The 120,939-nt window shown below is 35.0% G+C and overlaps 2 protein-coding genes across 2 annotated transcripts; both read left to right on the top strand.

Annotated features, from left to right (window-relative positions):
• Positions 1-1,774: 1,774 nt before the first annotated feature.
• On the top strand, positions 1,775-8,286 carry LOC117222025 (uncharacterized; the record flags this gene model as incomplete). The annotated part of the gene is made up of 5 exons (XM_076520704.1): positions 1,775-1,996; positions 3,673-3,747; positions 3,835-4,141; positions 4,233-4,693; positions 6,943-8,286. Coding segments are annotated over 5 exons (1,626 nt in total), but the record flags the coding sequence as incomplete, so codon positions are not given.
• Positions 8,287-10,418: 2,132 nt separating this feature from the next.
• CrebA (Cyclic-AMP response element binding protein A) lies at positions 10,419-114,178 on the top strand. The gene is made up of 7 exons (XM_033473774.2): positions 10,419-10,829; positions 23,678-23,884; positions 97,280-97,616; positions 100,377-100,714; positions 108,749-109,027; positions 109,141-109,284; positions 110,109-114,178. The coding sequence occupies exons 2-7, from the start codon at positions 23,819-23,821 to the stop codon at positions 110,292-110,294; spliced, it is 1,350 nt and encodes a 449-aa protein (XP_033329665.1). The 5' UTR covers positions 10,419-10,829; positions 23,678-23,818; the 3' UTR covers positions 110,295-114,178.
• The last annotated feature ends 6,761 nt before the right edge of the window (positions 114,179-120,939 follow it).

Raw genomic sequence — 120,939 nt, 5'->3', positions numbered from 1 at the left:
TCTATGAACTCTGTCCACTTAAATATTTTGGTTATTTCAAACAATGTCAAAAAAATGTTACTTACAAAAATTATAGGAATATAATAATATGATATATATAATTATATATATTATATATTATATATTATATATTATATATTATATATTATATATTATATATTATATCATTAATAATATGAATAATATTATAATAAATATAATTATAATATAAATGATATTTCTGCAAGTGGAGGCGTAGAGGATATATATATAATATATATAACATATATAATAAATAATAATAATAAAAATATATATAACATATATAAAATATCTCAAAAAGAAAGTCACATTTTAAAAAATCCCTTTACGGTTTTTTTATATTAGGTATGTACTCTAACATTAAACCACTCTCGTTTCAAAAAACGTAACACTTCCGACAGTCTGACAAAAAAATGTCAGATCATAATATAGCAAATTTAAGAAAAAAATGTTCCATTACAAAAACATCAAAGTTACTATTATTTTTTTCAATTGCATGGTATATTGTTTTACTTCATATTATTGAAGCTCGTGTCACGACGAATTCAGTGACCTGTTATATCACGACCTTCCGATTATTTTGACGTCGAAAAATGTGAAATCAATGAAGTAACGCTGCTTTAGATGTTCCACACTTCGAATTTGGTATAGTATATGTAGACTAAAACGGTATTCAACGATAACGTATCACTGCATTCATTTTATTTCCCTTTTTTGACGACTAGGTTATTCGCAGGTAATGGTATAACAGGTTGTTGAATTCGTCTCTTGCCACGAACTTCGATAATATGAAATAAAAAATAATACCGCTTTTGAAATTTTGCGTACAAATATTTGTTATACTATGTCTGTAGCTGGCGACAAACTGGTTAACTTATGTCAGGCTGTCGTAAGTGCTTGTTGAAAAATCGCGTCGACGAGTAATATTCAAATACCGATAAACCATTGTAAATTCGGTATAACGTAATTCAGGATCGTAGTTTCACAATGAACTTATAGTCGAGCGCGCATTATATAATTCTCAAAAGGAATTACGTTAGGTTCGCGTGCGATTAGAAAATAGTAGTCGAGGGCGTCTTATCGTGGCAGCGGAATCTTCGAAAAGTCAGCATCATCGTCTGACGCAAGAATTTCAGCGACAGGAAAATCGTGCGTATTTCGAACGCACTGTATCAGCGCCGGCGCCATCTGCGGCGGCGTTAACATTCGAACCTTGCAAAATCGATGCGCACGCCGAGCAGAAACGTGCAACATTCCAGCAAAATTACACGTCGCATGCCTTGCTGATCGCACGGCGGTCACGTAATCCACTATTGTCTCATGTCCTTCCGTCGATCAATTCGACAATCCTATCGAACCTGCGAATCTTTGGTGAGTTTTCGCGACCCTGAGAGTCGAGAGCTTGACGAGGGCCTCGTTATCGGCGTGTACAGAATTTCCGAGAAACCCGAGCAGCAGCAAAAAACAGCGCGGAGAGTCTTTGGGACCGGGTCCAGCGAGTAGAAAGTCCGCGAAGAATAGAAAGAAAAGAGAAAACGCGATTATCGACTGCGCGAGCATTCGCCGGCGCGGCGTGTTGCTGCCGGCGTGCCGCGTCTGACGTGTCGGGTCGCTTCCGCGCCTCGACCGCGTTGCAACGATTGGCCGCCGGTGAGCTCATCGAGCGTTGATTGGCCCGCGGTGTCGTGCTCGGGAGAGTCGTTCTAGACGGGCGGCTCGGGCTGCGACGGGTATGTCCCGTGACGTGGTTTAATCCGGCACCGTCGTCGCTCCAGATCGCATTCCGCGCAGAAGATTCGCAGAGGCACGACATAGTGCGGAACGGTCGGGGTTTCGTCTCAGTGACGCGAGCTATCGTTTATACCCACAAGTACCTAGACACCGTCGAGCGCATACGTGGATCGATCGGACGCATCGCAAAGAGAATCTCGCAACCCAAGTGGAACCGAAAACCACAGTGATTGTTCCGAGGAGGGTGAGTATACAGGGTGTTCTCTCGTTTTCGCGTTTCGCTGGCGTTTCGCGCGGCAAACGGCATAAATATCGCGCGTACCTCTCGATTATATAATTCCGGACCGGGTTTAATTCCGTCGGTGCCGCACACTGGCAATGACTTGGAAATTACACTGCGCACGTAGTAGCCCCGCGGATCGATTGAACGTGGCCGAAGCGAATGCCGCACATATACTTCGGCCAGAGTAAATATAGCGTTCCAGAAACTTCGTTCTTTGTATATCGCGAACGGTGCGTCAGCCGTTCCCCGACCCGCGCGGTTCCTGCGCAAATTCGCCGATTGATCGCGCCGTCGTCGTCGGAACGACGGACCGGTCGCGATCGTCCCGTCGCCGATTCGGGCCGCCGTTATGTAACCAGGTTGATAACGACGTAGAAAATTCACGGTTAGTTTTCGATAAGGAACCAGCCGGGAAAAACGGGCCGATAGATTAGCGATCGTGGGCGGTGAGAAACGTCGAGCTACGTTCATCGGATATCCCGCTGGCTTTCCTCTCTCTCGCCGATTAGGCTAATCTGGCGACGCATGCCGCGCCGTCGAGAGCCCAGTCAACCGTTTAAATCTCGCGAATTCAGTGCGCGAGTTGTTTATCGGAACCGTGAAACCGATAAACTCGGTCTTATCGCGCCGATTAACGTTATCAACCTGACGGCTCGTGGATCTTGGTTCTCTCTCGATAAAAAGAAATAATAGTCGTTCCCGCGGGTGTGAGACTTGTACATATACGGCAGTCGGTGCTCGTTCGTGGAATCGCGAACAATCGTTCTACAGGGTGTCACCGGTGTCACAGTTCTGTGCGTTAAAAGTTCCTTCTGTGCACACACGGGAAAGCGAAATATATCGGACGAGCGTCGTGTGTCTACGTTTGTTCGCGTTTCTGCTTGCTCTTGGCAGCGATACAGGTACAACGAACGTATAGTCGACGTCGGATTGCGGGAACGTGTGTACGGTAGACGCGCGTACAAATATCCTCTATTTGTTCCGAATTGGTTTCGCCTCTATGCGAACAAGCTAGAGCTATCGGCACGAACACACGTCGTAGAGACGCTTGTTTTTTCGCAACACGGTCGAAACCGCCCGTGCACAGTTGAACGAATTGAAAACGTTTGCTCGAACTAATGTTTTACTAATTATTTGCAACGCCGGGGCGGGCCATCTGCCAGCGCGTGTAACTCTACCTTTATATCTGGCCGATCTGTCTCTGTATCTTGTTTTTTTCCCCGCAGCGACTGTGTATCGTCTATTAATCAAATCCAGTCACGATCGCGATAAAAGCCTCGGCGTTGTAATAATACATTACTAGCATCCTCCGTGTGATGTGCGCAATGTTATCAGTTCCGAGAAACGTTAATCTTGTTATCATGATAAATTAACATCTTATTACTTTATATCGAGCTTGATAGGGCGCTCCGGATCGCTGATATACACCGTTATCTGCGACGTTTATTGCCTGCATATCGGAAAGTAAACAAAATAAAAAAAAAAAAGAAACTAACTTAACGATAAGGATTAATTGTTATCGTCACCGGCGTAATCGTAACGATCGTTCGCCGATTGAACCGTGCGCGCTTCCGTGGACGGAATGCGGAGAGGCGTGCGCTTGTGTATGTGAGAGATTGTGACTTTTCTTCTTATAGGTATCCAAAATCCCTCCTATTAACGAACGCCCAACGGCCAGCAACATTTCATTTGAGAAGGGAGGCGTGTATAACGTGTGTACCGTTTTTCAAGACCTAAAACTACGACCAACGTTGTTGGCGGTGGCGAAAAAATGTTTTTAAGGAGAACTTTATTTTTAGGTATCCAAGCCATGCAACCATCAGCTGCGGCTGTCATCTGTTTCTCGTGGCGTGAGATCGGAGCCACAGGCGGAAGTGTCATCAAAAATGGACACAGTCCCCTTATTAACTCCAACTATGGAGACAGAGTTATTAAAAGAGCCATGGACATTTCCACAGCCCAAGATGAGCCCAATAAAAGAGGAGGGGAAAGTAACGTCCTCCATCTGGGAGGAAAACTTTCAGGATTTAAGCGGCTGGTGCATGGAGACGTTCCAGGGTCATTGCGATTTTCCTACAGGTGAATCACCTGCTTTTAAACTATCAGGTGAGCAAAAACAAGTCCCGTTCGATCGTTCCCCGGTCACGTCGGGGATCGATTTTCCACGTACAGCTGTTTCGACGAATGCTTCTTACAGGTACGAAATACGAGGGTAACAGTGCTTTGTCGTCAGAAGTGGGGATATTGAAAGATTTGATGAGTGTAGACGAGGAGAGATGGAACGTCAAAATGAGTAATAGTGCTGAGACTACCGAATATTTCACCAGCAACTCTCACAGCTTACAATCCACACCAAAAGCCACTAGCAAATCCGCGAAAGAGGATAGCACCGCCGATATAGCTGCAACCAGCTGGTTGAAGCTGTCCGAGGGAACGGCGTCCAGCACGAGCACAAGCCCGTGGAACAAACAGAACAATACTACGACCGTTAGTACACCATCATTCCAACCCAGATACCAAGTAGAAGAGATCGATCTGGATGATGCTTGCCCGACCTCGATCGACTCGGCCGAGAACCAACGGGAAACCTGGGACGTTCTGAGAACCGTCGAGACCACTGGTTCGGACACATTCGACTTGTTAACATATCTCTGTGATGTGAGTCGACCAGACGTAATCGAGCTATCATGCCTTTCGAACACAGACCAGGTGCGAAATGGCCGGCGACGATCTCTTAGAACCGCCGCAGTTTTGTCGTAGATAACAGAAAGCTATAGATCCTTATAACTTGGGCGAATTCACGCCAGGGAGCGTGTTGCATCTGTCTGTGGCGAAAGCGTCTATTTTTGAACTGTTTTCGTCTAGAATTGTCTATAGTGTGTCGATCTTGACTCGCCGAACGTTTCAGAAGGCACGGAAGTCGATGAAAAATGCTTACGAATTTAATTGGTAGTTTATAATATATAAAAGTAGCAGAAATTTTTTGGCTTGCAGTAGGATTTCAAGGTCAAATTGTTATTTTCTTAGTAGAATACCGTGTAGTTTTATGCGAGACGCGGTATCTGTTGATTGACGAAGAAGAAAGACCAATTTCAAGGTCAATCGCGAGAGTTTGCTTGTACTACGATTTCTTTCGCGGCAGCGTTGATTAGCATTTGTTGCGTTCCTAATAATTTTCCTGATAGAACGGTACAATTTTTGTTTCTCTCGTGTGTTTATTTACTTTCATTCTGAAATTTTCATCGCAGGAGAATCAAATTTTTATTTCGACTTAGGAGACATAAATAACATTCGAGTTTAGTAGATTGTGTGTGAAATCTTCATCGCGAGTCTGTCTCGTTGTCACAGTGATAACGATTTGATGAAGGACTGTATCTTTTTGAGTACTGTAGCACATTTTGGGACACAATTTTAACATTCAAAATGTGAAAAATTGTATATTCTTTGCCTAAAGTTACTAGAACTGCATCTTCGTTTATCTGACACAACTTCGTTTCCGCAAACCTACTGCTACATCCTCAGCCCTTCTGAGATACTCCAGCGAATCAAGTAGAAACACTGTAACTAGAGTCAATATATATATATAAATTCTTATTCCATTATGATCGAATTTAAAGGGGTATTCTAGTGTAAATTGCATTCTTGTTTAATTTTTCTTGAGATTTATTTCGCGAAGAAACTATAACACCTTTCACAGTCACATTTATCAAGTCTATCTATGCATGTTTCAGTATCATTTAAAAATTAGTATGTTTGGCTATAGCGGCTATTAAAACAAAAGAAAAAAGTCGATAATTAAAAAAATGGCGACATTCTGAAATTTGACACTTTGTAAAAAATAAAAATTTTAGGCTGTTTCTGGTATGGTCTATAGGCACAAGTATACTGAATATACATCTAAATTTTGGAGGCAATTGGCTATGTAACTTTTGAGATATCGTGGGCACAGTTTTAGGAAACATAGATTCGAGAAAAACACATTTAAGTTTTTGTGCTAACACTAATAATCATTCCTATTATGGATATTATACTTACGATAACTTTCTTAGTTTTGAGAGTTGAAACATAAACTTTTTGTTGTATTTTCGAACCTAAAGTATCATGCATAAATATTCGAACGGTATAAGTGGAGAAAGATACAGGTTTTTGGTGGTGACCGATATATATAATCGTTACATTTGCTTTATATTAAATTAAGTGTACATATATGTCTCTTTAGCAGTAATTAATGCTTAACTCGGTCTAAACGCCTTACGCCAATGTGTGCCCGCCCTTAAATGACAGTTTTGCATATTCTAGGCATCTGCTCAACTAATTTCATTAATATACAATATTTCTCACTTATTGTTTGCATTTCTGATCGTTCATTGTTTCGTAGTGCTCATAAGTAATTGGACAGCTATCATAGCAAAAAATATGATTAACTGTCCAATAATTTAAGAGCGGCAGTGTGTACGTCGAGAATAGCCAAGATTGGAATCCAAGCAAAATGCGGACATATTGAGGAAAGGCATTTAGGTTGACATTAAACCTTAAATAATGAACAAGATACCCTTATTGTAACGATTACATATTTAATTTTAAGATGCAAGTGAAATGCGAAACAAATATAAGCATATCGATTGCCACCGATAAATCTGTAATTTTCCAAACTTGTTAAATCGTTCAAATACTAATGAACGTTACTGCATATTCTTCAAAAAAAAAGGTAAACGGAAATCGAATTTTTCAATGGTTCGCACTAGAATACTACCTTAACGAAGCAATCGATTTTAACCAGTTGCGCCGGCGACCAATTGATAGGTGCGTCATCTCGACGTTTCATGACACATCTTTCCAGCGCAAGTGGTTAATTGGTCTTTTGACGAAACTAGAGTGTCTAACGAGGAGCGTATGTATTTTTCCAGGACGAAATGCGTTCGCCAGAGGGTAGCGTGTCCAGGGATTCGTCGGTGGTATCGAAACCATGGTCGATCGCGGACTCGTCGCAGAGTATATCGCAATCTTATGGGAAATCGGAGGCGGAGAATCGAACGAAACCGGTGGCCGAGGAAAACAGCAGAAGTCGGGCAGCATCAACCGCGACCTCGTCATCTTCGGAAACGCCAGTCGTCGTATCTTCGCGAAAGTCGGAGAGACTGAGGTCATCGTTGGAGAAGACGTACCACAAAGTAGAGAAGAGTTACAATAGGATAGCGAGGCGGGAGAAAACGGTTAAGAGGCGGCGAACCGATTCGAATTCGGAGGATCGGACGGTTTTGCATTATCGCGAGTCCAGGGAGAAGAACAACGAGGCGTCGCGGAAGTCGCGGATGAACAAGAAGGCGAAGGAGTCGGAGATGGCGACGAAAGCGATCGATCTGGAGCGGGACAACAGGATACTGAAGATGAAAGTCGAGGAACTCGAGAAACTGGTCACGTCGATGCGCAGTGCGTTGCTAAGATCTGCTATGAAGAAGGAATTCTGAACAGATATTATTCCTTCCGTTTACTTTCGATTGAATGTCTTCGATTTATTTCTTTTTAATCAATCACGCTGGTCGTTCGTTCGTTCGTGCAACGAGTACGTTGTACTTTGTTATCATTATTTTCTTCTTCTGTCATGTGTTTTCTGCTTTCACGTTAAGGAAACGAGAGAGGAGGCGGCGGTGCGGCGGTCTTCGCGATGATTCCTCGACGATCGAATGTCGGGATCGTTTACTTAATCGTTTATGCTTGATTAATCGCTCGTATCATTTTTCGTCTATTTTTCTTTAACTGCGCGTAGAACGTTGTTCGCAAGGGGAATGGAAAACTATTTTTGTATCGCACGTGTATTATTCGCCAAAAACGTTTAAGTTTTTTCAGGCACGACGAATTTGTATCGTTGTTTTTGTAACGCTACGAAACAAGACGGAGTATTTTTATTTTTATTGTACGCTTGTAAACTGGAGAACACTATGTTATGCTATACAAAGGCAAACAAAACAAAAAAAAGACAACAAACCAATAAGAGAATTGATGAAGGGGTAATGTTAAAGTTATATCATTCAGAGGTCTATCGAAAGAGAACAAAGATTACATAATCATATATTGTTTGGCCTTGTATTGTACCTGATATAAGAAAAAAAAAATGAAAGAACTTAGAGGTTGATACAAGATAAACTACGATTGGTTGAAAGAAATATTTTTTACTGGCGTGGTGGGCACAAAAGAAATGGCATGATGTACAATAATATCCAAATAAAGAATTTGCTTCGAAATTTACCTTACACTAGAGAAAATTATTTTTGTAGTGCACTTCGTGGTATCAGCCTAACCTTATAAACCACCAAACGATATATATATATGCATATATATATCTATATATTACATAAATATATATATATACACTGTACTCTTCAAACAGACGCATTTATCTAAATTTAATGATTCTCGTCCAAGCACTTTTGTTTTTAAAACTATTTTCAGTTCTGGCACAATCTTTGGATATACATGTCGATCGAACATTAATAACGGGACACTGCACAGCAATTATAGATTCAGAGGATGACATAGTCAATTTTGTCGATTCAGTTTATATCTCGAACACAAAGGAAAATATAAATAAATAGTGGGAAAACTTAAACTTCTATCATCGTCATCGCGAACATAGTGAGAACGAAACACAGTGTTGCTTTTGCTTTCGAACAATTACAGACTTCAAGCTGCTGGTAAGTTCCTTGATAATTAGATATCAGTCTGGGCTAACCGTCAAACCAATGGTTGTCCGTATCTTATGTAAAAGTTGAATGCTATCTATTTAGCGTGATGCGTACAAAAAGATGTCACGTTTTATTTCATTACGTACGTATATATTTTTATACTTTATTTGCTTATTGCACGTAACCCGTGCAACGTATGCCTTTTGTGTGTATTAAAATATTGGTAGTCCATCGAACATGTATCACAGATTCTATCGATGTAATCAAATGAATAATAAATGTAATTATATCCTTTAGAAATCAAGATTGGATGTAATCAGGCTGCGGACTTTATGCGCTTAGAAAACTGAGTATGTAAAATTTAAAACATTATATATATATATAAAGATCAAGAGAATATATTATTTTCACTAAAACGATTAAACAAAGAGATTCGTATCAGCTTGTCGGAAATTGGAAATTTTCATTTTGCATAAACATCCGCAGTCTAGATACAATTATTTCTGCACCTTTTAGTATAGTGTGTTGAAATGGCTATAGCGAACGATTTATTTGGAAACAGAACGGAAGGACTCGAATTTTCAAGCATTCCCGCCATTGAGAAGCGGTCACTGTGAGACCTTACAGTGCACATTGTATTTAGAGTACAGATCGATGAACATTGACTACTAGACTACTAGAGACAGGACTTAAGAATAGGTTACTAAATCTAAACTTGACAAATTTAATTGATTTGCCAGCATCAATTCCTATATATATATAATATCTAAACTTGACAAATTTAATTGATTTGTCAGCATCAATTCCTATATATATATATATAATATCTAATCTTGACAAATTTAATTGATTTGTCAGCATCAATTCCTATACAAATCAATTAAATTTGTCAAGTTTAGATATTATATATATATATATATATATATATATATAGGAATTGATGCTGACAAATCAATTAAATTTGTCAAGTTTAGATTTAGTAACCTATTCTTAAGTCCTGTCTTTAGTAGTCCAATTCTCGCGCCATTTCCCTCTAGCCCTCTATTACGTTCGTGCATCACTTCTAACCGTCGCGCTTAATATCTCTCAAAATAATAATAAATCAATGTGAAGACTAAGCAAGAACAAGTAAGATTATATAACAATCAAAGAGGATAATAGCACTCACAATTAATCAGGATTCAGAAACTCCGATGCATTCAACCTTGATCAGTCATCGTACATCCATCACAGTCGTCAGGCATGTAAAGTCGCACAGCGCGTTAATCAGCAATTTCACAAGTCACCAGACATTCGTAATTTCATAAACATTCAAACATAAACAGTGCCAAAGATTCGAATGAAAATTCCACTCGGAAACGAACGTCGGTAAACCTTCGGATTCCCTCGACTGATCCACCGCATTAAATCAAACTGTAATCGCTCCCCTAGATAGCAACAATCCTCAAACAATCGTGCAAACAGCCACGCTCCATGCGCACAACCCACAATTTCTCAGAAGCGCGAAAAAGGAAACGCGATAAAGTAGAGATCTAAACCCGCGATTTCAAACCAGAAGCGGCCATGTTGAGCCAGCGATGTGTCGATGCGCGCGCAACAGGTTCTCCGGCGCGTGCGCGGGACTGGTTCTCTAGTAACAGGTGGTCCCGTCCGATTGGTCGAGAAATGGGAGTAGAATAAGTCCGCTTGAGCAGCACGTGCCGGCAGCCGTGCATTTACGCGGAGGACGTGAACGCGCGCGTATCGTCCGCCACGGTTTCCGTCGGGAACACGACTTTACCGATCGAAGGTCACCAGGAAAAGCTCGACAGAGAAGGAGAGCTTGGACTTCGACGGAAAGCTTGGTTCTTCCCTATTAGTGGCCCGATACGTTCGTAGGTGCACGGGTGTTGGCTATCGATCCCGCTGTCCCGATTCCCTGCATGTTCATTGGCGCCTCGGTTGCTAACAGTGCGTCGTATGGTACAGTGCGGGCTCCGTTCGATCAGTGCTGTTGTGGCCCTACTGTTAACGATATATTTGTGCAACTTTATTGCTGACCGGCTCGTTTAGGGTGATTGTTCGGAGCCGTCAGTCGGAGGGGAACTCTGCGCCGTGATCCATTATCGTTGGTGAGTATCCGGACGTGCTTTGCAGTACCTGTTTTTTCTTTTCTTTTTACTGTTTGGTGTTTTGCGGGCTCGACGGCGGCGGCACGTAGCAGCGCACCGCGACCGAGTGCACGTGCACGCGCGTGCATCTAACAAGTCGGTCACATTGAGCCGGTGCGCCGTTCCATCTGGTGCGTTTCCATCGCCGCATCCGATCGATTTATTATCGTCAACCGAACCGATCCGCCCCGCGGTGGGACGAGAAAGAAACCGTGTTGATACCAGCCCAAGCTTTTTCCGACAATTCGATTATGCGCAACGGCATACGCCTGGCGCGACCACTTGTCGCGTCTCCTGCCGCGCTCGTCTGCTAGCGTGTCTGCTCGGGGGTGTCGATTATGCCCGCCGATTTTAGTCGGTTTTAGTAGATCTTTTACTCGACTTCAGTCGATACTAATCGATCTTTTAATCGATTTTACCTTTTAGTAGATTTTTTACCTTTTAGTAATATCGGATTTTTGTATTTAGTTAGCTGAGAATTTTCAGGAATTCTAGTCGATTTTTTAGTCGATTTTACTTTCTGGTAATATCGGATTTTTGTATTTAGTTAGCTGAGAATTTTCAGGAATTATAATCGATTTTTTAGTCGATTTTTTACTTTCTGGTAATATCGGATTTTTGTATTTAGTTAGCTGAGAATTTTCAGGAATTATAATCGATCTTTTAGTCGATTTTACTTTCTGGTAATATCGGATTTTTGTATTTAGTTAGCTGAAAATTTTCAGGAATTATAATCGATCTTTTAGTCGATTTTACTTTCTGTGGTAATATCGGATTTTTGTATTTAGTCAACTGAGAATTTTCAGGAATTCTAGTCGATTTTACTTTCTGGTAATATCGGATTTTTGCGTTTAGTCAGCTGAGAATTTTCAGGAATTCTAGTCGATTTTACTTTCTGGTAATATCGGATTTTTGCGTTTAGTCAGCTGAGAATTTTCAGGAATGTTTCAAGCAACTTTAATTGAATTATTTAGGAACATACGCAAATCGGTATCAATACTGATTTCTATACAATAAATCAATTTGCTTCTACACTTCTATTATCAATATTAAGTAGTAATGTAGGTATAGAATAGTTATAAATCTCCCCTTTACCACAGATAGTTATTAATGACATGAAAGTTTTAATTATTGTAGCTGCTAGTTCTCGCTTACAATTAGTGTAAATAGGAATTAGATCCGAGTAACAGTGGGGTTTCGCAACAAGCATTGCATGTTCAACCCCCATATACTTATCCGGTGAAAATTCAGCCATTGCAGGTTCATTTAATTAAAACATGATGCTATGAATGTTACAGAATTGCTGGATTAAAGCATAAAAGAGAAACTAATGAAGAATGATTAAAACAATCGTTGTCTTCCTCCATAAACAATAGTACAGTGGTGTGCATAATTGCAGACTCAAAGAAGCTTTTACATTGTTAATGATATCTAATCGAAAACATAACAAAATATCGTATTTGTATATTTCTATATTAGAAATAATAGAAAATGGAATTATATACGATATCTTGTTAAGTTCTTTTTAAAATATAAAGGGTGTTTCAGCTAAAAAGGAGGTCATCCGCAGTGCTGTGAATAATTATAAACTCAAAGTAACTTTTACATTTGATACTCATGTCCAAATAAAAAGAAAAAAAGAAAAGAAACTATGTTTGAATATTCCTATTTTCTATTATTTCTAATTTACAGATACACAAATTTGACGTTTTATTAAGTTTTTGTTTAAATGCCATTAAAAAAATGTAGAAGTCACTTTGTGTCTATAATTATTCCCACCACAGTATTTAAAACGTTCACTGCATAACAATTGTATCAGACTATTTACTCTATTTTAATATAATATTATCATTCACGGTGAGTTCCTAAGGGTTCGACAAATTGCTTCGATTTTAAGGAGCTTTCGAGGCGTTTAGGTTGCGTCAGTCAGAGTGTCAACAGACGCTTGTAACGACTCTTTTTTAAAACAAGTTTTGCAGGTTCTATTATAAAAGCTGAACAACGAACAATAGCCGTCCGTCGATACGAGCAGATGCATTCAGTTCCACAGAAATAAACAAAAAGGTATCCCACGCGTTAATATTCTGTACCGCAAGAAAACGTTGAACTTCAGTCTTGGAACATTTCCAAGTGCAAAGAGTTAAAATCGCCGCAGCAAAGAGTTAATTATTGTAGCAAAGAGTTTAATCGCTGCAGCAAATAGAGTTGAATTCCGTAGCTACGCCGGAATGATCGAAAAGCATAAGTGCTTCGAACCGCGGCGAATCGTCTTCGAATATCATTACCATCCCTCTCCAATTACGCCTTATACAAATGTTAATCAGGATTCGACCGATTGAACAGGTTTACGATTTCTTCTCGGGCGAATGGCAGTCGCGCGTTACAGTCACCGGAGTTGTGTTGTGAAAGTTCGATGGTATTATTGTAGCCGGGATGGGAATGCTTTCTGCGTTGAGTCACGCTGCACGGCGTAGGCTTTTAACGCGAATGTGAAACCGGTGCTGACGATGATACCGGCTGTGTTATGCGGAGCCCGAATGCGGGTAGGGAAACGTGCTGCATATGTGGTTCTTATTTAAGGGCGGTTCACGCGACCGGAATCAGGCCAGATAAAACGCGCTCGCCGATAGCGGCCGTCGCTCGAGTTATCATCGCCGACACGTTTAACAGAAGTTTCTTTTCTCTTTTTTTTTTCTTTTTTTTTTACACGAAACGCTATTCGATTCTAGGTGTTCTGTGAATGCCAGACAAATATTGGAACAACGATAATCTGATCACTTGGGCAAATAGATACGATTGGCTTTGTCGAAATTTCTTCCACGGGTTTGATACGTTCGCTATCAGCGTTCGCTCACAGCTGATACGCTCGTTTCCATGAATCAGTCGCGAAAAAAAAATGGCAAAATATTTGTAACGAGAAAGCTTGTTGTGGCGAATATAGCACATTTTTTTGCGTGTACGACGAATGCATCGGAGTTGCGTTTATGGTACATCTTTGCGAACATGCGTGCGCCATAGATGCGTAACAATTCCTCTGTGCGAAGAGAGAAGTTCGAAAACCCCGGCACACACACAGTGCTACACGTTTCAATTTTGAATAACATGAATCTTTAGCAGCTTTAGTAGCTACTTTATAGTTTATATGATTATTTAATGGCATATGAATTTTGTATAACATCGATCGGATTTTCTCGATGTAAAACACAAAATTATAATCGTCGCGCAACATGTGACATAGTAAATTCAAAGTATTTTATTTATTATTTTTCTCCTGACAATGGAATGGACAAATTATATAATCGATTTCACTTAATTTCTGGGGAAGACTGTACAGAGTAATTAATAAAGAACCACGCGCGAGAGTTAAACTATGCGGAGTTATTAATAGGATTTGCGTTCCTACGTTATCGTATATAAAAAAGAAACTTAAACATCCTTTTTTTTGGAATATTAATGTTATACAATAGATCGTTAGCTTATGTTGCCGAGACCGATTCATTGATTTACGATCGCAATTGTTATCTCGAGCGAGAGATCGATCAAGAAATCGCAGATTTCAGGTAGCTGAACTGCTAAAAATAATGGATTAAAAGATAGCATGTCCCGAGGAATCTTGCTTTCGTAAAGTAACTGTGCTTATACAGGGTGTCTCTGCGTAACAGGTTACATAGAAGCGAAATTTGCAGCTCCTTTCACGAACTTGCTTTCACGGCTTCCACTTAGAAACGATGATTATTACAAGTAAAACAAATGGTACAGAGAATAGAGTCTGGAATTTCACTAAATTTCATTCGCAAAGGCAACGGTAATTAAAGTGTAGCCGCTCGGAGATCAATATCGAATTCATTAAAAATATACTTCGAAATTCAGGAATGGAAAATAATTTTTCGTTCGTGGAACTCGTTCCATGAGAAACCTTTTGGGAAGGTACACGAAGGGAAGGAAGTTCGGCAGTTCACCGTTCAATATTTGCACTCTCGGTTTGCGCAATTCTGACGTTTTATCAGCAGCTGCGGATATCAAAACTGTCTGTTTCCCGTGGTAAGAGTACATGCGCCGAAATGTCGCTCGACTCGAACGGTCCTCGACCGGATTGTTCATCGCCTGTCGCTTTCATGCAAATTAATGGCTCGTCCGACCTTTCGCTCGGCTGAAGATTCCGTTGGTCGGTGTCGGTATCGATCGGAACCGGTATCTCAAGGAAAATCGACGCGAGAAATTCAAATCTCTAGAACCTGCAGAAATTGATGTAATATTGTAATTTTTTTTGTAGAGGACGTTCGAATTACTAAATCCGGAGACAGCGTACACACGACAGTGTTGCCAATTGTATATTTGAAATTTTCTTGTATATATACTTCGTGTAGAAAAATAATCAAAATTTAGCGTAGTTAACTGGTTAGCTGTTTTTGACGAGTATACTCGTCGTAACACAAAATGTTACCATTTCTTTATGACGATTATAATTTAATAAAGAATATCGAAATATACTTAAGTATATCCTTCTAAATCAGTTAATTTTGACGAGCATACTTGTCGTAACATAAAATGTTATCATTTCTTTATGACGATTATAATTTAATAAAGAATATGGAATTATACATAAGTATATCCTTCTAAATTAGTTAGCTATTTTTGACGACTATACTCGTCGTAATATAAAATGTTATCATTTCTTTATGACGATTATAATTTAATAAAGAATATGGAATTATACTTAAGTATATCCTTCTAAATTAGTTAGCTGTTTTTGACGAGTATACTCGTCGTAACACAAAATGTTACCATTTCTTTATGACGATTATAATTTAATAAAGAATATCAAAGTATACTTAAGTACATCTCCTTCTGAATCAGTTAGCTATTTTTGACGAGTATACTCGTCGTAACACAAAATGTTACCATTTCTTTATGACGATTATAATTTAATAAAAAATATCGAAATATACTTAAGTATATCCTTCTAAATCAGTTAATTTTGACGAGCATACTCGTCGTAACACAAAATGTTACCATTTCTTTATGTCGATTATAATTTAATAAAGAATATATCGAAGTATACTTAAATATATCCTTCTAAATCAGTTAGCTATTTTTGACGAGTATACTCGTCGTAACACAAAACATAGCCATTTCTTTCCGTCGAGTATACTCGTCAAAAACAGCTAATTGGTTAAGGAGCAACAGCTAACTAGTTATGCTCTTATACTTTGAAAGTTGATTTTACCGTGAATAATCAAGTTATTGGAGTCACAGATTGTCCAAGTGATTGACAATGTTGCCTAAAGAATTTTTAGATCTGTACCCGTTTGCTATTTGCTATCCCCAGAATTATTTTATTCAGTCAGATGGTAAAAATTTATTGCAGTCACAGATTGTGCATGAGATTGACAACGTTGCCTGTAGTCAGACATGGGTAAACATGTTTCAACTAAGAAGTACAAATATTTGCAGATACAGTAGATTCTCTCGAATTGTCCCTCAGCTTATAAACAAAGATGGACAATTTAGGAAGAGGAGATACGATTGTTCGAGTTTCGCAGATCGTTTTTGTAGTTGCCGATTGTCAATAGCTATAAGAACGAGCTGCAAGGTATAATCGTATAATCGTATCTGCTCTTCCTAAATTGTCCATTTTTGTTTGAAAGTTGAGGGACAATTGGAGAGGATTTACTGTACTACTTTTTGCAACTGGTACATATACTTCATTTGAAATAGTAATTTATTTCTGTATCAAATGAAATACTAAACGATGGCGTACTTATATACTAAATACTTAAATATATTGATAATTAAATAATATATTAAATAATATATAAATACTTAATTGAAATAAATATTTACTTTACCGTGCATGAAATGAATGAATATTATTTTTATGAAATTTTGCCGACCAAGCAACTGCGAGTATCTCTTGACTTTTGTGTTTACATTTGAGATATCCTACATTATTAAAAGCAAACAGATCTTGAACGTTCCAATTACATTCGTTAATTAAGAGAAATATAAGAAAAAGCTTATTTTTCTAGCTGTTTATTTTCTCTCATAAATATTAATCGCAAGAAATAGAATTTCAGATAATTAATCGAAATTTAGACACATACGATACTATTTCACACAGTTATTTCCAGTACATTTTAAGAAAATATTATTGCAATTATTAATTTTCGTTACCACAACATACAATGACTATATATGTATAACGAGTTTAAACAATATTATAAAATTGTACTATTAAATAAATCTTGAAATATCATTTCATACGAACAAGAATATTTCATTAACTACTTCCAATACTATAATAAACATTTTTACCCAAGACTGCCTACGGTATTGTTAGAAATGTATTTGCAATTTGCAACCCTCAATGCTGAATAATTTTAGCCGGATGGTGAAAGTTCAGTCAGCTGGAGTTAATTTTACAGCGGATGAGTAAATGATTGGAGCCACAGTTTGTCCACGTGATTGACAACATTGTCCGCAATGTAATTGCAATTTGCAATCCTGAATGCTTCATAATTTCATCCGGATGGTAAAAATATTCAATGTAGCCAGGCCACTCTGTATTTCAACGTGGACTCCTCGATTCCTGCAATTGGCTCTAATAATATTTATCGATTTCACTCGTAGTTGTCACGATTCACGCATGAAATGGCAAGCTCGTCAACAATCAACCGGTAAAAGCATTTCACAAACAGCCCTCCGAAAGACGTCATTAGTCTACCCGCCGCAGATAACAGAAAAACAGTTCACGTGATCACGATAAGACGAGGGGGGGGGGGGTGTAATATTTTTTCAACTAATCTGACCAAGGTGGAAGGTAAACACGATGCGATTACGCGAAGGCAACAGCTCGCGAATGAATGCAGCGGGCTTTTTAACGGACCGATTACTTTCTCGTAGCTACGCGGGCATGGCGATCCTTTCTCTAATGACTCGATCGCTTAGCAATTGTGTTAAGCGAGGAAGATATTAACCCTCGCATCGCGGACCATTTTCGCAACTCTGCTATTGACGATGTTCATAATACATACCTCTAAGCTTTGTTCAGCTAATTTTTCAAAGCTTATTTTTAAAGATATTTCTTGCTTGCTTCTTTTTTATTCCTAACAGAACAGAAATTTATTTTACTTTATCTTATTTTATTTTATTTCATATTATTTCATTCTATTATTTCATTCTATTATTCCGGTCTATTCCATTCTATTATTTCATTCTATTATTCCATTCTATTATTCCGTTCTATTATTCCGTTCTATTATTCCATTCTATTATTCCATTCTATTATTTCATTCTATTATTTCGTTCTATTATTTCGTTCTATTATTCCATTCTATTATTCCATTCTATTATTCCGTTCTATTATTCCATTCTATTCCATTCTATTCCATTTTATTCCATTTTATTCCATTTTATTCCATTTTATTCCATTTTATTCCATTTTATTCCATTCTGTTCCATTTTATTCCATTCTATTCCATTCTATTCCATTCTATTCCATTCTATTCCATTCTATTCCATTTTATTCCATTTTATTCCACTCTATTCCATTTTATTCCATTCTATTCCATTTTATTCCATTTTATTCCATTTTATTCCATTTTATTCCATTTTATCTTATTTTATTGCTGAAAATTTAATAATTGAGTGAATGATTTAGATACTATGGATCCACAAATTGACTCAGTCACCACCTTGTGAGAATTAAGTTGCGATACGTACTCTAGAATTACGATTGCTAATAGACAATCGCGAAAATTACGATGACCGACAAGATGGCGCCGTGGTGCAATTCGAACGTACTACAATATCGGGAAACCGGCGATATTGCGTTTAGCAGATTACGTCCGTAAAAATCTGGTACTTCCAGTTGATTTCTGACCTTCAGTCCGAGTTTACATTTAATCACGCGGATTGCTGGTGATATCGGATCGACGGACGATCGAATGTAATTAAGACGGTACCGGAAATCGTTAGTTGACGAGTCGGTGCGATCTGCTTTGAATCGATATTATGATCAACGTAATAGTGTTTAAAAATCTGAAGGATGTTAGTGTAATTTTTTTCTGTAGACGATTTCGAAACAAGAAATTTGATCTTTCTATAAATTTATAAATGAATTTATTATAAGTTCGTAAATCAAATTTTAAGTTCGTAAATAAATGTATCATAAATTCATAAATCAATTTAATTTTATAAATTCATTTATGAATCTTATATTTTTATATAGCATCATACAAATTTATAATTTTTATAATAAATTAAATTTAAAGATTACAGATTTGATTACAAACTCTTTTGTAACTTCATTTAGGGGAATTTATTTTTAAACATATCTTTATGTAATTTTGTAATTATATAATTTCGCACCATAAAATTCTAATTACATTTGTTGAGAAACAGTGAGAAATGAACAAGGAACGCGAAGAAAATGAATTAGTAGAGAATTGTTTTGTATTTTAGAGAGATTTGTTTTTGGAATTATTTATCTCAATTTTTGGAATTGCTTATCTAAAAGCATTGCAGAGTTTATGCATTTAATAAAGACAAATGAATAGATGAAATATAAAGTGGTACAAGTATTAATGAAATTAATGATCACTGGTATATTATTTTCTGTGCATCAGGATTGTTAATGCTGGATATACATTTTTATTTATTTTCTACTTTCCACAATTGATGCAAAACATTTTCTGATCTCGCATAGTCTATAAAGTTGATGCATATAAGATCATAATCATTTTCATAAAGAAGTAAAGAAAAACTACTTTGTTAATCAAATTACTGTTTGAAACTGTTTTAACAAGATCATTTAACTGAAGAATAGTAGATGACGTAGATAAGCTTGGCGCACGAAGGAGTTGCGTAATTTTCGAGTAAATTACAGAAAAATGATTTTGTGCATAAAGAAAGTAAGGAATTATTGTGTTGCAGAATCACTGACATAAACCCTTGTTATGCGACTCTTCGTTGAATTATACTTTTGTATAACTTGTTGTCATATACTTGATGTTATACCTAAATGTTACACTTTTTATTCATGAGTTTTTTTATTATATTTTATTTAAAATTTAAAAAATTTTCAAATAGTTATTTTGTATTTTCTTTGTCTTATTCGTATACACATATTTTCGTATACACAGGGTTTTTATTTTGTCCTCCTCGTTGAAATATCTTCGTTATTTTCGGTCATATAAAATGTGTCAAAACAACTTTGTTTAATTCGAAGGTAAGAAGATTATAATTCATGTTTCTCTCTCTCTCTCTCTCAAGGTTATTCTTTGTCCAGTATTAAAGTCATCGCTAATTTTTACACACTAAACTCACCAAACGACATCTGACACTGTGACTTTTAAACGATCTTTAAATGACCTTTAAAAACTAGGGGTTAATGTGCAGAAAATATCGATGACTTTCAATACTTGAAAAAAAAAACGATTTTGACTGGTAAAAAAGATATAAATCATAATATTCCTAGCTTTGAAGGAAACAAAGTTGTTTCGACACATTTTCTTGTATCGGCAAAAATAACGAAGATATTTCAACGTGCAGGATTAAATAAACACCCTATATACGTATACTTTACATAGCACTTAAAACTTACAACCATATATCAGTTAAATTAAATTTGAATTCGTGTGTATTTAATACTATATAACTATAGCGTGGCTCTCTTTATAATCTATAATCTATAATTGGTGTTCGAAACTCTATAATTGTTCGCGGAATCATTTCCCTCGAAAGCAATGTAACATTAGCAAACAAATTCACGCAGTTCGATTTTCTAAAGAACCAAAAAATCTCCGATGTGTACGAAATAATGCAGCAGGAATACATTATAAATGACTTTTCTGTTTGGCTCACTATGCAGGCAACGGGTGTAAGTTCGAGCCACCCGTTACGTGACCGATAGCGTACTTAACCCATAGAGACAGGTCCATTGATCTCGTTAGAGTGCCCGGCGGCCTGCAATGCAGTCGTGCATCGTGTTGCAATGTGGAACAACAGAAGGTATTAAATGCCAAACCGTGCCCGGTCATAACGCGACGCAATTTACATTCGTCTATTTGTCGGGCGTTTGTACACCGGAATTGGTGTCTGCCGTCGTACATCCATCGTACATCCGTCGTACATCCGTCGCACATTCGTCGTACGTATGTTCGTAGCAGGCCTGGGCACGTTTCGTTTGAAATGACAAATCATTCTTTGAAATAATCCGATTTTATTTCAAATACTTTATTGTTTTCATCTCACAGATAGCATAGAAAACTAACTTTACGCTGTTTCCGATTCAAATACGTTATTTCCAAATAATTATTTATTTGCATTATTCGCTCAAATAAAATGAACAAGTAATTTGACGTAAGAATTCTTGAATCGATTGTCACTGAAATGAATAAGAATGAATACAAATTCTTGAATCGATTGTCACTGAAATGAATAAGAATGAATACAAATTCTTGAATCGATTGTCATTGAAATGAATAAGAATTAATAATCGATCGAAATCAACTGAAAATTATTGAATTAAACTAATTTTACTTAACTTATACTTTATATGAAGGAACAAATAATGTAATGAATTGTTTGATCTTAAATCTGTATAAAGAGAAGAATTATTTCATTTTAAATCCGAATATCAAATGAAGTAAAGAATTTTATTTTTATTTCCAAATAACAAATAAAGTAGAGGATTATTTCATTTTAAATCCTAATATCAAATGAAGTAAAGAATTATTTTTATTTCCAAATAACAAATAAAGTAGAGGATTATTTTATGTTAAATTCAAATATCAAGTGAAGTGAAGAATTATTTTTATATCCAAATAACAAATGAAGTGGAGGATTATTTTATTTTAAATTCAAATATCAAGTGAAGTAAAGAATTATTTTTATATCCAAATAACAAAAGAAGTAGAGAATTATTTTATATTTTAAGTCCAAATATCAAGTGAAGTAAAGAATTATTTTTAATAATAAATAAGATATAGAATTATTTTATTTTAGATCCAAACAACAAATGAAGTAAAGAATTATTTTTATATCCAAATAACAAATATATTAAAGAATTATTTTATTTTAAATCCAAGTAACGAAATCATTTCAAAAACTATTTGACAGCTCAAATAAACCAACGTATAAATATTTCAAATAACATGGAGCAGAATAAATTTTTCTTCACGATTACTATTCGAATAATTTATTACGATAATGTCCAGACTTGATTCGTCGTATATTCGTCGCACATATCCGTCGCATGTCCATTGCATGTCCGTCGAGCATGTTCGACGGAAATGTATTGTTTCCGACATTAGGTGACTCGTTTCAGCGGAATTTTTCGCGTGCAAATTTTTCATTCCCAGCCATCGCGCCGGAGAGAGAGACGGTGTGTATCTCCGCGAGACTAATTATCGCGTCGGTTTGCTCAAGACTTTGCTTGTTCGAATGCGCGCGGGACGCACCCCGCGTGAATTTCGACGAAATCTGCGGGACGGATCGTAAACAATTACTTTTCAAATCGTTTTCGTTCGGTCCGTATCGAAAGAAAGTTTCCACGATGAAGCGAACGTGCAAAATGATCGTTGAATTGCAAATGATGCTTGATGGGGCGTGTACTATATGGCAGTACGTGTATGGTTCGTAGGGGAGACTGGGGCAAAGTTAGCTCGGAGAAGTTTAGAAAACGCCATAAAATGTTTTCTCTCTCTTTGGTAAACAAAATACTAAAATAAAATTTAAACTATAGTTGTATATCTTATCTGTTATAAATCGAAAATCTCACATTTGATATAATAATATTAAAGTAGTTTTAAAACTGCATAGAAAATAAACGAAGTACCTAATTAGTTATCTTTGCCCCACATGGAAAGAAAAGAGGTTTCACTATGGGGCAGTGAGAGCCTGAAACAAAAACAAAATATAAAGTTAAAAGTTAAACAAATCAATTAAATGTTATTGAACTAATTTAACACATTCGTCAGTTTGTAAATAAGAACAACACTTTGGGACATTCTTAGATAGTTATACTTAATTACATTTTTTGAGGTTAACAAATCTTGGTTATAAAATATAGAAATTTTAGGTTAGTTTTAGGTTAAGTCACTGTGCACACATATCGTTCACGTATTTTTCATCTGTTCTCCAATATAGCTGAGTTTGCCCCCAATAACATCTTCATCATTAATCGAATTAATTTAATCATTTTTGGCTCATTTTACATTATTATTAATAAAAATATTAATATCCATAGCAATCAAACGCACAAATCAAGATTTCTAATCAAATTTCAAGCAAATCATTTATTTATTCAAATTCCCCAATTTCTATTTTATATATCTATTTAAATATTTAGACAATTATTGAACGGAGGTGTTGACATTTTATTACATTATTTATTCATGAAATAAGAGTATTATTATAATTTGAAATTATTAATGTAATTATAATTATAGTAATAATATATTAATATTATTTATTATATATTATTATTATTTATTATTATATTAATATTACATTATAATAATATAATAATTATTATAATTTAAAGTATTATTAATAGCATATAACTAAATTACTCCCAAATTCTCTCCAAGACTCGTTTTACGCCCCCGTCTCCCCTACGAGATGTTTCCGTGTGTCCTGTAGGCTCCGAAATGAATTTATATATTTATCCCGTGGATGGCGGACAAAATGATGTGGAAAACAAGCGTAAACGTCCGAGTAGAAAATAGAGAAGACAGATCGGTGGCGAAACGGTCGAGGAGTAAAAGTTGCAGACCGCTTTTTCCTGAGAAAGATTCCGTTTTCAGAACGTATCCGTGATCGACAATGGATACCCGAGGAGAGATCGTGCCTGTGCTCCTCTGATGATCTCTATCCTCCATGGGCAGATACTACGATTCAACGACTGGCAGCAGAACCATTAGGAACGATCCAGCTAGCTTAGGATCATGGAATTCTACGACGTGGGAACCAGCGACCTTAGGGAGTTGTGGGAGTCTTACCTCGCCGAGCCGGTGAGTTCAGACCCTTGTTTTCTCCGAATAACCTGAACTTTCGACACATTCTACACGGCCAGACGCGCCGGCGCACCTGTTCAAACCACGCCGTCTACGTTAACAGAGCCTATTAGCCAGTTTTTCTAACGAATTTGCATAGTTAACCGCATTGCTAACGACCTAGACTCGCTCCGTTCGTTTTTTGTCGATCTTTCTCCCCGCGCCGTTTGCTTCTGTTGCCGCGCGTATCAGCTTAATGCTCTGCAAACATTGAGATTCGTTCTGCCGATATTTAATGGAGGATGAAGAATATGGTACGCTGAATTCGTTTTAGAAACTTCTCTAGACGATCGGAACGGCGCGACTTTCTTTCCTGCGACGAGATCGCGGATCTCCGCGCGGAATCGAATCTTTTCTGCATCTAGAAGAGCGGATTTTCCTGCACTGATCGACTTAAAACGTCTGAATTAACATTTTCGATCGTCCAAAATACGATGCTTCGATCGAATGAAATTATTTTGGAATGATCGAAAACAAATTGTAAGTGGAATTACATATATTCGGATCTATACGAAGTGTATACACTCGTGAGCAAAGTTTGAACTGCTGTAACTTAGTTTAAAAAAATTCGATACACATGAATTTCGGCTAATTTTAAAGAGTAAGGTCTCTACTTTTCGATCCTTGCATCGGTTTTGTTTCTAGGTGCTTTTTTTTACTCGAATGCAAGGCGAAAATGCAGAGGTACTTTCAGTTCGCAAGAATTCTCTAATTTCGAAAGTCTGCGACGAATTCTTCTCGCACTTCTTTCCGTAATTTTATTAGCTTTGCGATTTCATTTTCTACCAATCTCTGTTAACTCTTTTCCTGTTTTATCTATTTTTCAGTTTATTTTATAGCTTCACGCATTCAGAACAACGGATTTGGTCGAACACGCATAGTAAAAGTGCCAAGTCGAATTGAACTTGATACGCTCGATAGGGTTTTGATTTTTTAAAAATCGGTTTTGCAGTCGAAAAATCTGACAAAATTCTCCAATGGCGTATCTAAGGCGACAGAAACCTCGTGATTTTTCTCACAATTTTCCGTTGAATTGAAAAGTCACAATTCCACAGGTTTTCCATTCTTTGCTAAGAATACCTTTCGATGTAAAAAAATGATTTTATCATTAATTGTACGTATCTATTAGAAACGATATTATACTAGTTTAAATAATAATAAATAATATACTAGTCTGAAGTTATATGTCGATCGCTGGGATCTGCAGTCAACTTCAAATATGAAAATATAAATAATACAAATACAGTTGGTCAGAATCGATGCACGCGCGCGCGAATTGCAACCGGTGCATTCACTCTAACTTTGAGATTTTTAGATTTTAGGTAGATTTAGATAATCGTGTAGATTTAATTCTAATGAGAACAATATTTAGAGCAGTAGTAGAACAGTAGTAGTAGTAGTAGTAGTAGTAGTAGTAGTAGTAGTAGAATAATAGTAGTAGTAGTAGAATAGTAGTAGTAGTAGTAGTAGTAGAATAGTAGTAGTAGTAGTAATAGAATAGTAGTAGTAGTAGTAATAGAATAGTAGTAGTAGTAGTAGAATAGTAGTAGTAGTAGTAGAATAGTAGTAGTAGTAGTAATAGAATAGTAGTAGTAGTAGTAATAGAATAGTAGTAGTAGTAGTAATAGAATAGTAGTAGTAGTAGTAGAATAGTAGTAGTAGTAGTAGTAGAATAGTAGTAGTAGTAGTAGAATAGTAGTAGTAGTAGTAGAATAGTAGTAGTAGTAGTAGAATAGTAGTAGTAGTAGTAGAATAGTAGTAGTAGTAGTAGTAGTAGAATAGTAGTAGTAGTAGTAGAATAGTAGTAGTAGTAGTAGAATAGTAGTAGTAGTAGTAGTAGAATAGTAGTAGTAGTAGTAGAATAGTAGTAGTAGTAGTAGTAGTAGTAGTAGTAGTAGTAGAATAGTAGTAGTAGTAGTAGTAGTAGTAGAATAGTAGTAGTAGTAGTAGAATAGTAGAACAGTATTTCAGAAAATAAATTGCAACACCGACAATTTGTTCTGTAATGATTCAATAAAAGCCTGAAATTGATTAGAAAGGGCGTCTTACACGAAAGGCAGAGAGCTCTGTATCCGTGAATCCACCTGTACACAATGGCCACTCCTTTTCTCTCACGTGTTCTATTCTTGCCGAGAAAGTGCTCGTTTTCGATCACGAACGAAAGGAAACTAGGCGCAGGAAAAATGGATATTTCGTGTTCCGTGCCTCTTCCTGTTGCCAGAAGAAGTAGGAGAGGCGTTTGCATTGTCAAAGGTCGTTAACATATAATTAGTTATGCCTTGCGAGGATCGCTTTCGCGATTCCTATCGGCTCTTGTTCTCGGATCGGGGAAACCTCATTTCTGGATTCCCGACTTCTGACTCGGAAAATCTTCGATCTTGCATCCACGTTCGAATTTTTAGCAGTCGTTCCTGCATTAGATTCGATGACGAGATCGATATTGATCTGAAAGGGGATTTGCATTGATCTAGCCACGACTGTCGTGACATTGTAAGCGTCGAACATTAAACTGAACATTAATGATTGAAATATACATGCTGACAAAAGTTGAGAAACTTTACATATAGTTAATATTTGAGTAAAATTTGATATTTCAATAAATATACTTCTGATCAGATTGTGTGTATCACATGTCACTCAAATAAAGTGTGTATCACAGTGAAGTATCGTGCGACCAATAAAAAAAATAAAAACGAAAGAAAATACAAAATAAATAGGAAAATAAATACGAAAATAAGATGAACAATACAACAATGAAATAGAAATGAAAAATACAATAATAAAATAGAAATGAAAAATACAACAATAAAATAAAAATGAAAAATACGATAATAATATAGAAATGAAAAATACGATAGAAAAATAAAAATGAAAAATACAACAATGAAATAGAAATGAAAAATACAATAATAAAATAAAAATGAATAATACAACAATAAAATAAAAATAGAAAATACAACAACAATGTAAATGTGAAAAATACAATAATAAAATAAAAATTGCAATTTAAAAAATTATAAAAGAATAAAATTGCAATTTTTGTTGATACAACACAAATTCTTACCCTAGATCTTCAATATATTGCGTGTTCAGAAGAGTTTACTTTGCAAAATTGACATAAATATAGTAATTTAGTTTGATGATTATAGTTTCTAATAAGAGTTCGCAATAGAAGTTTGTTGCTCGTTGAAACGGAACCAGGAATTTTCTAGACAGAATCGCGCTATCTCTCTCTCTCTCTCTCTCTCTCTCTCTCTAATTATGATTTTCAAACTACAATAAGCTACTGTTTGGAATGCTGATAACGGAGCGATCACTGTGCGATTCGCTGACTTTTTTATTTCCAAATTCTTAGCCGACTGTAGGCACAAGGTTCAGGTTGATCAACAAAGTATGCCGAATACCGTGAAGATAATAACTGAAGACAATAATGCGAAGATAATAAATCTCCTTTTATCACAGCCGAACACTTGCAAAACAAAACACGTTTACTTTGTTCCGAGATTCAATATGATTTCAGTAGATATCTGAGATACCCCCGAAATGTTTAACTCACAGAATTTTGTATCGTAGCGATAACAAAGGAACGTAGATTTTAACATTGTCCAGAATTTCTTCTAAATTTATTGATTTCTGGTCAGAGCTGTTATAAAAAATGTGTCCGAAATTTCGACATTAATTTGATGTTTACAAATTATATTCAGTGCTATAATGTTTTCAAAACTGCCGAGTCGTTTCTTCAAAATATCAGCAATTTGCTCTAATTTGTTCAGTTAAATGTTTATCAACTTAAGTTATATTTTACAAAAAATTACCAATAATTACCTCCATGATATTTGATATATTCATTTACGGAACGTTAAACTTTACATTGGCGTTAATCTTAGCTGCCTGAATTCGTCCGAAATAAAGGAAATTATTAGTTAAAACATCTTGTCGAAAACATTTTTTTTTAATTATATAATTGATTAGCTATGTTTATAGTTAGCTTTATAACGAACAAATTGTAAATTGTTACATTAAACATAATTTTTCGAAGTATACACATGCACGTTAGCATGTTAGATCCGATGTTCCTTAAATATTTATTTAATGTTGACAAACGTTCGTAATTTATTATATAATTATTTATATAATACAAATTTTATCAAATCAGTGGAAATGCTTTGATTTTAATAATATATTACGGTATGTATATATTTTACACACACACATATATAGATATATATTTTTATTTATTAATTTATTTATTATATAATTATTTATACAATACAAATTTTATGAAATCAGTGGAAATGCTCTTTTAAAACGCATAACATAATGCCACCAATAACTTGTAGCATACACCCTATAATAATCGCCATAATTTTTCAACATTTCCACAGATTCGATAAAATTTGTATTACATAAATAATTGAAATCTCTTCTCAATTTCTTTAATATTTATTAAATTTATAATTATTTATACTTTTATATTTTTGATGCGCCAATCGTCGTATCTTTGTATTCTCTTTAAAAAGACCTAACAGAGTACTTACCACGTCCACGGAGGAAAAGTTTTATAATTGCCCGAGTTCACTCGGTTCGAGGCTTTCATCCTAGATAAAGCGTATACGCGAATTCTGTAATGCTCTTAATTAAATAACATATGATTATTCGTGGAAGAGATCGGTGACGCAACGTTTTGCGGATCGTCTGCCGCACGTATTTCGCGAAACAAGTTTACGCGCGGTCATGTGACTCGTAGTCTCGAGTTCTGTTCCATTACGGTTCAGTTACGGCTGGCAAACATAATGAAAGGAATATTGTTGGAAGTGTGTATGTGACGATATACCGTTCGTTCGACGCCGCGGAGAGAAGCTCCGAGCGTTTCTCGAGCCGTGTGGCGCGCGCGTATTAGTGTCAGTTTATTCACCTGTATAAATAAGTTGTCGTCTACGAGGAGCCTACCTGGTACTTGTATGTATGTATGTACTTACATTCGCACCTGTTCGCGACACAGGAAGCAAGAATATTGTAGCACGTGGTTTACACACGATTACGACTCTTTGAGCCATTAGCACACAACTGCCGCGAAATATTCGGCGACACAATGTTTAATATTCAAGAATTTGACGCGGTCGTTCTATCGTCGCGTCGCACGGTCTAACGAATGCATACATACATGTATAGAGGCGTCCGGGACAAAATTCATAACTTCTAAGCCAATTCAGTTGCGACCTAAGACCCCTAATTTTTTTTTTTTTTAAGGGATACAAAGGTGCATTGATTTATGGAAAAGAAACACAATTTTATTGATCAAAAATTCTAAATATTCTAAACTAATTCATTTTCGACCTAAGACTCTCCTGATGTTTTTTTAATAGGGATACAAAAATGCATCGATTTATGGAAAAGAAACACAATTTTATTGATAAAATATTCTAAATATTCTAAACTAATTCATTTTCGACCTAAGACTCCTGATATTTTTTTGATAGGGATACCAAAATGCATCGATTTATGGAAAAGAAACACAATTTTATTGATCAAAAATTCTAAATATTCTAAACTAATTCATTTTCGACCTAAGACTCCTGATGTTTTTTTAATAGGGATACAAAAATGCATCGATTTATGGAAAAGAAACACAATTTTATTGATAAAATATTCTAAATATTCTAAACTAATTCATTTTCGACCTAAGACTCCTGATATTTTTTTGATAGGGATACCAAAATGCATCGATTTATGGAAAAGAAACACAATTTTATTGATAAAATATTCTAAATATTCTAAACTAATTCATTTTCGACCTAAGACTCTCCTGATGTTTTTTTAATAGGGATACAAAAATGCATCAATTTATGGAAAAGAAACACAATTTTATTGATAAAATATTCTAAATATTCTAAACTAATTCATTTTCGACCTAAGACTCTCCTGATGTTTTTTTAATAGGGATACAAAAATGCATCAATTTATGGAAAAGAAACACAATTTTATTGATAAAATATTCTAAATATTCTAAACTAATTCATTTTCGACCTAAGACTCTCCTGATGTTTTTTTAATAGGGATACAAAAATGCATCAATTTATGGAAAAGAAACACAATTTTATTGATAAAATATTCTAAATATTCTAAACTAATTCATTTTCGACCTAAGACTCCTGATATTTTTTTGATATGGATACCAAAATGCATCGATTTATGGAAAAGAAACACAATTTTATTGATAAAGAATTCTAAATATTCTAAACTAATTCATTTTCGATCTAAGACCCCTAATTTTTTTTAAAGGAGATACAAAGATGCATCGATTTATGGAAAAGAAACACAATTTTATTAATAAAGAATTCTAAATATTCTAAACTAATTCATTTTCGATCTAAGACCCCTAATTTTTTTTAAAGGAGATACAAAGATGCATCGATTTATGGGAAAGAAACACAATTTTATTGATAAAATATTCTAAATATTCTAAACTAATTCATTTTCGACCTAAGACTCTTCTGATGTTTTTTTAATAGGGATACAAAAATGCATCGATTTATGGAAAAGAAACACAATTTTATTGATAAAATATTCTAAATATTCTAAAGTAATTCATTTTCGACCTAAGACTCTCCTGATGTTTTTTTGATATGGATACCAAAATGCATCGATTTATGGAAAAGAAACACAATTTTATTAATAAAGAATTCTAAATATTCTAAACTAATTCATTTTCGATCTAAGATCCGTAATTTTTTTTAAAGGTGATACAAAGATGCATCGATTTATGGAAAAGAAACACAATTTTATTAATAAAAAATCATTATTATATATCTTAATTTTTTTTATTGAATAAAAAGTTGTTTACTAATTTTTCCTATTTCAATTTATTGTCGTATGATTACTGACTAACTTTTGTTTGAAAAACTTCTTTATCAGTTTATCGGAAATGCGTGTAAAATCGAAAGAAGGCACCTCTGTGTTTACATTCCCCCTCTTACTAGCTACCTCACTACCGCAGCTATCGATCGCTATCGGCCGACGGCGATCTTCGTCACAGTTTTCAGCCAATAGCGATCGATAGCTGCGGCAGTGGGGCAGCTAGAAAGAGGGGGAATGTAAACACAGAGATGCCTTCTTGTTGCGCGAGGACTATATACTTAACACTCTATTTATACTTTATACACTTATATATATTATACACTTTTATTATTATATACACATATTATACACTTTATACACTTATATTATATACTTATACACTCTACTTATAATACATTTATACTTAATATAGTTCAAAAATCATTTATACTTATACACTTTATTAATACAGTTTTCGATCAATGATAATTTTCTTCGAAATAACCATTTCAATCAAAGTTGTTCCACCCAACAAATTCTTGAATTATGGTAGAAACAGCTGTCAGTTTTGAACAATTCTTTTGACAAAAATTTTCAACCGTTGAATTTTGATTTTAAAAAGACCATTCGAAAATTGACGGAACGTGAAGTATTAAATTATAATACATCGTTATTAAGCAAATAAAGTATCGTTTTGAACGTACACAGATGAAGAGAAAACATATTGCTGCAGCCAGTAAATAAGATACGAAAACAGAATTGATATTAATCCAGAGTAAAATTCGTTTGCGGTGTTTGCTTTCATGATTATTACGGCGATTGAGACACTGAAACTTCCGTCCGAATCGTTTCGATAATATTTGGACGAGATCGGGGACACATAACGGTCGTATAATGTCCGAAACTAAACGATAGCTCGTTACGTTCATCCCTATTTATCTGTCGTCTCGTTTACGTCCAATCCGAGGGCCGCGTCGGCTGTATTAGTATTAGTCGCCGAGCCGCATTTAGTGCGCCCCTTTAAGTCGACAATCGCATTGCCGTTTACTAATTACTATTTAGCGACCACGAATGAAACGCTCTTATCGAATATTCATCGGAGAATTTCCTTACCTCCTGACCTGTCGCCCCGCTTTATGGTCATTCTTAACGACCATGTTTTTTCGAGTACGAAATTACCACGCACGCTCCAACAGTTATCTCTATTCATAGCTCGACCGATTAAAGTCACTGTACACCTATATCGTCGTTTCAATACAGATTGCAACACCGTTTGACAAAAAAAAAAGAATAACTATGATAACGAATGTACATTTCGAACCGGCTGTAATGACAACAAATTCTGTAGATATTATAGATCAACGACTGCAGAAATGTCTTTGAGAGAGAGAATGAAGCATGCGAAAATGTATCCTGCTGCTATGGAGTTTATAGAGGACAAATTCAAAAATACGTTTCTTTCGTTTATTTTTAAACGATAATACAAAAAATGCATTCTTCTGTTGTATTTTTTTTCGAAGAAGAATGTAGAAACACGTTCTTCCATTGTTATTTTAAAAGATGCATGTAACAATTCATTTTACGAAAATGGACAATTTGGGAGGAGAAGATACGATTATTCGAGCCTTCCGGCTCGTTTTTATAGTTACCGATTGTCAACAACTATACAAACGTGCCGCAAGGCTCGAATAATCGTATCACCTCTTCCCAAATTGTCCATTTCAGTGCGCAAACTGAGGGCGAATTAGGGAGAAATTACTGTACCTTGTTGCTTCGCGGTTTTTCTTGCCAGATTCAGATCCAATCAGACCATTTTGTATTGTCTTTCGGAAATTTGCACCGCGTGCTGCCATCACACGCTTGACCGACTCCTTCGACCCTTAGCATCGAGATGGCAATAAATTACATAGGCGTAGGTCTAGCACAGGGACATTCACAGCAATCCGAAGTGTGGCATTTCCGGGAGAAACAACTGTATTAGGGCGTTTTTAAATTCTAGCTATGTACTATAACTAGCCTACCACCGTTTTAACACCGATTTACATTCACGTTGGCTCCCCTTGCAAGTACTATCGCTCTCACGCCGCCAGGAATTTCGAGCACAATTTTCATTAGAAGCGCAGAAGAAGTTGGTCGAAAATACCGGTTCGAAAATGATTGAAAAAGAGGCCGGAACTCTTTCCCCGTGACTCCTCCGTGATTCGTAATAATAGCTTGATCATCCGCGCCGCTAATCTTCCGCAGACATCAGCCGCAGTCGGTCGCGTGTGCCTGCGATCCGAAACAAAGACGCCCTCGTTGTCGACGGAATTGCGCAAATGAAAATAAAAAAAGAAGAAGAAGGAAAATGTGGAGTCACTAATATTAAAACGTATTTTGGAGAATAGTTCTCATTCCTGTGATACGATTTCCAAGAAGAATTATTTAGGAAACCTAATGTACGTATGTTGTTTGATGGTGTAGCTGTGTAATTTCCAGATTCGCTAGCAGATGGCAAGATCGTAAATACAATTGTCGCTCAGCCTCTAAACAAGGAACGAACAATTTGGGAATATTTTTTTAATTAAGTACTACTAATTAAATTAAGATACTAATATTATACTATAAAAATTAATATATTAATATTATATTATAAAAACTGATATACTAATATTATAGTATAATATACTAATATACTAATTATTATACTATAAGAACTAATATACTACTATTATACTATAAAAATTAATATACTAATATTATATTACAAAAAAAATAATGTGTTAATATTATATAATATAATATACTAATATACTAATTATTATACTATAAAAACTAATATACAAATATTGTACTATATAATAAAGTACTGTAAGTATTCTGAGACCGTAGTAACCAGTGGGGAGGGGGCACAGTAATTGACACACTTATCCTACGAACACACATTCCAAGAAAAAAATATTGGGTTGGCAACTAAGTAATTGCCGATTTGTTCAACGAAATAAAAATTCTTTTTTTACTTGGAACGAAGTTTAATCTGTAATGTATTTTCCATTTCGTTCGATGACCTTTTGCCATCTCTCTGACAACTTGAAAATTCCACGCTCGTAGAAAGTCTGATCCTTTTCGGCCAAAAACTGAGTTAAGTGAGATTTTACAGCGTCATCATCGTTAAAAGTTTTACCACGAAGGGAGTTGTCTAGGGATCGAAATAAGTGGTAATCCGATGGCGCGAGATCAGGGCTATATGGTGGGTGTAACATCAATTCCCAACCAATGTCCATCAATTTTTGCCGAGTGGACAAAGACGTGTGCGGCCTAGCATTGTCCTGCTGGAAAATGACACCTTTACGATTGACCAATTCTGCTCGCTTTTCCTTGACCGCTGCATTCGATTTGTCCAGTTGCTAACATTCACGGATAATAAAAAATAACATAATAATAATAATAATAATAATAATTTTATAACATAACATTTACGGATATCATAAAAATGGTAGTGAGAGACATCTATAACTGAAATCGGCAATTACTTAGTTGCCAACCCAATAGTATATTTTTAGTGGAAGAATGCCGGCGGTCGAAAGGTTAGAGACGGCTCTGGTCGTCCTCGATCGAGGGAGATCGTTGTTGGAAAATGTTTAGCCCGCTTGGGAGCGCAGAGAAGCTGCCAGCGGCGCCGCGTGGAATTGCCAGCGGCGTGGAATTGTCAGCTGTGTGGAATTGCCAGCGGCTCCGGTTACAAATCTGTTCGTAATAGAAACTGAAAGGCAATCTGCTGCGCCTCTGTCTATCTAGCCGGATGGCTCCGTCATATTTGGGGGAGGGGGTCAATCCCCTTTTACTCGGTTACGTCACCTCTCAGACGTGTACAGGCGAGTACTTACTTTCCAGTGAGCGAAGTCGTTAAATTTAACGGTGGAGAAGTCTTCCTAAGGATCGTTGTTCCGCGGACACGTGGATCTGGCCGCCGCAATGGCGAACGGTATGGCCTCGAGGAACCGCTAACCTTAGACTTCGTCTTGTCCGCGTCTTGCCTTCCAACGATTCCAACTACACGCGTATCTCGCTTCACGAATCTTTAATAGCGGAGGAACTGCTGCAACCATTCTTCCCGACGTGCCTGATCTTCTACATCGATGAAGATATTTACTTCAATCCAGAATGATCTGGAGGATCCAGAATGATCCTCCAGACCAGGGGTGTCACACTCGCGGCCCGAGATGAACATTTTTGCGAGAGACGTCAAGTATCAGGACGTAAACAACAATTTAACTTTATATATGTTTATTTACAATGTACTAGTCAAAATGAAAATATTTGTTTCTATGAACATTGATTTCTTTTTTGCGGCCCGCCTAAAGTTAAGCATTGTTTATTTGGCCCAGGTTAGCTTTTGAGTTTGACACCCCTGCTCCAGATCAATGTTCGATGTTAACCTTTGTATTCATACGTGACTGGAATCGACGAAATTCATTTTAAAACAAATTCTTCGATCGTCCACATTTGTCGTACAATTTTCCTAACAGTACCGAAGTAACTGTTGCAACCATTCTTTCTAGAATACCTAATCTCCTGTATTTATGTGGGTACTAAAAATTCAGGAGTGGCCCAGAAACTCTTCCATGTTAACCCTTGTGCCCATCAGCTAATTAGAATTCACCATATACGGTTTAAAACGAATTTCTTGATCGTTCATTTTTGCGATATGTTTTTTCGTACAATAAATAACAAGAGTAATAATAATAATATAACGATGTTAATATAATATAACGATATAATAATATAATGATAATAATATAACGGTATAACGATATATAATAATATAATTATAATAATGTAACGGTATAACGTTATATAATAATATGATAAAAATATAACGATATAAGATTATATAATAATATAATGATAATATAACGGTATAACGTTATATAATAATATAATGATAATAATATAACGATATAACGTTATATAATAATATAATGATAATAATATAACGATATAACGTTATATAATAATATAATGATAATAATGTAACGATATAACGTTATATAATAATATAATGATAATAATATAACGATATAACGTTATATAATAATATAATGATAATAATATAACGATATAACGTTATATAATAATATAATGATAATAATATAACGATATAACGTTGTATAATATTATAATGATAATAGTATAACGATAATATAAATAATAACAGTAACGAATAATAAACAGAAATAATTGATGCAACTATTCTTTTAAAATATCTGAGTTCTTAAATCTATGAGGATAGATACCAAATCGTCAGGAGTGGTTCAGACATTCTCTAACATCAATCTTTTTTGTTTATACTTGTTTATACTCGGTCTTTACAATATTATTTATATTTCTTGTTTTCCAGTGATTCGCTTATTTCGTTCCTTTTTATTATATTAATATTGCATATACCAAAACTTTAATGTAATTTTATACCACAAAATAAACTAACGACAAAAGGGACAATGTAAACGAAACAAAATTAACTAAGCGAAGCTTACGAATCAATAATTAGTATTTTTCTTTGATTATCTGTTTCTCCTGTTCTCTTTTTCTTGTTTATATCTCATTGAACTCCACGAAATCCACTTTAAAACGAACGTTTCGATCGTCCAATTCTATGATATAATATTTTTAATAGTACTGACGTAATTGTTGCGAGCATTCTCTCTAAAATATCTGACTTCTTAAATCGATGACGATACAGAATCATCAGAATTCTTCCAGACATTCCTTAATCTATTAGTTTCTAGTCTATTTATATATATATATATATTCTAGTCTATTTCCGTTTTGTAGGTACCTATAAATCTGCTAAAACCACTTTAAAATAAATTCTTCGATCGTCCACTTTGGCGTGGTAGTATGTCGACAATTTTACCGTGAAAATCGTTCCATTGTTTCCTCATTCTTCGTGCACTATGTCGATCGAGTGTACAGGTGTGGCCACAACGTTGAATGCACTGGCAGGAAAGGCATGAAATGTTAACCCCAACCGTAGCATCTCGCCGGTCAAATAACAATTATTGAAATTATAAAGTCGCATTGATTGAAAACCACATTCGATAAACTTATTCATCCCAATATATATATATTAATACTAAAATTGAGAAGAAAAATCTAAATAAATTCAATACTGTAATTCGTACAAGGCAACGCAGACGAGTCACTTTTAGCGCCCGGTACCGTTAGCGTTAATTCGAGGGAGCAGAGGAAACGTTCAGCAACGTTTTCATTGTGATGAAGGTGTTCGAGATTAAGATAGGTACAGCATTGAAATTAATGCTTCTCGATGTGTCCTACATTATCCTGGCTAGGATATAGTAACGGTGTCCATCGATTATAATAGCTGTACGCCCCACTGCAATCACTCTAAGCTGGCAACATGTGGGCGATAGGAATAGGGGTGCCTTCTGTTCAAGAGGAAAAAACACATAGTATTCTACGCAGCTTTAGGTCTATATCGGGTGACGAAAGAACACAGAGTTCGACAAAATTTTACTCGGATGACGGATAAAAGATAAAGACTAACTAATCAAATTTTATTCGATATTATCGAATGATATGCCCAATCGAATATAAAAATTCGTATATAATATAATAATTGTTTTCTTTCACATAGTTATTTCGAACAAAAATCATAGAATACAAAATGTTTTCAAATACTTTATCGATTTATTTCTTCCGTGTTTCTTTTTCGAATTATTCGACTAAAGAATTTCTCGAATTATTCGAGAATGAAAAATTATTCAAATCAAAAATGTTTTCTTTATTACTTTTTCGAATTATTCCAATAAAAAGAATTTGTCGAAGTATTCCACAAACAAATTTGTCGAATTATTCCAATAATGAATTTGTCGAATTATTCCAATAAAGAATTTGTCGAAATATTCCAATAAAGAATTTTTCGAATTATTCAAAGAAATAATTATTCGACTAAATAGATAGAATAATTTATGACGAGTAATGAATTATTCGAATAAAATATTCGACTGAAAGGAACGTATTCGGATAATTATCTTAGATATAAATATTTCTTCCAAACAATTTGGGAATAATGCCTAACTCTGGCTTAAAACCTATCTTGCATTAAAATATCAGTGGTAAAAATAAAATTGAGATAAACAATGTTTCCATTTTTTAAGAAGATCAGGAAAAAGCTTCCATGTGAAATTGAACGATCATTACGGCAGCGGTATTTTAACGAACTCGGAAGTGGTAGAAGACAACGAGCAATTTAGTTCTCCATTACAGTCGCAGCGCCATTTCTACTTTTGGTCCTAATTAATCCCGAATAGTCAAGAAATAACAGCGTATGTAAACCGGATGTAGTGGATAAAGGTCTGCAAGTAAGTGTCTTCCAAGTATTCGAGAATACAAGTAACTACCGAGAAACAGAGACGTAGAGGAGAGTATAGTACGTGCAGTATGTGGTCATCTTCCAATCCAGTGCGAAATAAACTCGAGAAGTTAGCCGATCTGATACATTACTTACCTTCCAACAGCTGGGAACGATCAACGTATGCTATACCGGCATGAAATTCTGTTATCGTGTGACGAACCCTTCCAAGACAATTTTTTACGAGATTACCAGTGTGTCGAAGATCTTTCTTGAATCGAAGATCTTTCCGAATGCATTCCTTTCAGTCGAATATTTTATTCGAATAATTCATCATTCGTCATAAATTATTATATATATATTTATTATTATTATTATTATTATTATTATTATTATTATTATTATTATTATTATTATTATTATTATTATTATTATTATTATTACTATTATTATTATTACTATTACTATGATTACTATTACTGTTATTATTATCATTGCTATTATTATCATGTTTAATTTTTGTAGAAAATTTAAAAAGGCATTTGGCCCGTTTATGCTAAATAAATATATATACCGAGTGTCCAAATGTATCCGAACCCCGCCGTCCGGGTGTTAATCGTGTCACCGCGCCTCCAATTTTTCTCAGATAAAGAATAGTCGTGGAAATTTGGTATCGCCGGTTTCCGAAGTTGCTATTTTTAGCAGGGTTGTGCAAGCGACGTGTCTGACGGCTTAAAACGATGTGGGACGTATCACACGTACCAAATTGCAGTAAAACTGGGGTACGAGCCGCCAAGGACTTAGGCTGCAGAGATTAAGCTAGTAGAGCAACAAAATCGCATGCCTCTAGCGACCTCGAATGAACTTGTTTAGCTGCGCAGTAAACTGGTCCAATTATTCTAATCTCGAGGAAATAGAAAGACAAACTGGCTCCCTCGATGCTGAAAATTCCTTAGCATTTCTATATTTGCGCGCTCTTACTTCTTATCTTGACGCCGCAATGGAAGAGGATGCGCTATCTCGAGCCAGGAAATGTAACGCGTCCAATCATTTATCTAAGAGAACTTCACTCTTCCTGAAATTTCAACATCGGCATCCGACGGATCTCGAACGACGACTTTTGCATCGAACGTGCTAACGTTTCCCATCATTTCTCCGGATTTCGCTCTCTCTCTCCGGGGATTTCTATTGAAACGTGTAAATACCAGGAAAAACAGACTCATTAATCAACACTGATAGGATTTTTATTCTGTTCCGTCTCGGAGGCGGAAAGACTGTTTTTCCTTGTACTCAGCAAAATAGAAGTACGCTTCAACTGCGATATTACTGAACTCTGCGCAACATTCAGCGTACTGACCTTAGCATTAATCTATAAATGATTCATTCATAGTACACATTGAACGCATTAAAATCGTGTAATTCTTTAGAAGTCCCTAATGTTATTTCATTAAAACAGATCTAAGCGTATGTGAAATGACATTATTTGAAATATTATTTCTAATATCATTCGAAATATTATTTTTAATATTAATTGAAATATTGTATTATTTGAAATATTATTTTTAATATTAATTGAAATATTGTATCATTTGAAATATTATTTCTAATATTAGTTGAAATATTGTGTTATTTGAAATATTCTATTATTTGCAATATCATTTCTAATATTAGTTGAAATATTGTGTTATTTGAAATATTATTTCTACTATCATTCGAAATATTATTTGAAAAATTATTTTTAATATTAATTGAAATATTGTATCATTTGAAATATTACTTCTAATATTATTTCAAATATTATGTTATTTGAAATATTATTTCTAATATTATTTGAAATGTTATTTGAAATATTGTATTATTTTCAATATTATTTGTAATATTAGTTGAGATATTGTGTTGTTTGAAATATTATTTCTAATATTATGTCAATATTATTTGAAATAACATGTTAATTTATTTTACGATTCTTCGGTACAATTTTTCAGTTAATTGTGAAATCCTTCTTGGAAGTTACATGGTGATTTAATTATCAGCTCTGAGTCTAGATTATATTGACATTCCGATTGACATTTCCGCAAAAAAAGAACGACCGATCTGACTATATCAAATGATCGTCCGATTGTGAGAAATACTTTCCGGACGATCACTTCCTTTCCCAGTAATGTTAGAATCTCGGACAGCAGGGCTCGTATCTACTTTCAACAAATGAATATTGAAATTGAAATATCAATTTTTAGTTTCTGCTACAATTAATTAAAGTGTGTGTATTGAAATGTGTGTAAACATGTTTCATTCAGGTTTACTGAGAATCTAACGTGTCTGGAGGTACCTTGAAAAACATGTATAAAAAATTCGACAAATGAAATCATAAATTATTTGGCAATGAAAAATTGATCGAACAAACTCATGTGGTTGTCAAAAAAAGTTCACTGTTTGAGCGTTAACGGAGGACGTTTTGGAGAAAAAGTTTTATTCAAATCAAATTCCCTTAAAGACTTCTCCAAATAAAATTTCATTGTTGCGAACGAATTACATTGAGGATTATTTCTTTTGTTTCATGTCTGAAATAAAAAAATAACGAAATAATTAATAATTTCGAACGACTGATACTATCTTTATTTTCAATTAACAGCATTGAAAGTAACAGTTTCAAATGAATTATTTCAAATAATTATTATCCATTTTCATTTAATAAAACACATTCGTCGAGCTCTGCTCCAGAATACGAATTTTTTAATTAATCAGAATCATGAATGATTTCAAGTGATTATTTTCTATTTTCGTTTTTAAAAAAGAATGTGTTCAGAGGTCTGCTTCAGAAAGCGAAATTTCTAATTAATCCGAATCAATCCAAATAAATCGAACAAAAGCGTAGAAGATGAACGCACGAAATCCTCGGACAAGATGTGAAAACATTTCCGTGATGCGCGCGGTTTATGTTTACTGAGGTTTTAATCGTCGCGTGCAACGATGAAGCGTAAACGCGAAACTTCACGATGAAATCGCGCGTTTTCATTTCCTGGAAACAAAAAGCCGGGCGCGAGATCGGTTCACGATTCATTTATTTGCATCGCGCCCGAGAGCGCGGTGTCATATAAATTTAGTAATTGCCGATTAAGTATCTAATCTAATTAGGCTAGCGATAACGCCGGCCGCGCTGTCGTGCACCGACGGCTGCAGCGAGCATGCGCTGCTCTAGGAATGTCGTGGTCCGCTGGTTTTCGGTGCAGAAACCGGAAGTACCCGTATACCGGGTTCACGACCGGAAACACAGACCAGGAAGAAGCGAGTCGGCGAACTCGCTATCAAACACCGTTCAATTGTGCCCCTTTTGTGAAACAGTAGCACAAATGATAGAGCTAAGAATAGATAAAACATATGTGAATATTTTGTGAAAAATCTGCCCGTATTTTTTAACATTGTTCTTGTAGAAATTCACCCACGAAAATACTGTTATGTAACAATCAGCTGTAAAAACAGATGCTCAAGGTAAAACTACCTATTATGAAACACCGCTCAATTGTGCCCCTTTTGTGAAACAGTAGCACAAATGATAGAGCTAAGAATAGATAAAACATATGTGAATGTTTTGTGAAAAATCTGCCCGTATTTTTTAACATTGTTCTTGTAGAAATTCTCCCACGAAAATACTGTTATGTAACAATCAGCTGTAAAAACAGATGCTCAAGGTAAAACTACCTATTATGAAACACCGCTCAATTGTGCCCCTTTTGTGAAACAGTAGCACAGATGATAGAGAGTTAAGAATAGATGAAACATATGAGAATGTTTTGTGAAAAATCTGCCCGTATTTTTTAACATTGTTCTTGTAGAAATTCACCCACGAAAATACTGTTATGTAACAATCAGCTGTAAAAACAGATGCTCAAGGTAAAACTGCCTATTATGAAACACCGCTCAATTGTGCCCCTTTTGTGAAACAGTAGCACAGATGATAGAGAGTTAAGAATAGATGAAACATATGAGAATGTTTTGTGAAAAATCTGCCCGTATTTTTTAACATTGTTCTTGTAGAAATTCACCCACGAAAATACTGTTATGTAACAATCAGCTGTAAAAACAGATGCTCAAGGTAAAACTACCTATTATGAAACACCGCTCAATTGTGCCCCTTTTGTGAAACAGTAGCACAGATGATAGAGAGTTAAGAATAGATGAAACCTATGAGAATGTTTTGTGAAAAATCTGCCCGTATTTTTTAACATTGTTCTTGTAGAAATTCACCCACGAAAATACTGTTATGTAACAATCAGCTGTAAAAACAGATGCTCAAGGTAAAACTACCTATTATGGAACACCGCTCAATTGTGCCCCTTTTATGAAACGGTAGCACAAATAATACAATTGAAAATAGATAAAGTATATGAAAGTGGATGTAAAAAATCGACCCGTGTTTATGAACATTGTTCTTTAGGAATTCACTCACGCAAATACTGTTACGTAACGATCGGCTGCAAACGAAAAGTGTTTCAGATAAAAGTGCCCATTTTGAAACACGTCTCTACCGTGACCCTTTCTTGAAACAGTAGCATAAACAATGGAATAAAAACTAGATAGTGTGGATGCCAAAATTATAACTATATTTTTCAAGATTCTTCTTTACCAATTCAGTCGCTCGAACACTCGTGTTATGTAACGAACAGCTGTACAAAAAATGTTTATCCGAATACAAGTGTGTTTCTAAGCACGAATTTGCTGTCCCATATTGTGTACATCAATTTTTCCATTGTACAGATTTATGGAACACAGTTGCCATCCGTGGTTTCACTGTCTTTATTTTGAAATATACATATCAAATATCAGTTCCAAAAAAGGGACATTGAGACAACGTATTTTCCTATTTTACCCGTACTATTTTTTTATACATGTTTAATAAATATTACAAAGTTTATTACATTATCTAGAAACATCAATTTGTAGTACTCGGATAGTAGTATAAATATTATACTATAAAATATAACACTATAAAATATAACATTCAATAATATATCATAATAATAGTATGTATTACATAATACAGTATATGTAATATAGTAATATAATAATATGTATTATAATATAATATATTATATAATAATATATATTGTAATATAACGTATAATATAATAATATATATTATAATATAACATATTATATAATAATATATATTGTAATATAACATATTACATAATAATATATATTGTAATATAACGTATAATATAATAATATATATTATAATATAACATATAGTATTCAATAATAATAATGACTTTTAAATTATAATAAAATGAATGATAATCATGTACCCCGTGAAAAGCGTTCCATAATAGGTACTTGTACTTTACCGCGAAATTTTCTGCTGCTCGAAACAAGCCAACAAATTATCTGGCCCATTAATAGCGCCGGCGCGCGGCGCGGGGGCGGTATCGAACTGATAAAACGAAGTTGCAGAAAACGATAAGAGGGTTCCTGTGTATTGACAACGGTTACGTAACGGCGTCGACTCCGCCGTTCCGATGCTCGTTCACTGTGCGTTTATGCGATTCAGAAAAACTGCGGGTGTTCTGGACAGCGACTCTAAACTCGCGTTGTGTTTTATTAACATCAAACCTACCAGAGCGGACGAACGACCGCTTTTTAACACGTTCCGCGTGTCGAACCGTTTTTGCTCGACCATTTTGCTCAGGCCATTCGACGTTTCGACCGAAGATTGATATATTGTGTGTAATTATTCATTAATTGTATTTAACTAGCTAATTCGTTCTGCTTTATAGCGCATTTTTGTGATGTCTAATTTTTTTCATGGCAAAACATATTCGTAACATATTCGTTTATATAACATATTATAAAGTACACATGTTTTAAGAACATTAAATAAATATGTAAGCGTGTTACATCGGTGGTACAGGTGGTGTCGGAACGTGTTAAACTTGGAGCAAAATTTTTAAATTCAACGTTTTCGATTTTCAATGCTTTCAATTTACTGCAAGAATTTTTTTACGGTATTGTTTTACAGTATACGGGGTGTCCCAAAATTATGGTACTTCAGGGAAATGTGGGGTTCCTGAGGTCATTTGAAGTAACTTTTTCCTTAGCGAAAATGTTCTCCGAGGCATCGTTCACGAGTTATTAATGGAAAACTGTGACCAATATACCTCATATAATATCTGTTTAATACTCGTCTCGCTGTCCTTTCCAAAATGGCAAAAAAATATTCCTATTCGTAAAACTCAAAGTGACGTTAATTTTACCATGAGAATTTTCTTACCGACATCCATTTCACACTTCATATTTTGCAACCCTTTTGTTCTAAGCTTTTCTAACCAGGATGGTACTTTTGTTCTGAACTGTTTTTGTCGGATGGCTGCAAGTAGTTAAAAAATCGTGCGTCGCGTTCCAGAAAGAAAACCCTTCAGATCGCCGTTGTTCTCCGCAACCGGCGCGGAAAGCTTTTATTTCGCACGTTTATTTTCGGAGGCAAATCGAGCGAAATTGAATAGGACGCGTGGGTCGAGAAAAAAGAGGCGATTCAGAATCTGTAATCACTGTAATCCGAGTGAGTACCCTCGGTTAAAAATTATGTTGCCGAACCTGCTCGTCAGAAGTTCACACGACGGATGGTCTTAAAGAACTCTAAACGGTTCGAGACGGTTTCGTTTTTTCTCTATTGTCGATCAGTGGATCAGCGGGTATTTTTAATGATTGCGCGACCTTCTCCACGCTGGTTGGCAATTTCGTTCATGGGAATTTAGCCGTGTGTCCCATGGTTTCCGATGAATGAGAGAGGTCCCACGTGTGCCGGTCAGTGGTACCGCGTTCATTCAAGCCGCGTAGTCATCGTTGTCGTTCCACCGCGTTCTTTTTCACGCTCGTCTCGCTTCCGTGGTCGGGCTGTCATGCATCAGTACAATCCGTGGCAACAAATTGGAAAGGATGAAGGTTGCACGCAAGGAGTTCACTGTACCGTGGCCCATAATGCCGGCCGCCGGGATCTAGAACCGCGAAGGTTCCTAGATGTCGCGAGCACCGACTTCTTCCGCGCGAGAGTGTAGTAAATTCTGCCGAATTTTTCATCAGCTTGTAAACAAAAATGGACAATTTGGGAAGTGGAGATTAAAACAAAAAAAATTACGATAAGATTTTTAACATGCATATAAGTCACCGAGATCTACGTTATAGCCTCTAATTTTCGTGATAGCTTCAGATAAAAAAGTTGAAAAAAAACGAGAGATTTTTAGTGTTTTGTCATTCGAAGTAATAGCAAAATTTTAAAAAAAGAAAGCATTTCGATCACCGTCTAGTAGACTAGTCCCTCTATCGTGTAAAAAAATTCATGTCATTTAGTTCAGTTTTGAAAAAGTTCTTGCGTTTTAAAAGCTGTACGCACTCTTTTGCGGCCCACTGTATGTCGCGATAATAAATCGGCTTATTATATTCTTAGAATATCGTTCTCTCTAAAACGATAAAAATTTTTCTTGTGAATCAGCACGTCATAATCGAGAATACGGGTCAATATTAAGTCGCCTTATCTCGAGTACCTGTACACAATATTTTCGCATGTTGGTTTAACCCTGAAGACACATCTCGAGACTTCTGTTATTGGGTTGGCAACTAAGTAATTGCCGATTTGTTCAATGAAATAAAAAATTTTTTTACTTGAAATGAAGTTTAATCTGTACTGTATTTTCCATTTCGTTCGATGACCTTTTGCCATCTCTCTGACGACTTGAAAATTCCACGCTCGTAGAAAGTCTGATCCTTTCCGGCCAAAAACTGAGTTAAGTGAGATTTTACAGCGTCATCATCGTTAAAAGTTTTACCACGAAGGGAGTTGTCCAGGGATCGAAATAAGTGGTAATCCGATGGCGCGAGATCAGGGCTATATGGTGGGTGTAACATCAATTCCCAACCAATATCCATCAATTTTTGCCGAGTGGACAAAGACGTGTGCGGCCTAGCATTGTCCTCCTGGAAAATGACACCTTTACGATTGACCAATTCTGGTCGCTTTTCTTTGACCGCTGCATTCAATTTGTCCAGTTGCTGACATTCACGGATAATAAAAAATAACATAATAATAATAATAATAATTTTATAATATAACATTTACGGATATCATAAAAATGGGAGTGAGAGACATCTATAAGTGAAATCGGCAATTACTTAGTTGCCAACCCAATACATTGCTTAAAAAAATTATAGCATAGAAAAATTTAGGGTAAGAATTGCTCAACTTTGACGAACTATAACTCCACGAAAAATCATCGTAGGATGATGACTTTTTGTTTAAATTAAAGCTTGAACCTTACACTTTAAGATAATGTTTCTGGATTTTAGGTTCGATGCACTCTCACCACTACAATTCTTTCAATGTGAGGCTATGCTTGTTATATTAAAATTGCCAAGATTAACGAAATGTACAGATTTTGTGCAATTTTTTTAGAAGATGCCATTTGCAGCGGAATGAAGTTTAATATTTCCACTTCAATTAAAAAGAAAAGAAACTTGGCTGCGATTTTTTTCGCAAAATCACAGCACCATGAAGTAACCCTTGCATTTTTGATATGAAATCAGAACTTTTGTGTTAACATGCGGTAATAGCAAGCAATAATACATAAAGCAAAACTAGCAAAAATTGTATACATTCCTGATTCGCAAGGATGGTACATGAAAGACTAGTACCTGTGATTACGTTCTCTTAATTCACCTATCAAAAGTACTTATACAGTTTGCGGAGAACATTCTGCCCCTTTATGAAAAACGCTCCTTCTTTCTGCAAATGTACAGTGTCCGAACCTATTCCGCTTTTCGAATACTTTATGTTTGTTTACGAGAATCATTACGTTGGAATCATTAAATTGCACAAGGGTGGATGAAAGAACACCGATATTGCTATGACTTCCGGACGCGGAAAAAAGAAATTAGAGGGAGCAGCGGTGAAAAAAAGTGATTAAAATTATGATTATTGGAGGTAGAAGATCTTCAAGTAGATCTTCAAGAAGATATTCGAGTCGACGAATGAGTTAAGTAAATATTGTTTGTAAATGTTGTTGAAAATCTGTGGAAAATATCTGTGAAAAATACCGATGAGAAAAGTTGCATAAGTCCTTCCTAAAAAAAGTACTTACAAGAAACGCGTGTTAACCCTTTGACTACGGGCTTTGAATACGATAGGAATTCAGTTACGACGTACGCCGAGAACGGCGACATTTTTTGTTAAGAGTACATTTTTGGGAAAATATATTTCAATAATATCGGAAAACTGAATTTCACTACATTGAAACAATATCAGTTATTCTCCTTTGTATTCTGCACCGAATTGTTAATATATATATTAAAAATTTAACATTAACGTTAAGCTTTTTTTCCGCAATATATCTACTAATCTAGCAAAGCGTGCTATAATTCGCAACATGAATAAATACATAACCTTACATCACATTTCTTGCATTACTAACGGAATACGTAACTGCGGACTGAGATAAGATCTATCGGTATAATTGTCCATAAAATTGTCAGGGCGCCTATAGGCGCTTTCCGTGTCAGAAGGCCAAACTGCGTCGAGCGCCTTTGGGCGCCCACTGTGTCAAGCGACTGAAAATGGGATAAGCGCCTTCAGGCGCTCACAGTGTCGCAAGCGCAAAATTTCTCAAGCGCCTTAGGCGCCCACAGTAGTCAAAGGGTTGAAGTAGAATACCGCTTGAAACTGGCTTTGCAACATGCATGGAACAAAATTACGATAATCGGGAGTGCGGTGAACATTATAATAATTTTTGAAAAAATCTTGGAAAATTTATTGGAACACAAGAAGCAAATTTTGTGATTGATGTGTTTGTTAAGCTGATAAAATATTTATAATATTGAATTCGATTAATTTTCAAAGCAGCTGATTAAAAATATATCATATATGTCCGAGAGTTTTTAACCAGTCAGCAGAAAATATTAGAAAATATAATAAAAATATTAATATAATATAATATAATAGAAATAAAATTTAACTTAAAATTTGAATTAAAATTAAAATTATTATATTATAATATAAAAAATAGCTAAAACAGAATTTTTCAGAATTGAATCATGACTTCAATTTTCCTAGATGTTAGATTTACTCTAGTTCGCTGGATAGTGTGCCAAACAAAATTTTGAAAAATTGCAATTTGTTGGAAGGATGAAAAAAATTGAAAAGTTATGTTCTTTCAACTTTCGTAGCTTCTTTTCGATTTCTCGATTTTTGTGACTAATACGAATGCTGAAAATTTCATCGAAGTCGGTCATTCATCCTGTATACAGTTACAAAATTGAGCGTACATCTTTTAAAAAACAATAACTTTTTTAAAATTCGACTAAGTGACTTGAGTTTTTGTTAGATAATAGAGGGACTAGTCTATACTAGACGATGACTAAAATGCCTGTTTTTAATTTTGCTATTACTTGGGATAACAAAAAAAAAGAAAATAAAGAATTCTCGTTTTCTAATTTTTTTATCCGAGTCTGCAACCAAAATTTTATAAATGCCTTTTATAGATCTACGAGAGGCATTTTTAAAATTTTTGTTACAGGCTCAGATAAAAAAGTTACAAAACGAAAGTTTGTTATTCTTTTCTTGTCATTCCAAATAACAGCAAAATTTAAAGAAAAGCATTTTGGTCATCGTTTATTTGACTAGTCCCGCTGTCGTCTATTATAAAAAAAAATTCAAGTCACTTAGTCCAGTTTTAAGAAAGTAATTGCGTTTTAAAAGTTGCACGCTCAATTTTGTGAGTGACTGTACCGAGAACGATCGAGTTTTATTCATCAGGCATTTGTTTTTCTGCAGAAATGCCGAGGAAACATGTTTTCCAATAATTTCCCAACATTTCCTGCGAATTTGAATAGCAATTAGAGCTGTATCTCGGGGCTGTCAATTCGCGAAACGAATTCCGTGCACGTGGAGACCAGAAGCGTCGACAACAACAGCACTTTCGACAATAGTCATTTGTATAGACCATAGACGCGCGTCCTTATCGCTTCTGTCCTCGCCGAACCGATCGTAACCAACTATCGTGTCAATAACGTTGGTCATTTCTGCGTGGAACTTTCCGTAGGAAACAATCGTACAGTCAAGCGATACTATTAGAGCTGTATTGTCATGGGAATAATAAATACTAGACTGCGAATTTGTTTGAAAAATAAGAAACGTCTTCGTTAATTGCATTATACGGAAGCTACGTTTTGCGTTTTGAAGCTACACATTGATTTTTATTCTTAATGATTTGAGTGAGTCGAAAGTAACACGAATAAAGCATTATCGAATTTCTTAAACATTTCTTCTGTCATGAATGTTCCTCCTGATGCGCCGGCCGAGCTCGCTTCTCATTGGTCCTAAGCGCCAATGCAATTAGCGGCTTCGTTTACGAGTTATAAGCGTGTTCTGTCGGTGGCACAGGTGGCATGGGACGTGTTAAACTTAAGCAAAATTAAAAAATTCAATGTTCCCAATTTTTTTATTATTGCACAAATTTTGCTATAGTATATATCCCAAATATATATAATGTCCCAAAATATATGTATTATGGTATTTCCGGGAAATGTTCTTGAGGTCATTTGAAGTAACTTTTTCCTTTACAAAAGTTTTCTCCGAGGCATCGTTCACGAGTTATTAACGAAAAACAGTGCCCAATGAGAAGCGAGGACGACTGACGCGAGGCGGCTCAGCCAGTGAGCGCGCGAAGTCCAGTCTCGCTCATTGGCTCGGCCGCCTCACGCCGCCGAGCGCGCTTCTCATTGGTCACTGTTATTTCGTTAATAACTCGTAAACGATGTCTCGGAGAACATTTTTGTAAAGGAAAAAGTTACTTCAAATGACCTCAGGAACCCCTCATTTCCCGGAAGAGCCATAATTTTCGGATTCATTTCCCAATAGCGACTGAGTTTTGGCACATCCTGTGTAAACATGTGGCCCATTTGTTACACTTATCCTTCTGAGACAAAATCCCAGCAGCGTCGGAGAAGACAAACTACATTCATCGCATGACTTCACGATTGACTCATACCGGGTGGTAAATAGACACTTGTTAGCTAGATTGATTTTTATATTCGACCTGTCTGTTGAAATTCAATAGATACGGTATATATTTCGGAATCATAGAGAGCGACCGATTTCGATCGCGTGGAACCCAACCATGATTGCACTTCTCTCCGAATCCTATTCTGTTTGCACTCTATCGCAGCCAGTCTGCCAATATTTGCCTGGAAATCTCTTGATGCCCGCCATAAAACGGGAAAGACGCGGCCAACAATTCGATTCTTTTTCTTCCACGTGTGGAAGCAATGTCTAAAGTTAGTTAGGTTATACGATGTATCGCTTGAATAAGACGTACGATTGCAGCTGCATTTACTCGACATTCGTCCAAAATGAATTTTAAAGTCCAAGTACACGCGCGATACTAGAATCCTTGATGTTGCAGAGCAAAACGAACGGGCTGTCAAATCGTGAATAACAAAGTAGCGAAACATTTCTATTAATAATTCTATTTTTTTAGCTAGAAGTTGCCGAAGTACAAATCTAAATCAGATGTTAACGACAAATTAATCACAATTTTTTTAAGCATAACTTTCTTTCTCCCTTTATGTATATATATACATATATATAATTAAATTATTATTATATATATAATATATATATATATATATATAATATATATATATAAAATTAATTTTAATATATATACATTAAAATTATAAATATATATATATTATTATATTATATTATTCTTATTATTATTATGTATTAATTATAAATGCTTCGCAAAGTACAGCAATTTAAAATCCAAGTCTACGCCTATTGCCGGTTTGAAATTTTATTTCTTCGTCGCACAGTTTACACATCGTAAGTGTTGAAATTGTTGCAAAAAAAAAGTGAGAAAGAAAACTGATCATTCTACAGAGTGTCCGAAAATTATTGTACAACCGTGAAATGAGGAGTTCCTGAGGTCATTTCACCTCTATTTTTTTATTTATTTATTAATTGATCAACGAGCCAAAGGGCTCTTTAGTGGAAATGAGGCTAGACGTGAGATAAGAAGACGCTGAATATTGTTAGCTTGCATTTGCATGAAGAAACAATAAAAAACTGATCACAGGTTACATACCATTGTGGTTTGCTAGATGAAACAGTTTCGTTTTTAATTCAGCGAAGCAGTTGCAATTTATTGACTGCTCAGAAACAACTGCAGAAATGATCCCCGTAGGTTTCCCCCTCGAACGATTCTTCGCTCTTTTTTGCTTTGAATTATGCTTGTGCGTCCTCAAGTATCGAAATTCATGTGTCGAAGTTTCCAAGGTCGTAAATCCCGTTTCGCTCCCACGCGACGATATTTTTAGGAGATGAGGATCAAGTCACTGAGAAGCTTGCAATACAACTAGACTGCGGATTTTTATATACAATAAATATTGTTTGCATCAATTGTAAGAAACAGAAGACAAAAAGAAGTTCCATTCTTCCTTTAATGATCTCTCAGTAAGTAGAAAATAGAACGTTGATATTCTTAGATTCATTTAATATTCTCACAGCTTTAAATTGGACTTCGTCATTTTCGCTGTCAATGCATAAAATCAGCAATCTAAACATAACAAATAATAGTGCAGTTTGTACTGAAACAATTCAATGACAGTCTAATGATTTAAATAATGGCGTGTATAATATAATAAATAGGCCCTTAAGTTCGTGCGTTTTTAATTTAAGTTTAAACTTCCATGTTCAATTTCAACGTAAGAAGTCGATCATATCATTGTTTTTCTATAATTTGGTCGACTTTTATGAATATAATAGTTCGATTTTTTGTTTTGTTTTAAAAAGCATCATTTTCGTATTCTTTCCATTTTTATTTGCAACGTACCTCTTAAGTATTTTTACAAGATCAAAGCAAAAACACATGAAACCATGATCAGAAATTAGAAAAATTAGCTTTTATTTTATTTTATTAGTTTGAAGAAGTTAAAGTTTTGATTCGGCTGTGAAACTTACAGATCAAATTTTATTGAGAAAATTCGATATCGTCAATTTAATGTTGTTTTTAAATATAAGTAAAATTATATATATATATATTGTGGGGACATAGTAATCGAGTGGAGCACAGTTGACATACTTACTTAAAAGTGATTAATTTTCTGTAAATTATGTAGTGTCAAATCGACAAGAATGAATATTTACGATTTCAAACAATTAATCGCTTTATTGCTAACACGGAACGAATAAGTAAACAATCGCACAATAGAAGAAAACCAAAGTTATCGAACGACGTATGCGACATTATTGTTAAACAATTATCATGCGAGAAATTTAAATCGAAATTAAAATCGCGCGGACTTATGGATTGATCCGATAAATACAATCGGTGCAGAAAGTATTTGTGTAACTATACTATTCTAAAACGCAATAACTTTTTTATAGTAGGGACGAGCGATCTAAAGTTTTTTCGGAATGTTAACGGGTTTATTTTTTCCTAGACAATGGCTGACAAATTGTTCAGAAAAATTGCAATTGGTTGGCGTGGTAAAAGAAGCCAGAAACATTCACAGTGTGCCTTGAACTATTAATAATGCGTTTTATCTAAAAGAAAAATTTGTTTAACAATGGGAATACAATTTTCCAAAAGTTAAAAAAAATGTTAAAATAGGGTATCTATTTAAAGTCATGTAAATTTTATGGTAATGAGAAAATCATTTTTCTTTTTTTGTTAACATATTTACTAATACACTCATTGCAATTTATTATTATTTCTTATTTGCCAAAATCACATATAAAATTGTCATTATCTACTTCTGCATTTATGAAGCCTTGTGAGCTCATCTTTTGACAAACTAAGCATTGTACCTAGAACGTATGCATGAATGCATGAATGTATTAGTTTTCAAGAACATTTTTCTTCTTCTTTTGCCTTTTTTAGCTTTCATCACTACTCTTCTCTTCACTGTAATTTGAGGAACATTATAATACTATCGTATTATATAATATATTATATAATATTATATAGTATATAATACTTCTACATCTCATGTCCTTCTTTAAAACTACTTCTATTGTTTCGGCTATATTCCGTTCCGACCAGCTTTGCCTATCACTTTTTCGTTGATATTTCAATGGCATCTGAATGTCAAAAATGAAAATGAATATTCTGTATATCTGTATGAATAATGTAGAACAAAGAAAAAATAGTTTCGTATAATTATCTAATATTTCAAGAAAAAACTTGATACGTACTATCACCGTATGAGATATGGGGCAAAACGGGGTAGGGGAGACCGGGGCTAGAAGTTCCAATTTTGAGAAAGCAGAAATTGGCTAAGAAATAATACAGTTACTTTTTTCGTTTCTGACTAATTTATTGTTAAATTTATTCTACTTTGAGACTGTCATCTCAAATTTAACATATTGCAACAAGGTTTTCATAGAAACTCGTTTTTTTGTGGTCAACTCAAGCGGAACTTTTTACCTCGTCGCGGGGTAAGTTGTTAACGCTCTGGAGTAAATTGTTACTAAGAAATAAATGTTACTTTCTAACGAGACATTTCATTCTCTGATGAAACAAAACACATTTTTATTAATAAAGTTTGCTTAATAAATTCGGATTAACAGAGATACACATATATTTTTGGAAGAAAAAAATATGCTATCTTTGGCACAAACATTAACACGTTCCGTGCCGAGCTTTTTTTACTCGAATCTTCACACTTTGATATTTTACTAAAACTTGATGTATTACGTGCAATTATTAATTCTCGTACACATAACAACGTAACAAAAACTTATCAACGCCCATTCTTGCGGTGGAAATTGATTCTTCGGTTCTAAATTTCTTGTAAACAATTTGTTCAGTTCACTAAGTAAACATGCAAGCGTGTACCATCGATGGTACACGTGGCACGGAACGTGTTAATGTAGTAAAATGAAAATAATAATCTAATATTATGATAATTTAGGAACAACTTGACTTGAACCTAATAGAAATAACCTTCTAAAGGAAAAAAATTAGATATCGACAAACGACTCGTTGGAATCGCAGTTCGGACAAATATATGATGCAGCATTTACTTTATTTATGCATTTAGTATGAACCCAGTTCTTGCGTGACATACACTAACAAATCCATTCTTCCCTGGACTGTGATTTAGAATGTACATTGCAAAGCAACAGGAATTATTTGTACATTTCGGGTGGGGTAAGTTGTTACGATAACAAAATGCCCCGAGTCACGGGAACAACTAGCTCTCCAATTAACATATGTGACAATCTATAAAAATATTCTGTTTATATTATATGCAAATATTCTAATAAATGCTGTTACATGTGTTCTTAAATGTTATTTGATTTATAAGAACGGAACAGAATAGACGATATTGACATTAAATAACTGAATCAGACAAAAAAATAGTGACTGCGTGAATATTTACTTACCTGGTACGCGACTGCTATCTGGTCTGAAACTACACAATTTGCTGTCACGGACGCTACTAAAATGGTTGATGGCGTGGCGTAATCGGTCCACGCTTTCGAAACAATTGACAGCATAACGCGATTCATTTTTATTTGAAATACACAGTACGACAAATGAGTTTCGAGACTCGGGTCATATCTCAGTAATTAATAGTGCCATCTACGTTTTTAGACCGGCGTTTGGAAGCCTTGACATTCCTCTTTCCGGTAGTACCAATTTTGGTTCGATCGGTTGATAAACAGCAAAGTTATAACAGTTCTCTCTAAACAACTTTCTTGTCGATGTTGAAATATGACGAAAAACCTTTGCGTGTCAATTATTCCAAAAAAAGTCGCTGCAGCCGCCAGAAATGTTCCAAACTTCCTGAAATCAATTGTTACGGGTGACGAAACATGGTGCTTTCGGTACGACCCGGAAACCAAGCGACGAAGTGCGGAATGGAAGTCGAAAGATAAATAATTTTTACAGAGTTTAATGTACTTAAATTATGTCACAGCACGCTTTTTTACCTCTCACATTTTCTGAGTTCTGTCCGATTGAATATGTTGGATTCTCATTTTATTTTTTAATTATGAGTTCGGCGGAGTTCGCTGTTAGGGAAATTTAGGGAAATTAGGCGAATTAGGGACAAATTACTGTGTAAGGAAAAAAGAATGATCAAGAAATCGAAATCATTTCGTAACATGAGAATGGAAAGGGTTTTCAATTGAATTGAAAACAAAAAGAATTCAATTGAATTGAATTGAATTGTAAACAAAAAGAATTCAATTGAATTGAATTGTAAACAAAAAGAATTGAATTGAATTGAATTGAATTGTAAACAAAAATTGTATTCACAAAAAATTTGTTCATAAACAATTGAAACACTGCATTTCGTTTTCATTATTCTATCCCGACGAAAACCCAAATATATGTACTAGTAACATATAAAAAGAAAAATTAAGGTTTAAATATTTTTAGCTGTTATATGTTTTTTTCTGCTTTTTGTATGGAAACCGACCACTCTGCGTCGGCGATTCATTATGGTAATTTCGCGTTAAGTGAAAATCGAGAAAGTGGAATTGATCATTCGCTGGACGGTTTAGTTTTAGCGCATTATTCGTTTCACTCCGCGAACGCCGCGGACCGTTTTCACGCTTCTGTTCAGGCCTTGCAACCGTCGATTAGGCTACCTCGTGAAAACAGGCAATCCATGGGCAATTTTTACGAGGCGCAACCGCGCGATTTGCCCTTGTGGCACCGTCGATGGAGATTGATCTACCAGCTCTCTCTAGCTCGAGCGTTGATTGTTTTATCTGCTTCCTTCGATAGTGCTCGCACAATAGCTGATAAAACCCTAATGACGGGCCATTCGGCTCGTTCGATTGTCGGCCACGAATTTCGAGAAAGTAACTATTAATATAACGTTCGGCGACGCGCAGTGGAACGAAAAACCTACAGTAATTTCTGCCTAATTCGTGCTCAGATTGCGCACAAAAATGGACAATTTGAGAAGAGGAGATGCGATTATTCGAGCCTTGCGACTCGTTTTTATAGTTACCGATTGTCAACGAATAAATGGCAACAATTTCTGTTACGACGAGTATACTCGTCACGAATAAATGACAGTGTCTTTTGTTACATTTTCTGTTACGTCGAATATTCTCGTCACGAAGAAATGGCAACATTTTCTGTGATGACGAGTATACTCGTCACGGAGAAACGGCAACAACTTTTGTTACGACGAGTATACTTGTCATAGAGATGCGGTAACATTTTTTGTTACGACGAGTGTACTCGTCACGAATAAATAACAATATCTTTTGTTACGACGAGTATACTCGTCACGAATAAATGGCAACATTTTCTGTTATGACGAGTATACTTGTCAAAAACAGCTAACTGGTTAAGACAGAGGCACAGCGAATGCGTAACATATTTTGAACAAATGAACGAATGTGCTTGAATTTATGTGACATGCAAATGCCGACCTTTGCCACCGATGAATGAAAATGTACTCGATTATGAACTTAACGACGACTTTCATTCATGGAAATGTAACAGGTAAGTTGCAAGTTTTATTGGGTTCGCTGGGTTTAATGCTCTGGAAACAGAGAAATGCATTATATCACCGTCCGAATTAACGAGTGACTACGGTGTCAAGGAATCCCGGTGGTCGATATTTCTGAACATTAGGTCAGATTGCGGCAGAATGTTGCGATACCATCCCGTAATCGTAGATACAGACGATAAATGACACTGTCCGACAAAATGAAACTTTTTTTCTGGGTTCCTATAGCCACTACGAAATTCTTGTAGAGCTTCACTCCCTGAACGAGAATCCGAAAACCGAATTGCTCTATCACCCTCAGTTTTTTTTAAATAAACGAACTTTTGTGAAAACCCAAAATTTTCGACAAAAAATGAGGTATTGCATGAGAAGTACAAACGTCAGAAAGTTCTAATTGGTGTTAACCCTTCGCGGACGAGAGGCGACTCTCGGTCGCCACGGCGTTTCGCGCGGCAGAACGAATGGCGAATGAGAGGCGACGGTCGGTGTTTATGTTAGATTTCATTATCTCGAACATTGTTCAACGTACTGTTTTATGAGAAAGTCCCTGAAGTGGTGGCGCAAATTATTTTTCCGTGAACTGGAAATTTGTTTAATCGATTCGTACATTCTCTACGAACATGTAAAAAGGCAGAGAAACGAGCAGCCAGTTACACGTTTGAACTTTCGCAAGATTTTGATCAACAAATTGAGAGGAGATTATCGTGAACCACGAGATAGATCTTCAAGTTCGACGGCCAACTCTGACGAAATTCGTCTAAACGGGAAACTGCATGTAATTGTTACTGGCACAAAGAAAGATTGCAAAGTTTGTTCCAGTCGAAACAAACCAGGGGGAAGACATGAGACGACCTGTTTCTGTGTTTGACAATTCTCGAAAAAGAAATTTCTAAAAAAATGTTTCGCGGCATTGTATAGCCAATCAGAAACTGATTAGTTTTTGTTTCGAACATTTTGCTGTCGGATTATCGCAAGAGCTTGAAAAATCGTGAAAAGTGTTACGTGGGACACCCTGCATGATCTGAGGCTGTCGGTCGCTCTTTATGCGCTTCCATTCGAAAGTTGCAGCACATGCCTGTAACAAGAACATAACGGAGTATCGTTCGCTGCAAATTAACCTGCTCATGAAGTATTGAGTAGCGTAAATTGAAATGCGAGGTTTCCATGAATTTAAATGACGAGTTAGGATGATTAATTACGTGTTCAATTAAGGTGCACCTTGTTTACGGAGCATCGTTTACATCCTTTACACTGTGCGAATTAAATGATAATGCGCCCGCGTGTACACAAAAGTAAACAGAACTGAAGGAGAACAATCGGTGAGAAACCTATACAGTAAATTTTCTTTAATCGACGCTCAGATTTCGCATAAAAATGAACAATTTTGGAAGAGGAGATACGATTATTCGAGCCTTGCGGCTCGTTTCTATAGTTACCGATTGTCAACCACTGTAAAAACGAGTCGTTTGGCTCGAATAATTGAAGCTCCTCTATCCTATATTGTCCACTTTTTTGTACAATCTAAGTGTCAATTAGGGAGAATTTACTATACAGTAAATTATATTTCACGAATTCTTATTTACAGTAATGTCTCCCTAATTGACGTTTAGATTGTGCACAAAAATGAACAATTTAGGAAGAGGAGATACGATTATTCGAGCCTTGCGGCTCGTTTTTATAGTTACCGATTGTCAACCACTATAAAAACGAGTCACATGGCTCAGAACTCCATATCAGAACTTCTCTATCCCATATTGTCCACTTTTTTTTGTACAATCTAAGCATCAATTAGGGAGAATTTATTATACAGTAAATTATATTTCACGAATTCTTATTTACAGTAATGTCTCCCTAACTGACGTTTAGATTGTGCACAAAAATGGACAATTTCGGGAGAGGAGACACGATTTTATTTGAGCCTTGCGGCTAGTTGTTATAGTTACCGATTGTCAACCACTATAAAAACGAGTCACATGGCTCAGAACTCCATATCAGAACTTCTCTATCCCATATTGTCCACTTTTTTGTACAATCTAAGCATCAATTAGGGAGAATTTATTATACAGTAAATTATATTTCACGAATTCTTATTTACAGTAATGTCTCCCTAACTGACGTTTAGATTGTGCACAAAAATGGACAATTTGGGGAGAGGAGACACGATTTTATTTGAGCCTTGCGGCTAGTTGTTATAGTTAGCGATTGTCAACCACTATAAAAACGAGTCACATGGCTCAGAACTCCATATCAGAACTTCTCTATCCCATATTGTCCACTTTTTTTTTGTACAATCTAAGCATCAATTAGGGAGAATTTATTATACAGTAAATTATATTCCACGAATTCTTATTTACAGTAATGTCTCCCTAACTGACGTTTAGATTGTGCACAAAAATGGACAATTTGGGAATAGGAGATCCGATTATTCGAGCCTTGCGGCTCGTTCTTATACCTGTTGACAATCGGTAACTACAAAAGCGAGCCGCTATGATTCGAATAATCGTATCCCCTCTTCCCGAATTGTCCATTTTTGTGCGCAATCTGAGCGCGAATTAGGGAGAAATTACTGTATTTTTGTGGAAATCATCGGCCAGAATTCATTGCAGAAATTTTGCAGAAATTCGTGCGATTTTAATTCCGATTCAAATTTCTCGTATGATAATTGTCTAATAATAATGTCTCATGCATAATTCGATAACTTTGGTTTTCTTCTATTGTGCGATTGTTTACTTATTCGTTCCGTGTTAGTGTCTCCCTAACTGACGCTCAGATTGAGCAACAAAAATGGTCAATTTGGGAATAGGAGATACGATTATTTGCAGCTCGTTTTTGTAGCTGTTGACAATTCGCAACTATAAAAATGAACAGCAATTCCTAAATTGTCCATTTTTCTGGACAATCCGAGCGTCAATTAGAGAGACATTACTGTAATCGCAGCATAGTTCATCAATTACGTTAGATCATTTACACGAGATTACAACCTGTATGGATCAAATTTGTACTGATAAAAAGTCTTTATATTGTTATTGTTTAGTTATGTACAGTTGATATGCGTAAACTATATTCGTAGACCCTTTAAAACGCAGTAACTTTTTTCAAATTGAACCCAATGGCGTATATTTTTTGGAGATATTGCAGGACAATGGCTGAAAAATCTTTTCAAAATTTGCAACTGACTGAGACGATGAAAGCATTAAAAAATGGCGCTCTTTCAACTTTGTGGTGGCCGAATATTAAAAATGCTCACTGCACGTCTGTCCGGTGGCCCATTTATTTTGCCGTTCGAATACGAACGCATTTATCGTTCGCGTAAAAACTAAGCGTGAGCAATGAACGGCGCGGGCAGGTACACGATAAAACTCGGGTACGCGATAAAACGGAGGCCGTGAACGGTCCAACCTGTGTGTGAAATTACGTACTCGCGTATGTATGCACGCGCGCACCGATAACGGCTTATCTACCCGCGGTCTCCATCGAGTTGCCCAAGTTTCCCGTTTTCCTTCCCATTAACCCTTATTCGACCATTCCGTTCTCTGTCGACTGTCGACAGCGACCATGCATTTTCGGAGCGGGTTATCCCGTCGTTGCCTTATCCGGGGAAGATCCGCGAACCTGGGTTTGCGTTAGCAACAGTAACACTTTGCACTCCGATGTCGCCGATACGGCGACACTAAATTATTATCTGTTAAGTGAATCGTGTAAAGTACGTAAATAAAAGCACAAGATCTTTTATGTATTAATTCCTGTCGAACTTCACAGCAAACTTCACAGTATAATGATTTTGATTTCAATTCAACTTTTTTTATTATATTTTATAATATATAGTAATATATAATTTATAATATTATATTATTAATAATAATTAATATTATAATAATAATAATATATATACACAATATATTATTTATAATATTATATTATTAATGATAATTAATATTATAATAATAATAATATATATATACAATATATTATTTATAATAATTAATATAACAATAATAATAATATATATACAATAATATGTAGTAATTATATGTATATTATAATATATAGTAATTGTGTATGCGCGCTATAATATTTAAGTATCTCATAACATACACATACAGAGTGTCAAATAAGTCGAAAAAGATGAATAACATTTCTTTCATTTAATTCTACGTTTTCGAGAGAATTATGTTAAAAGATGCGTCAAGATCGCGTGGCTTCTTGTATCACGAGAAGTAGAATTGGTATGTAGTGACCAGACATGCCACTTGATTTCTATTTAATAGTATTATTTCTTCAACCCACTCTTTCTCCAAAACGGAGCCTAAAATGAAAGAAATGTTATTCATTTTTTCGACTTATTTGACACCCTGTATGTATATATTATAATATACTTATAACTTATAATATATAATTACTATATATTATATATTACTATTATTATATATTATATATTATTATAATTATAATGTTAATTATTAATATAATATTATAAATATACACATACAGGGTGTCAAAGAAGTTCAAAAAAGATGAATAACATCTCTTTCATTTAAGGCACCGTTCTCGAGAGAACTGAAACCACCAGTTACATGATGCCCTGTCTATGTATATGTATATTTCTGGTAAACGATGCATAATAACAATGCTCGACAAGATATCATTTTGACTGAAAATGACCTTTCTATCAACTGAGTATGCAAAAGATTATATGTATCCATTTAGGAAAACTAAATTGGCCTTCGTAATGCGGTAACGTCATGAATAAGAAAAAAAAAAGATAATTTACATGCACACTTTGTAACTGACTTAAGACCATACAAATTTCACCTATTAAATTTTTTTGTACTTTACGAGATATTTGCTTGGACATTTATGGACGGGCATGTGCATATAATGCCGTCAGAAGATAGGACGTTTAGTATAATATTACGTTTGCTCTGTATATTGTAATCATACTGCTTTCATTTTCACTTTTATTATTATTTTATTACCATTATTATTACTATTATTATTATTATTATTATTATTATTATTATTTTATTATTATTACTACTAGTATTATCTTTTTCTTACTATCACTGCTATTGTTATTATTTTATTATTGCTGTTATTGTTATTATTTTATTATTATTACTACTAGTATTATCTTTTTCTTACTATCACTGCTATTGTTATTATTTTATTATTGCTGTTATTGTTATTATTTGATTATTGTTACTACTAGTATTATCGTTTTCTTACTATCACTGCTATTATTATTATTTTATTATTGCTGTTATTGTTATTATTTTATTATAGTTACTACTAGTATTATAATTTTCTTACTATCACTGCTATTATTATTATTTTATTATTGTTACTACTAGTATTATAATTTCCTTACTATCACTGCTATTATTATTATTTTATTATTGCTGTTAATGTTATTATTTTATTATTGTTACTACTAGTATTATCGTTTTCTTACTATCACTACTATTATTATTATTTTATTATTGTTACTACTAGTATTATAATTTGCTTACTATCACTGCTATTATTATTATTATTTTATTATTGCTGTTATTGTTGTTATTATTATTATCAGTACTACTATTTACTATTACGTTGAATTTTCGTAAAAATATTAAAAGGGCGCCCGGCCCGTTGACGCCGAATAAACGAAATGAAATTCGAGCGTCGAATAGAATCGACGTGAACGACGGACGTTCTCGACGTTTTACAATTTCGAGCAATTAGTTCAGCGTGGTCGAAATCATAGTGCGCCGCCGGACGCTCCTGAAAGGCTTCGTTTCGCCTTATCTACGTGCCACACCGACTGAAAATACACCCACGTGTTTTCCGATAATTTTTCAGTGTAGTTCGCGGGCTATCTATCGGCTAGCCAGTTCGCGAGCATGAATAATAACCGCCGCTACGTCTCGAAGTTAACACACGGCTATCTTCGCACTATAAAACTTCAACTCCATTAGCGTTATTCCCCGATAAGTCGTTCCTGTTGCCGCAATTTTACAACGGCTTGGGCAAATTCGCTTCGAAGCGTCGCCAGGCCGAGGGGAAAAAAAAGAAGAAAAAAACACGTGTCCGTAGTTAAACGGCGATCGAAACAGAAATCATTTTTTATCTGACCGGCCGGTTGCATAATTGCTGAAATTGCTCGAGCTCGTCGGCGGCGATTAGAAACGGCAGATGCTTGGCCGAGATAACGGATCACAAAGTCGGTGGAAACGGAAGTTGACGGGATGCGGTTCTATTAATCTATTCATCGGAGAGCAGACTTACAAAACCGTGTCGTGTTTTCCGTTCCCGTCGCATATTGTTCCCCGCGAGCACAGCTGTGGCACGAGGAAATATGGAATATAAACGTTCGCGCCCTGATTCGCGCGCCCGTAATCAGCTGAACCTTGACATATTATCCATTTTTCGACATGTGGTATCAATTTACATTTCGATTTCTTCGATCGGATCAAGTGTGCGTGCTAGTTTACGAACCGGGCAACGCGGAACGCAATACAAACAGATCATCGAAGTTGATATAATCCACCGAATACTTAGAGAACAAGTGGGAACGGTAATTCTAACTTAATTTCGTTTCATTCAGTTTATTTATACAGGGTTGGGGCATTTTAAACAGGTCACCGGAATAACTCGCTTGTTTTTGAAGATAGGAGAAAATGCATCGGACCAAACTTACTTGGTATCGGGGGGCTCATATATATATATATAATCTAATATAATATTATATAATATAATATTATATATAATATATATATATATAATAATATATATATATATATAAATAAAAAAAAAATATATATATAATAATATATTATATTAATAATATATATATATATATAAAAAACAGAATTGACCTTCATATCTCCTTGACGCCTCCACCTACAGAAAAATTGGAGATTATATATATACCATATTATATATATATATATATATATAATCTGGTATTACCAATTTTTCTGTAGGTGGAGGCGTCAAGGAGATACGAAGGTCAATTCTGTTTTTTTAAATGTAACAGTAAGTTTCTTGACTTACATTCTGATAGAGTGTTTCGAGGCGAATACAATGAACTATTATTATGAAGGTCATTCAAGGTGACCCAAAGTCAACTGCAAGAGAAAATAAATTGTCTCAGAGTACTTTTCGAATACTTGTGTATCACGTGTGTGTATTACGTGACACGGGTCACAAAAGATAAACGAACATTCAATTACATTGTACGCTTATCTGTATCCTCAAACATTGTTGGTAATTTTAAATTATCTGTTTTAGAAAATAACTTCAGCGAAGGATTAGAAATGTCGTAAATATTTCTGGACTTTTCGTACTAAATGTCATATGATCGTAGTGTTGTGGTCGTTGCATTGGACTTGATCTTAGCTTTTACATTATGACGATAAAAATTGCACACAAGTAAATAGATGACATTATTTTTTTATTAGATTTATAAACAAATTTGTGTGATTATTTGCCATTTTACTGTATTTTAGCTTTGCTTTTCTGTGTCACTTTGGATGACCTTGAATGACCTTCGTAATAGTTCATTGTATTCGCCTCGAAACACTCTATCAGAATGTAAGTAAAAAAACTTACTGCTCTATTTAAAAAAACAGAATTGACCTTCATATCTCCTTGACGCCTCCACCTACAGAAAAATTGGTAATACCAGATTATATATATATATATATATGAGCCCCTCGATACCAAGTAAGTTTGGTCCAATGCATTTTCTCCTATCTTCAAAAACAAGCGAGTTATTCAGGTGACCTGTTTAAAATGTCCCACCCTGTATATACGGCTGATGTGGAAACAATGGGAGAACATTGCTTTAAAATTGAAAATAAATTGACTTCCTGTTATGTGACCAATTATGATGATTGTTGCGCTGTGTCTCAGATGGCACAAATACGTCTTACAGGTGTCCTTAATGTCCTGCAAACGTCCTGCAAAGGTCTTACGTCTTCCGAACGTTTTATGATACAAAATTGGGCGTCTCAAAGACGTCTTATTTCAAATGTCGTAACCACGTCCAGTTGGGAACGTCTTTAAGCCGTTTTATTTCAGTGGTTAAAACAAGGACTGGCTCGGGACGTCTCTAAGACGTCTTAAAGACGTAAATTTCAGAACTTGAAACGACTGTTACAAAGGGTTAAGGGTGTCAAAAGTGCCGTCGCGCCGATTTTAACGGCTGACGTGTCACTCGATAGAGCATAAATGAAAATGCGATTCATCGATTTTCAGTTTTTAAGTGCATGCAAACATTTTGACAAAAATCTAACATGTCGCGGATAGTCGGTGCGCATTTTTCAGAATTTTGTTCAGATTTTTATGTTGATAATCCTAGTTGTAAAAAATGAAACGTAAAATTTTAATCGCAAACGATGCAGATTTTTTTTCAATTTGGTCAAATTTAAAATTAAAAATTTAAAAGTAATTTACAAAAAAATTTTTAAAGTGCACAACTTTTGTTTGAAACATTTTTTCATAATATGATGTTCTTAATTGAGATAAAACACCTTCCTTCTCAGTAACGCTGTTTATTATTTTAATAGAGAAACAAAATTATCTGTGACACAAACTTGAAAGATCAGCTAAACATCTTAAAAAATATTAAACTTACAAAAAAATGTTTCAAACCAAAGTTGTGCATCTTTTTACGTAGAATATGATTCTGAAGTAAAAAATATAGGTTTATGACAAAAGAAACAAGATGACCTTGAAATAACCTTGAAAACGCCCACACATTAAAGAACTAGTAGTGCCATTTGACTCCCCAATCGAAATATCAAAGGACATGTGTCAGTACATTTTTGTTTTTTTATTCACGCGTCTACGAGATCTTTTACAATCCCAATTTAAATGGGACACCCTGTATATATTATTAGGTCTACCGGAAAGTTCTGTCCGTTTTTTAATTGAAATATAACACAATTTTCATACATTTAATAATATTTATTGTAGAATATACTTTCCATCGTTACTTATGATTTCTTGCCAGCGTGATGGCAACTTGTAAATGCCATTTTTAAAAAATGATTTATTTTTAGAGGCGAAGAACTCAGCTAGTGCTTGGTTGACATCAGCTTCAGTTTTGAATTTCTTTTTCCTGTAAAAAGTTTTGCAAAGAGAGAAACAAGTGATAATCGGAGGGTGCTAGGTCTGGGGAGTATGGTGGATGCGACAGAATTTCCCAGCCTAGCTCTGCGATTTTCTGACGAGTCGCCAAAGCAGCATGTGGTCTGGCATTATCATCGGTAGCCATGTTTTCACGATCGCGTCTCGCTTAATAATGACATGAGACATCTTTGTTTCAGTTTATTTAGGAGAGTACGTGTGTGTAAATGCAATGATAAAGAGAGATGGTCATATATGTCTCAAATCAACATGTGCATATGGATTGAAACTTGAAGTGACACTATCGGACAGAACTTTCCGGTAGACCTAATACAAAATAATAATTTCGGCGTACGTACCTATGATGCCTGCTGATTCCGTGTTTTTCCCCGAATGTCCCAAAAATCCTATGTACCGTTATCCTCAATCTTCGTCGTTATTTTCTTCTGTCACCGATACCATTCGGTTTTAATTGAATATTTCCGACAATATGGATGAAGGTTGTAAAATCTGGGCTATATATTTTGCGTGAGAAAGATAATATATTAATGCTGTTACGTGCGAACAACATGCGATGCTACGGTCGAGACAATGGTAATGAAATTACGAAGCATGCCGCAATAAAAAAACTGCAAGAATGAAAAAAAAGAACCTCATCAGCTTATCCGATCTTATACGATCCGGTAATTGTACGCGGGATTATACCGAGTGCGTGTCTAAATTAATCAATAAGTAACTACATAAACACAGGTTAAAATCAAAACAGTGGAATTATGAAGCACATAAATATTAGAAACTGCAGAAATAAGAGTAAGAAACTTTATATGAATGGAAATAAAAATAGGAATCTCTACGACTGAAAATAAAAATAGGAATCTCTACGAATGAAAATAAAAATAGATAAATAATCTGGTTTGGGGTCGAATTATTAAAATTCAAATATTAAAATTGCGAGATACATTGAATAATGATCTTTATAGTACGCATAATTATACATAATTTCATTCTGTGTGCAGACCTGAATTTTCTTTTGGAACAATACAAATCGAAATTAAAAAATTCCTTAGAACATTTACCGGGTGTCCCAGTTAAAGGAGGCCACCCACATGTCTCTGTTATTTTTGGAGATTTTGAAAAACTTTATAAACAAAAGATGTTCAGTTCAAGGAGGTCCATAACATGGATGAAACAACTTTTGTGCAACTTGAGAATTTTCGGCGATTTCAAGATCACCTCCAATTTTTTAATTGCAATCATGTTTGGCGTTATTTTCCGTTGAACGTACATTTATGATTTGAAAACCTTAATGTATGTAATATGCATTTTTAGCACAGCAAAACCCACATAAAAAATCCACAAAATTTAAGTTAAAATATCTGCTAAACTAATCATTTTTGGACACATATATAGGTCAATGACTTTTTATAGATTATATGTTTTATTATATGTCGAGCTGCATCAACCAATGTATTAACAAATGTATGATTGCAATTAAAAATCTGAAGGTGACCTTGAAATTTCCGAAAATTCTCTATCTGTAAACAAATTATTATTGCCGTATTATAGATCTCCCTGAATTGAACAATGTTTGTCAACAAAGTTTTATTATATAATATATATATATATATATATATATATATATATATAAATAATATGTAATAATATATAATATATAATTATAATATGTAATAATACATGTAATTTATAATAATAATATGTAATAATATATATAATATATAATTATAACATGTAATAATACATGTAATTTATAATAATAATATGTAATAATATATATAATATATAGTTATAACATGTAATAATACATGTAATTTATAATAATAATATGTAATAATATATATAATATATAATTATAATATGTAATAATATATGTAATATATAATTGTAATATGTAATAATATATATAATATATAATTATAATATATGACGGACACATTTATGCAGTGTTCTTTAGCTGGACACCCAATACATATTTTTTGTAGCTGTTCACCGCAACTTTCGCGTTACTCTGATTTATCCGCAACGCCTCTCGTAATTTATTGGCCCGAGAAGGAATTTTGTGAATCGGGAGCTTAATGGGAGGCGATCACGCGGGTCCGTCGATGAATACAGCCACATGACTATCTATAATTATAAATACCGAGCACCTTATTCCCACAGAGAGGAAGGGTCTGAGCACTTCTAAAGAGCAGGTAAGCGCAGCTAAAGGCTCGCCGTCGTAAAGAATAGCCGAGTCATGGGTTCGAATGGGTTGATCGTCCAGCCATCGCGGCGCACAGTCCATTTATAGGGGAGACCGATGACGGTTGTAACACATTGATTTTAGAACATGATTACACATAAACTATTGTATTTACAACAACAATGATTGCACGGACCTGTCACCTACTCTTATCCGAGCTTATTCGGTTACGGTGGTTTTGTTATACAAGTTATTAATAAAATATGGGAAGCGGGTGAAATGTTAGAATTGACTTCGGCTCCGGGTAGATTGTAATAGCATGGCATTCTTTACGTGCCCAGTCATTATAGCCACAACATTGAACCCATTTTTCATTACATTTTAGCCATCTTCGTATGCTTTTATATCCATGGTTATTTATTAGTTTTTTCTAATTTTTGTACGAGACATTCTAAAAGTTTAATTAGGATATTAAATTGATTAGTTAACCCAATAAATGTAGGTTAACCAAATAAATAAATTGTAATATATTTTTACAATTTTTCATATTTAATGCTTATTAATTTCGGCAACGCTTTGAAAATGTATCAAAAAGTGTCTTCAAGACGAATCAATAATTTTATGCAAATAAATATGTACTTTTACAATTTTTCATAGGAAATATTTGTCAATTTTGATGACAAGTAAAAAATTAATATATTAGAAACATATTATGTTCATAATGATTCAAACGCGATTATTTAAAATGATTAAGGTACCTGAATTCATAGTATTTTTATTTTAATAATAAACAATTAAACAATAAGAGATTAATCCTAATCAATCTTAGGATTGATATTAGGATTAATATAGTCCTTAATATTCTAGGATTCCAAATCACTAAACATAGTGATAAAATAAAATAATAATAAAATAATAAAATAATAATAGAATATAATTTGTAGAATAAATTATAATAAAATAGGAAATAAATAAAACTACACTAATTTATTGTTAAATTTGTATAATGTAAGTATAATAAGTATTTAAATTTTATACTTCTTATAATCGAAATAATTCATTCAAACAATACTATTATATAATAGTAATATATAATATATATTATTATATATGTATATAACATGTATAAAACTTAAATATTTATTATACTTAGATTATATAAGTTTAATATAATAAATATAATATAAAATATAGTAATATAAGTATAATATACAATATAAAAAATATATTATATACACAAATAGTATATATATATATAAATATTTTATACAAAATATAAACAATAATTTATTATTGTTTACATAATAAGTTATTATATTATTAAACTTATATAATCTAAGTATAATAAATATTTAAGTTTTATAATTCTTATATATATTATATTATTATATACTATATACAATTATAGATAATATAATTCTCATCAATAACATTATTACTCCAAATACGATTATTACATAAATAACCGAACTGACAGTAATAAAAAATAATAAAGAATATTAAAAACAAGAAATAATAAAATGATAGACCGCTTATTTCGGGCATCGTAGGATCGAATAGAGTATGCGGTGCACCGGCTCGTTTCGCGCCGGCTGCTCTCTGGAATTCACTCGAGTTCTCACGTACACCTTTGGGAAATGTTTACGCGTCGATTTCCTGCGGTGGATGACACCGTCCCCGGTAGAGGTTCAGCCGGAGCAGCAGACACGGGCGGACGATTCAACAGGTAGTCGGGCTCGAGTTCCCAGCTCCGTCCGACGGATTCCGAAGTTCGGAAAACGCCACGCTGAACACGCTCCTCCGACTTTAAGCCGATCAACTTCTTAGCGGCAATTCGCACGTCGCAGGGCAACTCGTGGCTCGTCAAACACAGCGCGACTTTTTCTTCTTCCCGCGTTCCTATAATTCGCTGCGACGTGTCTTCTTGCCGGGCGAGACGTTGTTTGTTTAGCTGAGTGCTCCTTCATTCATCCTTTCTTGCGCAGTTATTCGATAATCGAGCTAATGATTTATGCATTCGGGCCGTTAACGCGTTGGTTGTTGAATGCAAATCAGAGAAAAAGATCCCAGAAAATTGGAACAGTTCTTTTCCCAGATTGAAATATTGGAATGATCGAGTTTGTCTTGGTCATTATTACTACATTCAATTCCATTGCACTGTGAACGTTCTAAATCCATTCGTGCATGCACACAGCATGATGATTTTTAGCTAGGGAATTATTTTATGAACGCTGGGACTACCAAAAAGAGGTCAAAATGACTTGTTTGGCATTTCTTATAACACTGTCCGACACGATTTTTGAGTTCCTGTAGCCACTATGAAATTCTTGCAGAGCTTCACTCACCTGAACAAGAATCCAAAAACCGAATTGCTCCATCGCCCTCAGTTTTTTAATTAAACGAACTGTTGTAAAAGCCCAAAATATTACACAGATATTATATTATATCACTTATATAACTTATCATTTATTATTTACAATATTACTTTTTTTTAGTCATCATATATACAAAAACATAAAATTCTTATGTTTATTCTTTGCTTCTACGTTATAGATTCATATAAAATAATTGAAGAAACTCAATTTTGTAAGTAACTGTATATTTTCGTACGTATACGTTGTACAAAAATTGCCATAAGATACATGTGCTATGTTTTTTCTCATTCTTCTTTGCCTTTCTCCATATTATTACTTAGCCGTAACATCATGCGGTGCTTGTATAGATATATAGATATGTATAGATATATTTGGTATCTTGATTTGTAACAATTAAAAGTTACTTTAGCAAAAATTAGAACAAAATTTGGACTTAATATCACGTAGAAAAGTTTCAATTGATTAATTTTACAGCTTTTTTATCGTTTCAAGTCGCCAGAGATCAATTATAAACGCTACTATAATTCGAGTTAAATACCTTTCTCGTTTCTTTTTTTTTGTTTTTGAAACATTCACTCTAAAAGCGTCGTAAAACATGCTAATTTGCTAAATGCGCCCGCTGTTTGCCATTAAGTCGCAGTGGCGAAGAAATGGACGCCACCACAGTAGTCTGTTAATTTTGGTATTTGCGCCAAAAAAAGCGGAAAAAGGTAATTTTATAAAAGTATCATCATAATCAAAAAACTATTCATCAATAGTTAATTGGCCATTAGAGCCGTAAACTGGTATGGCTTTTTAACATTTGTTAATTTTCAAAGCAACTACACAGTTCTGAAGCGGTCAATCTCAAAATTCTTCCAAATTAAAATCATCGCTCGCAATTATGGTGTTTTTCTTACATGAAACGATGAGTGATGGAACGAACTATAACTACTATGTGTAATTTGAATTGTATATACTAAATTACACCTTGATACCGTCGATACTTTCCGAGTTACATTCCTAATTAAATGGTACAGTAAATCCTTCCTAATTAACGTTTTGACGAGAAGCAGGATACTTATTAACTCGTTGAAAAATATAATATTGAGATATATGTTCTTTTTTCACAAAAAAGTATTCTCGATATAATTGAAAAATTAATACAGTAAATTCTCTCCAATTTTTCTTCAGCTTGTAAACAAAAATGGACGATTTGGGAAGTGGAGATACGATTATTCGAGCCTTTCGTCTCGTTTTTATAGTTAGCGATTGTTAATAATTACAAAAACGAGAATTTACTGTAATCGTCAGGAATTTACAGTTTTTGAAATCTTTCAATTCTGGGTTAATTGATTTCGATCAAGTTTTATCGATCGCATATAAATTACAGGGATCTACGAAAGACATTTTTTGAATTTTTGTTCTAGGCTCAGGCAAAAAGTTAAAAAACGATAGTTCTTTTCATTTTCTTTTGTCATTCTAAGCAATAGAAGAGTTTTAAAAAAGATTGTCAGCAGCTTTAAAAACGAGCCACGAAACTCGAATAATCGTATTTCCTTTTCTCAAATTGTTGATTTTTGTGTACAATCCGAGCGTCGATCAGGGAAAATTTACATCCAATTTTCATTCCATCTTTTAATTATGAGTTCAGTGACTAACCAAGAAATAATTAAATATTATTTAGTAATTTTATATATAAATAGGCTTCTGCTAACATCCGATCCTCTGACGTCAGGCATAATGAGAAAGGAATCGTGTTTCGAAGAAACAATTTTAATCATTACAACTTCCGGAACATGAAAACGAAGATGAAGTTGATGTTATAACTGCTGTAATATCCGACGAAGATTAAAATTAATTAACAAAATTGTAATTTGTTTATATCTACTATTTGTTTGGAAGTAAAAGCTACAAAAAAACAATTTTCATTTCGTATCAACAAGAGTCTAATGCGTAAACTAAATATACTGGTTAGAAAAATTATAGCACAGAAAAATTTCTATAAAAATCGTAATATAATTGTAATTTGTTTATATTTACTATTTGTTTATAAGTAAAAGCTAAAGAAAACAATTTTCATTTCGTACCAACAAAAGCCTAATGCAAAAACTAAATATAGTGCTTAGGAAAATTATAGCACAGAAAAATTTTGATAAAAATTATGCCAACTTTGACCGATGACAACTCCGCAAAAAATCATCGTAGGATGGTGACTACTTTTTCGTTGAAATTAAAGCTTGAAACTTCTAATTTTGGAATCAAAGTTGTCCAATTCGTATTCAGAATTTTTCTACGCTATAATTGTTTTTGAGCAGTGTATATAATTTCAGTCAAAAAATACTTTTCTTCTGTTTTTTGGGTGCAAATGACTCATTGCGCAACGATCCTTCGAAAATTTCCAGCAAATTTAATGCTTCGACGTTGTGAGAAAAGTGAAAAATAATAAAAAATTATTACCAATCAGTTTTAATTTCGAAAAATTATCAATCTTCTTCTAATAAAATTATACTTGTTTCCCAATTGTACAGGGTGTCCCTGTAAAGTATGTAAAAGATGAAAACAAAATATAGAATAGCTTTTTCGTTTCGAGACTTAGTTTCCGAGAAAATCAAGTCTGAATATCGAGACGCGAGTTTATCTTTTCCTCGTCACTTCAAGCAATAGCAAAACTTAAAGAAAGCATACTAATTATGGTCTAGTGGACTGGTTATGCCAAGGTTATGATACAGTGACTCAATGTTCGAACAACATTCGAAACGCAATAACTGTTTAAAGACTGCACCTAAACGACTCGATTTCTTTGCATTTTTTTAATACCAGTCTACCGTAATCCGACTTAAACGAATGGAACGAACACATTCATACCTAACAGCTTATCACTAGAAATCTCCACCAGGAGCCTGACTGACTCGTTCAAAGTACGCCAAAAGAGATTAACGAAAGCTTACGTCGTTCTATCGCAATTCCAACCGAAGCTGTACGCACAGTTTCGTCAGAAAGGGTCCCGCGGCGTGTGGCATTGGTATGCGAACGATGGTGTCGAGGAGCGCGCGTAATTCCGGCAGCAAAGCGCTAGCGGCCTGCAAAGCAGACATTTTCCACGGTCCCAAGGTTTCCAGAGTTTCTCGACTTTCCTGGGATCGCCGGGCACCGTGCGACTGCTACCTGTTGGGAAGGGATCAGGTTTTGAAACGAGTCCCGCCTGGTAGGTACCTGTCGTCGTCTTGATCGTGTCGTGGTCGCAGTCCGTTTGATCGTAGCGTCAGAAGTAGGGGGAGGGAGGGGGGGGCAGAAGTGACGGGAAGGTTTCGATGGGAGCCGAGGACGTTCACCTTTTTTCGTGACTTCGTCGAGCCTGGTACACGCTGGTAAAAGTGTCTTCTGCCGGCTAGAATCCTGTAGGTCAGCCCCTCCTCCGGTGTCCCCCGCTTCTATCTCCTCCGATCTCTCGAAAAAAGTCACCACTGGATTTCCGGTTGTGTCATTTTCGGTTCACGAACCTGTCTCGCTCCTCCAACAGCGTCGCCGAGCTGCCGCGAAATTTCGCGCGAAACCCATTTTGCTACAGCGGTTCTTTACGGGAACCAGGAATTCGATTTCCGTGCCAGTCCGATGACTCGAACGTCGTTTTACGTGGTGATCCCGACGCTCGGAGTTGTTTAATTTCCTCGCGGCAATAACTTCTTCCTAATGATCTCACTTTTTAACGCTTGAACGGCGCGCGATTAGCGTTGTTTAGAATTTCATTTGTCGGTCTTTTTAACGTATTCCTTTTTAGCCGCGTCAATCTCTGCCAGACGCGTCAATTTCTTTTCTAAATGTTAACGCTTTCACGACCGTGCCGAGAAAATAGTAGACAATTTCATAAAATAAATGTATTTTAATCGATGAAATTTTTCAAATTGCAGAGCGAAGTTATTATGACATCGATCGTTCTTTCGACATTCTTAACTCTTTGCGAATTTTAAGAGAAATCGTAATGAACTGGCGTAAAAATTAATTTTTAACAATCGAATTTGAACGTTAAATTTGAAACATTAAATTTGGGAATTAAATTTGAAGCAATTTTGCCACCCACATACATAGGAGACGCACACACAGTGTTAATAGTGTAATTATGACACACATTTTTAATAGTGCAATTATATGTTTTTACCCGAATAATCAACATTAAGTTCTTATAAAAATTTAAATGAATATCAAGTTAATCGGTCGTATAGTTTCACAGATTTCGTAACGGCATAGAACATAGAAACATAGAAGAAGTTTTAAGATCGTTCTTCTCTATGATAAAGACAGATTTTTCAAATTTTACCTTCTGTCACCAGAAATGTTCAAATTTTGAAATATCGCTTTGACATAACTTTCTACGCACTTGAAAAGTTTTAAGAAAATGAAACAAGAATGGATTTTCGATCTAAAAGTTAAATGTTTTTAAGACTAAATTAAATTTTATAACAAATTATAATATTACATAATTATTTAATTATAAATATAAATCTAAAGATTATTCCTTAAATTTTTGACATTAAATGATTATGTAATATTATAATTTGTTATAAAATTTAATTTAGTTTTAAAAACATAAATTTTAGATCGAAAATCCATTCTTTTTATATATGATAAATTTGAATATATGAATTAAATCTAATATCTAATTAAATGTCAATAATAATTATATTACACATAAAAAGATTAATTAAATTAGCTCTCTTAATTTCGAGATTAATAAAACTTTATTCTTAATTTAATAAAGCCTGATATAAAAAGTAAAGAAGTTAATTTTATCTTATATAATCTTATATAATCTTATATAATCTTAATCTTATATAATTTCTAAATAAATATACCAAAACATTTTTATATTTAATAACTTTTAATACTAACATAACATATACAAAAGTATATTATATAAAATATATAAAATTTAGCTTAATAATCTATTCAATGTAAATGAAAAATTTTTAATTATATTAAAATTTTATCAAGAACATTTTCCAATACTATTACTATTTTACGACTAAATAAAACTAATCTCTCAATTTCAAATATTCTTTATTACTATTTATTCTTAATTATTATTATTCTTATTCACTTTTAAATCCCTTCATATATTAATTATAACAAATAATATATAACAACTTTCAATTTATAAAGAAATCCATATAATATTTTAAATAAATCACATATTAATCTGAATTATCATTTTATATAAACATTATATATCTATATTATTTATTATATTACTAATATTGTGTTATGTATTTATATTTATTTAATATCAATTGCCTTAACTTTAGCATGATTTTGATGGTTGGAGCGTAACTTCGGAGTGACTGCTATGCCTAGATCTTAACTTCTGGAACATTCACATGTTTCAAGGTCTCTAAGCAATTTCACTTCGAAGAACAGAAAACGTTGAATAAAGTAAAGGCTGGCGGTAGCCAATTTCTTAAACCAGAAATTAGTAGAACCTGTATTCTAGGAGGTCAGTCAAACTACCCGCCATTACTTACCAGACAAGAGTAACCGAGAAAAGTCCAAAAGATTAATTAGAAAGAAAGTGTACTTAATGACACCACCGTGTACCCACCGTATCGTCGAGCCTGGCGGAAGCTACTTAACGTGGATGATTGAAGGAGGTCCTTATACTCTTCGAGTAAGGACACACTTCGCTGTAAAGGAGTTTCTCTTTAAACGTGCTTGTTGCTGCGAGGATTATGAAAAACGTGACAAGTTTTCTCAATTATCTTAATCGATCAATTGTTTATCAATATTTAAGGAATGTATGTAGGAAACAATGTAAGTGCCACAATATGAAAAAGGGTTTTTTACTCTTCTTAAAATATTGTATGTGCCAATGGGAATACGCTAGTATACCATTTAGGTACAAAATCTTTTTATTAATTGTTATAAATAATGCTAATATAATTATATTATATTATATTATATTATATTATATTATATTATATTATATTATATTATATTATGTTATGTTATGTTATGTTATATTATATTATATTATATTATATTATATTATATTATATTATATTATATTATATTATATTATATTATATTATATTATATTATATTATATTATATTATATTATATTATATTATATTATATTATATTATATTATATTATATTATATTATATTATATTTATATTATATTATAATGTCCCTGAAATATCCTTGTAATGATTATATACATAAAACAGCTAAATCATGCAATTCCTTCCGGGTCAGTCAGGTTCCACAGTCAGACATTTACAATAATAGCCTGAACCAAATAATATTATTCTTGAACAACTAGTTAACCAACTAGTCAATCTTTCTGGTACTGAATATCTAACTTTTTACAATGTTTATTCTGTTATAAGAATGTTTAACATTGCATAATACATCCATATAAAATTAATGGAACAAAAAATATTGTCGAAAAAATTCGTTTTCTGTCTTCTTAATTTGTTATTTATTGTTATTTTTTAAGTATCTCCTCTTTCGAAATTGTCCATTTTTGTTTACAAGCTGAGGGACAATCGGAGTGAATTTACTGTATGTACGGAAAGGTGACGGAAAGTTTCATCGAAGTTTTACGTTACAAAGAAAGGGCCGACACAATCATCCTAATTTTAACGGGGTTTATTTGAACTGTTTACTTGAGTCAACATAGAGATTTCGTTTAGAGAGTCTAATTATTTCAGATTTTGTCAACATTGTCGATCTACTAATTGGTTCACAGGAAACCATTGTTGTACACCGGTTAGTGCAGCGTTTAAAACGTCCATCGAACGTTACAGCTGCGTCCAAGTACATTCCAACCGTGAAATAATCAATATTGTACTCCTGCATGTCGTAAATTAATCACACTATGACGCCGTCGGCGACGCGTCGAAGAAACAGAGAGACGAATCAAACAGATTCCATCGGAGATACGGTTCCTGTTGGGAATTCTCAGGAAAACTGTCTTCTTGGAAAGCAATTATTGCCTAGATATACACATGAAAACGTTAAAAGGATCAACGCAACACCCACACAGTGCCATCCACGAAAATAGTACTCGACCATGTGCACAATACAGTGAATTCTCTCCAATTGTCTCTCAGCTTATAAACAAAAATGGACAATTTGGGAAGAGGAGATACGATTATTCGAGTCATGCGATTCGTTTTTATAGTTACTGATTGTCAGCAATTATAAAAACGAGTCGCGAGGCCCGAATAATCGTTTCTCCTTTTTTCAAATTGTTCATTTTTATTTACAAGCTGAAGGCAAATTGGGGAGAATTTATTGAAATTGATTCGTTGTTGAAAGTTATAGACTTAAAGTTTAATGCAAGAAATCAATGTATTTCATCGATCATGCGCCATTGATAGGATGTACTCCTTAATATTTTTAATATTATAATAATATTTATTATATTAATAATAATTTATTATAATATTTATATTTTATATAATAATAATAATAATATATATATAATATAAAATATAATAATATTAATATAATATATTAATATATTATATTAATTATAATTATTATAATTATAATAATATTATATTATAATATACTATTAATATAATATGTAATATAATTAATATGATAAAATTTTATATATATTATATTATATATTATATATTATATTATATTATATATATATTTATATATATAATATAAAATATAATAATATTAATATACTAAAATTTTCAATACGCATATATGTTAAAGAGATTTACGAGAAGCATTTTTTCTTGAAACGAAACGAAACACAAAATATACATCGTCTGCTATAAACAATATTATCTGATATGTACATATAAAATGACATGAAACTGTCAAACGCACCTAACATATTCTTCGCGCCAAGTGGTGTATGTATAATTCCAAAATCCCCAAATGGGGATCGTGGGAGTTAATGGGTTATTAAAAAGTTAATAGAGTTTAATACACTTATAAAGGTGTACAAATATTATGTTTGCGTAACACGTATAATATTATACATTGTTTTGTAATGCTAAAAATTTAATATTCGACTAATACACACAATATATGTATACAGCATAATTTTTTTTAGAATAGTTTGTGCAACATCGAATACATTTTTATGCACTTCACATTATACGCAATATTAAATACATTGTTTAGACGCAATTTTACGGTTTTTTTCGAATCTACGCAAGTGCATATTTACCAAATCAATGCTGCATATATTTTGTGTAAATCTTGCATACAGTTTACATATTCTTGCGCATAGTCTGCATTATTCGCTGCATATCGTAAGTGTATGAATTTCCGCAATCTAATTCCAAGCAATAACACTATCACAAGCAATAACTATCGGCGTATTACGCAAAAATGTTCAACAATTCAGTGTTAATCAACTTAGAAAGTCCCAATAACTTTCGAACGAAATGCTGATGCCCGATAGTATTTACACGAGAAACCAATAAATTACAACACGTTTGATAATTTCCGCATATGTGCTTGCATTATATTGAACGCATTCTAAATGCTTTACGTGTCATTGAATTATTTTCTAATTTGACTAACGCGATCCTAGGATGTTCTAGTTACTGCGGATCTGTTGCGCTTTGATCGTTACCAGCTGTCACACGTGTGCAATGATCGCGACGTCGCGCTTTCGGTCCGGAAAAATGTCTACACATAGTTCGTCAATTTCGCGATCAAAATATTGGATTGGCAACTAAGTAATTGCCGATTTGTTCAATGAGTTGACAAATTTTTTTTTGCTTGGAACGAAGTTTAATCTGTAATGTATTTTCCATTTCGTTCGATGACCTTTCGCCATCTCTCTGACAACTTGAAAATTCCACGCTCGTAGAAAGTCTGATCCTTTTCGGCCAAAAACTGAGTTAAGTGAGATTTTACAGCGTCATCATCGTTAAAAGTTTTACCACGAAGGGAGTTGTCCAGGGATCGAAATAAGTGGTAATCCGATGGCGCGAGATCAGGGCTATATGGTGGGTGTAACATCAATTCCCAACCAATGTCCATCAATTTTTGCCGAGTGGACAAAGACGTGTGCGGCCTAGCATTGTCCTGCTGGAAAATGACACCTTTACGATCGACCAATTCTGGTCGCTTTTCCTTGACCGCTGCATTCAATTTGTCCAGTTGCTAACATTCACGGATTATAAAAAATAACATAATAATAATAATAATAATAATAATTTTATAATATAACATTTACGGATATCATAAAAATGGGGGTGAGAGACATCTATAACTGAAATCGGCAATTACTTAGTTGCCAACCCAATGGTTCAAGAACGATTCAAACAATTCAAACGGTTACTTTCGTTGCTACCACTAGTTACATTCCATACGTTCCATAATTGGAATTTCCTGCTTTCAGCGTTTGATTTAGAGAAATCTCAAGATCTGCATACTTTCAACTTTGCGATCTAAATACTTTCAAAGTGACTGCAAGCGGAGATACAGTAAATTCTCTTCAATTGTCCTTCAGTTTTTAGATGAAAATAGAGAATTTGGAAAGAGGGGATACAATTGAGCCGTTTATTTTGAAAAAAAATGGCCTAAGTCCATTTGTACTTAAATTGAGATATTTAAGGGTTTGTGTTTCAATGCAATTAAAAATATACCAACAGGATACTAATGGGTTATACTGCTTAAACGCATCTAAAGGAGTTAAATTTATAGTTCCTATTAAAATAATGGCAATTATAAAGTAAATAATATGCGTCTTATTACCAAGAATGGAGTTAGGCCACTTTCAAAATTAACAACCAGATTCGTTATAAAATTTGAAGAAGCCCAAGTCCATTCATCTGTCGAGTCGCCAAAGCAGCATGTGATCTGACATTATCATCGGTAGCCATGTTCTCACGATCGCGTCTCACTTAATAATGACATGAGACATCTTTGTTTCAGTTTATTTAGGAGAGTACAAGTGCGTAAATGCAATGATAAAGAGAGACAGTCATATATATCTCAAATCAACATGTGCACATGGATTGAAACTTGAAGTGACACTATCGGACAGAACTTTCCGGTAGACCTAATACATTCAGAAAAGACCGGAAGTTCTTTAAATATTTCATTTATGCATTATAAACTCTTTATATAGAAATATTCACATTTTTTTAGTTAATGGCAATGTCCTATTCGTGGCAGTTCTTCCCTATTTCTCCCAACTTCCGGTTAAAAATGACTTTGAACAGCAGATCGCCGGACATCGCGTACAATCACAATCACAAATTAGTATCGAAGGCATCTGACCTCTTGCAAATCGGTCGATAAACTCGATTCGCGCCGCGGAATGACAGCCGCGACGGCGAACCGTGCGCAAACGGACAAAGTCACGGCCAATAAGCGTAACAGCTGCGAAAAGATCCGTGGAGGAAACGCCGGCTCACGGTCTTCATGCGAAATTAATAATTCATCGGGCGTTTTTTCTTCCCTCCTGTTCCCCGCGGTCTGCCCAGTTTTAACACGTTCCAATGGAACACTGACCCCGTTTGGTCGTACGGAACGAAAGGTTTGCAGGTGTCGCGCGATCCTGCCTTCTCATGCAGCTGAATCTCATCGATTAGGATTAGGCGTCCGCGGTCCCGATTCGAGGTCCGATAAACTTGACAAGAAAAACAGCTCGTCGATCGACTCGTTATCGAGACTGCCTCGGTGTTACATAAATTCGACTTGGACTCCTTGGCATTCGCGTTCCGACCGAACCGGTATAAACTATTCGCTGACGAGGAACGAGGAACACGAGATAGGCAGGAAAACCGTTCGCGAACTATCGATTTTCGCGTGCCGTCGGTTTCCGACTTTTCAGGCGTTCCTGGAACGTTTCCACTAACGAGGTTATTTTTGGTCGGCAGACTGCTGACTTTGTGCATTGACAAAAATGACTGGATCGAGAAGACGAAACTAACACTAGGTTTATTCTGGTGCCGTGGAAGTAACGGGACCTAATTTTTTAATTCACGATTATATAATTTAATATTTATATATATTATATATTATATATATATATATATTAAATAAAATTATATTGTAATTTAGATGTTATGTAATATATAAATAATATGAAATATATACATTTTATATATAAATAATATTAATAATATTATATTATATATAATGTATATATTTTATATTATTTACATATTATTATTATTTATAGATTATAGATTACATATAATATATATATATATAAAATGCGTTAGAACATGTTATAACAATAAACTCTTAATAGTAGTTTAATAGTTTAATGATAGTATAATTTTAAATTCGTTTCATAAATTATTGTATTTTATTTGAATGTAATTTATTGTATTTTCTTCTATTCTAATTTATCTTATTTTACTCTCTATATTTTTATTCTATTCTATTAATTTTATTTTATTGTATGATATGCAGTGCATAACGAGAGGGATCACTTATTTAAATATTTTATATAAAATTACTTATTTCGAAATTTTTTTAAATACATATTATAAAAATTATAACAAAATATTTAGGTGTAAAGATAATTAACTTATGCTTCATTTATCAAAAAATTTAGTTAAATAATTTTTCATCCAATTATATAAATTTTATTTATTTAATCGCAAATTTATATTGTTAAACTATATCCTGTTATTATCATTTTATAAATATTTAAATAGCTTAAGAATTAAAGTACAATATATAGCAAAAGAATATTAAGATACCTTATAATTCTTAAATATTTATAAATACATTATATATTTATTTTTGCCCTGAAAATATAACGTTTCTTTAAACTGCATAAAATTTCCGAAATATTAACCATTGAATCTGTGTACTGCGTCTCCACGCGCGGCAATGTAAAGAGTTCCCGGCTCGATTGAAACAGAAAATTGAACCCTATAGATCAATTCTGAAGCAAGTTCCCACAAGAAGCTGCAGCATTCGTTAATATCCAGGAAGGCGAGTTCCGCGTTCCAAATCTAAGAATTCACGGTTTGCAAGACCGGACCCAGCTAAATAACACAGAATGCGGAGCATCCTGCGCGCATGAAAATTGCAAGTTACGCGCAGTGTAATTCCACGTTGTCCACGTTTCGCTAATTCGTCGGCGATATGCGACGCCGAAAGCTGGGTCGGGAAATACTATATTGTACATTGCACCATGTGCCGCGGCGTGTTTGCGTGGCCATTCTCGCTGCAAATAATTCAATATCGTGCGCCACAATACTCGAATCGATGCAACCTCAGCGTTCTATCCATTACTTTGGCCAGCGCCCCGCGCTGTCGACTGCGGGACAGCGTAGTTTTCTTTTTAATTTGAAACTGGTGTTTCGCCTGCGTCCTAGCTCTCTGCCGTTGACTTCGAGACCCTGCTATGTATAGAGAACCGGTTCGGGTCGGGACTTTTTGACTATCCGGTGGATACCGATCGAATGTCTACGTGCCACGGCGATTACGGCCTTGCCTGGTCTAACTTCAGCGAGGACGCGCGGCTAGTCATTTTCTGTCGGCTTTAATTTTCGTGCCGAACTTTATCATTTTCCTTCGCGGTGTAACGCCGCCCCAGCGACCCAAAGAATACAGTAATTTTGACAATCTTTTTATGATATTATATAGGGTAGTTGTCCCGGTTTCCGTGCCTGCCCCAATTTCCGTGCCCCCGGATTAATATATAATAATATATAATATTATACGTAAGATTATAATATAATAATATATATATATATATATATATATAATATTATACATATAATAATATATATAATATATAATAAATATATAATAAATAAAACATATAATATATAATATTATACAGAGAAAAAAAGTTTTATATATAAATCGATACGTCTTCCTGAGGCTTACATGTTGATAGATAAACATAATAGAAAAAATATAGATCGTCAATTTATATAAAGGGTGTTTCTTTTATCCTGCACGTTCAAATAACACGCTCGAAACAGTGAAGGAAAGAATCAAACGTGCTTGCAATACCGTTTCTTCAGCGACGATTGATTTTGCAAGCGAAACTTTTATATTTCGTGCCCGAAAATGTCTCGAAGTCTATTGTACAATAAATGTAAATTTATTATACAAGTTGTCTTAAAAATGTCTCGCAATCCGAAAGTACGGGATTCCTGAGGTTATTTGAAGCAACTTTTTCCTTAGCGAAAATGCAATCCGCGGCTTCGTTTGCGAGTTATTAACCGAAAAACAGTGACCAATCAGAGGCGAGATCATTTGGCGCGAGACGGCCGAGCCAATGAGCGGAACTGGGCTCCGTGCACTCGTTGGCTGGGCCGCCACGTGCCAGCCGATCTCGCCTCTTATTGGTCAGTGTTTTTCGTTAATAACTCGTAAACGAAGCCTCGGAGAACATTTTCGCAAAGGAAAATGGTGCTTCAAATGACCTCAGGAACCTCCCACTTTCGGATTGCGAGACATTTTCGGGACACCCTGTATATATTATAATTATTCTAAATGAAATTCTGTCGTCGAGACAACAACAACAAACAAATTACGGAACATGTGAAACGTCGAAAAAAAGTGACGATATGAAGGAAAAGTTACGATTTATAGGCTAAAAAATCGACTTATTTATGCGAAACAAATTTACATAATTTAATATTTTATTCGAGAAATTCAAAATAATTTTCTATTTTATATAATTTCCATTTTATATAATCTAGTAATTTTACGCGTGTAAAATTGAATTTTGTCGCTCGTGCAACAGTTACACTTTTAACAGTTCTTTAAATAGAAATAAATTTGATAATACTGATATTATTTTGAAACGCGATGTGACAATTTATAGCGATGCCTTAGAGTCGCCACTCGACAGCAAACTGTTAAAAACAAAGCAATTATTATATCTGATCGTTACTGTTGATTGAACTCAAATTTCTCACTTCAAGGTCATCCGAAGGTGATGCCATAGCAAGTCATTGTAATTATCCAGACACGAATTACAATGATACGAAGTAAAGAATGTGCAGTGCTACTTAAAAAAATCAAGGTGATCTCAATTTTGTATTGTAAAATATTATCAAGGTGATCTTAATTTTTTATTGTATAATAATATAATATTTTATTGTAAAAATATAAATATTTTTATTGTAAAATAATATAATATAATTATAATAAATAATAACAATTTTATTAAATTCAATATTTCATCATGTAGTCGACAGGAAATCTCGATAAACTTTTGTTCGAAACATTTATTCTCGTCAGATTAGAACAGAGCTGCTCGATATAAATGGGTGCAAAAGTCAAGGAAACGCCGCGAATACGAAATGATTCTACATTTTCGTTGAAAGCAATTTGTTGAAGGTGATTGGACGCATTGCCTCGGGCAGAAATGAATGCTCGGAGAGACAAAAGGTAACGTTGCACTTTCAATGCGCGACGATACTGTTCGGTTGCGAAAGAATTGGTTCTGCAGAGAAATATTGTTTGTCGCAACACCGAAACGGAAATTGCCGGTTACCGACCGTAGAGATCTATGGTTTTGCCAAGGCATTGACATGGACGGGCTGAGCCAGCGAAATAACTGTCGGAGAAAATTGCTGAGCCGGGAGACCGTCGCGCGTCGGCTCTTGCACTTCCTGTATGGCTTCGCAGCAAATTAATATCGATGGTGAAATTCTCGATTACTTTCTAGAAATTCAATCCCGCAAATAGTTTCCCCGTTTCGCTAATCAGCCGTCACTTTTATTCGTGAAATTCATCAAAATTATATCCAGCTAAGGTAATGGCAATTTCATTCTGAAATAAGCGCTCATCATATTTCTGCACTCGATCGTACAAGGTTCTTTATCCAAAAATAAATCTGTCTGATATTAATTAATTTTGTTCTTAATTTTCAATTTTACTTTATTTAATTTTTAATTTCAATGTATTCAGTTATTAATTTTAGTTTATTTAGTTTTTAATTTCAATGTATTCAGTTATTAATTTTAGTTTATTTAGTTTTTAATTTCAATGTATTCGATTATTAATTTTAGTTTATTTAGTTTTTAATTTCAATGTATTCAATTATTAATTCTAGTTAAATCTAGTTTTAGTTCATTTTAGTCTAATTTTTAATTTTAATGTATTTAATTTTTAATTTTAGTTTATTTAATTTTCAATTTTAGTTCATTCAGTTTGTAATTTTAATTCATTCAATTGTTAATTTTAGTTTATTCAATTTTTAATTTTACTTTATTTAATTTTTAATTTTTCTTTACTTAATGTTTAATTTTGGTTCGTTTAGTTTTTAATTTTAGCTTATTTAATTTTTAATTTGCATTTACGTAATTCGTAATTTGAATTTATGTAATTCTTAATTTTGATTTATTTAATTTTTAATTTTGATTTATTTAATTGACGAAAAGGAATTTTCCCCCATAACAAGTATAATTATAATAAAAAACTATTTATTTTTTCTATTTATAATAAGTAATTTATTATGTTTCCTCGCATGTAATACATAAAGGTCACCGCAGAACCGGTCATTTTAATGCAAGGGTATAAGCATCATGTCAACATAAATAATGTCATCTGTCATGCATCTTGTCGATGTAATTGTGATCAATAAATTACAATATATCAATAGGATGAACTTTATATATATATATTCATAATAAAAATGTGTCGATCAAATACAAAACAGTGAGAACATTTAACGAATTTGAATATACTTTTACATTATTTTTAACTCATTAAAATGAGTATTCTTTTTATTCTTGTATCTTTTATTCTTTTTATCGTTCTACATAATAACAAAATTTAAAAAAAGGTATTGTAGTCATCGTAGAGACATTACCCTACAATAAACAACTCTCTTTAATATTTAAAAATAATTCAAGTCGTGTAGTTCAATTTGAAAAAAGTTTTTCCGTTTCAAAAGGTGTTGCACTACTTTCTAAGCGATGCTGAATACAGCAATTCCTTTCAGAAATGTTTGGAGTCGAAATTGAAACACGCAGATCTGAGAATACTAAGCCGCGTCAAGTCACGATTCTTCGAGCCTCGCGGCTCGTTTTTATAGAAATTCGGGGTAGTCGGCAAAAAAAGGCAGCAGCCAGCATGCTGATATACATTGATATGAATATATAATGGAATAAAAACGACGACTTAACTTTTTTATTTCTACATGGCACTATTCGAAGATAATTTGGAGGGCACTTGACACGATTCGAAGGCAATTTGCAAGGCACTTGAAACGATTCGAAGAGATTTCGGAAGCCACATGCCACTATTCGAAGGCAATTTGCAGGGCACTTGATACGATTCGAAGGCAATACGGAGGTCACATGGCCAAATGACAGGATTCGAAGGCAATTCGGAGGCCACTTGACACCATTCGAAGGCAATTCGAAGGCCGCGTGACACGATTTGAAGGCAATTTGGAGATCATATGACACGATTAGAAAGCAATTCGGAGGTCACATGACAGGATTCGAAGGCAATTTAGAGGCTACGTGACACGAATCGAAGGCAATTCGGAGGCCACGTGACACGATTCAAAGGTAATTCGGAGACCACGTGCCACGATTTGAAGGCAATTTGGAGACCACGTGCCACGATTTGAAGGCAATTCGGACGCCACGTGACACGATTCAAAAGTAATTCGAAAGCCACGTGACACGAATCGAAGGCAATTCGGAGGCCACGTGACATGATACGAAGGCAATTTGGAAGCCACATGCCACGATTCAACGCAGATTAGCCACGTACCTTGGAGCTCCTTCCTTAACTGAGCCACACCCAACAGACCATTTTGCGTTGTCTTCCGGGAATTCGCGTCGCGTGCCGCATCACACGTTTCACCAACTCCGTTGACCCTCCTTCGACCCGTATCGACGTGGCAATAAAATTACATAGGCGTAGGACTAGCACAGAGAAATTCACAGCAACTCGAAATTTGGCATTTCCGATGAGAAATTGCTGTAGTTTCAATCTGATTAAATAGGCCACTCTAACAAGGAGAGATTAGAAATACAGTAAATTCTCTCCAATTGTCCATCAGCTTATAAACAAAATATAGACAATTTTGGGACAGTAGATACAATTATTCGAACCTCGCGGCTCGATTCAATATTTGTCGACAATCGGCGGCTATAAAAACGAGCCGCGAGACTCAAATAATCATAATTATTGTTTTATAATTATGTTCACTATAATTATTATTTTTGAATAATTAAAAATTACGTTAATTGTAATTATTATTTTTAAACAATTAAAAATTATGTTAAATGTAATTATTATTTTTAAACAATTAAAAATTATGTTAATTGTAATTATTATTGTTAAATAATTAAAAATTATGTTAACTATAATTATTATTTTTAAATCATTAAAAATTATGTTAACTATAATTATTATTTTTAAATCATTAAAAATTATGTTAACTATAATCATTATTTTTAAATCATTAAAAATTATTCAATTTAATTATCTTTTAATTATTTCATCATAATTATTATTTCTTAATTATTTTTTATTACTAAATTGTCCATTTATATCCACAAGCCGAGGGGCAATTGCAGAGAATTTACTGTATTCCAAAACAGGAGGAACAACCGAGAGAAATATAATAATATCGCGGTATTTACATTCTTGAAAAAGGTCCAGAGGCCCGCTAAAAAATCATCGACGCTTACCGCAGGCATCATTAAATGCGGCACGCAACGAAAAATCCTCCACGGTACTCGGCCCCGTCGAAACCCGTCTCATCAAGTTTTTCAGCCGAACGCCATATGGGTATTCCCGTAATAAATCGTTCGGTTTCCCAGTAAGGGCAATTATTTTCCGAGCGGCCGAAGGATTCCCGAGCAACGCGGAAGCGCGGAATCGTAAAAGAAATATTGGCGTAGCCTTATCTCCCGGTGGATAGGCAGGGAAGACGATCCGCTGTCGGCCACTTCCGGCGGAAGTCGAAGGTGGAAGGCTCGGGGGCTCGAGATAAGTGGCGATGCTGGGACGGCGGGAGCGTAACGGAAAATCGGCGGCGGCCCGGTGGAAACCGAAGAAAGAGGAAGCGGCCGGTAGAATGATAGGCGGAGGAGAAAAGGAAGAGTCGTGTCGCGAGGCGCGACCTTGGCTCCGAGTTCCGCATTGCTGAGGAGCGGCGGATCCCTCGGATCCGGTTGCCGCCGCACGGTTTCGAATCGACCGGTTTTCTGGCCGTGCCTTTTTTCAGTTGTATAATAACCGGCCGTTTCCTGATTTTCCAACCGGCGACCGATTGTCCGTCGATCACCGTTAGCTTCTGCATTTCTCGCGCTCGGCGGACAGCCGAAGCGGCGGTGCCAAGCAGATTGCGAGAAGCCCCGGGTTGATGAAGCTTCGATGGTTTCGCGGGAATTGTACGCGACGCGTTGGAAGATAGTTTTCATAAACGAGTCTCCCATGTGGGTTTTCGATGATTGAAGTGTCGCCGTCGCAACGACGCACAGTGCGCGCGCGGTTCTTCCGATCGTACGCGACGAAACCCATAACTTTTGAACCAATGAATTTTCAGCTAGTAAGTTACCGAACACTTTTTCCAATGAGATGCATGAATGCACCGATTAGCGCAAATAGTATACAATTATTGTTACGTCGCCACCGACGCATGAAAGCATTTAATGACATGTGGAATGTTAAAATTTAAAAAAACGGCGTGAACTTGGTTGTCAATCCAGTACATATATAGGTCCTTACTTGAGCGGTGGGGGTTGAGGAAATCATAGGGGTTGATATGGTAAAGTCAAAGTTTTGAAGATGATTTGGCGAGGCAATGGTTTAGGTATGTTACGGCGAGGACAGAGATCGAGGATGAGGCAGAGTTTAGGATGAATCAAAGGTCAAATTATGACTCACAGATTTCGGGATGTTTGATAAGAAGATAATGGAATGTCGTTGGTATACAATGATAAGAGATGATCGCGGAATGACGTTCGAGTGCAATATAATATAATTACACAATTAGTATAATAACATAATAATATATATTATATATAATTTATATATATATAAATTATATTATTATAATAATATTATAGTAATTAATATTAATAGTATAATATTATATTATATTAATTGTGTAATTATATTATATTGCATTCGAACATCATTCCGCGATCATCTCTTTTCTATTATTATGTATATATATATAATAATATAATATAATAATAATAATAACAATAATATAATATATTATAATAATAATAAGAAGAAGAAGAAGAAAGATAATCTACGTGCAGTAATTTGGTTACAGATAATTAAGCTGACATAAAGGCGTCTCCTATTAAACTCGTTTGTACCATCAACAATTTACACGACATTTCCTTGGACATTTATAGACGGACACCCTGTATACTGTTTACTTCTCAATAACGGCCGAATTTCCTTCCCGTTTATGTTCCATAAAGCTGCTAAAAAAGATCGTACGCCAAACTTTAAGGACTCATTATAAAGGGGAAACTGCCCAGATAGCACAGAGACGTTTTTACGACGTTTTAAAGACGTCTGTTTTTGTACATTCGGAACATCTAAACGAACGGGACATCTTATACACGACGTTTATGAGACGTCTTGAAGACGTCTTTACGAAAACGAATGAATAAAGTATTTTTAAAATAGATATTCAAAATTCGGATCAGAGAGTTAGGTCAGACGGTCAGACATTTAATCGCCTGAATCAAACGATATTGTTGTAACGCTAGTTGACCAACTAGCCAATCGTTTTGGTATCGAATTTACAACTTTTATTTGGATACAGGATAATGTTTAATATTGCGCAGTACATCCATATAAAATTAAAGAAACATTAATCGATTCGTTTTATTACTTTTTTTAATTGGGATCACTATGTCAAAAGGATCTAAAAAATTATTCATAATGCTTACGGTGACATCTAAGTATAAAATTATAAAATTCTATAAAATATCTAACTATAAAATCCATATTAAACTGGTCTCTTGAGGTGTCCAGTTCAGCATACGTCCTAAAATCGACGTAATATGGACGTTTTTAAGACATAGGTTCAGTTTCTAATATATATTGAGTATAATATATTTAGTAGTATAATATTTAATAGTATATAATAAATATATTCAGTAGTATAATATTTAAATAGTATATAATAAATATATTTAGTAGTATAATATTTAATAGTATATAATAAATATAATATAATATATAGTATATAATAAATATATTTAGTAGTAATATATTTATTTATACTTTTCGTAAACTTCAAGCAATAAGCTTTAAGTGAAAAATAGTAATATATTCACAATGATTGTGACTTGGTGAAATTAACGTTATAAAAAGAAAAACAGTCACCCGGTACATTCTGCATGATTCCACAAGCCACATGAGATATATCTATACCACATTTCATTGGCTCGTCCAAATTGATCGCAGATGGTGCATATATTATTGGCTTCCTCTACATCATCATCGCCGATATTACGAGAAGATCTTTTGGTCGTTTCGTTTAGTTTTATCTTCTTTTTAACGTTGGTTTTAATTCTCTTTCCTCGTCTTTCTTTTCCATCTTCTGTATCTTTTTCTATTCTTTTATTATTAAACATTCTTCAAGGTGATCACCACTACTCGCATATGCATCATTTGTTAAAAGCAAATATAAAAAACAGGAATCAAATATATTTACCTTAAATTACGATGTGCAGTAAATTCTTCCTAATTAACGCTCGGATTGTACAAAAAAAATGGACAATTTGGGAAGAGGAGGTACGATTATTCGAGCCTTGCACTTCGTTTTTATGGTCACCGATTGTCAACAACTATAAAAACAAGTCTCGAGACTCGAATAATCGTGCCCCCTTTTATTAATTAATTATAATAAAAATTGTATAATTTAAATTATAATTAATTATGGAGAATAATTAATGTAAATTGTAACTGCATAATTATAATTAACTATGGATGTAAATTATTACATTAAATTTATTTTTAAAATTAAATTTATTACGTTAAATATATTTAATGTAAATATATTTGATTTCCGTTTTCCATATTATACAATCCGTTACCTGTATGACAGAACTATAGCTCGATGCAGTCGCACTGTAGGAAAAGTCTAATAATTAGTGCTCACGCCTTATGTTGTACGAACAAACTATTACATCAGCGCCGCGTGAAAACAAACTGGGCGTGTATCTGACAGTAGCGTACCAACAATTGAGTGATAGGCTCTTCGGGATCTGGGGCTGACGTTACGATACGTTCCAAAAGAAAGTGGCGTGGCGATGTTCGGAAATATTATTTCGTAATAACAATGCCGATCATCATTATCACATTCTTCCCTAATTGCATTTCAGTTTGTAGCTTTTTCGAATGAGAAACGTGTTTTCGGTTTCTCACCCATTGTGCTATGCAAAAATGTCCTGCGTGAAAATGACGCTCAGCTTGTTAACGAAAATGTATAATTTGAGAAGAGCATTATTTATTTATTCGATTTATTTATCGATTGTCAATCATTATAAAAACGATCCGCGAGGCTCGAATAATCGTATCTTCTCTTCCCGAATTGTCCATTTTTGTGCGTGATCTGAGCGTCAGTTAGGGAGACATTACTGTAGATCGTGAAAGTATTGGGTTGGCAACCTAGTGTAATTGCCGATTTCAGTTATAAATGTCTCTCACTCCCATTTTTATGATATCCGTAAATGTTATATTATAACATTATTATTATTATTATTATTATGTTATTTTTTATTATCCGTGAATGTTAGCAACTGGACAAATCGAATGCAGCGGTCAAGGAAAAGCGACCAGAATTGGTCAATCGTAAAGGTGTCATTTTCCAGCAGGACAATGCTAGGCCGCACACGTCTTTGTCCACTCGGCAAAAATTGATAGACATTGGTTGGGAATTGATGTTACACCCACCATATAGCCCTGATCTCGCGCCATCGGATTACCACTTATTTCGATCCCTGGACAACTCCCTTCGTGGTAAAACTTTTAACGATGATGACGCTGTAAAATCTCACTTAACTCAGTTTTTGGCCGAAAAGGATCAGACTTTCTACGAGCGTGGAATTTTCAAGTTGTCAGAGAGATGGCAAAAGGTCATCGAACAAAATGGAAAATACATTACAGATTAAACTTCGTTCCAAGTAAAAAAAAAATTTTTATTTCGTTGAACAAATCGGTAATTACTTAGTTGCCAACCCAATAGAATCTTTAAGGTTTAAAATGACGTCAGGTTTATCGTTTTATAATAACTTTTTACGAATTTACGACTGTTTGAATATAGGACGACTCTTCTCGAGAATCGAAACTTTTTGGAGCCACTGTATGTTTCGTTATTACGGATAACGAGCCGGAGCTCGCAGGACACTGTAATGCTCGCAGTACGGTCCCAGGCTGTTGCCAGTTAATTGTCTAGGGAAAAATAATTGCTTTTGAAAAATCACCGGCGAATGAACGAACCATGACGGTTAGTAGGTACACGCGACAGGAGTAGGGTTTTGAACTGCGCATCAGAAGTTCTTGTCTTAGCGGCGCTGAGACTTCCGGGATTAAATCGCTTTCTTCCTAATTGATTCAACGTTTCATTAACAGCTCCGTCAGTGTAGAAATTGTTGCAGCACTCTGCGATTTATGTATGAAGCGTTAATAGGCAGCCTTCCGGTTTTAAAAATGCAGGTGACATTTAGTCGATATTTTCCAACCTTTGTATCATCTTTTTTATAGTTGTAAAGATCTAGAGTTCAAAACAAGTGTTGAACTTTTAACGAACTCGACGGTGTCAAGTAGTTAGGAATTTCATGTTGAGTTTAATTTATTGTTAGCTGAACACGAAAACGTACCTCGAAAAAAGAAGTATTTACTGCGTTCTTAACGCTGTTAACTGTCGAGAAATTGCAAATTGAGTCTAACCTAGCACAAATTCAGTCTAACACAGTCTTCTGATTATTAATAAATCAAAATAAATTCTCTAATCCACATTTATCACAGAAAGGGGGGCGAAGCTAGGGCAAAGGAGCCAATTACTGTGCCCTGTTTATGGACATCCGGAGTTTCCGCTACTAAAAACAGCTTTAGCAATTTAATTGACGTTTCTTACGAAGTTAGAAGCGAAATTTCAAAGCTTCTTTTATCAATATAAATTTTCTAAATATCAAATCTTCTTTGAATGGGGTAGTGGTGCTGGTTACTGTGGGGTAACTAATTCCTGAGCCTTTGGTTTTCGGACGTAATTAACTTTATATTTATCGAATAAGATATATTGAATTATTTTATTAAAAAATAAACATAATAAAAGAATGTTTATTGAATATGTTTGATCTTAAACTTTATATTTATCGAATAAGACATATTGAATATTTGTATTCGAAAATAAACAGAATGAAAGTACTTTTCTGCTCAAAAATAAGTAAAATAAAAGAATTTTTATATTCAAGAAGAAATAAAATAAAAGAATACAAATACTTAATATTTCTTATCCGATAAATGTGAAGTTGATGTTCCTTGAAAACAAAGCAATAGCACGGCACCCCACAGTAACCGGCTCCACTACCCTATCTAACTTAAATAAACGGGAGCCAGACTCAGATCATTATATGCACGACTCAGAAGTCAATCAGTGTAAGTCAATTTTTCATTGAAAATTAGTTTATGCACTACACATGTTTATCATAGGATCTTGTGATCAATAAATCAATATAGTCGATTTATTTCTAAATGAACAATAAATAACAACACTTGTATTTTTAACACAGAATGATTAAACAAAATTGTTCAGAGGGAATTGTTTTTTCTAAAAGAAACATTGACATTTTTCTTTCGTTTCTCTTCTGATAAAGTTCATTCGTGTGCCATCTTATAATAAAAATCATGCTTTGTATTATTAGTGGCACTGTTATTTTCTCACAGCTAATTCGCAAAATCCTCATTTACCTCAATTTCGAGAACTTGCACTGATTTCTTCTTGAGCCATTCATACGTCTACACGCGAAAATTGTTCAAAGAACAGAGAATTCAAGTTCGTAAAGTCGAAACTTTCTCGTGCTTTTGTCTCAGAATGTATCTGGCAAAAAAACAACAAAGATTCAGGCTCAGGTTATTACATATTGAACAGTAATGAAATTTTCAGTACGCGTATAAGTTACAAAGATCTACAAAACGCATTTTTTAAATTTTCATTATAGGCTCAGATAGAAAAGTTAAAAACGTAAGCTTTTTATTTTGTGTTGTCATTCCAAGCAATAGCTTGGAAATTTAAAAAAAAAAGCGTTCTAATTATGGTTTAGTAGACTTATCCCTCTATCATAAAAAAATTCGAGTCCTTCACTCCAGCTCTAAAAAAAGTTATTTTCTTTTAAAAAGTGTACGCTTAATTTTGTAAGTAACTGTACTTATATCGCTATTACAGTTACTATTACTAATATTATACACATATTACTATTACTGTTACTATTACTAACATTAAAATATATCACTATTATTGTTAATCCAGCTCTAAAGAAGTTATTTCATTTTAAATGGCGTTCGAATACTTTCGTTACCCACTGTACCTACACGCAACAAAACTGTCCACTATAATAAAAAACAATATAAATACAATCATCACATGACACAAATATAAAATACAATCAGTTTAGGCGACTCTTAATGAAATCTAAAAAAAAAAGGTTGCCCAGATCCGATGCCAGTAATAATTAATCCGCGTTCGGATGATCGAGGTTATCTCGCGCTTTTGCCTCGGACTGTATCTGGCGGAGACAAAAGGGAGCCAGGGTGCCGTGACGAGCAGGAAAGGAGGAAAAGGCTGGACGAGCAGCACTTGGACTCGGTCGGGGAGTCAGAAAAAGTGGAAGCCTCCCAACTTGACCTTGGCTCGCAGTTCCGCATTGCGCGCGAGTGCGAGCGCGAGCCCGAGCGTAGGTTCCCGCGAGAAGGGCCCAGTGAACATGAAGAATAATAAGAAGAAGAGAAAGAAAAAGAAGAAGGAGGAGGAGGATGGTGGGGCCCAAGCGGAATAAGGGCGAGCAGAGGCCCGTTCTCGAGGCTTTCCCGTGCAGCTCGGCCTTCAACTTGACCGCTCGACGAGCGCTCGCCCTTCTCCCGCGGTCGTCCGAGGCAGCGCGCCGCGCCGTGACTGCCTCGCGCCGCGCCAAGCTGCTCCGTGATCGCCTCGCGCCGCGCCAAGTTGCGCCGTGATCGCCTCGCGCTAAGTCGCGCTGCGCCGTGACCGCCTTGCGCAAGCGCCAAGCTGCGCCGTGACCTCCTTGCGCGAGCGCCAAGCTGCTCTGTGACCGCCTCGCGCCGCGCCGGGCTGCGCCGTGACCGCCTTGCGCGAGCGCCAAGCTGCTCTGTGACCGCCTCGCGCCGCGCCGGGCTGCGCCGTGACCGCCTTGCGCGAGCGCCAAGCTGCTCCGTGACCGCCTCGCGCCGAGTCCGGCTGCGAGGCGACCGAGCCAATGAGCGGAACTGGGCTTCGTGCGCTGTTTGGCTGGGCCGCCTTGCGTCAGCCGTACTCGATTCTTATTGGCCACTGTTTTTCGTTAATAACTCGTTAACGGTGACTCGGAGAAAATTTTTGTAAAGGAAAAAGTTGCTTCAAATGACCTGAGGAACCCGCCACTTTCGGATTGCGAGACATTTTTGGATCACCCTATATATATCTTTCAAGAAAATGCGAAAGAAAAAATTTCGATTTTTGAACGATTCACGTTGCTGTTCAATTTTTCAATGTTGAAAAGAGTATTATGAACTAACGCGTCGACTCGTCGACTTACGAACTAATTTTCTCGCGTGAATCGGTGCCTCCTGGACGAAAAAAGAAAGAATTCTCAGAGACGACTGAATTAAGGTACAATTAGCGTGGCTTCGCGAGTCTCGCCGGCGTACGGGGTAATTCACTTCGCCGAACGACCTTGAGTCATCGTCGGACGTGCAGCAATAGTTGCCCGGTATCAACGGGCACACGGTAATCAATCGTCCGCGGGTTCGTCATTCTTCAAACGGTTTGCCGAGGTTGGGACACGGTGGCATAACTCCGGCCGACCATTTCGAATTCAAGCCTCGAATCTTCCTCATTGGAATTCTTGACATTGGCACCACGGGTCGGTACCACTCTCTGGCATTGTCCTTCGGGTCGACGGTTACGTAACGAGAATTTGTCAGAATCATCGCTATTTGTTCGAAATGCCAGCGTATCTTCTGTCGTTTATCTTTTCACCGAATTGCCGAGGCGGACCTTACAAAAAACATCTTTCCAACGAACGCTTAAAATGCTCTTATTGTACGGAACCTTTGTGAGTATTTATTTGAAAAGAGAACCTGTGTGTGACAAGAATTTCTATTTTATCATTTTGTTATATCTTAAATCACAGAAGGACTAGCCTATTACACGATGACTATAATACAATTTTTAAAAAGATTTTGCTACTATATAGTTGAAATGACAAAAGAAGAAATTTCTTAAAAAACGAGAGATTTTCATTTTTATTTTTTTGTCATTCCAATTAATAACAAAATTAAACAAAAGCATTGTAGTCATTGTCCAGTGGACTGGTCACATTAATCACTATTATTAAAAATTAATACACTATTATTAATTAATTAAATTAATCACTACTATTAAAAATTAATAATGGTGACTAATTTAATTAATTTTTAATTATTATTAAAAATTAATAATGGTGACTAATTTAATTAAATTAATCACTATTATTAAAAATTAATAATAGTGACTAATTTAATTAATTTTTAACTATTATTATTACTAGTCACCATCATCAAAAAAAGAAAAAATTCAAGTCGTTTAGGCTAGTTTTAAAAATGTTATATTGTTTTAAAGGGTACCCAGTATATTTGGCCCCGACTGTGTGTCGCATAGCTACAGAGAATGCTTGTATAATTTGGGTTCCGCGAGTGGCTGCATAAAATGGTGAACCCTCGTGAATGTTCAGAGTTCGGTGATCAATATTCCATGGAGATTCCGTGAACCGTACGGTGAACGTGTTACATTTTGGTTCGCAGGGCCTCGGCCAGGATGTTTCATTGGGAAGCAAGGAAGAGGAATGGGGCAACGTGCTCTGCGTCCGAGACAAATCCTCTTTGGGCGTGGTGTTGAGGGATCGTTTGATGACTGACGCTGCTCTCGGCGGTCCAAGACTGATCAAATCGGAGCACAGTTACAGTCTCCTAGCGTCCAGTCCACCTCCGAGTCCAGCGACCCCCGGAGCAAATCCCCACACACCGAATTCCGGATCATCCGCCGACACGGTTCCCGCATCCCTCGCCAATACCAGTTCCTCCATAGACCCCAGCAATCTGGATCATCATAAATCATTGGACATTCGCGGCAGAATGGACGGTAAGCTATCGAGAATCAAACAATTTCACAGCTCCATTACAATATCCGATTCAATATCCCGAGGCACCGCTAAAAAAACTGTCGTGTCTCGTCCCCACAATTATTTTTACGAAAATAATTAAATTATAATTATATTTAATTATCGTCTGATTATATTAATTTTTATATATATATTATATTTTTATGTATATCTTATTGTATCATTTAATTATATCGTCTGATTATATTAGTTTCTATATATATATATTATATTTTATATATATATATATTTTTTATTATTAATTATTTTTGCAAAAATAATTAAATTACGATTATATTTAATTATCGTCTGATTATATTTCATAAATCATTTAATGTTCTGGAAAGAACTTTTCAAGATATTAGTTACTGACAAAATAGACAGTCCGCAGAAAAAAAAAGAAAAGTATAGGCTTTCCGGTTGTTCTCGACACACAATGCAATACCTGAAAAAATGATCGTCCTCCATTTAAGATAATCTAATATAATTTTTCACGTGCCTCTTGCACGTTGCCAAAATTTTTATTAAAAAATCCGAGTCCTAATAACAATTTCGTATGAATCGGTGTCTGCATTTCATACCAATTATTATAATATTCACGTATTTATATACACCATTACGCAGTTCTGTCTATTTTTAATCGCCACAATTGTGTTTTACGACGAAGGCAAAGGAAGACCACTCGGTCAAGGTCACTCCCACTCCGGAGTTCGATAATGGGCGGAGCAAACGTCCTAGAACAGATGGCGGGAGAACTTGAGAGTACGCAGAAAAATTGTGCATAGACACAGTTTGTTATATCGCGCACGGTATCTTTTTTATATTTATTCAACGAGTTCGTTGTTTTTATTCCGACGCGATCTCGACTGGTTAAAAAAAAACTGTAATCCGCGTGTAATCACATTCTCATCCTTGGAAAAGTGCCGCGTCAGAATCTTTAATGGCGGTGTATAGTATTACGGGACAGAGGTGAGAGATAATGCATTAACGGGACGTATTTTTACTATAAACGCCGGCTAATTTATGGCGTGTAGACGTCGTTGATCCATTAAGTGCCGAAGACGACACCGTAACCGTCGGAATCGCGGCGTATCAGAAGCACATAATGATTGGATCTTATTACCGTTGTCTCGCGATTTCCTCGACAACGTTTCTAACGGACGTGCCGAGGAACAAAAAAAAACCCCGAAGGCAGGCTAATGAGAGAAATTTCGTCGGCGACGCGCTTAACGTTTCCCGTAATGTAACATAGTGTCCGAAACGATTGAACAGTTTCAGCGACGACGATCCGCCGCTGAAATTTTCAGAGTCGAAGCTATTTAATTCATTGCACCGAAACTAGAAAGTTAAAATCGATCGTGGTGGGTGACGCGTTGAAACTCTTTCGTATGCGAAACAGTCTAGTCGGATTCCGTTTGTTCAAATATGTCACAATGAAAATGAATGTTCAAAATTGGTGAACAATTAGTGTTGATTGCGGTATAACTTTAACGAAACTGGAATAAATGACTTGAATCTCTTTTTCAAGCATTGGAAGGACAATTCCTAGAATTTTTTAATTTTGCTGTCTTTTTTCTTTACTTTTTGGTATGAGAATTTAACAAATGCACTTTGTAGGCTTCTTAAACGTTTATTTTGTTCATTTTTTGAATAATTCGCTTCATTTATCGAATAAGTTTCGATAAATCATAAAGTGGATTAACTTTACATTTATCGAATAAAACGTATGTGAAATTTTGTTATTCAAATATAAACAGAATAGAAGAATAAAAAAAATTGTACATCTTGAGATATGCACATGTACGTGAAGTTAATTATGCCCGAAAATAAATCGAATGCTCAGCATAGTAATGAGTAATTAACTTTGTATTTATTATTAAAAGATGAATATAATTATCGTTATAAATTCCTCGCTGAAGAATGAAACTTTAATGAAGATGTTTCAAACTTTATTTACTTATTGCAATAAATATAACACGTAATTATCGAAGATAATTTGAAGAGCACTTGACACGATTCGAAGGGATTTCGGAAGCCACATGCCACTATTCGAAGGCAATTTGCAGGACACTTGATACGATTCGAAGGGATTTCGGAGGCCACATGCCACGATTTGAGGGCAATTCGGAGGGCACATGCCACGATTCAACCAAGATAGGCGTAGGACTAGCACAGAGAAATTCATAGCAACCCGAAATTTGTCACTTCCGAGAGAATTTACTGTATCATGGGCACACTAAAAAACATAGTTTCGAGAAAAATGCCTTTAAAGCTTAGTGTATCGATAATAATGCAAGGTCGTCGCGTCTTTCAAGCAACCATAACTTCGTTAATTTTAGGAGTTCGCGTGTAAGATTCCAGAGATGTTTCTTTCAATCGCTTAAGAAAACTCAGAAAAAGAATTGATTTCTCAGAAGTTCACGCTAGAATACCTCTTAATAAAAATGACATTTTATTGCGGTAATAAATATAAGGTAACTAAAAATTAATGTTTACATAATTACGTAAAAGTTATATAAAAAAAATAACGTTATATAGGCGGCCATCATAACAGTGCCCAATTGTAGAACAACTTCGTCAATTTTGGTTATTGACACAGTGGTTAATCTGGGGCTTCCCTATAGCAAAATAAAATAAAAGAAAATAAAACAAAAATAGTTTACATAAAGGTCTACAGAGACCGTTCATAACTGTCGGGGAAAATTATGCACAGTGACAAATGGAGGACCGTTCGGTTGCAGATATGGAGGAGGAGTGTTTCCCGGTTATTTCGATGAACACCAGCACAGGGCGCAGCGAGCTGTCGTCGTCGTCGTCATCGTCGACGACGTTGCCTGCGTCGTCTACCTCAACGATTATCCTAAAGAGAACCAGCAACCTAGTACCTGAAGATGTGGAATGCGTTGAGATCAAAGGGGAACCGCTCAGCGCGCCCAATAGTCCCTCGGAGTCCTGTCACACGACGATAGTCGACGACAAGAGCACGATAACCATGGTGTTCCCCCAGAGCCTTCATTTCCCCAAGAATCACATGTCGCAGACCAGCGACAGCGAGGAGGACGACGAGGAATATTATCAGGTAACGTTTCTCTCCCGATCCGAATTGTTGTTTTTCTCCCGCGATCGGCGAACATCGTTTCAAAATTAGTGGAAACGTCGGACAACGGGAACTTAGAATCGCGGAAACGGCTGTTGAAGGAAAGTGACCCTCGCGTAACGGACCACAATGGCCGGAGGCCGGGTCTCGCGTGTGCCGTACTAGCATCTTATGTACAGGGTGCTCCATTAGGAGCGACGATTATTCTGTTTCGAGAGGTCGTACATTTTTGCTGAATGAACAGTGGACGTGCATCCGAGATTTCAAGGTGACCTTGACTTTTTTTATAACATGGACACCTATATCTTTTTCATGCAAACGCATTGTGCATTTCCAGGTCGATTCATTGACCTTTTAAATGACCTCGAACGACCTTCAAAGACCAAAGTAGTTAAGTCTATGAATTGACCTTGAAATGCACTATCTGCTTACGTTAAATAAAACATACAATTCCATGAAAAGAAACCAAGGTCACCTTGAAATCTTGAAAGTACCTCCAGCGAGCAAAAATTTGCGATCATTATAGGGTGTACCTTTCGAAACAGGATAAGATTCGTTTGATACATTTCTGGAAACGAGCTATAGTTTAGGAGATCATTGGGTGCATTACTTAAAATGGGACACCCTGTATGCAGAGTCATAGTTGAGATTGTAAAAAACCTTGTAGACACGTGACTGAAAAAAAAAAAACTGACTCATGTCCTTTAATATGCGTGGGGAGTCGAATGGCACTGCTAGTTTTCTAATGCGCGGACGTTTCCAAGGTTATTTCAAGGTCATCTTGCTTTTTTTATCATGAACTTACATTTTTTTATTTCAGAATCATATTCTATGTAAAAAAGTGTACAACTTTCGTCTGAAACATTTCCACTGTAAGCATTCTACTTTAAGCATTAGGAGACGAAATTTATTGAAATTAAAAAATCTATGAAAAGTAAACACTTCGACGACGGCGTCAGAAATATGAAAAAAATTACAAAATCGAAGTATTTTACTCAATTAAATCGGAATCGTAAAGGAAATTTGTATGACATCAATTATTTTTTCAACATTCTTACTTCTTGCGAATCTGAATAAAATTAACAAATTATGATGTATTAGCGTAAAAATGGATTTTTAAAAATTAAATTTTAAGTAACTCTGTCACTTACATATGGGCGATACGGCAGTCAAAATGTTAATAGAGCAATTATGACACACTTTTTTAATAGTGTAATTATGATACACCTTTTTAACAGTGCAATTACGATACACTTCTTTAATAGTGTAATTATAGTACACGTTTTTAGTCGTATAATTGCACTGTTAAAATAATAGTGCAATTATGATACACTTCTTTAAGAGTGTAATTATAGTACACGTTTTTAATAGTATAATTACGTTACACCTTTTCAATAGTGCAATTATGATACACTTCTTTAATAGTGCAATAATAATAAACTTCTTCAATAGTATAATTATGCTGCACGTTTCTAACAATATAATTATGATAAATGTTTTTAACAGTACAGCTACAATACATCTTTTTAATGGTGCAATCACAATACACTTTTTTAATACTGCAATTGTGATATACTTTATCAATAATATAAATACGATAAATTTTGTTAATATTGTAATTATGGTACGTTGTTTAAAAATCTGCGCTATATAGATTTTTATAATTCAAAATTTCGCGAAGTTAATGCGTACATAACAATGGCCATCAAAATATTAGGAGACCTCTAACACAATTAGGACTCTAGGAATTAAAAAAACCCTGGAAGTTTTACGTGACCTTGAGGAATTAAGAAACTTCTAAAAATTAGGAGATCCCTGGGAATGAAGAGAGTATTTTAGTCTAGAACGCGTTTCGGGGCCGCTGTGATTATTACCGCGTCACGTTAATACATACAGCATCTTCTTTGGCTATTTCAAAACCAACCAACTTAACTACCATGGTATTTCTAGTTCCGAAGATCGTTAGAAATTTATGTTAACCGTTACAAAACACATTCGCATACATCTCTCCATTAATAACGTGTAATAACGTTAAACAGCAAAATGATATTGTCAATGTAAATAATATTGGAAACACAACAAAATTCCGAAAACTTGTATTCCATATTTTGGTTCATAGATTGCATGTACGAGTTTGTGGAAAATTAGATGAACAATTAATAAGAGAAATTAGGAAAAAATTGTATATTTTGAATATTCTTTAAGCAAATAAATTTGTCGGAACTTTTTTTAAGCGATTCAATTTGTCGATCAAAAATGCGAATTTAAAAAAAGAAATTCATTGCTCTAGGTCCTCTAGTTCTCGCAACACCTAAAAATATATGGCTTTCATTCTCGATTTGGGGAGCAATAACCATTTTTTTTTCATCCCTTAGATATAGATCATTGCAGGTCTTCCCGTGGAAGACAATATTCTTTAAGGAAATAAAGTTAATAGAATTGGCTTTTTGAAGGTTCTACAGTGTCGGACAAAAAAATAGCACACTTTAAAATTAACGTAATTTTTATTTATTTAATATTACAACCAAGGTTTTAGCTCTATACAAATTTGCAAAATACCACTATAAACATACACAAATAGACTGGAATTGCAATAGAACTGCAATAGAATTGTACAATGGGAGAAAATGATAGCACATTTAACCAAAAATCATGCATAGCAATGCTTATTAGTAGAAAATGGATTTCATGCAAAATAAAAATTGTCTACTTCGATTGCAAGAATCTATTCTCTAAGAATTAGGCGGCCTCAAAGAATCAGGTAGTCTCTAAGAATTAGGCGGCCTCAAAGAATCTATTCTCTAAGAATTAGGTGCCCTCAAAGAATCTACTCTCTAAGAATTAGGTGGCCTCAAAGAATCAAGTAATCTCTAAGAATTAGGTGGCCTCTAAGAATCTATTCTCTAAGAATTAGGCTGCCTCAAAGAATCTATTCTCTAAGAATTAGGTGGCCTCAAAGAATCAGGTAGTCTCTAAGAATTAGGTGGCCTCAAAGAATCTATTCTCTAAGAATTAGGTGGCCTCAAAGAATCAGGTAGTCTCTAAGAATTAGGTGGCCTCAAAGAATCAGGTAATCTCTAAGAATTAGGTGGCCTCTAATGATCTATTCTCTAAGAATTAGGTGGCCTCAAAGAATCTATTCTCTAAGAATTAGGTGGCCTCAAAGAATCAGGTAGTCTCTAAGAATTAGGTGGTCTCAAAGAATCAGGTAATCTCTAAGAATTAGGTGGCCTCTAAGAATCTATTCTCTAAGAATTAGGTGGCCTCAAAGAATCTATTCTCTAAGAATTAGGTGGCCTCAAAGAATCAGGTAATCTCTAAGAATTAGGTGGCCTCTAAGAATCTATTCTCTAAGAATTAGGTGGCCTCTAAGAATCTATTCTCTAAGAATTAGGTGGCCTCTAAGAATCTATTCTCTAAGAATTAGGTGGCCTCTAAGTATTAGGTGGCCTCTAAGAATTAGGTAGTCCCTAAGAATTAACTAGTCTATAATAATTGAACAATCTCTAAGAATTAGATGGCCCCTAAGAATTAGGTAGTCCCTAAGAATTAAGTAGTCTGTAATAATTGGATAGTCTCTAAGAATTAGGTGATCTCCAAGATCGTCGGAAATCAAAAAGTAAGGAAGAAATGGCCAACTCTGAATAGTTCGTTGATTCCAGGAAATGCTATTCTTAGAGCTGTAGCATCTAGGTGGAGTACGCAAGCTACAACCGCGCGAGCTCCTTACAGTCAACAAGCAGCGTTGTAAAGAGGAGGAATAGGGGACTGTTTGGATTCACCGTAGACACGATCCAACTTTTGATCTTTCTTTAGCAACACCGCTAGAAGTTCGGACCAGTACAAACAAATTCCCTCGGAACATCTAGATTGCGGATGTTTATGCGAATTGCCAGCTTTATGGACCTGTTCGTGAGAATCGAAAGGAGGAGACCAATCTTTTTGAATACTTCAACGGATCGTCGCGCCAGTCATAAAAGAAGAACGCTCGAATTCCTGACTTACGGCATTTTACTGTGTCTAAAATTTTGTATACTGACAACTGGACGGCGGACTTTATGCATTTATGATAAAAATGACCTGGCAAAATACGGAACAATGAAAATAATTGAATATGTTTTCGTTCTTTTTCTGTTTTTTTGCAATCGAGGTCGACAATTTTTATTTCGCATGGATGTGACAATAATTATACATAACTTTTAACGTGCATTTATTTTCAATGATATTTTACATTGATTAGCAGAGATAATTCATTTTTTTTCTTTTTCTGTATTTTGCAATCGTGGTAGACAATGTTATTCTGCATAGAGATTACTTTTCTACTAATAAGCATTGTTTGCACATCTGTATAACAAAAATCGTGCATAACTTCATAACGTTGATTTTTTTTCAATGGTATTTTATATTGATTAACAGAGACAATATATTTTTATTCTCTTTCTGTTTCTTGCAATCGAGGTAGATTTTTATTTTGCATGGAATCCATTTTCTACTAATAAGCATTGTATACACATGTATATGACAATAATTATACATAACTTTTAATGTCGATTCATTTTCAATGATATTTTACATTGATTAGCAGAGATAATTAATTTTTGTTCTTTTTCTGTATTTTGCAATCGTGGTAGACAATGTTATTCTGCATAGAGATTAGTTTTCTACTAATAAGAATTGTTTGCACATCTGTATAACAAAAATCGTGCATAACTTCATAACGTGGATTTTTTTCAATGGTATTTTATATTGATTAACAGAGACAATATATTTTTATTCTCTTTCTGTTTCTTGCAATCGAGGTAGACAATTTTTATTTTGCATGGAATCCATTTTCTACTAATAAGCATTGTTCACACATGTGCGTGACAATAATCATGCATAAATTTTAACGTTGATTTATTTCCAATGATATTTTACATCGATTAGCAGAGATAATTCATTTTTGTTCTTTTTCTGTTTCTTGCAATCGTGGTAGACAATTCTATTCTGCATAGAAATTAGTTTTCTACTAATAAGAATTGTTTGCACATCTGTATAACAAAAATCGTGCATAACTTCATAACGTTGATTTTTTTTCAATGGTATTTTATATTGATTAACAGAGACAATATATTTTTATTCTCTTTCTGTTTTTTGCAATCGAGGTAGACAATTTTTATTTTGCATGAAAATCCGCTTTCTATTAATAAGCATTATATACACATGTGTGTGATTATAATTATAAATAACTTCATAACATTGATTTATTTTCAATGATATTTTACACTGTCTAACAGAGACAATACATTTTTGTTCTTCCTCCGTTTCTTTTAATCGAGGTAAACAATTTTATTCTCCACAGAGATCCGCTTTCTACTGATATAATCATCGCTCTTGCACAAGTGTATAATACAAATCGTGTGTAACTCCTTGACGCTAATCTGTTTTCAACGGTTTCTACTAGCATACCTCCTCAAGGCCTCAATCATAGAGATTCGCACTTGCATTTCGGAAAATATGTTCCTCAAGCAAATGCGAAGAAACCATCGATTTCGACAAAACATCTCACTAGCGTATCTCTCTAACGTCTTCTAGGAGGGCGAAACTCGACTACATCGTTAAAAATAACAAGATTTACCACTGGGATAAAGTTGCCTAATACGAGACCCATTCTTTTTTAAGCCATAATTTCCGATTCGAAATACAGGATTTCCCGGAAAGAATCATCCGATTTCAAAAATTTATATTTTAAAAAATTACACACAGAAAATTATAATTCAAACACGAATATAAGTCAAAAAATTGGGATCAATGTGCAAAAAATAGTATACTTCAAAAAATACTTCAAAAAATTACCTTGAGGGAAAAAAAACATGAATCATAATATTCGTAGCTTCGAGCTAAACAATGTTGTCCGGACACATTTTTTAAATATCAGCAAAGGTAGCGAAGCTATTTTTTTATAACGTAAGCGGATAGTGCATTTTAAAGGTGAATTCATTGACCTGTAATACTTTGGTCTTTGGAGGTCGTTCAAGGTCATTTGATGCCGTTTAAAGTTCACTTTTGTTAGTGTGAATCGCGTTATATTTACATACGAAACGACGAAATGCTGAAGGAAGATTAACTTTTGGGACGTTTAACGAAAATTTAAACAACATTAAATGATCTTAAACGATCTTCGAAGACCATATAAATTTCTTCTAACAATTAGAAAAAAATTATCATCGTATCTACACATTCTCTTATATTTTTTCTATCTAAAATTGTGTCATTAGACCTATAATGAATTATTCTAAAATGAACAATGTTAAAAAAGAATTCAAATAGTTTGTAAATGTTCACAATTATTTTAGTTATGTTCGGAACATTTTTCTTAATTTCAGAGTATAACTTAAAACGGATATACTTAAATTTCTATTTAACAGCAACATTGCTTTCTTAATCTGTTCTATTACAAATGAAATAGTAACCACAAATATATACAGGGATGTCCCTTGTAATAATTTTTATGATTTTTCAAGTACTTGTGACAATCTAATAAAAAAATATTTACAGTGAAATAAACAAATGTTGAACACTTTTTTCCGATAATTGTCACATTATATTTCTAACGCAATAGTATTGTAGTTCGTATTGAGCAGAATTCAACAACCTAGGATATGACCTTCGGATGACCTTGAAGTCGTACGAATCGAAGTTTCAATAGAAAATTACAATCGGCTCAATTAGGTGATATAATAACCTGTGTTTATTATCAAGACTCGAAATTACATTCAATTCAGAAACCATTGAAATTTTCTATAATTTCGTAAAATATTTTCAACATTAGAAAATGTTAGTGCAGATGGATGCTGCCACTTGAAGTATCTTACACTATGAATATCTTACAGCAGATTTACTGTTCCACGTGCATTTCTTTATCATTCGCCACATATTTACAACATATCAACTTTCTCGGTGTTAGAATACATTGTCGACAAGGTAATATTAAACAACTATTTGCATCCGGTGACAAGTTAAGATTAAACGCCAGAGCTGTCTTAATAGCTAAGCCACCGCATGTGCACATTTGTTCTTTTGTTGCGAATAGTCCACAGTTCGTAGATAAGTTTATTCTTAGATAGAAATTTCCAGTAAAACACAAAATTTACACAAGATTCCTGAATTTAATGTAATCTCGAGACTTGATAATGAACACAAATCGGTCACCACCTATTCGAACTGTTCGTCAATTTTTGATGAAATTTAGATAGTTTTGCCTTCAAGGTCATTCGAAGGTCATACTACGTTAGACCGTTGGATTCGTCTTGGTACGAGCCAAAATACAATTAAGTAGACAAATATAAAGCTTAAATATGAAAACTATTTGAAATTTCTCTCTTTGTTGCACTGTGTAGCCAATTTATTTAATTAATTATTTGTTTATTAGATTACCACAAGCACTTGAAAAATCGTGAAAATTACTAGGGACATCCTGTATAAATGTGAATGCTATTTCATTTGTAACAGAACAGATTAATAAAGCAATGTTGCTATTAAATAGAAATTGAGATATATCCGTTTTAAGTTATAATGAAATTTAAAAAAATGTTCTCGACGCAACTGAAATAATTCTGAACAACATTTACAAATTATTTGAATATCCTGAAATTTATTATTAATATAATATATAATATAATTATTTATCATATATATAGTATAATTATATGTATATAATATATATAGCATAATCATATATAATATATAACATAATTATATATAATTATATAGTATAATTATATATAATTAGAATTATATTATATTTATAATATTTATATTTATTTATATTATATTATATTTATAATTATATAGTATAATTATATATAATTATAATTATATTATATTTATTTAAAATATTTATAATATTATTATATTTATAATTATATAGTATAATTATATATAACATATATAGTACAATTATGTATAATTGTATATAATATATATAGTATAATTATTATTAACATAACGCCTAAAAAGACCGCTCGATTCCCGCAGAGCATGGAGGTGGAGGAGTACAGCGGCGAGGCGTGCGACGTTAAAGAGGTGAATTCGCGGACGTCGAGGCAGGGTTTGCCGCCGACGCCGCCCAGCAGTGCAAGCTCCGACAGCGAGGGTACCGCTTCCGCTTCCTGCTCGCCGGAACGCCGAGATTCCCAGAGCTCCACGCACGCACAGAATCTCAGGGGCCTGCTGACGCCCAGGCTGTACGTGACGAACAGTAGTACACACACCACACGGCAGCCGATCCACACACCCCTGATTTCCTGCCAGCCGGTGAGCATCTCAGCATAGCTCGTTCGGCACACCGCGGAACAACGCGGGCATATCCGTGCGCCGTAGTACGCCAATGTGTATTCACTCGCTTATTTTTCTCGTCGGTTCTGCAGAAAGGCTCCACGGGAATTCTCACGCTGACCGAGGAGGAGAAGAGGACGCTGATCGCCGAAGGATACCCGGTGCCCACCAAGCTGCCCCTCACCAAGCAGGAGGAGAAGTCGCTGAAGAAGGTGCGGAGGAAAATCAAGAACAAGGTGAGCTTCTGCTTCTTTATTTGGGATCTACTCGGGAATCTGTCTCGGTCTCCTAGAACAAAATCTCAGGGAATTTCTTTAACGTTAGAATACCTGGGCGGAAAATATTCCAACACCTTTCGGAACGCAATTACCTTTTTTCGAAACTCGACTTACTTACTCGACTTACTCTTGGATTTTGTTTTAATATTAATATTAATTTATATATATATATATATATATATATATATATATATATATATCGTCGATAATTCTAGTATTAATATTAAAACAAAATCCAAGAGTAAGTCGAGTAAGTAATATATATAGTTCTTGCAGGTCAAGAATCCAAGTTCGCTCTAATTATTTTCATTATTATTATTTATTATATTATTATTATTATTATTATTATTCAGTTTATAATCAATTCTCTTTCATTAAATAGGAAAGAATATATAATAATTGAAATGATCCCAGGAATTCCTCATTTTTGGGACACACTGCATATAAAAACGCATATAAAAAAATATTATATAACATTATACAAATAATTATATAAATAATATATTAAATATTATGTTACATATTATATTAAATATTACATTAAATGTTATGTTAAATATTATATTAAATATTATATTAAATGTTACATTAAATATTATATTAAATGTTACATTAAATATTATATTAAATATTATATTATATATTACATAAAATGTTATGTTCAATATTATATTAAATATTATATTAAATATTACATATTATAATAACAGACTATTATTAATATTATTATTATAAGTAATTATTGGTCGCTCTAACCAAACGCCTATGGCTTCTCGTTGCAGATCTCCGCGCAAGAGTCACGCCGGAAGAAGAAAGAGTACATGGACGGTCTGGAGCGACGAGTGACCATGCTGACGAACGAGAACTCCTCGTACAGGGACCGGCTGAACGCGTTAGAGGACACGAATCGCGAGCTGCTGAAGGAGCTGCAACGCCTGCAGTCCCTGCTGCAGATGCAGAACTCCTAAGAGCCTGGCCCAGGAGCAGAACTCTCGTGTGCCGCGGGGACTTCGGATATTTCGTCCCGAAATTTGAAGACTGCCGGCCAAGCAGTCCTCTCAGTAGTGTTCCTGATGCGCAAACGTCGCATCGGGACCGTGTCGGTGCAATTTCAATTCGGCCCATCGAGAAAGCGGGCCTGGCTGGGGCCTCGGTCCCATTAGTTAGCTTCTAAGTCAGTGAGGAAAGGCCGAGGGGAGCCTGTTTCCCAGGGAGCTCGTGCAATCCCGTTTACATTCCTGCGAAGTCTTCCCATCGAGGAGGCGGGTCGAGTATTTCGGATCGCTCTGTTCAACGACCAATTTTTTAACCTAAGATTAGTCTTCCCGGTTCCGTCGCGGAGGGGAATCGAAGAGGTTCGGTGTCCATTGACCGGGAGTGCCTTCTGTCGCTGGTTTCGGTGTCCCTTCATCCCGAGGAAGATCAGCCGTGATCCAAGCGCCGATCTTCGGGCGAGGACCCGCCTCGAACTTCGACGACCCTGTCAAACCCTCGCACAAGGTGGTCCATCTAAACGGGATCCGAATGCCCATTCGAACTCCCATAGTGCTAGAAATTTGCTGGCGAGTGACGACTTTAAGGAGGCTGCCGCGATGACCTTGATCACGATTTCAACTCGCAAGGATATTCTCCTGAATGGCCTGAAATAAATGTTACTAGTAGGCCAGTGGAGCCGGTTACTGTGGTGTGGACCAATTACTGTGCCGTTGTTTTGCTTGCCAGCGTAACTGACTGTATATTTATGGAATAAGAAATATTACATTTTTTAATTGAAATATAAATGACATACGAAAATATAAAACTTAATATATAATATTAATTATGCTGTGCCTTTGTCTTATTTCCGGGCATGATTAACTTCATATTTATTGAATAAGACATATCAAATTTTCTTGTTCTTTCATTTTGTGTATTTTTGAATGAAAAAATTAACAGAGCAGTTGTACTAAGACAAATGTTCGCTGATCTATATATATATAATCATTGTATTATTTAGACACATTATTATCTATTAGAGAGCTTGAATGAAACTTTTAGATAATAGAATATTTTGGCATCAGGGGATATTATAAAAATAAATATTGCGATAAGAGAGTCTCTACTGTATGTCTTATTTGACAAATATAAACTTAATTACACCCGAAAACGACGCAAAGGCACGGTAATCGGTCACCCCACAGTAACTAGCTCCACTAGGCCATTTATTATAGTCTAGACTTCGATCATCGTGGAAAGAATAATCGAAGACCTTCAGAGTTCTGAAATAACGACCTTAGAAAAAATATATTCTTACCGAGCATCGGATGAGAATGCTTCGCTTATTAGTTATAATTCGAAGAGATAATCATCTGCACCTCCTTAGATGGACCACCCTGCACGTCTATTGTCGATGATTTACGATTTATTGCGCTGCATTTTTGTAAACAAGTACCAAAATGATGGAATCGGTCGACAGAAGGATTCGATCGAGTTTTTTTTTACCGTATCGATCCCGACGAATTTCGATCGGCGGTTGTCGAAGCTCCAGGCCTCGCCCGGGTCGCCCTCGTGTCCGCATAATTACCGAACATATTAACCGTTCGAGCGAAGACCGTGGAACGGTTTATTGAGAAATGATTTCGCGCGCCACACGCTCGGCAAGCGGGATCGTCGCGAAAAATCAAAAAGCCAAGAGACACGTTCGACCGCTCCGAATCAAATAAGGAGGGGATGTTAATAGGTAAGCGTGGAGAGAGTTTATTAACTATATTATATATAAATAAATATATATATATATATTAATCGTCGAAGTATTTATGACAGTCGGGAAGCAGTTTCTCGGACGCGTTCGCGCGATCCAGTTCGAATTTCGTGACGTCGACGACGTCGGCGTGTCCACGAACGTCGCGTTATTTTAGGTATAATTCGCACCAGCCCCCCCCCCCCGCAGATTTGTACGACATATTTTCGGACGATGATCGTCGTTTTTCTGGCTGAACGATTTCCGTTGAGACGGGATTTCCTGCGAGCGGCCAGACGTAAACGACTAAACGTACGCGCTCGACGCTTGCGACCAGCGTCTGGAGAAGGTGAAATCACGTTTCGAAATGCATCGAAATTTACTTGCGCTCGCGCCACCGTTGCGAGAAGATGACGACGATGATATTGTGCTGAGAACTTCGACGTAATGAAACGGAAACGACGTTAAAGATGTATTACATACGGGAAGCGAGATGAAGAGGGTTATTGTAGCGTTTTAACCCTTTGCGCTCGAGCGACGACTCCGAGGCACCACTAAAATCGTTATATCACGTTCTAAGATCATGTTTATATCGTCGAAGTTTAGGTTTGAAACATTATTCGAAGCGCAACTGTTGTATGAATCACGAAACTCACAATTTGGCATGCATCAAAACGCACTTTGCCGTATAAAATGGAAATACTGTGGGTCGGAAAAGTTATTTTCAATTTACAGTTAAAACGGCTTCGAGTGCAAAGGGTTTATAAGAAAACATTTACGGCGAGAGGAGACACACACAGTGCTGCGCATAATTATAGTCTGAAAGTAACGTTTACACTTTTGCTGACATTTAAACCAAAATCTATATTCTTATATTTCTATTTTCTATTGCTTCTGATATAGAAGTACGCGAATGTGATGGTTTGTTAAGTTTCGTTTTAGATATCACTAAAAGTGCAGAAGTTACTTTGTTTCTATAATTATTCGCACCTCTGTAGAAACAGTTTTTTAGACTGAGCGAAAACCAAGTAAATTTTATCTGAACACTTATTTGGCGATTATTCTTTGGACATTTTGATACGTGAACGACGAAATCCACCGCAATGCATTCGCGTCTAGGAGAAAAGAACAGCGTTATTTTCTGTGACATCGGTGCAAATGCGTTGGACGCACACGTCGGACGCGCACAGGAAACCCGGCCTTAAGGTTTCAGCGACACAGCGAGTAATGAACTTTATCACCGTTACTGGTAGCCTTCGATCTTCTTTCCTTCTTTCCTTATGTTAGCGTAATTACTCGTTTTTCAATCGCGGTTCACCGAAGCGGAATACGAGGCGTGATTCGCATATAATAAACATTCGTTTTATCGCGCGCAATGAGACCTCCTCGCTTTCGAAGGGAACGAGCCCAAAATCGAAGCCTCCATTGACCGTCCGCGTCCGCCATCTTGTCGGGCGCGTCGCGAATTTTTCGGCGTCGAATTTCCAGGCGGCGTGGCGCGACACGGAAAATCCTGTCGCGCGAACTCGACTCAGTTTTCGACGGTGAATCGCCTTCGCTCCTCTCGAATTACGCTTCGTCCTGTTCCCGCGATCGAACTTGCCGATCCAGGACCCGATGGCAGCAAAGTGTCGTGGCTTCGCGTTCGCGGTCTGTTCGAGGTAGCGTTTAAGAAGCGCCGACGAGAGATTCGAGAAGGAGGCTGCTCTCGAATGGACGCTCGTCAGACCGACGTCGGAAACGAATCGCGGTCGGAAATGTTTCGGTGGGACCACGGAATTCCTTGGACCCTTGCGAGCGAGTCTCCGGAAAGCTGAACTGATCGATCAACGAACGGGTTGCTATAATCGTTTGAGAGACGATGGAGATGCTGTACACCTGTCTTGCGTAAAATTTTCCAGATTCCGATACGTGTGACCGATAATAGTAAATTATTAGAGATCTTTTATTTTAGATTGCAATTTATACACAGAATCGAGTGTTCGTTCTGTAAACGGTGCTAAAACTTGTTAACGCTATAACACTACAGAATCCTAAAAGTTACTATTTTATGTTACTTTATGAAAATAATGGGAGTGCGTTTATTCAGATGTTGTAGAATTTTTATCAGAATATTAAAACGGATAATTTTAATTCCCCAGAGGATTGAATGGAAACATTTGAAGCCCACGATCTTCGCAGGTCCAATCATTGTAAAGTTGATCAGTTTGTCTTCTGGAACAGGCGTGGACGCCGATTTTGCCGGGTCGAAGCGTTTCTCTGTAGAAAACGAGAGCAACGAAACCACACGCCTACTCGAGGCGCTGACGCTAAACCTCCTTTGATAATAATTGCAAGCCGAAGGTGTTTCAGGCAATGGTCGTTGCCCACGTCTGTTCTGAATAGTTCAAGTCGCCTACGCCAACCGCCCAGTGCATGGGTCACGAAGAAGATTCGTATTCCTCGTAGATAGATTCCTTCTGGCGAAGATTCAGGTTCTATTTTAGACGCCTTCGAGTACGTCTTCCTGTCTTTGCTGCAAAGTATAGTAATGTTTCTCTAATTGACGCTCGGATTGTCCACAGAAATGGACAATTTGGGAAGAGGAGGTACGATTATTCGAACCTTGTTTTTATAGTTACGAATTGAGCCGTTTTATTTTGAAAATGGCCTAAGCTCATTTTTCAAAAACGCCGAGCCAGCTATTTTAATATTCACATTTCTACGTGAAATGTGAGCAATATTTTTTACACAAGCATATTTTTTAAATTAGCGATGTTTTTTAATTCATTAAAACGTAAAAACCTTAAATATCTGGATTTTCAAATAAATGGACTTAGGCCACTTTCAAAATAAACGGCTCAATTGTCAACAACTATAAGTACGAGCTGCAGGGCTCGAATATCTATCTTCTTTTCCAAAATTGTCTATTTTTTGTGCACAATCTGAGCGTCAGTTAGGGAGCAAAATTAAAAAGTTATGTTTCTTCAACTTTTTCTTTTAGCAGAATTGCTCCTCCGCTGTCAAAATGTCTTAGACTATCTTTTCTTTAAAGTGATATTGTCGTTAATAGAATGAAATTAATAATTCATTCAATATACTTGGAAGTGAGATATCGAGTTCTAATAAATGTTCTAGAGTGTTCAAATTATATTCTCAAGCTTTTGGGTCTCAATAATGATGCTAGTGTTTGGGTGACAGTTCTCTGAAAAATTGAACTGAGTTGAATGTATACAATTTTTTATAATTTTGCTTTATCGTTTTGTAACAAAAATCTCACGATATGTTTTTAGGGTTAAAACGAACATGCATAAATATTATGTACAGGTATCCAAGACAAAGTAAGTCAATTATTGACTCGTATTCTCGATTTTCACGTGCTGACTCGCAGACAATTTTTATCATTTCAGAGAAAGACATTCTAAGAATATAATAAGTTGATTTATTATCGACGGATATATTTATAAATGCCATAATTTCTAATAATGCCAACGGAGCTAAATTATAGAATTTCTAATGATCGATGTTAAACAAATAAGCGTTATAATTTTTGGTGCATCCAGAAATTCATGCTTCAGAAATATAACGAGCTTTAAAACGAGTAAAATGAAAATCCATTCTGAATTTCTTTTAATTGTCTGAAGAGTGAAAGTAAAAATGTTATAATTTTGGGAACAACTGATTCCGAGCACGACAAAAACGACGACCAACTTTCAATCGAATAAAACGTTGGTTAATATTAAATTCTTATTAAGCGTCCGAATAAGTGAAATCACGGGTTGTTTCGCAAAAAACTGTTTAAAGAAGTAAAATACAAAAACAGAATATGAAGAGCCGATACAATAACACTGTACATTCCGTGTGGCGACTGTATTTTAAATAACTTCAGACGTTATGAAAACATTTTGTGAAAACGTGAGAAGACAAACGGAACCGTCGGAAAGCAGCGCGCGCATCTGGCGACTTTCCCCTAGGGGTGAGATTCTAGGACCATTCGGTATCAGGAGACGATGACACAGGTGTTGATAGACCGCGGATTCTTCAAGCACACAGAAACGGAAGGTCAAGAACTCTTTAAAGATCGAAATAGCATTTTAATCGGTAACTTTTGGACATAACCTTGGAAAACGTTATTTTCAAGTATACGATGGCATAACATTGTGCAGTAGAACTTCGATTATCCGGACTAAACAGTGCGATAAATAATATATATAATTAATATTCTAATATATATTACAATATTATATTACATAATATATATAATTAATATTCTAATATATATTATAATATTATATATATCCTAGCGATAATATATATAATATTATAAAATATTATCGCCAGAATATATATATATATATATATAATATTATAATATATTACCGCTATAATATATATAATATAATATATTACCACTATAATATATATAATATTGTAATATATTATCGTTAGAATATATATAATATTATAATATATTATATATATATATATATATATATATATATTATTTCTCTCCCTCCCCCCCTCTCTCTCTCTCTCTCTTATATATAATTGACCCTCTAATTGGAAACAAAAATGGACTATTTGAGAAGAGGAGGTGCGATTATTTGAATCTCACGGCACGTTTTTATGGTCGGCTTGAATTCAATGGCATTTATTCAATGGCTTGAAATCCTTAATGATACTATATTTTAATTAAATTTTATAATGTATTCCGAGGCATTGAATCTGATTCGTAAGTCAAGTTATTGAATTATGCTCCTGAAACAATTTTGCTTTGAGGTTATGTTACGAACTTTTTTAGTGATACATAACTAATCCGACTTCGTTGTTGAATTCAGCAGCTTGAAATCCATAATTATACAGTAGAACCTCGATTATCCGGTCCCATAATATCAGAATCATTGTTGTTGCTTCTGACACAATTTTGTTTTCAGGTTATGTTACGTCCTTTTTAGTACGATAACTGATTTAACTTCATTATTGCATTCAGCGACTTATTAATATAATACTATAATTAATAATGCATATATATTTACATATATATTATACATATATATTATATATAAATATATATTAATATACAAGTTAAATATATATTTATATAATATATAATATATATGTATAATATATACATATATATATATTATATATTATACATATTTTTCCACAGTATGCTCGAAAATAACGTTTTTCGAGGTTATATCCGTTTACCTAATGAGGTGTTACCTTGACCTCAAATTCGAATTCAGCACCCCAAAAATGCACAGGAATACGAAGGTCTCCGAAAAAAGAAGAACGTTTTCGTGTCTCTTTTTGAGCGGCTGTGTTTTTTCCCCGGAAAACCGCAGGGACCAGTTAGCGGATCGCGTTTCCGCGTTTCCTCTAATTCCGTCGTTAATCCTCGGAACGTGCGGCGAACGTCCGCTCTTATTGTTAGCGTAGCTCTTCGTACCGGCACGTGTCCCCGGGCTCCCGGGGCTTTCGGAGCGTGACTCGCCGCGGAAATTTTTCATTCTGGCTTCTCGGTGATCTCTCGATCGCGGTTGCTTGCAATTGGATTCATCGGGAACCGGTTCAATCGAGTTTACCGATCTTCTCGCGGGTCATGCAAGCTGCGAACCAATCGAACGCGGTGCAACAGCGGAATCGCGCGGATCGTTCTTTCAGACATTGTTGCGCGGTCGATCGAATTAAAAAGTCACTCGTCGAGTATTGACCTAATGGCGTCAGTCGAGAAGAACCAGCAAATTGAGATCACGCTCGTTGGAATTCGATCGCTACGATCGTTTTGCAGATGCTTTTTAACATGTTGAGCGACGCATTGATGTATATATATGGATGACACTAATTTTTCACGAGTTTTGAAAATTATTCATTTTTATTGTAATGTATTCGAACAAACTGAATTCGACTAGGTTGTTTCGGATGCGGAAGAGTTTACCGATCTTCTCGCGGGTCATGCAAGCTGCGAATCAATTGGTCGCGGTGCAACAGCGGAATCGCGCTGATCGTTCTTTCAGACATTGTTGCGCGGTCGATCGAATTAAAAAGTCACTCGTCGAGTATTGACCTAGTGGCGTCAGTCGAGAAGAACCAGCAAATTGAGATCACGCTCGTTGGAATTCGATCGCTTCGATCGTTTTGCAGATGCTTTTTAACATGTTGAGCGACGCATTGATGTATACATATGGATGACACTAATTTTCCACGAGTTTTGAAAATTATTCATTTTTATTGTAATATATTCGAACAAACTGAATTTGTCTAGGTTGTTTCGTATGCGGAAGAGTTCCAATGTCATTCACTATGATAAATTTTAACTTTCTAGTTTCGGTTTAATTATTTAAATTGCTTCGACTTCGTGTTGACTCTCTCTCTTTGTGCATTTTAGTTGCCGATTGTCGGCGCTGAACGTGTTATGAGATCTAGAATGTATGGAGTACGGCGTTTGCAGTGCACACAATTTTGCGCTTATGCTGTTTATGTAGGGTAGAGTCGGGTCGCTTGGGTCAGTTAGGCTTTGTTGTTGAAAATTTTTGCGTAGCACAGTAGTACAGTAAATTCTCCCTAATTGACGCTCAGATTGTGCACAAAAATGGACGATTTGGGGGAATAATAAAGTAACCTTGCGGCTCGTTTTTATAGTTGTTGACTGCCTTAAACAAGGATCCTTATTGACATTTCGCGCAAACAAATACTTTCTGCAAATGTTTTACTCCCACACATATTTCGCGAAACCAAATCGTACAAATCTCGAAATCCAGTTTCCTCTTTTTCTAGTTTTCCTGTTATTCTATTTTTCGGTATCACACAAAATCATTGTTATCGTCGTTTACGGCTTCAATTTTTCGTTCATCGTCCTCTGAATAACTGGAGTTAGTTATTTCTCCGAACTTTTTGGGCTTTCGAAATGTTTATCTTTTGTTGTCAGTTTTATCGGTCCGAACAACCTAAAGTGCAATGTTGCACATAAACGTGTATCACGCAAGCACAGATAAAGATATACAACCATAACAAACGTTCAGATATATAGCTAAAGGTATGTATTATTTAATTAATATAACTCAAACTAGGAATAGTGACACTCTGGTTAAAAAAGATTTTTTACCTTTTTGTGCGGAATACATGTAACGTGAAATTCAGTACCGATGGTATATATTAAAATTAAACGACACAGCTGATATACAACGATAGCGAGCCAAATTATGCACATATTTCCATACATGAATATGTCAAAAATTGCTTATGGCCGAAGTCAGCAAATTACGAAACAAAATGTTTAGTTTGACCCGAATAATTCGACTTTACCCTACTTGATAAGAGAGCACGCGAGGAAATGCACACGAGAAATGATCTAGCTTGTGGATCTTTATGGATTATAGGTTAGAAATTCTCCATCTCGATTGCAAAGAACTGGAAATAAATAATGGTAGCATTTTTTCTTTAATGGTAGCATTGGTACATTCGAAAATAACGTGACCGTATTTTTATGTTTTTCGTGTTTCCACTCAGGTTTCTTATAAATGCTGTAAATTCTGAATCTAATAATCGCGCGGAGAAAATGCGCATTTAGAAAATTGCATACACCAATGGTTTCTCGCTCCGATACACCACAAACGCCAAACAGTTGTTACATCAAAGTAGGGAAAATTTGCCAGGAATGGAACACTTTTATTTAGGACAAGAAAAACTAAGGACAACAGAAAAGCTAAACGACCTATCTAATTCTAGTTTGCTACATTCGAACGATCAGTTCTTTCACTATATAAATGCATCGTGTCATTGAGTTTCTTCTACCTTTACTTGTTTTATTTGTATTCCTTTTAAAAAGTACATTTATTTCCATTACATTTTCTTTACGTTTTTGGCTAATATCACATGTTTGAATTTAGCGACAAAAAGATAATGCTTTCTGAGTAAAAACATAGTAATAGAAATATTCTGAATAAAAATTAATGACATAATAAGCGAAAACAGCTTAATGGATCTTATAGGACACCTTGAATGGATTTTATAAATATATTCTGTGTGTCTCATTAATAGACTTGGTAACGACATCAAAAACTTAACTCGTTTAATTACTGTGTTAAAAAAGACTCGATAAAAGAAATATACTTGAGCGAATGTAATAAATAAAAATTCAATCCAAAGTAACAGCACTTGATACAACGTTACGAGAAGGAAAAGAAAAAAATATTACTTTCGAGCGTAAAAATAATTAATTGCCTGACATGGTTACGTATTAACTGATAGCGACCTTCAAATCAGTGATTAGTAGACTGCGGATTTTATGCATTTGTGTCAAAATTGAGTAGTTGCAATTCAAACCAATTCAAAGTGATAAAATGATTAAAGGAAGACAGAAAAAAATGTCAATGGATTATTTTTTAACTTATTAACATTATTGAAAAAAGGAAGAACTTGCTACTTAATTTCCATTTCTTGCAATCCATGCAGACTATTATTATTTTGCATAAAAATCCGCGGTCTCGTGATTAGATACGCATAACGTTATAATTAAAAAAAAAAGTACGATATCGTTATAGAAAGATTCAGAATTTTCGCGAAATCCTTTATCAAACTTTCTGTCAACGTTGAAAATTGTTATTATTCAGCTGTTTACAATTGTCGAACGCACGTTACTTTCGAGCCGATTGACACTAGATTTACGGAGCACAAAGGAACATCTGTTTTATATTAATTTATAAAAGTATCAATAAGACGTTTATTCTGATTTTTTCTCATAAATGTATCTTTACGATACGAATAATCGCAAATAAAAAAATTAGTGACCCGTCTCATTTCGACAGGTTCCGTAAATCTAGTGTGAATAATCAACGCGCGGATTTATAAGCGGACCACGTATTTCATGCGTTTATGAGAAAAAGAGTAGGCGAAACGTAAAATCGTGAAGA

The sequence above is a fragment of the Megalopta genalis genome, chromosome 3 (genome assembly GCF_051020955.1).
Source record: "Megalopta genalis isolate 19385.01 chromosome 3, iyMegGena1_principal, whole genome shotgun sequence".
NCBI classification, from domain to species: domain Eukaryota; kingdom Metazoa; phylum Arthropoda; class Insecta; order Hymenoptera; family Halictidae; genus Megalopta; species Megalopta genalis.
Note: the sequence above shows the minus strand (reverse complement) of the source record. Positions and strands in the feature narration are given on the sequence as shown.

Bases quoted from the DNA above. Each gene is read 5' to 3' on its own strand.
- CrebA (XM_033473774.2), top strand. From the start codon at position 23,819: ATGGAATTCTACGACGTGGGAACCAGCGACCTTAGGGAGTTGTGGGAG. The intron at 23,885-97,279 runs GTGAGTTCAGAC...TTTGGTTCGCAG, and splicing joins AGTCTTACCTCGCCGAGCCG to GGCCTCGGCCAGGATGTTTC. The intron at 100,715-108,748 runs GTAACGTTTCTC...CGATTCCCGCAG, and splicing joins ACGACGAGGAATATTATCAG to AGCATGGAGGTGGAGGAGTA.